At 37.2% G+C, this 113,613-nt stretch overlaps 3 protein-coding genes and 1 long non-coding RNA gene across 7 annotated transcripts; 2 read left to right on the top strand and 2 right to left on the bottom strand.

The window, feature by feature from the left end:
• Window positions 1–22,597: 22,597 nt before the first annotated feature.
• RBIS (ribosomal biogenesis factor) lies at window positions 22,598–28,844 on the top strand. Of its 3 annotated transcripts, none has more exons than XM_030839228.2 (5): window positions 22,598–22,746; window positions 23,351–23,426; window positions 24,915–25,031; window positions 27,193–27,309; window positions 27,575–28,844. In XM_030839228.2, the coding sequence occupies exons 3-5, from the start codon at window positions 24,918–24,920 to the stop codon at window positions 27,644–27,646; spliced, it is 303 nt and encodes a 100-aa protein (XP_030695088.1). In that variant the 5' UTR covers window positions 22,598–22,746; window positions 23,351–23,426; window positions 24,915–24,917; the 3' UTR covers window positions 27,647–28,844. The 3 variants fall into 3 exon arrangements, with proteins under 3 accessions (XP_030695088.1, XP_030695086.1, XP_060143674.1); XM_060287691.1 differs by lacking the exon at window positions 22,598–22,746 and adding an exon at window positions 22,755–22,948; XM_030839226.2 differs by lacking the exon at window positions 23,351–23,426 and having other exon boundaries at window positions 22,605–22,746.
• On the bottom strand, window positions 27,632–56,751 carry E2F5 (E2F transcription factor 5). Its single transcript, XM_030839225.3, has 8 exons — window positions 56,071–56,751; window positions 36,674–36,783; window positions 35,620–35,781; window positions 34,279–34,322; window positions 32,955–33,019; window positions 31,604–31,871; window positions 29,461–29,508; window positions 27,632–28,457 (listed from the first exon to the last, which is right to left on the bottom strand). Exons 1-8 carry the CDS (start codon window positions 56,299–56,301, stop codon window positions 28,348–28,350), a joined length of 1,038 nt encoding a protein of 345 aa, XP_030695085.1. The 5' UTR covers window positions 56,302–56,751; the 3' UTR covers window positions 27,632–28,347.
• LOC132593808 (uncharacterized) lies at window positions 56,334–78,740 on the top strand. Its single transcript, XR_009559687.1, has 3 exons — window positions 56,334–56,506; window positions 75,959–76,015; window positions 76,274–78,740. It is a non-coding gene; the product is annotated as an uncharacterized lncRNA (long non-coding RNA).
• LRRCC1 (leucine rich repeat and coiled-coil centrosomal protein 1) lies at window positions 77,288–112,010 on the bottom strand. 2 transcript variants are annotated; one of them, XM_030839223.3, is made up of 19 exons: window positions 111,814–112,010; window positions 109,302–109,507; window positions 108,924–108,989; window positions 104,430–104,597; window positions 102,269–102,444; window positions 102,106–102,168; window positions 97,524–97,720; window positions 97,101–97,248; window positions 96,000–96,148; window positions 90,191–90,395; window positions 89,537–89,676; window positions 87,912–88,113; window positions 87,186–87,371; window positions 86,260–86,434; window positions 85,310–85,473; window positions 82,472–82,680; window positions 82,242–82,379; window positions 79,601–79,736; window positions 77,288–77,781 (listed from the first exon to the last, which is right to left on the bottom strand). In XM_030839223.3, exons 1-19 carry the CDS (start codon window positions 111,900–111,902, stop codon window positions 77,659–77,661), a joined length of 2,940 nt encoding a protein of 979 aa, XP_030695083.1. In that variant the 5' UTR covers window positions 111,903–112,010; the 3' UTR covers window positions 77,288–77,658. The 2 variants fall into 2 exon arrangements, with proteins under 2 accessions (XP_030695083.1, XP_030695077.1); XM_030839217.3 differs by having other exon boundaries at window positions 90,191–90,332.
• Window positions 112,011–113,613: the final 1,603 nt, after the last annotated feature.

Here is a 113,613-nt window from a genome sequence, read left to right as displayed (position 1 = left end):
GCACCTAGGAGAAGGCCTAGGCTTCCACATTCCACATTCTGTGGCACAACTGGGTTCATTTATGCCAAGAATATAATAGGAACCAAACTTTTAAGAGTAATGTCTGATCTATATTCATTTTCACCACAGAAGACAATATGCATATATATTTATATACACACACATATATATGGGTGTATATAAACTATATAAATACATGTAAGATACATAAGACATATATAAGTATCTTAAATTTATTTAAGAATGTTATCTTGAAAAGTTAAGTCTGGGTTACTTAGCTAAGCACCCTTATTCTCCACTAAGTCTATAGATATAGTTGGGGATACATGTATGCACTGTATGAATGCAGTGAAAGAGATCGCGAAAGCTCAGAATTCCATGAGCCATTTTCCCATGGTGCCCTTGTCTCAGATTAAGTTTCATATTTTATAAACCCAAGGAACCTCTCTGTAAGGAGCTTAGTATACCCACTTTCAGTAACTCAGATGATTAGCACATCAGGGTGAATAATGCTCTAAGTAAATGTCAGTTCCTAATGCTCAAGAATAGTTCTTGAATGAATGAATACATGAATTAATGGACCAAAACTGTTAAAGAAGTTCCAATTAGTGGCTTCAAATCCTTCCCAAATTGTTACTTTTACTGCTTGGGTACACAATTTCCTCTGGTTTGAATGTATTGTGTAGTCTATCCAATTTTCCAAAAGAGCAACCTAACTATTAGAAACAATCAAATAACAATTTATAGAGACTGGTTAAATAATCTGTAGCGCATCCACACAATGGGCTGCTATCAAGATTTGAAAAGAATGAAGATCTCCATGAACAGAGATGGGATGAGTTCTGGGACAGATTTGGTGGGAAAAAATAGGAAAAAAAAAAGCAAAGGTGCAAAAGAGTGTATATAATGTGCTACATTTTTTATAATTTTAAAAAAGAGAAATAAGAATTTGTATACATATTTGCAGATTTTCTCCAAAAAAATTATGGAGTTTAAACCACAAGTTAACAAAAATGGATCCTTATAGAGGATGGTTGGGGATGGGGTCTATAGGGATGAAAGTGAGATTTCTCAGTTTATCTTTTTAATTTTCTAATCATAAATGTTTTATATTTTCAAAAAAATTAAAGAGGATTAAAAAACACTAAAATTTAATTTAGGCAGAAACAAATGAACTTAACTGTATATTAATGTGATAATATAACCACACAGAAAAAAAAATATGCTTTGAATAGAGTACTCTGGCTATATATATCCTTAATAAAGTATATTACATATTAAGAAGAACTGCAAAACAATCTTGAACTTTACTGCTAGATTTAATTTTGGTAGTAATATCAGTGTTGTTATTGTGAAACCATTTTTGTGTATACTTCTTGTATTAAGAAAGAACAATGAGTAAATATATTGATACCCGCTGGAACCAATGATTTTCACTCTGGTTTATACAAATATGAAAGGGCAAAAGCTACAATGAACATTGTCGTACTAGATTTGAATATTCTGTTCACTGAAAGATGCTAAAAGCAGTAACACCCCAATGCCAGTGAACCAAAAAAACAAACTTTATGGCTCCTCACTTATGGACTTCTTATAAGGCCCTATACCTAATTTTATATTTGTAATTTTGTATTCTTCTTTAAAAAAAAAAAGACAATTCCAAAATTATATTAGCTTCAGGCTCCACAAATCTGCATCTACCTCTTGCTATGGGACACCTGGCCCCCAGAATTTGATTTCTGAACTCCTTTACCCTTTACAAGGAATCGAGCCCCTTGGAGAAGTGGCTGGTTTCAGAAATGGAACAAGGAAAGATCAAGGTGAGAGCCTAGAACATATTTTTTATGCCAGAAAGCTAGAAAGTGATCAAAAACTAATGAGTCAAGAGAATGAGACACAAGCCACAGAATGGGAGAAAACGCTTTCAAAAGACACATATAATAAAGGGCTGTTATCCAAGATATACAAAATACTATTAAACCTTAACAATAAGAAAATAACCTGATTTTTTTAAATGTGCCAAAGAGCTTAACAGGCACCTCACCAAAGAAGATATACAGATATACAAATAAGCATACAAAAGATGTTCCACATCATATGTCATCAGGGAAATGAAGATTAAAATGAGATACCACCTATTCAGAATTGGTGAAAATCCAGAACACTGACACCGCCAAATGCTGGCAACAATCTAGAGCAATAAGAACTCTCATTTACTGTGGTGGGGATGCAAAATGGTAAGAAGACAGTTTGGCAATTTCTTACAAAACTAAGCATACTCTTACCGGACAATCCAGCTATCACACTATTTGGGATTTACCCAAATGAGTGGAAAACTTTGTCCACACAAAAACCTACACGTGGATTTTCTTTTCTTTTTCTTTTTTTTTTTTTTTTTTTTTTTTTTTGCGGTACACAAAAACACACCTCACCGTTGTGGCCTCTCACCATTTTGGCCTTTCCCGTTGCGGAGCACAGGCTCCGGACGCGCAGGCTCAGCGGCCACGGCTCACGGGCCCAGACGCTCCGCGGCATGTGGGATCTTCCCGGACAGGGCCACGAACCCGCGTCCCCTGCATCGGCAGGCAGACTCTCAACCACTGCACCACCAGGGAAGCTTCACATGGATGTTTATTGCATCTTGATTTATAATTGCCAAAACCTGGAAGCAACCAAGATGTCTCCTTCAGTAGGTGAATAGATAATTAAATTGTGGTACATCCAGACAACAGAATATTATTATTAAAAAGAAATGAGCTATCATCATGAAAAGACGTGGAGGTAACTTAACTGCATATTTCTAAGTGAAAGAAGCCGATCTGAAATGGCTACATACTGTATGATTCCAACTATATGACATTCTGAAAATGACAAAACTATGGAGACAGTAAAAAGATCAATGGTTGCTGAAGGGGTGCTGAGATGAACAGGCAGAGCACAGAGGATTTTTCAGGGCAGTGAAACTATTCTGTATGATACTATTATAATGAATACATGTTATTATAAATTTGTTCAAATCCATCGAATGTAAAACACCAAGAATGGACCCTAATGTAAACTGTGGACGTTGGGTGATTATGATGGGTCAATGTAGGTTCATCATTGGTAGCAAAGGTACCCTCTGGTGGGAGAATGTTGATAACGGTTGAGGCTATGCATGTGCGCTGGTAGGGGGTATTTGGAAACTCTCTGTACCTTCCTCTCAATTTTGCTGTGAACCTAAAACTGTCACCCAAAAATAAATTATAAAAAAAAACAGACCCATAAAAAAACTAATGGGGTCATGTAAAACACATACACATACACACCTCCCACAGGAGCTAGCTTACAGGAAGTTCCACTGCCAGATTTGGGACAATTTGGCCACCAGAAAGAATAACGATGATAATACATTAATCCTCTCCCTCAAATATCTATGAGTCCATAGTGGTACAGAATGAGAGAGAGAGTGAGAGAGAGTGAACTTCTTTATGAGAGAATACAGATGAAATGATAGAATTTTAAACAACCATCTTTGCAAGGCCAGTATTTCAGGCAAGAATCAGTAATGGGCGCTAAAACTTCTGGGTGAAAGGTTTGGTTATTGGTGAATAAAATATTCACACAGTCTAGGATTAAAAGACAAAAGATACATGACAACAAAACATAATGTGTGACCCTCAATTAGATTCTAGATTGGGGGAAAAGCTGTAATAGATGCTTTGGGGACAATTGGAGAAATATAAGCATGGACAGCATGTGGTATTATTGAAATGATGTTAATTTTCATAGGTGCGATGATGGTACTGAGAATACTTTAGGAGATGAATGTTAAAGCTATAAGGCCGAAGTACCTTGATGTCTGCAACTGATTCTCAAATGTCTCGGTCAATAACTGGTGACACTAGTTGAGGCATGTTTGGGCGCTCATGATGCCATTCTTAGAATTTTTCTGTGGGTTTTAGTTTTTTCAAAAGAATTTGGGGGGTCAAATCAATGAACCCTCAAATCAATGAACCTATTAACTTGCTAAGTAAACTTTTATAACTTTGTGTGGACTTTCTCCTTAACAAGGAGCCTCTGACTCTGGGATCACAGCCATCAACTGTAAACAAGTAAAGTGAGATTAACACTGGCCAGAGAACCCAGGATATGGTCATCAACTCCACTTTACTCTTGAACCAGTTAGATCCAGTACAAGCTTCCTTCGCAGAAAAACATGCTTAGGTCACCTCTCCTCAGTGAATCAGATACTGTATGTATGAGAGGCACTTGTAAATCACAACTCTAGCCACACAAATATTCAATTAAGTGTAGTAGCATATTAAAGAAATATCAAGGTATGAATTAAAATTCTTTTGTTAGGGGAGATACACAGATTCTTCCTCAGAAATACAAATTCCACCTCCCCACCCCCCCCACCCCGCCCAGGGATTCTTTATACAAATTCTACATGTGAACTGAAGTGGCTGTGTTCATCTGACTTTTACCCAGCAGGAAACTGACATGAGCAAGGTTCCTCATTCCTCAGTTACCTAGAGAGGCAAGCCTCACTGTCAGGAACATGGCCCCAGTCTGCAGAGTCCCAAGTCCGAGGTGCTCTCACTTTGTACCCATTTCCTTCATTCATCAAGTCCTGTGATTTGCACAGCTATGACTGATTAACCACAAGACTTGTCATTTGATTCATTTGATGTCTGGTGGAGAGTGTTAATTTTATGGAGCTGATACTATATGTGGTTTCAATTTCTTCAATTTCCCATTCCTAAGGTTATGCTGGGGTTAGAAATGCACAAGGCAAGCTCTCCAGATTACACTGAGGCCCAAAGGGGCTAAAGGTCTTGCTCAAGGGACAGAGATTTCACTCTAGGATGAGAATTCTTGTACCAGAATTGGAAAGGTGACTACAAGGAACCACCTCTTAAGTCACTTCTCAGATTATAACTTCCAGAAACTAGAGCAAAACATTTTGTCCCATATTGTCAGACAAGAGCACATTGCTAAAACCCTGCCTGCTATATTTTTGTTCTTTCGTTTAATCTCACACTGTTTTCTACAGTAACAGAAATGTATCCACACCCTATTTTATAGTACTTTGTGTCTTATTTGAACATATTATAAGAGCAGATAAAGTGTGAAAAAGGAGAGAGCTAAGATTACTTAAAAGAAAATGAAGGGCTTCCCTGCTGGCGCAGTGGTTGAGAGTCCGCCTGCCGATGCAGGGGACACGGGTTCGTGCCCCGGTCCGGGGGGGATCCCACATGCCGCGGAGCAGCTGGGCCCGTGAGCCATGGCCGCTGAGCCTGCGCGTCCGGAGCCTGTGCTCCGCAAGGGGAGAGGCCACAACAGTGAGAGGGCTGCGTACTGGGAAAAAAAAAAAAAAAAAGGAAAATGAAGCTGTATAAACATCAGAACAGTGTTGTGTTGAAAAGTCCAGATAATTCATGCCAAAATAATAATTCAAAATAATTAACTAAAAGAATTTAGTGCATTGTTCCTTGGTTTGGAATGAACAAGTCAATGTCACTCTATTCCTGCCAACTCTCTGAAATATAATGACAGAGAGAAATTAGGGTGCTGACAGACATTCTGTCATCAGCTTTTCTAAAGTTTATTTATCCTTTTCTGTCCTCTAGGAAAGGACAGTCTATTCTATCAAGAACGATTCCCATATCCCCATCTCAGCACCAAGGAAGGCTTGATACATCCTCACTCCAGTAAGTTCCCTACCTGGATCCCACCATTCTGCCACTGAAAACTTGATGCACTAGCCTTGGACACCTAGCACAACCTCCCACTCCCACCAAACACATACCATTATATCCTTTATTAACCTACGTTACCAACTCCACTCCTTCTTTGTCACTGCCATCAGCATACTAATGTGTTCTAGAATTTTCTCCCTTTAGGAAGAAAGTTTCTCGCAGAACATACATACAGCTCCCATTTGCTACCCACCTGTCCTCTCTGGTGTTCCTTGAGTTTTTCTCTCCTATACTCAACTATATTAGTAAGGTTTCTCCAGAGACACAGGACCACACACTGCGCACGCAATTGTGTGTGTGTGTGTGTGTGTGTGTGTGTGTGTGTTATAAAGATATTTATTATAAGGAACTGGCTCACACAATTATGGAAGCTGACAAGTCCCAAAATCTGCAGGATGAGCCAGCAAGCTGGGGACCCTGGAGTGTCAATGATGCAGATCCAGCCTGAAGGCCAACAGGCTTGAGACCCAGGAAGAGCCAGTGTTTCAGTTCCAGTCCGAGGGCCATAAAAAGCTAATGTCACAGTTCATAGGAAGTCAGGCAGGAGGAATTCTGTCTTACTTGGGAAAGCGTCAGGCTTTTTGTTTTATTCGGGTCTTCAGTTGAAAGATGAGACCCACACACATTAAGAAGGACAATCTGCTTCACTCAGTCTACTGATTTCAATGCCAATTTTATTCAAAAACACCCTTGCAGAAACACCCAGGATAATGTTTGACCAAATATCCTGGCACCCTGTGGCCCAGTCGAGTTGAGACATGAAATTAACCATCACACAAACCTTTAAATTTGGGGGGGTTGGGGCTTTCCACTAGGATCTCTCCTCTCTCTACACGCTCTTCCTAGGTACTTCTATCACTTTCTAGGATGTAATCTACATAGTTCAGCTATCTCTTCCAGCATTATCCAAGTTTTACATATTCAACTATTTACATTAAAAAAAACAAGTAGTGGGCTTCCCTGGTGGCGCAGTGGTTGAGAGTCCGCGCAGGGGACATGGGTTCGTGCCCCGGTCCAGGAAGATCCCATATGCCGCAGAGCGGCTGGGCCCATGAGCCATGGCCACTGAGCCTGCACGTCCGGAGCCTGTGCTCCGCAACGGGAGAGGCCACAACGGTGAGAGGCCTGCGTACCGCAAAAAAAAAAAAAAAAGTAGGAATTCCCTGGTGGCGCACTGGTTAAGAATCCGCCTGCCAATGCAGGGGACATGGGTTCGATCCCTGGTTCGGGAAGATCCCACATGCCGCAGAGCAACTAAGTCCATGTGCCACAACTACTGAGCCTGTGCTCTAGAGCCCCGGAGACACAACTACTTAAGCCCGCATGCCTAGAGCCCATGCTCCGCAAAGAAGAGAAGCCACCGCGATGAGAAGCCCACGCGCAGGAACGAAGACCCAATGCGGCCAAAATTTAATTAATTAATTTTTTTTAAGAAGTAAAAAGAAAAGTGAAATTTGTTTAAATGATGTCTCTTATTTAACCTGATACATCCAAAATATTGTTTCAACATGAATTAATAGAAAAAAATGAATGAGTGTGCCAATTATCAATTTATAATTAAATTAACATTGAATTAAATATCATTATGAAATTCAGCATTAATTACTGCTCTGTGATAAAGGAGCTTCAAGAATGTCTTTGCAGCAAGCACAATGTTAATTTTTTTTCAGTTGAGGGACATTGCAGGAGGGGAGACTGGTTTCCTGGTTCTGGCGTGCTACTTTTTTGTTTTTTTCTTGCTCCTCTTGGCTGCTGGCAGGAACACATGTGGGTGGACTTGCAGGGGCACCCTGGTCCAGTCTCACACCCAGAGGGTGCAGTCCCTTGCCAAGCTCACAGCCTCAGCCCCAGCCCAGTGACCGTCTCACTGCACTTCCTGAAGCAGGCACCACATACCCCAGCTCTCATGCCACCCTGCTGGCAAGCAGATGCCTCAGCTCCCTGTGCACACCAGCCCACCAGCCTCAGGCAGCCTGCACCGTGACAGTGTCTGCCATGGTGCTCTTGATCCAGACCTGTGCATTCTAGGCTGTGCATCACCCCGCCAGAGAGTTGGTGCCCCGTGCTCGGAGTCCCTTTGCAATCTGCATGCCAGACTTATCCCACTGTACCCTAGAGGGGCGTTTTCTGCTTGCCTGGCAACCCTGGACCAGCTCCTATCTGGGCCACCCTTTAAACTCCTCTGCCACCTTGTGGGCTGCAACCACACTTCTCCAGAGATATGAATCCTAACCTTGGAAAGGAGGCCAACTACCAAGTTTGTCCTTCCTTCAGAACTCGCCCTTAGCCTAAGGGTATTCCTTAGCATTCTCCTTTACATCTTATTCCCTGTTAGAGTTGATAATTCCTTACAGTAAACTTTTCTTGTACAAGTTATTGTGTGATTTCTGTCTCTTGGTTGGCCTTAACTGACACAATATATCTTTTACGTTCTTTTTTTCTTACTAAGTGTTCTAAATCTGGTTTGTATTTTACTGTTACAGAATATCTCAATTCTGGCCAGCCCCTTACAAGTGACTGATGGCCGTATGTGGTCAATGGCTACTACACTGGGCAGCACAGTTCTAGATCTCACGAACTGATTCAACTTCTGCAACTTCAGGTGTCCAGAATGGAATTATTTATTCCTCTCTCCATCCCAATCTCCTTCTCAAAAATTTTCCTATCTCATTAAATGGCACCACCACATACTTGGTTGCACAAGTCAGAAGCTTAATTCTCATACTTCCTGCTTGTCTCTTTCTCCCCTCACCTCCTAAACAATCAGTTAATATGACAAAACCAGAAAAGAAAGAAAACTATACTTTAAGCATTAAATCCAAATCCGAAAGATGTATAATTTTATAAAAGTTCTTATGCCATTCCTTCCTAATCAAAATTTCAGTTTCTTAAAAAGTATCAACATTCCATATTAATTAGGATGCAGTGAAATAGGCATGTTCATATTCTGTTGGTAGAAATGTAAAATATATGATATTTCTGGAAGCAAGTTGGTAACTTAAATCAAGTATTTTAAGTATTTGTAATCTTAGATCTTATTCCTAGTCATGCTTTCCAAGAAAATATTAGGAGATTGCTCAAAGGTTTATGTAGAGGGATGTTCATCACAGTGTATTTATAACAGAAGAAATCAAGAAACAACAGAAATGCTAATGATAAGAAGAGAGTTGAAATAACATCGAACATCAAAAAGATGTAACTTTAGGAAGATATTAAACATATTTTTAAATATACTTAGTATATATGTTTATATTTATAGATTATACACTTTTATCTAGAGAAAAATTCCAATATTTAATAAACAACAGAGTATATTTGCTTAGAAAAAAAGGTTGCCAAGAAATATATTTTAAAAAATCTAAGTGGCTGGAATTTATTCATTGTTCAAAAATATTTGTCAGGTTCCCTCTATGTGCCAGACACAATGAAGAGTAGCCCCTGCTCGCCACAACTAGAGAAAGCCTGTGCACAGCAACAAAGACCCAATGCAGCCAAAAATAAATAAATTTTTAGAAAAATAGATAAAAAAATAAAAATACAGTGGAGGCGATATTGTGTAACTTCTGAGTCTAGAGCATAAAAGACACTGCAGTTTCTCCCTTGATTTCTTGGATCATTCAGTCTAGGGGTAGCCAGCTTCCACAGCTGAGGATACTCAAATAGCCCTGTGAAGAGATTCTCCTGGAGAGGATTTGGGGTATCCTGACCATAGCCAGCACCAACCTGCAGCCACGTGAGTTGCTTTGCAAGAAAACGCTCCAGCCCCAGGCAAGTCTTCAGATGACTGCAGCCTCGGTCAACATTTAACTGAATCTCATGAAAGACCCTGAGCCAGAACCATCAAGCCAAGCCACTCACAAATTCCATACCCACTGAAATCATGAGAAAATAAATGATGAGTGTTATTTGGAACAAATAAATTTGGGGGTGATTTGTTATGCATTAGAGAACCAATATAGCAGCAAACAAAACCAGATAAAAATGCTCTGCTTTTATGGAGCCTACATTCTGGCAGGAGGAGACAGATAATAAGCAAAGTAAATACATATATGGGATGCTATATGGTGATAATGGGATAGCGGAGAAGGAGGGCAGGGATGTAGGAGGACTTGGAATTTTACAGAGGTAGTCGTGGAAGCCCCCCACTGGAAAAAAAAATGGCATTTCAGAGAAGACCTGAAAGAGGTAAGGGAGGAGCTTTGCAGCTATTTAGGGGGAGAGTGCTCCAGAAGAAGGGTCGAGAAGCAAGAGCATGCCTGGCATGATTACAGAAAAGTAAGAAAGCAGTGCAGGCGGTGGCAAGGGTTGTCAAATAGGGCTTTGCAGGCCGTTGTAAGTACTTTGGCTTTATTCTGAGTGATGTGGGAAACACTGGAGGTTTTGAGCTGAGGAATGACATGAGCTGATTAACATCTTAGCAGGATTCCTCCGGCTGCTGGGTTGAGTAGAGATTAAAGCAGGGGAACAAGTTAGGAAGCTATTACAGTAAATACAAATGAAAGAAAGATTGTGATGAGTTAAATCAAAATGCAGTAATTGCTGGTTGTTCACATCCTTCTTTATACTTTTCTGAATTTTTCAAATTTCTACAATGACTCTTCATGACTTTTCTAATCCAAAAGGAAAACAATGTTCATGAAATACCTTACAGTCCTCAGTATTTTCTGTTGCATTTATCATAATATAGATGCCCATGTAATTCTTAGTAGCATTTCAATACAACGGAGTTGCTGTAAAACATCACAAAAAAAGAGTCAAAAACTGTCTTTAGTCTGTATAGACTCTGAACATAGTATCAACTGAAAAACAACTCAAAATCATTTTTGAGCTTTAGACAACTTGAGTGTTTACATTCTCAGCTAAAATTGATAATTACAAAGCACAGCAGCCTTTCATTTTGCTTTAAACACTGCTGAAATTTGGAGTGTCAAATGGTAATTTAATAGCTCACTGCCTCCTTTGCAGTTACCAATTTTCTGAGTCTTAAACATGCACCTGCTAAATATTTCCCAATTCCTATAATTTTTAACCACTACTTGCATTTTAACCTAGCATCACAAAAAATGTGAAAGGACTTCATGTACTCTTTGAATATTTTTATTGCCGTTGTGATATGGATTTGACCTTTCTTCACCTTCAGATATTTCATGTGTAAGCTGTCCTTTATGACTGTAATTAGTTCAGGTTCAGGATTTCTAGGCATTTGGCCAGGAGATTACTCTGGATAAAATCTGCTTAATTAAATTAAAAACATATTTGCCAAGCATCTATCACTTCCAAGGAACAGTACTACAAGAAGATAAAAAGAAGTGTTCTTGTAGGTATTTTTTAGTCATGCTAAAGATGATAGAGCTTTAAAGTCATTTTTAGTGTATTGGCTACAACCTCTTCCTGCTTTTTATACTTCAAGGAATTTTATTTCATTCAGCAAATGTTTAATGCCACACCTTTCATGCACTGGAAATATGGAATCCTGGATGGAACTACAAAGGTAAGTAATGGACCTGGCCCCTGAAAAGTGCATGGACTAGTTGAGAGACTAGTAATATGATATTTGAATTTAAATTATAGAAAATAAATAATAAAAATATAAAGCCTGTGATCTACCTCCTACAGTTTTATAATAACCTGAGGAAGTGAGTCATTTTTCCTACACTGCAAAGAGTTAATCATCTCTTTTCATTTACTGGTTCTTATTTTCCAGATATTTCCAGGAATTTGACCTAGACAGAAAGGTTGAAGGTCCTGTCTGCTCTGCTCTTCTCTACTTTATTATATAGAATATGTTATAGATGTTTATTATGAGTCTGAAAATAAATGCTTCTGTCACTGAAGAGTTAAAGGAAGAAAAGAATCTCCATTTCTATAATCAATCATGAAAATTTTCATAATAATTGGCTCCTCACAAGAAATGCAGATTTCACTGAAGGGTAGCTTTACTATTTATTTGGCCCACAAAGAAACCATAACAGAAAGGCAGAATGTATATCATTTTTACTGACTGTTCTTCACGAACTGGATACTCAAAGGAGACACAGCAGGGACACGAACATCCCAGGTTCTCTATCTCTTCATTACCCCTCATCATCATTTATTTCCTGGACCATTGCCTCCCTGCCTAAAACCATCCTTTCTTCCAAACTATTTTTATGCTGCCAACTGAATTGGTTCCATACACAAAGCCATAAAACTCGTGTGTGTGTGTGTGTGTGTGTGTGTGTGTGTGTGTGTGTTGGGTGACACAGAGGGAAACGGACTCCTTCATTCCCCATAGAATAAAATCCCAAACTTTGTTATTTGCTTGTCTTCCTTTTTCTCTTCCTTCCTTCATAATTCAGTTTAAAAGACATTAGGTCTTAATAAAGGAGGGAAGGTGGCAGCAGGGTAGGGAAGGTCACAGCCTGAGCAGGGTGAGGAAGCCATATCTTCAGATGGCAGCAGCCAGAGCAAATTTTGCAATCCCATTAGGAGTTAGGAGGGAAACTGCATAGGGTGGAGTTGGGGGGATTGGCAACAGTGATGGAAGATTTGTTACAAGCAGGAAGATGAATCAAATGAGTATATATATTTATAATAACAGGAGTCAGGTTTCTCATTGATGGAGAAAGAAATTACAAATATGGAAAGGTAGAAAACTAAAATAAATCCTATGGTATTCAACTGGAACTGGAATAATTGGAATTGGAAATATTGGCATGAACTCATGGTTTGCACATACAGAAATACATACAGTTGGTGAGGTGTGTGAATGTATATAGGTAGGTAGCTAGACAGACAAATGGTATAAACATACATGCATATATTGCCTAGCTCTGCCCACTGAGAAGACGTGGAAGCATCAACATCCAAGATTTTGGTTTCCAAATATTAATCTCCTCTGAAAGGAACCAGGGCTCCATGGAGATTTGACTGATTCTAGGACTAGAAAAGTGTAGGTCCTAGATGAACCTAGAATGCTTTGTTGTGCAAGAAAGTATGGAGGTAGTCAAGGAATGGTGGGGAGAAGTAAAAAGGATATACATGAAGGAGCACTCACTGGTCAAATATGGGGCAATGTGAACATCAAAATAAACTATGAAAATAATATCCATTGAATAATATCCACTGAATAAAATAGCATCTCATGAGCCCATACTTAAATAAATAAAGGAGAAAGTTTTTACTTACAATGGAATGTCAACTGATGACTGTAGAAGGAATGATGGAAATAAAAAAATTATAATTTCACAGTCATCATAGTAATAATTAATTCATCCAAGAAACATCAATGTGTACCAAAACCAGCATATAAAATGTTGATTTTGGCTTCAAGGAAAGGGATACTTACATAATGGGAATGGGATACTTACATAATTCCAAATACCTCCTCACAAAATACTTATTGATTAAAATGAGGAAAAGAGTAACTTTATAGTGAAGAAAGCTGGTGGATATCATCTTAAGTGATCAGAAGTTACATCCTCTATAATGGGACAAGTCAAAATCATGTACCACCTTATAGGATGCAATGAGAAGATCACAGTATCACTTCTGTGCTATTTCTCCCCCACCAAAAAAAAAAGTATGCATTCTGAATTTTATGATAAAGAAACAACAACAAAAAAAACCGATTAAGAACATTCTACCTGGGGGAATTCTCTGGCAGTCCAGTGGTTAGGACTCCACACTCTCACTGCAGAGGGCCTGGCTTTGATCCCTGGTTGGGGAACTGGGATCCCATGAGCCACACAGTGCAGCGAAAATAAAAAAAATTCTGTCTAATAACTGGACTATTATTGTCAAAAGTGTCAAGCCAAGAGAACCAAGGCAAGATTGAGGTGCTGTTCCAGATAAGAGTTGACTAAAGAAACATGGTAACTACCTGGCAAGGCTATCATTCAGATTTGATGGGGAGAGAAAGAGTTTTACTCACAAGCAAAAGCTAAAAGAGTTCAGCACCACTGAAATAGCTTTACAAGAAAAGTTAAAGGGACTTCTCTGAGCAGAAAAGAAAAAGCCACAACTAGAAATATGAAAATTATGAGAGGAAAAATCTAATTGATAAAGGCAAATATACAGTAAAGGTAGTAGATCAACCACTTATAAAGATAGTAGTACTTAAGTACTTAAGGGATACACAATATCCCCAATAAGTACTTAAGGGATACACAAAACGAAAGATGTAAAATATTATATCAAAAATGTTAAATGTGGTGGTGGCGGGAATAAAAATGCAGGGTTGTTAAAATGAGTTGGAACTTAACAGATCATCAACTTAAAAATAATCATGTATATACATATGATGATACATATGTATAAATATGTTATATATATAGCCACATATAAACCTCATGATAACCAGAAACCAAAACTCTATGATAGATACACACACACACAAAAGAGAAAGGAACCCAAACAACACTAAAGACAGTCAACAAATCACAAGGAAAGAGAAAATAAAAGAAGGAACAAAAAAAAACTATAAAAACAACCAGTAAACAATTAACAAAATGGCAACAAGTACATGCCTAACAATAATTACTATAAATGGAAATGGACTAAATTCTCCAATCAAAGGACACAGAGTGGCTGAATGGATACAAAAGTAAGACCAATATATACGCTGTCTACAAGAGACTCACTTCAGATCTAAAGACACACACAGACTGGAAGTGAGGAGACAGAAAAAATATATTCCATGCAAATGGAAACAAAAAGAAAGCTGGGGTAGCAATACTTGTAACAGATAAAACAAACCTTAAAACAAAGACTGCAGCAAGAGACAAAGAAGGACATCATATAATGATAAAGGGATCAATCCCAACAAGAAGATTTAACAATTGTAAATACATAAGCACCCAACATAGGAGCACCTAAATACATAAAGCAAATATCAACAAAGATAAAGGGAAAAACTAACGATAGGAAAGAGAAATTAATAAAAAAATCCATGTACCATTGTATCAAAAAGAATTCCTATAGTTCATTGTTAGTGTATAGAAATGCAATAGATTTCTGCATATTAATTTTGAATCCTGCAACTTTACTGAATTCATTGATGAGTTCTAATAGTGCAGTGGCATTTTTAGGATTTTCTATATATAATATGTCATCTGAGAACAGTGACAGTTTTACTTCCTCTTTTTTCCAATCTGGATGCATTTTATTTCCTTTTCTTATCTGATTGTTGTGGCTAGGACTTCCAATATTATGTTGAATAAATGTGGAGAGAGTGGGCATCCTTGTCTTTCTCCTGATCTCAGAGGAAATGCTTTCAGCTTTTCACCATTGAGTATGATGTTAGCTTTAGGCTTGTCACATATGGCCTTTATTATGTTGAGGTAGGGTCTCTCTATACCCACTTTGTTGAGAGTTTTTATCATAAATGGATGTCGAATTTTGTCAAAAGCTTTTTCTTTATCTACTAAAATGATATCTCTATTTTTCAATTTGTTAATGTGGTGTATCACATTGATTTGTGAATATTGACCCATCCTGCATCTTTGGGATAAGTCTCACTTGATCATGGTATATGATCCTTTTATTATATTGTTGAATTCAGTTTGCTAATATTTTGTTGAGGACGTTTGCATCTTTGTTCATCAGTGATAGTGACCTATAATTTTTTTTGTAGTGTCTTTGTCTGGTTTTGGTATCAGGGTGATGCTGGCCTCATAGAATGAGTTCAGAAACACTCTTTCCTCTGCAATTTTTGGAAATAGTTTAAGGATAGGCATTAACTCTTGTTTAAATGTTTGGTAGTATTCACCTGTGAAGCCATCTGTTCCTGAACTTTTGTTTGTATGGGAGGTTTCTTTTTTTAAAATTACTGATTCAATTTCATTATTGGTAATTTATCTGTTAATAATTTCTATTTCTTCCTGATTCAGTCTTAGGATATTGTACTCTTCTAGGAATTTATTTCTTCTAGGTTGTTCATTTTATTGGCATTTAATCGTTCATAGTAATTCTTTATGATCCTTTTAATTTCTGTGGTGTTGATTGTAACTTCTCCTTTTTCATTTCTGATTTGATTTATTTGGGACCTCTCTTTTTTTCTTTATCAGGCTAGTTTATCAATTCTGATTACCTTTTTAAAGAACAAACTCTTAGTTTTATGGATTTTTATGTTGTTTTTTCAGTCTCTATTTCATTATTTTTACTCTTATTGTTTTCTTCTACTAACTTTGAGTTTTTTTGTTTGTTTGTTTCCTGAGGTAGGCTTGTTTTGCTATACACTTCCCTCTTAAAACTGCTTTTGCTGCATCCCATAGATATTGGATCATATGTGTTTTTGTTTTCATTTGTCTCCAGGTATTTTTTGATTTCCTCTTGATTGCTTCAGTGACCCACTGGTTGTTTAGTAGCATATTGTTTAGCCTCCATGTGTTTTTGGTTTTTGTATTTTTTTTCTTGTGGTTGATTTCTAGTCTCATAGTGTTGTAGCCAGAAAAGATGCTTGATATTCTTAAATTTATTTGTGGCCTAGCATGTGGTCTATCCTGGAGAATATTCCATGTGCACCTGAAAAAAAATGTGTATTCTGCTGCTTTGGGATGGAATATTCTATAGTCTATTAAGTCCATCTGGTCTAATGTATCATTTAGGGTCAGTGTTCCCTTATTGATTTTCTTATTGATATAAGTGGCGTGTTAAAATCCCCTACTGCTATTTTGTTACTGTTAGTTTCTTCCTTTTGGAGAGAATGTAGAGAAAGGGAAAACTTTTTGCATGGTTTCTGGGTATGTAAATTGGCACAGCTACAATAAAAAACAATACAGAGCTTCCTCAAAAAATTTAAAATAGAACTACCATATAACCCAGACATAGCAATTCTGGGTATTTTTCCAAAGAAAACAAAAACAGTAATTCAAAAAGATATATGTACCCCAATGTTCATAGCAGCACTATTTACAATAGCCAAGATATAGAAGTAACCTAAGTATCCATCAATAGATGAATGGATAAAGAAGATGTGGCGCATATTTTTTCATAAAAAAAGAATGAAATTTTGCCATTTGTGACAACATGGACAGATCTAGAGGGTATTATAGTACGTGTAATAAGTCAGACAGAGAAAGACAGACATCATATGATTTCACTTATTTGTAGAATGTAAAAAATAAAACAAATGAACAAACATAACAAAACAGAAACAGAGTTGTAGAGAAAAAACAAGTGGTTGCCAGAGGGGACTGGGAGGGGATGAGTAAAATAGGTGAGGGAGAATTAAGACATACAAATAAATGAGCCATGAGCATGATATGTACAGCATGAAGAATATAGTCAATAATAATGTAGTATATTTGTATGGTGACAGATGGTAATTAAGACTTATTGTGGTGATCGTTTCTGTAATGTATAGAAATATCAAATCACTAAGTTGTGCACCAAGGAATTAATAGTGTTGTAGGTCAACTATACTTCAGTAAACAAACTTATAGAAAAAGAGACCAGATGTGTGGTTACCAGAGGTAAGGTGGGGGAAGGGGGAATTGTATGAATGTGATGAAAAGGTACGCACTTCCAGTTATAAAATAAACAAGTACTAGGGATGTCATGTACAACTCGATTAATATAATTAACACTGCTGTACATTATATATGAGCATTGTTTTTTCGTTTTATGTTTTGTTTTGTTTTGTTTTTTTGCGGTACGCGTACCTCTCACTGTTGTGGCCTCTCCCGTTGCAGAGCACAGGCTCCGGACGCGCAGGCTCAGTGGCCATGGCTCACAGGCCCAGCCGCTCCGCGGCATGTGGGATCTTCCCGGACCGGGGCACGAACTCGTGTCCCCTGCATCGGCAGGTGGACTCTCAACCACTGCGCCACCAGGGAAGCCCCTATGAGCATTGTTAAGGGAGTAAACCTGAGTTCTCATCACGGAAAAAAACTTTCTTTTTCATTTTCTTTTATTTTGTATACATTGAATACATGAGATGATGGATGTTCATTAAACTTATTGTGGTATCATTTCATAATGTATGTAACATCACTTTGCTGTACCTCAAACTTATACAGCACTATAATGTCATATATCTGGATAAACTGGAAGACAAAAAGGTATGATAACTAAATGTAACACTTTATCCTGAATAGGATCCTTTTACTATAAAAGACATTACAGGGATAATTGACAGTTTGAATGGTGACTGTGAAGTAGAAGGAATCAGTGTTCATGTCCTGATTTTTGATGGCTGTATTGTTATGTGGGAGAATATCCTTATTTGTAGGAAATACACACTAACATATGTGGGGTAAAGGGACCTCTTGTCAGTAACTTACTCTCAAATGGTTCAGAAAAAAACAACTTGTATTATTTTTGTGATTTTTCTGTAAGTTTGAAACTCTTCTAAAGTAAAAAAAATAAACCTTTCCTGGTTGTCAAGGTCCTTCATTATCTCATCTTACCAGCCTCATCTTCAACAGCATCTCCACACCCCCACTCCTCCACCCACATTGGACCTCTCCCACTCCTACAAGCATAGCATGTCCATTTCTGGGTCTCTGGCTTGCTCGTGTCATGCTCTATTCCTATAAGGCTTTATAGCTCCACTTTTGCCTGTTAAAATTCTTGACTGTAAGAAATATCATAACACACATTCTTGAATGTATGCATAACAGAAATACCATAAAACTTAAAGTTTTAAATCAAATTAAATCTGGCTCCAAATTTTCACTCTTTAATTTGGCATAAAAATTTCATCTCAGTCTCAAGTATATGGGAAGCGGGTAGCTTACCCTGCACACAGAAAAGAAAACTTTCTCTAGTTTTCAGTTCATCACAATGGCTGCTGTAATGCTTAATATCAAAATCCACATTTCACTTGAAGGCGGAAAGCTCCATCCATTCTGTGACATTTGCTGGTGTAGGGATCTTATGCTACTACCCCCCAGGCCATGGTGGCATGTGCCACAGGGTCTTAAGTCTCAATCACTTGCAGAAAAACCCTCACCACCTTCTCCCCAACCATTTCCTCGGTCTCCAGAAGCTCATCTTTTCCCCAAGCATTAGGTTATTTCCTTTTTCCATTCCCTAAGGAAGACTCAAGTGGGAATGCCTTTATACGTGGAAACTTCCATTTTCAGCCTAGAAACATAAAACTCATCGATAACCATTAGAGGCAAGGAAACTCAAACTCATTTTGTAAAGGTTTAGCTACCTTAGAATACTGGGAGGAAAAGTGGTTTCATCCTTTTAAGCCTCCTATTGCTTTGAGTATAAAACACGAATACTTCGACCAATTATACCACCATGCTGCTCATCTGCTAAGATGAGCTGGTAAAGTTTTTTAAAGTATTAAGTTGGTAAAGGGCCAGGTAGTAAATATTTTAGGTTTTGTAGGTTATGTGGTCTCTGTCTCAACTACTCAACTCTGCTGTTGTAGCGTGAAAGCAGCCATAAATAGTATGTAAATGAGTGTGGCTGTGTTCCAATGAAACTGTGCTTACTGACACTGAAATGTGAATTTAATAAAATGTTCATGTGTTGTAACATATTGTCCCTATTTTGATGTTTTTCCTCCATTTTAAAATGTAAAACCATTCGTAGCTCACGGGCTGTACAAAAATAAGCAGCGGGCTGAATCTGGCCTGTAGGCTGTAGTTTGCCGATTTCTTCTCTAAGACAATCAGATGAGAACTTTTAACATGAATGTTTCCAGAATTCTGAATTATTTCCTTCCATAAATAGCTCATTTTTGTGCATTTATCATAGTCCTTACCACTTTCTGTCAAAAATGATCATTTCATATGCATACGTCTATCTCAAATGACTGTCCTCTTTACAAGAAAGTACTTCCTTTGAGGCCTCACAGAGCCTAGGTGTTCAAACTATTTCAGTTGAATGAAACTGAGTAGTGGGGCAAATAAGGTTGATGAATGAAACAAGTCTATCATGGAGCATCATCTACACAATGCTGGCTTTGTTCTGGGAGAGGGCTATGAGTTTTGTTGCAGATGATTTGTAATTATTTTTGTGGGCTCTCATTTTCTTCTCCCTAATTATATTTGTTAACTTGTTGAATTGCTTCCAAGACCGTTCTTTGAGGACTGAAGCTGTATAAAGGACTCCGCATTGCTGAGTCTCAACAGGAAAGCTAAGGGTTCCAAAAAAATGTTTCTTTATTTATGATTTTATTCATCTTTAAGGTTTTTAGAAAAACTGGAAGTATGAGATTGGGATGAATTTTTAAAGATTAGAAATCTTGAAGCTATTTGGTTCATAGAGAATTAGAAAAACGTCTTTTAGAAAATTACGTGCTTCTTTTGTCTTAGTAATACCTTATGCTTTCATGTTTTGTATTTCACTAACTCTGTACAAAATCCTGTGAAGTAGGCTGAACAGGAGTAGAGTTAAGACTCTTCAAGGTACAAGTGGTTAAAAAAAATAACCCAACAGGGGGCTTCCCTGGTGGCACAGTGGTTGAGAGTCCGCGTGCTGATGCAGGGGACGCGGGTTCGTGCCCCGGTCCGGGAAGATCCCACATGCCACAGAGTGGCTAGGCCCGTGAGCCGTGGCCGCTGAGCCTGTACGTCCGGAGCCTGTGCTCCGCAATGGGAGAGGCCACAACAGTGAGAGGCCCGTGTACCGCAAAATAAATAAATAACCCAACAGGGACTTCCCTGGCAGTCCAGTGGTTAGGACTTCGCCTTCCAATGCAGGGGGTGTAGGTTTGATCCCTGGTTGGGGAATTAAGATCCTACAGGCCTCGCAGCCAAAAAACCAAAACATAAAACAGAAGCAATATTGTAATAAATTCAATAAAGACTTTAAAAATGGTCCACACCAAAAAAAAAACAAAATACAAAAAAAGTAAATAACCCAATAAAAAAAAAAAAGCAATGTTTTCATTCAGATAACTGAGAAGACAGGGATGGATCTTTCTTCCATCTATAGCTGAATCCAAGGACTCCAATGATATCACCAAGGTCCTGTGTTCTGTTGTTCAGCTCTGTGTTCTTTTGCATTGCTCTTGTTCTCCCCCACTGCAGTCAGGCTTCCCTCAAGTTGCTGGAGGAGACGGCAACTAGCAGCCTCAATTTCACATCATCCCAGCACAAGGATACTAAAAGCAAGAAGTGTCTCCACTAGCTCTGGCTGGAAAATCTTTAGACGAGGACTGTAATTATTCATTCAACCAGGATCACTTAATGGGAGAAGAGCGGTTCCCCAGAGAGGAATGCTGAGCAGATAATGAATGTTCTCTGACGTGGGTATTTACTGAGCGGCCATCTACATATGGGAAAGGGAGGCACAGAGAAATGAAGTAACTTTTCCACAGTCACACTGTTGGTAGGTAACAGAAGTAAACAGAAATCATGCCTTCTCACTCCTACCTCATACAGTGACTCTGCCCTTGCCTGTATAACCATGTTATTTCCATGGTGTAAGTATCTCTCTCTCACCATTTCCAAATGAAAGCTAGGCCCGTAAGTTTTCATAAAGACTATAATGTCATTCCATTGCATCTATTTCTTTGTCTTCTGCATATACATCAATAACTTCACATTCAAGGAACCATAATTATATTCACCTTTTAGCTTCAGTATTCCTGGATAACTGGCCTTGTGAAAGAATCTAATGGTTTTCTGTCGCTTTGATGTTACTTTGGTCTTGCTGCCACACATTATGGGCATTTTATAATGCATTTTAAGGTGTTTTTGAAAGTCACTCTTTAGAAAAAATACAGAATTTTAATAAAATTACATTGACAAGTAATTATTCCTCATTCCTTAACGTATTCTCTAATTTTTTGTGATGGACATAAACAATAAAGTGATTTACTGTAAAAGTGGTTCATCTTTCTATAAGCAGGCAAGTGGCTGATTTGGCGGGAAGAGGACCTGACCGACGGCCAGCCCTCGTGGATTCTAGTTTGGCTGTGTCAATTACTAGTTGTGTGGATACCGAAAATGGCTTAGACTCTGAGCCTCAGCATTCTCACTTGCAAAAGGGGAATGGTACTTTGGCCTTATTTTGATACTTAGAGCAGAACTCATGTACCGTTACAAAAATGATACAAAAATGTCAGTACTTCTACATTTGTTTAAAAGCTGGCTTTCCCTAAGACTGTAACAAAATAAGGAGAGAACATGTGAAAACTGTTACCTCAGTGGAAAGATCGTCTTGGAAGAAGTGATTCGATTTTCTAGAAAACTCAACCCAGAACACCTTAACTGGGAAATATACACACACAGACATAAAACTGGAAGGCAAAAATGTTTCTTCTAAGATTTTCTAAAGTTCCCTGATTCTTGTTTTACAACTTATTGATATTTTCTTGTGCCTCTGCCGTGCTGTCAGAAATTCTCATTTTGAAGCAAGGAAACTTCAATGAGAAAAGCATTTCAACTTCTGGCTCACTACAAATTTTCCCTTGGGAGATTATAGTTCTAGATCTGTTCCAGACATTAGGTTCTTTGTTGCTCCAACCAAACCCGGGACACCACCCAGAAGTGCGCAGCGCCACCTCCTGGAAGCGCGGACAGAGCCAGCCAGCAGTAAGCGGCTGAGAGCCGACCACCTGTGTTACGGTCTGTGTGGCTCTGGTGACTCAGACACTTCGGGTGGTTTCTGTACACATACCCCTGCGAGGAACTCCAGACTTAGCCGCGTCTTCGACGCCTCAGCTGAGTAGAGGTTCTTAACCTAGCGAACGGCAAGGCATGTTAACAGTGAGGACCCTGTGTTTAAGGAAGGGTGCTCCACAGCTGAGACGGTTCTGTGGGCAGGGCTATGTTAGGTGGGTGGGAAATCAGCCCGTGAGCGGAACGACGCTCGGTGGGCGGAAGGACGCTCGCTGGGCGGAACGACGCTCGATGGGCGGGGCTTATCTCCGTCTGCAGACCAAGCTCACGGGGCAGGACTCCGCCCTGTGGGCGGAGCTTATCTCGGTGGGCGGAAACTACGACCTGAGAGAGGACCCTTGACTGGCTGCCTCATTCCGGAACTTCCTGGATCCTGCGGGTGCAGATGGCGTTACCTGGAGCTTAAACCCCTGCACGAGGGTATCGGAGGACTGGTGAGAGATTAATTAAAAAATTTTCCGGCGCGCTGGCGTGGAGTTTCCGAGCGTTGAGACAGGATTGGCCGTCCGCGGGCTGCTGCCGTCTGGAGGCTCCGTTCCGTCGTCGCTTGCTGCCTTAGGCAGCCCTACTCGGCCGCAGGCCTGCTGGCTCAGGCCTGAAACCCCCATGCCTGCTGGGCCTTCATCCCACGGCAGGGTACCAGCTTTGGGTTGTTCTGTTGTCACCAGTTTCCACGTGGTTGTTAGAGAAAATCCCTATCCCACTACCCCCCCAGCTAGGCTCTCACCTTCTCCACGAACCTTCCTCAAGTCCCCAACTCTATTGGATGTTTTCCTTTTGTGACTCCACTCGTATGCTGTCAGTTACAGCACCTATCTTTATGTTTCTTGTGTTTGTATATGTTTTATATGTATGTATATAGGTTCTGTACCACACTCGGTACATAGTAATTGATTAATGAATACTAGACGAATGGTTGGATTTTGGTTACTTATTGGAAGGATTTTAGATTATTTAATTTGGGGGTGGTTTATGTGTATTTTCTGCTTCTATAATAATCATGTATTTTCTACTGTGTTTATTTATTTATTTTTTTAGAAGGAGTTCTGTTGGGGTTCGGAAGCATTGCTGTCTCTGTTCCTGAGGCTAGACATTGAAGGAGGAGAGATACAATGTGAGCAAAGGGAAGAAGGGAAGAATGTGCAAGGTGTCTTCAGAGAGTAATTAGTAGACTAGAGTCGGTATAGAGAAATAGCAGGAGATACCTTTGACAGATTTATGCTAGAGTCAGGTTTCCAGCGATATGTCAGGACAAAGAATATTGCTCCTTGTGGGTTGGAGGAGCCACTGAAGGATTTTAACATTGGGACGGTTCATTTCGTACCACTACGCAGGATAGACTTGAATGCATGTGGCTTAAGCCAGGGGTTGACAGTCTTTCCGTAAAGGGCCAAATAGTAAATATTTTAGGCTTTGCGAGCCACAGTTGTCGCAGGAAAGCAGCCACAGACAAAACATACATAATCGAATGGACGTAGCTGCGTTCTAATAAAACGTCATTTACAAAGACAGGTGCCTGACCTGATTTGGTCCATGGGTATAGTTTGTCCCAACCCAGAGTCTAACCAAATAGTCCTAGGGACTAAAGCAGTAACCCAGTCCTGAACTAGGCAGTACTAAATCATGCTTTTGTACTGCATTTTTATTTATATTTGAGAGACCACATCACATAATGAGAGCTCAGGATCTAGTCTGCTTGGCTTTGAATCTTGGCATTCTCTGACTACTAATAGTGCAGCAATGGGCAGATTAGCTTCTCTTTGCATCAGATTTTTTTTTTTTAATCTGTAAAATGAGGATAAAATAGTACCTCCTACAAAGTGTTGTTGTAAGGAGTAAATTAGTTAAAATACATAAAATGTTAGCATAGTGCTGTACATGTAGTAAAAGCTTAATAAATCTTAACTATTAATATTTTTTAAATTGTTCCTCATGTGCATTGTTAAAGACAGGTTTGAGAGATGTTTCTCAAGTAGAATTTATAGGCTTAGTGTGTTTAGCTATAAAACAAAGATAATACCTACAGTTTTTAGGCAAGAGCCATTCACATAGAGGTGATGTGGAAGTCATGAAAGTAATTTAACGTGGGGGTTAGAAGGTGTAAGATTAAGTACTGGTTTTGTGGAGGTGCACACAGGAGTGAAAATGGGGCAAGTAAAAAGGAATGAAAGAAGGAGGGAGAAGGGAGTCAGTCCTAGAGTATGAAAGGAACTGGAATGGAATAGCAGTATGTAAACTAGCAGAAGGATGGATGGTGATGGTTAGAATTGTCAGATGCTGCAGAGAGCTGAAAAAAAAAAACAATTGTTGTGTTGAGAATATTAATTAATCTAACTGGCAGAAACTAATGTGGAGCCTCTTATGGGTCAGGTGCTGGAGATGCAGAAAAGAATTAGCTACACACTCTGCACTGAAACAGAAAAATCTAGTAGGACCAAAAGGACATGGAGATAATTTTTATACAAGCAGCAATTTTAAAAATAATCAGGAGGAAGGTGGAACTTCTTAGATTTAATTGGTACCTTTACTTCCAAAAACTGAAATTGATTTACAGTTCATGAACATGGGCAACTTAATTGAGCTCCTTTTCTTTCTTTCCTAGACAATGGCCAAGAACAAACTAAGAGGACAGAAGTCCAGGAATGTATTCCACATAGCCAGCCAAAAAGGCTTTAAGGTTAAAAATAAAGCAAAACCAGTTACCACTAATCTGAAGAAGGTTAGTATCACTTATGCACTCTGACTTTATTGTTTACAAGCAAAGCATAATTGTAAAGCTACTGAAAAACTGAATGCTAATATTTAAAATAGATTCTTAGCCTTTCCTACAAAAGCATGATGATTTTAAACATTTGTTTTAAAAAAGAAAAAAAGATGAAGAAAAATAACCTCCCTTTCTTGAATTCAAATGTGCAAAAAGAAGAAAGCATTTTAACTGCAAATGTATGAGTCTCCAAGTAACAGTTTTAATAGTTTTCTCAGAGCATAGAAATCATAAAAAAACATGGTATGGAAAAGTTATCTCTTCAAGAAGCTTTCAACAGAGTCAAGACATGGAATGTCAGTCAACACCCATTCTTTTTCTCCTCAGTAATTCTTATCTCTGAAGATATCTAGAACTCAGATAAAAACCTAAAAATAGAAGATAAAATATTTTGTTTCTTAAAATACAAAATTTGAAAAGAAAGGAGTTACTTTATCTTTATTTCAAAATATTTGGGGAATGGGAAATTTCTTCAAGATTAAGTAGACTCCTTAAGAAGATTATTCAAGAAAATGTTTTCAAGCTTAAGTAGTAGGTGGAGTCACCTCTAGAGGACTTAGTAATTATCATAATAGTCCATAGAAATGTAACATTTTATCTTTCAGTCTTCATGAACTAGCTGAGTTAAAATTTTTGGTGGAGCAATTTCATGACTTTGGAAATGCTAAAAAGGAAATAAAGCTGGGTGATAATGACTGGGGTTTGGGGGTGAGTTTTAGATAGAACTGTCTTCAGGGTTGACATTGAAGCCAAGACCTGCCTGATAGGAGCCAGTGATGCAAACTGCTGGGAAGTGTTGGAGCAGCATGTTCTAGGCAGAAAGAATAGTGAGTGCAAAGACCCCCAGCTGGGTGAAGGCTTGGTATATTTGAGGAAAATTATTTTGTTTGGATAGGAAGTCCTAGAAGCTTTATGGATGCTAATGGAAAAGATCTGTGGGTAGGCAGCCTGGTTGGAGAAAGTATCGAACACTTTTCTGAGAAAGCAGCCTTAGGGGGAGGTCGTACAATCACCAGGTACTATATAAGCGGTAAATTGAAGTTGGTGGCCATGAACTTAAAGTGAAGCCAGTCAGCCAGCTATGATTTTTTAGAGCTTCAGTTTTGGGCTCCAAAAGGCTGATACTTGAGTTTAACTAGGTTGCCAGGCAAGTCTGATTGAGGGAGAGAAGAGAAGTAGAGTTAGGGTGTGAAGGAGTGACTGATTAGTGGTCATGGAATCTGTGCAGGCTAAAGGAAAAAGTGGGGATATGAAAATGTGAACAATAGTGAACTTGGTGGGAAAAGATTTCAGTGAGATTTAAGAATTATTAATAAAATAAGTGAATAGAAGGATAGGAGGTGGTGCAGTAACAGGTAATGATGCAGCCTAAGGTAATGCATGGGAGTGATGGCAAGGTAGGTCGTGGAAAAGACCCCTGGAGATGAGGACCTGAAGAGATTAAGAAGCCATAGGATAGGTTTTTGTTGTAGCCACTAAAAAGCGACGCCAGGCGTGAGAGGGGTCAGTGAGCCATGGTTTGAGATCTTTCACGAAGGAGCAAGTAATCATGGTGTTGATAGGTGACAGTAATGAGGAGAGGGGTGTCAGAATGTCCTGATGCATAAGATGCAAAAAAGCCAAAAGTTTTGAAGGAGAAATGGTTGGGGAGCAGCTGTGAAGAACAAGAATACCACCCCCACCTTTCAGATTCAAGTGAGGACGGCTACAGGGGCCGCTGTCCTCAGGAGACTGCCAGGCACTTCTATCAAGGAAGGATTCAGAGACGTACTGTTAGAAGGACACTGGAAGCATGCTATCCAGGTTCCTCATTTTACAGATGAGAGACGATAGCACCGTAGCTTAGAAAGATAGTGGTCACATATTTTGGCCTGCTTATTCCAGGAAAGTCAACGTATGAGGTATATTCACATAATTCTTATTTTTTAAAAAACAGAACCTTTTGTCTAAAATGTCCCAATAAGACTAAGAATTTTAGTGTAAATTGTCTCCATAAATTGGTAGGATTGATAAGAGTTTATAGGTTTGGGGGGTAACAAGATTAAATTAAGGTTGCCTATATTATCCTTAATGGTTGTGAGATCATGGATTAATGCTCTTTTTCTTTTTTTAAAAGATAAACATCATGAATGATGAAAAAGTTAACAGCGTGAATAAAGCTTTTGTAGATATGCAAAAGGTACTTGTACAGTTCGTAAAAGGCCTTTCCCTTGAACCTCTGCAGAAACAGCTGGTGAGTGGAAATCACTTCCTTTTGTTCTGGCTAATAAACTACAAATTTTCAAAGCCTGTATTGATTGTAATTTTTAGTATTTGGCTCTGTAGTATGTATAGCTTATTCAGACTTTAAAACATTGAGTCTAAAATATGGGAATTTATTGTTCTATTTCCAAAAGTACAACTAGAAGAAATTATATTGAATAATAGATATGTCAGTAGATTATGTCATTTTTGTTTGCTATTGTTATCTAAATTTTTAAATGTAATTTTCTCTCCAGATTCCTCAGCAGTGTCATGAAAACGAACCAGTTAATGTTGATGAAGCTACAAGATTAATGGCTCAGTTGTAATACACTGGTGATGCATCAAATTCTCCAAAAAGACCAATAAATTAAATGTTTTATACAATTTTATTTTTAAAAATCTTGTTAATGTACAGGCATTGGCACATTTTAAAAACAAACTACATAAACAGATCTTTCCTATAACCTAGGAAAGTGGAATGTCAGAAGTCAACAAAATGTGATAAACTTAAAGTGCTAAAACAGAAGGCACTTCACAAAATCTGTTCACTGAAACAGTTAATATATCCTAGTTTACACCCTTCACTTTATAAGTGGCAGTGAATGTCTGGATCAGAGGATACACAGAAATACGGACAGTCTCGTGGCAGTAAAAATGTAAGACAAACAAATGATGAGCCCTTGGCCAACTTTTTTGTTTTTGATGACCTTAAGTCTACTTTAACTTTCCTCTCATATAAGGAAAAAAACAGAAGGTTCAGAATGGGAGGAAAAGTTGAAATTCCAGAATGTAATTACTTGAGGGTAGGGAGTTGGTAGATATGAAATCACTTTTTCCCCTGAAGCAATCAGAATCCTTTGTTCTTATGGTTGAAGTTTTGTGAAGTAAAAAAGAAAGTATTAGGGAAGAACATTTCAGAATCAGTGAACTAAAAAGATGTTACATTCATTATTTTAAATACTTAGGTTAAGACGTCTAAAATGTTACACAGTTAGAGGTAGATAACAGTCCCAGGTTTCCATGGAATCTAATAATTTAGTATCTGGACATCAAACAGATCACAAACTCCTTCATTATCATCTAAATTAAAGTTGTAGTCATCTGCCGGGGTCGGAGAAAGCCGTAAAAGCGGAAACACTGCAAGCAAAAAATAAATTCAGTGTTAAAGATGGTTTCTACATACAGGTAATGATGTCTAACATAAAATACTATCAAAAACATCAAGCCAAATTATGTTTCCCCTGTTATATAGCAATTTTTTAAAAATATGTAATAGGAAATGTAATGATCAAATTAATGACTTATATTTTGTGTATATTTTGAAAGATTCTTCTTTAAAGACATTTTATGCATTGATTATAGGTGTTAGCTTGAGAAACAAGTTAGTTTTTATTGGTTGAACTTGTCACTAAAATTTATGATTCAGAAACACTGCTCAAGTATTTTCTCTGATCTGCTAAATAAGCTACCACTTCGAAAACAGAGAAAGGAACTAGACATAAATTAATAAATATGCTGAAATTCTCTGCTTTTACAGAAGTGTTTGATAAATGTCTAAGTGGTTACTGTGCCATTGGCTAATTTAACAGCTGCTACTTCCTAGGTCTCGGCTATACATATTTGTTAGGAACCAGGACTCTGAATCCAAGAACTTTTAGAAAGGTGAGGCCCAGAGAGTAATTGTTAAAGTAACTACCATATTATAGCTAGTTGATTTTTAAGAATTACTTCAGATTAGACGATGATGTGGCTAATCTTAGTAATACTGACTTCACATTGGCAGCTTGAAGTTGGCCATGGTAGGAGTATTTACAAAACTGTTTTCAGATTTCCTGTTGACTCAGATACACTGTTTTACTCTTCTTGGCCAAATTCTTCAGGTGTAAAAAGGGCTAGTATGCCAACAATTTAGAACTTTATTCAGTAAAAGTGATGAGTATCCCCTTATGAATTCTTTTTCCTCAAAATGCAGGCAAAAAAATCTGAAGGATGCCTGTAACTTACTATGAATCATCATAGTACATTAAGCAGTTAAAAAATATAGGTTCTTCATTTCTTTTAAATCATGTGCCACTCATAAATTCTAGAAAAGCATTATTGATGTATAAGGTTATATTTATTAAAATTTTTAACTACTTACCATCAGAAGACATTAACTCATCAATGATATCTCCACTAATAGATCCCGCTGGAAAAAGAAATGTGATAAAGCTTTTTTTACACTTCTCTTTATATATTTTAACAGCAAAAAGGCAGTTACATTTAAACAGCATATATTTAAACACAGTATATATTAAGCACAGTTATATTTAACATCAGCATCTTGATTAAAAGTACGAAATTAGGGCTTCCCTGGTGGCGCAGTGGTTGAGAGTCCGCCTGCCGGTGCAGGAGACACGGGTTCGTGCCCCGGTCCGGGAAGATCCCACATGCCGTGGAGCGGCTGGGCCCGTGAGCCATGGCCGCTGAGCCTGCACGTCCGGAGCCTGTGCTCCGCAACGGGAGAGGCCACAACAGTGAGAGGCCCGTGTACCACACACACACAAAAAAGTACGAAATTAAAGTACTAGAACTTCATGGAAACAGAATTTTCATGACAACTAATCTGTACCTGGCATTACTTTTAAACTTCTGAACTCAAGATGTAGCCCCAAAAACTCATCATTGTTTTCCCAAAACTGACTCCTCAGTTTTTAAAGTCAGTGTTACCATAATTCTCCCTATGACTCAACCTTAAAAGTGCAACATCACTTTACAGTCCTCCTGTTAACTTTATCTTCAGATCTCACACATCAAAGGTTACTTATTTTGCCTAAAGAGTATTTCTCAAATCTTCCTTATTTCTCTTTCCAGTCCCATTGTCATCACCCCACTTTAGCCTCAATGTTCTCTCACAGTTGCATAACTGCAAACATCTTATCTTCTGTCTTCATTGCCTCTAATCTCTTCTTCCCAGGGCCAGAAGTCTCTTCTTTCCTAATGACGTTACTTCTGTGTTCACCAGTATACAGTTCTAAACGTGCCACTTCCCTGGTCACAAATCTTCATTGGTTTATAGGTCAAAGTCCTAACTCAGTCTGATATTCAAGGCCCTCTCTAATCTGGCCCCAAATTGTTTTCTTTACTATTTCCAAATACAAAATCATGTACGGAAATGAAATGCTCAAAAGTTTCTTTAATGCTTTGTGAAAGCCAATGTACTAATTGTGTCTGAGCTAAACCATAAACCTGCCTACTTTATTCTTCCCAATTAGATTATAAGCTTTTGAAAGATGACACTTTCTGTTGTGCATCCCTGTGGCCTATGGTGTGGAAATACTTATAGGGGAAGGACATGGGCAACAAGAAGCTGAAAAATATTCTGTGTCCAGTAAGATCTTTTTAGGCTCACTCTTACCTATTGTGAACTCAAAGAGTAGACCACATCCCAAAAGGATAAAGGTAAAAATAAACAAAGTGGAATATATACAATATAGTTATTTTAAATTATCTGCAATACTACGTCTAGATTGCATGGCAATCATTCATTCAGCAACCATGGGTCCTTTATTTGCAACCACTAAGGAGTTGGTAAATACCTAGCCATGTAATAACCAAGGGAAAGGACTGGATGCTGAGGAAATTTTATAAATTTAAGAAATGTGGCCCCTATTCCTGATGCCCAGTTTTTAGCTATTTATCATTTCACAGATCAAACAACTTAGGAAGGCAAGATTTCCTAAATAATTGGAGTTGAGACCACTTATCAACTCTATAAAACTAAGCTTTCCAAATAAAAAGTATAACAATAGAGAATACAGAGAAACAGGAGACATAAGTCACTATAGTTGTCCCTAGTATGATTTTTATTAAACATAGAACAAATTTCAATTATATATACTAGAGTTACTAAGTGATAAAAGAACCTTACAAAGTAAATCGCAGATAAAAAGCTGACATGTAAATAGTAAAAGGGGGGTGGGGGAACAAATCTGGTTTAATTCCAAAAATGGAATCCTAAGGAAAACTGCAAATATATATATTTACACAGTCTATGAAACAACTAGTAGTAGTATAATTAAAGATAGGATCTGTTTTTTAAATTTTCCTCATAATACATATTCCAGTGCTGGGCACACAGAAGACACAAAATTAATACTTGTTGATCAGGTTTACTATTTTGCCTCCTATACTAGATAATAAAATAACATCACAATTGAGAAATTCAGAAAAGCTCTCCAACTTGTTCAACACAGCATTCATATTTTCCCCTCTACTTTTTAAAACAAAGGCTCTGAACCCACCTGAAGATAAGTCTGTGGCTGGAGTCTGCTGAAGATTCTGGCTTCTTTCGGAGACATGTTGCTCAGGCAAGTTCTGAGTTGCCATGTTGGATTTCTGTGGAGGCACTGGAGTCGAGGGCTGAGAGGAAGGCTGTGTGAGGTCATCAGGTGGGGGAACAGGAAAAACCACGGGCTTAGAGGAGCTGGACTCTTTATTTATAAGCAGCACGTGGATAGGTCCGGAATGACTCTTTAGATTGATCTGGTATTTCTTTTGTCCATTCTGACCCTTTGAAGTTAGTGGGCACAAACAAATGAATAAAGGCCAACATTTCTAGGTAAGCTGAAACATTAAAAATAAGACAGGCAAAGCTATAGGGACTAACTACGAGAAAATTAAGCCGCTAAGTCAAAACATAGAGACCTAGAATGGGATATTGAGTGCTATAAACCACTTGCCCCTAAAAGTAAGCTTTTCTTAAATACTGGGCAACTCCCAGTTGTAGAATTCTGGAAACCATCTATTTGTGTGTAATTATACATGTCAGTGTGCAGCAGCACTCCAAGCATTCTCCACATATATGGAACCCCGTCCCCTGGCATCGGCCGCCATGGATGTGGTCATCTGAATGTGCGGTCTTAAATGGCAGCTATTTCACAGGTCGAAACTTTTTTTCATTCAGCAAAGCACAAAGACAACTGAGTTTTCCTACAGAGATATAAATGTAAAGTCCCTCCATTTCAAAAAGGTAATTTGTATCCCGAGGCTTCAGAAACCAGTAATGTAAATGCCTAAATACAAAGTTCTAGAATAGCTGGGAGAAGAGAGGGAGGTGATAACAGTAATTTTTTCTACCTCTTTTTTGATTGTTATAGTTTTCAAATCAGTTTGTTTCAGGAAATTTGAATCTGAAAACTAAAATCATGAAATTTATATTAGCATAGAGTCAATAAATATCTCTGACTCAATAAGCCAGAAAATGTTTTTTAAAAGACCTAATTTAAAGCAATATATTATTGTTGATATTTAAAGTGAACTTTTTCCTCAGGATTGTTATATTGGTTATAGATATAGTCAAACTGATCTTTTAAGATTATTGACTATATCATTACTCATTCCTTGATGTCTTCTAGCTCAAATAAAATCAAATTTTAAGAAAAGTTAAATGTTAAATGATTCATTCAGTCACTTCCATAATTTTACCAAAGTACTGAAGACATCTAAATTCAGATATCAGTACTTTCAAACAGACACCTTAAAAGCAGTAACTTGAAAGTGTTTGCAATTAGCTCATGTTCAGCTAAAGAAAATATTATTTGTCCCTCTTGGAACAGTAGATCCATTTTAACAAAAGTTATCCTACATACATACCATTTCTGGAATAGGTACCTCCAGCTGTGTACCAGAAGGTGCTTGAATGGCCAAAAGTGTATCACCTGGTCAAAAAAATTAAGAAATAAAGATTTTTACATTTTAGAAAATACTACTGATCCTGTAATACAGTGGCCAAGAGTGTGGGTTGGCCAAGAGTGTGGGCTGTGGAGTCAGAATGCTTGGATTTGAATCCCAAGCTAGGTAACCTTGGGCTTTGGTTCTTAATTCTGTAAAATGGAGGCAATATAACTTACTGCATAGGGTTTTTTTTGAGGATTAAATGAGGCAATATATGTGTTAGACCTTAGAACAGGTTAAATGTGTTAGCTCTATTCTCATAAACAAACTGCTTTCACCCAATCTCATGTCAAGTCTGAGATTCTTGAAACCTTTTAGCCTTAGTTAAATAACACTGTTTAGTTGAAGTATTTATACTACTTAAATGACTGGAGACACTAAAGATTAGGTATGATACAGTGAAATCTTAAGCTTAAGTGAACTTACTTTTGAAGCCAAATTCTACAGCAGTCTCTGCTGAGTTGAAGATTAAAAATACTTCCCCCTTTCTTTGAAAACTTGGGAAATATGATGGCAAAGTAGAGCAATAAGCCCACATATATTACCAACGTAATCTTAGATGAAAGTCAGATTCCACTTGGCAAGGTGTTCAGCAGATTATTTTTTTGTATGTGCATGATACAAGACTGTCCTCTTTTAATAGGTCATGCACAATTAAATATAAATCTGTATGCAAAATTTCATTTTACTTGTATTATATATATTATGGAAATACAGCCCCCACCGCCCATTTTAGTTACTAATATATTGTCATCTTAAGGGGAAAACGTGGAGGCTGGGGATGGAATAGGGTGAGGAATAATTTTCCTGATAATAAAATGGATAAACCTCACTCTGTCCTCATGCTTTCTTTGGGTTCCATTTGTGACCAGCACACTTGCTACATATATTTTCATAAACAGTGCCAATGAGAACCATGTTCTAGTTCAAGTTTAGTCATTGACTCTGTGATTCTGTGACTTTGAGGCTGTTGCTTAATCACTGACTTAGGTGCCTCTCCCACACATAGTTTATACCTACTGATGTGGGCAATGAAGTGAAAGCAGGGAAAAGCAGTTATTGTCATGGAAACAGAAATGAAAGCAGCCTATCAACACATGGCACTGTAGAGTGAAACCCAAAAATGTCCACAAGTCCTGAAAATAATGACTTAGGGTGAGTGCATGGAGAATTTTGAATCACGTTACACTAAATAGGTTGATTACAGGAAGAATGTAAGAAAAAATTTACTAACAGTACTTACCATTAAAGCAATTACAGATGTCTTCATGAGTTACATAGGAAAATGTACTGTCATAGAGTTAAGGAAACAACATTTATATCAAGGTCTAGACATTTAAATTAAGATAATAAATCTGAAGGCCAAAATAAAATGACCAAATGCATGAAGGGACTGTCACATATGGTCAGATGAAAAACAACACAAGTCTTCAGTCTGAAAAGGCAAAGACAATCACATAAAGGTCCATAAGAGAAGTGTCCATCCTTTGCTCTAAGAAGAAGCCACTTTTGATTTCTCTGTCATTGAGAACTCTTGGGAGAGAGATGGAAAACACATTCCTCATGGAGACAGGAGCTTCAGGGGGAAGGATATTGATGGGAAAAAGGATGCTCTCAGTGGGAGTGAAGAGCAACTATACAAGCCTCTGCATCGAGAATCTTCTTGGGTCATGGTTTGGGGAATTGGGAGTGGCCACAATCTTGGAAAGCAGTGCAGCAAAGTGCATGATCAACTAGTTCAATGCTTTTTGAATCTTGGGGTTCCACAAGGCACAGTTGAAGACCCCCATTATTATCAAACTGTTAAGGAGTTCTGATCATAGAAAGGAAATAACAAATGAGATCATGGACTTGTTCACCAAAGACAAGACAACACAAAAAATAAATTGTATACATTAGTCAAAAGTTCATAAGAGGTGGTACCAGATAAATGTAGTTAAAATGTTCCATATGACTACAGGTAAGTTCACAAATCAAGAGAGTCACAGATATCTAAGAGAACACAATGACTATAAGAAACACATGGAGTATATCACTAATGATGTTTCCTCCCAGTACAATAGATACTCCAGCCTTGGAACCCCACCCTCCAGTAAATACTGTCTTAGGGTTAATGTTAGGCGGAATGTATCCTGGACTGATTGCAGGCCTGTAATATTTCATTTTCAAACCAAAATTAATTTTTTAAAACTTTGAGAGCTGCTGAATTTTTACTACTTCAGAACACTGAATGATTTAAGTACAGAACAATGATTTAAGTATGTCTATGCACTTAACAATGACTTCCAAATTCATAGACCCCCTAAGCACACTTTAGCTAGCATGTTACGTCCTATCAATGGGTAGACTGAATGTAGGTGAATTTGTTTTTCTCAATGCAACACAGTAATGATGCTAACTGATGCACTGTATAACTTAAAAAGGTAAAAATTTTAAAATATTAGTATAAATCAGAATTATAAAATTAAAATGTTATATTCACTAGCAAAACTGAACTCTGAAAACACTAGAATAAAGTAACTGATCTTCAGACTGAAAGAATATGTAGATATTATGTATATGTATAGCGTATTTAAAAGGATATCTATTATTAATGGAGTCGTCCATCACATTTTTGATGCTTTGCTGTAGCCACAACTTCTGCTGATCAAGTTCTCTTTCCTTCAGTTCTAGATCTTCAATTTCGGCTTTAAGATATCTTAATCTATCTATGACTTCTTTAGTATTACAGCCAGCACCTACACCTCTTAAAAACATATGAGAATTAATATCCCCAGTATCAGACCCAGTTAAACATCACTTAATTTTTGTAGTAGTAAAACTCACTGAATATATTCAAGACAAAAATCTTTACACTCTTCTAAAAATCAAGCATTAAAATCCTTAGAAAATTTAAGCACGATATACCTCTGAATATGTTTGCTTAGACAATTTATTGCCAAGAACAACCAAAGTACACAAATTCTCAACATGTTCTAGTGTGCTTTTTGTCTTCTAGAAGGTCAGGCTGGTGACTGAGGCACCAGAGGATGTCAAAGTCAAATTGTCACACTGGAAGTCTCACTATATGGACTGAGATACTGGTAAAACACATTATAACCTTTTAATATATTTTGGTGGGATTTTTGGCTAAGATAAACCAAAAAATTAAGGCTAAAGGGGACAAATTTGTGGAACAGAAAGTGTTTATCACACTCAAACATACAACAGTTAACAAATGACAACATGCATTTCAACTAACCATTATTTACAAAGTACATAATCCTGTGTATAAGACACAGTTCCTGTTTTCAAGGAGTTTATATTAGGCGGGCAGATAAATACTTAAGCAGAGAGGAATTAATAATACAAAGCAGTATGCAGTGTGTACCAAATGAGTAGCTTGAGGGAGAAAGTAAGATCTGAATTTTAAGAGTGTAAATTAAACAGTGGAGTGAGCAAGGGGACATCCCAACATAGAAGTGACACATACAGAAGCCCAAAGAGGTGTGTCCAGGGACACAGGTGGGGCTGGTGTGACTAGAGTAGATGGCTGAAATAGAGGCCTTCGGAGAGGCAAATGGTAGAAAGGTCAGATCTTACAGAGCACTGAGAAGAAAAAGAAAGGTTTTAGAACAGAGTACTGGTTTGTAACTTACTTCCATTGTATACTATTTTTTGACTTTTTTTCAATTAGGTCAATTCCTTCCAAGACATTGGTGATATCATAAATTCTTCTCTTTTGCCTCACTGCCAAAGTATCTGCAGCCTGTTTAAAAAAAAAAAAAAGGAAAGAACAATGAAATAAATTACATTTCGTATTTTAAGGCCAAAAAGGCTTTGGTTATTAAGGTCACAGCATGAGAGCCCAATCCTAAATCTGACCCAGTCAGCTGCTTGGGTATGTGCAAATCAACCCTCAAACACTGAAAATACCAAAGAAATTATTCCATTTAAAAGCCAGCAGATGTTGGAATGGAAAAAAAAATGAAGAAGTCGTGACACAAAGCCCACAAAAATTAAAGAACACAATAAGAATACTTCATATCACCTTATGGGCTAATCCTGAAAAGGCACTGCTAATTGTCACTTCCTATCTTATTTCTCCGTTCATAAACAGTCTTGTCTAAAATCAGCCTTAATTACTTTTTAAAACTTTGAAAAATTATGTCAGCAGCTTTTAAATAATGAAGTCAAGATACTTGGGGGGAAATTCTGAATTATACACACACTGTAATACCTTGAAATACACAATCTGCATTTTTTAAACTCACAGTGAAAAGAGAGGAATGATCATGCCATCCCAACACAAAGCATAAAATCTACAAGAAATCAAAATCTATAGCACAAGGTTTTGGTACTAGCAAACACAAAAGCTTGGTAGTTTCACTCACATTAGGTAAGACCAATGAAAATAATTAACGCTATCATGTCATGAATGAATTGAGGAATGCTGGACAGTTCTTCTAACTAGTTCTCACTCACATGTCTGACATTTGTTCCCCAATAGTACAAACAGAACCTCTAAGACGAGGTTACCTTACAGCTCTTTTTTTCAGAGTGGATTAGACAACAGACTATCTTGAATGTGGAGTCACATTTTAAGATTCATGGTAGTAATGAAAAAACACATTTATGTCCTTACTGACAATATTCAGTACATATGTACAAGATTTCGTTTCATATAGTTAGTTACCAACTACCCCAGGGCTTGCTTCCTTCCACAGGGGGCATGTGCAACCAACAGCAACTGCTTGCTTCACAGGCATGTGGAATCTGTAAGTGAAATGTCGGTTCTATCAATCTAGTCGTTGTGTTACCAAAAATACCGGTTACTGTTGTCCAATCACACAGGTCTTCGGGAAGGGGATTCATGCCTCAAACAGTGGACTAGGAGGGTAAGTAGGAAGTGGCAGAGAGAAGGAAGAACCAGAGCGTGAGGCTGTTTGAACCCCCAACTCTGACTAGAGTTTGGCTCCATCTCTTCTAGAAAACGAGCAAATGAAAAAGAGGACTAGGCATTGTTTCATTGATATCCTCTTCCTTGTACTTAGCAATTTCTTCTCTGTCCTACCATCGTAGAGTTTCTGTCCTTGAGTGTGAGGCTGTCTTTCTGAAGAGCAATCATCTACCGCAAAGCTAACTGTAAAATCTTAACTTGTGAATTAATGTCTCACTTCCCTCTTGAGAAGTAGCCCACAGCACTCCAAGCCAGCTCTGTGTTATCCGTAGCTACAGACTCAACACACAAAAGCCGTCACAACCACAGCAACAGCTCACCAGGTAGGGTATTAAAATATGTTTGTATGAACCAGATCACATAGCTATTCTAGGTCACTGGGCAAAGAGCCATGAGATCTCACTTTTAGCTCAAAATTTGTAAAAAAGTATCTCATTTATAATTTATTACTGCTTAACAATTATAAAATTAAACACTTGATTTCCAAATCTAAGCATTATTTCTTAAATATCTTTCTATTTAAATATATATACATGATCAACATTAAAAAGGATCTCCAGGAAGCTTTTATTTTAGCAGCTGCATCATCCTTCTGAAGTCAGGTTCTGGAGCCAGGCACACCACGATCCAACCCCAGCCCTGCCACTTCCTGTCTTCAGTTGGCTTCAAACTCATTAAACCTCACTTCCTTTTTAGAAAATGGATAACAACACATGCTGAATTGTGGGGATTAAACTGGATAATCTTAGCACAGTGTCTGCTGCATAATTTAAATATTGGTAAGTAACTGCCTCATCATCAAATACAGGTTGAAACAAGAGATCATGGGTAAGTTAGAGTTTGCATGTATACGAACCTATCATATTTTATGTAGTGTTTTTAAAAGTTGCGTGTGAATTCTTAAAGTTTTATTAAGTAGTCCAAGACCTTTGTACTTAATAAAATCATACAAGGAATCACCACCACCTTCATTCATTCATTCAGCACCCACGGGGTGCCAGGCTCATCTGGGTCTTAAGGATACAGTGGTGACAGAATGAAGTAGCCCACGGCACTCCCTCTTTTGAGGTCAGGGAGTTAATAATGTACAAAGAATTATGTTAGAAGGAATGCATGTAGGAAGGTGCTATATTTAACAGGATTTTCAGAGAAGAGCTCCCTGATAAGGCGACATTTGAATGGAATGAAGTGACCCCTGGGAACACCTGGCAGTAAGTGCAAAGGCTCTGAAGTGGGAGATGCTTAGGTCCTTCAAGAAAAGGCGGGCAGGCCAGTGTGGCCAGAATAGTGATTGAGAGGGAGAATGGGAAGGGGGTGTGTAACAAGAGGAGGAAGAAAGGGGAAGGGGAAGAGAGACAGGGAGACAAAGATGATAACCTGGAAGAGGTAGCAAGGGGCCAGATCACTGGGGTCTTGCAGGCCACTGTAAAGACTTCAGCTTTTACCCCCAGTAAAACAGAAAGTCACTGGAAGGCTCTGGGAACATAATGATTTGGCTCCACATTTTCAAAGGTTCTCTCGGGCTGCTCTGGGTGAAAGAAAAGAAGCCAGTGAGAAAGCAATGGCAATAATCCATTCAAGAGATGGCCATGGCTTGGTGGAGGGGGAGATTGTGAGAAGTGGTGAGATTCAGGATCTGTATTTTTTAGAGCTTTTTAAAATTTTTTTACAGCTTTATTGGATTATAATTTATAATTGCTTTACAACATTGTGTTTGTTTCTGCTGTACAACAAAGTGAATCAGCTATATGTATACACATATCCCCCCACTCTTGAGCCTCTCTCCCACCCTCCCCATCCCACCCCTCTAGGTCGTCTCAAAGCACCGAACTAATCTCTCTGTGCTATACAGCAGCTTCCCACTAGCTATCTGTTTTACACATGATAGGGTACATATGTCAATGCTACTCTCTCAATTCGTCCCAGCCTCCCCTTCCCCCACTGCGTCCACAAGTCGGTTCTCTACGTCAGTGTCTCTATTCCTGCCCTGCCACTAGGTTCATCAGTACCATTTTTCTAGATTCCATATATATGCATTAATATATGGTATTTAGGATCTATTTTGAAGGTACAGCAAGCAGGCGATCCTGAGAAAGGAATCAAGAGTAACTCTTTGGTTTTTGACATGAGCAACTGGAGATGAGGAAGGTTGCAGGAGGAATAGGTTTGGGACACTGAAAATCAGAAACACGGCTTTGGACATGTTGACTTCCAGGGGGGAGAAATCAAGAAGGCCACTGGACATTGGGAGTGTGTGGGTTAGGGGAGAAGTCCAAGCTAGAGATACAAATTCAGAAGCCATCAGTAAAGAAGACATTTTAGGACACTGGATGGAACCTACTGGATTCACCTAGGAGGTGAGCATAGAAGGAGAAGATGTCTAAGGGCCAACCCTGGGGTTCGCCAGTATTTAAGATCCGAGAAATGAGGGGCAACCTGCCACTGAAGTAAGAGAAGTAGGAAGAGTGGGGTCTTGGAAGCCAAGGGAAGAGTGTAAGAAAGAGTGACCATATTAAGTATCGCTGGCAGGGAGACCTGATTCACTGAGACCTGATCCATGGATTAGACTTTGGAAAGATCCCGAGTGACCTTGGTCGGCGCCGTTTTGACAGAGTGGCGGAGTAGAAAGCCTTCATGGAGAGATTCCAGGACACAGTGGAAGGAAAGCTGGAGTGGACAGCTCTTCTGAAGATTTCTGCTGCAAAGAGGAACAGAAATGGGGCAGTAGATATAGGGAATTGTGAGGTTTCCCCAGGAAGTTTTTTTTTCCCCTTCATTTCTCTTTTCTTTTAAAGGTGGAGCAATTTCAACATGCGAGTATGCTGATAGGAATGAGCCAGTAAAGGGGGAAGAGGGATAATTCATGATGCAGGAGAGAGAAGGGGCAACCAATAAAGAAACAGCAGTAAGTAGGCAAGGGGGGATGTGAATCAGACTAGCTGAGGATCAGCCTTACATAATAAGAGGGCATATTAATAACTGAAGCTCATCAGAGTGCCCAAGTGCAGCTGTGGGTACGATAGTAGACAAGGTAAGGGGAGAGGTTAGACACTTCCTTCTGGTTGCTTTTTTTTTCTCATCAGTGGAGGTGGGAGTGGAGGAGTGAAGGGGGAGAGGGGTTTAGTGGTTGAGAGAGGAGAAGTGTGAAATCCTCATCTAGGAAAGCCAGAGAATAAGTCATGTAGAAGGAATGCTGGACCTCACTATGGTCCTGTTCAAGTTAGTGGTCCTGAATTTAAAGTGAGAGCCATCAGAATCACTGTGCATTTTCCTGCGGCCCTGCAGAAAGGCTGGGGTGTTGTCAAGGGACAGGCAGGGAAAAAAATGGGTGCATCCTCATCCCATGCTGGCACCGTGGCTGTTGAATGCACATGAGTATGCATCAAATTTACTTTAAAAGTTTACATTTATCATTCTAGGACCTGACCTATATAGCCATAGGGAAGCATCCGTTAGATGCTCACTTTTTCAGGAAAAACAAACATAACCCTCTGAAAGGCATAGATCTCCCCTCCAAATATTAAACTCTTTTCTAAAAATATGTCACCAATGGTGAACAAACTGATATCCACAGGTGGAACAAAATTAAAACTTGTGATGCTTTTAAGAGGTGGACAAGTCAAATAAAACCTAAGAGCTGAGAGCGATCACATATAAGTGCTAAAAAGGGCTTTAAGAATTTTCTGGCCCCACCCCTTCACTTGAACAAATGAGTCCACTAAGACCAGTGTTAATTCTGGGAGGGAGAGAGATTATGTGGTAGCTTTATTTGGATTAGGATTAGTTGCGGCTCATTTGCTCAAGGATGTTCTTCCGGTGCAGCCTGATGCTTCATTCAAAAGGGCTGATATAAACACAGTGACTCTGGAAACATCCTGTCTTTCAGGTTCTCCATCTGTAAAGCAGGTACTTTACTCTCTTCCAGGACAACAACTGTTGACACACGTGCACTCAATGTCTTAGCTACTGTGCTACAGAGACTAACGTTACAGTGAGGAGGGCCACATCCAAAAATCAAAACTGTGCAATACAAACACTACAAGGGACTTTCCTGGTGGCCCAGTGGTTAACACTCTGCGCTTCCACTGCAGGGGGCACAGGTTTGATCCCTGGTCGGGGAACTAAGATCCCGCATGCTGCACGGCACGGTAAAAAAAAAAAAAAAAAAAAAAACCACTACAAAACATCAGTTAGTTATATACACATGCATACAGACATGCCCAAGTGATGGGATCCTGGATATAAGGTGGAAGGACCCCAGGTAATACACCAAGATTGCCTATGAAATATTTTAATGAGAATTTAAAAAAAACTGTGCTCGATGGTATGTTGCTTTATCTCATGGTAAGATTACTAGCTAATTTCAAACACTGTTAAAGATAATTGAGATGTAGAATGTTTGATTTCAACCCACAGTTAAGAAGAACCATTTATAAGCCAGTAATTGGATAATTGTGTAATAGGATCTTTCACAGATGTTATCTAACTTAATGCTCACAACTGCTTTGTAAAGTAGGTATCATTCTCCCTGTTTTATAGGAAACAGACTCAGAAGGCTAATGAATAATCAGGTGGAATCTGGCATTAATTATATATTCATGAAATAAATTTGTGGCAAAACATTTTCAAATGGACTTCTATTATTTTTAAAGACTGGTGGACCGTCATAAGTTCCCAAGCTATACAAATGCACTGAGTAGCAATTCGAGTACCACTAGTCTGCAGGTGGTTCCATCTAGAGTGTATAAAATGGTCTGAAAAGGCAGAAAGATCTTCATTTCCACTTGTTATTCAAAAATAATAACCAGTAACAAAAAAACTGTAAGCATATCTAAGTCTTCGGGACATGGCTAACACCTGGCAGAATGAGGATGAAAAAATGAAACAGTCCTGTAAAGTAGAGACAAAGTGTTATAGGAGACTGAAAAAAGAGAGATTACTGGAGGTGGGGGCAAAACAGGAAAGAGTTCCTGGAGGAGGCTGCTGTGTGCTTTCAATGCATCTGTAGAGGATGTTACATCAGGAAGGAAATTAAATACCCCAAAAATAAATAACTTACTTTAAGGCTACAAAGGGCTTCCTCCAGAAGCAGCGCTAAGCACACAAGTGTTTTAATGAGTAAATCTCCCCCGAAGAAATCTCTCCTTAAAAAATCTGCAGTGCTTTCACTACCTCAAACTAACTACTACTCTATATGATATTTTTAAGTGCATAAGCTTTAAATTTGTTCTAATTCTTAAATTTTTTTAATAAACTCTGCATAAGCTTTTGAAAAGAAACTTCATTTGTACTGCCTTACTCAAGTCACCCAAGATTTCTCAAAAGAAAAAAGAAGACACTTGATAAAATATCTATTTAAGTAGGAAAAGCCTGCTGAAACTCAGCTCTAGAGATTGCTTGCCTAGGTCCCCAAATGCGTGCTTTGTAATTCTCATATGTGTTAAGTTTCTAAAACAGGAGCAAAATTAAGCATGCATCTGCTATTCTACCACTGGGATTTGTATCTGCACATTTTCTATCATCCTGATGGTTAGAAGTTAGGAACCAAAGAAGTGACACAGAAGTTAGGAACACGGGCTAGCCTGTAAGATAACAGTTAAGATACTGTTGTTGTGAAGATTAAATGAGTATATTTGATACACTTACGAGAGTGCCTTGTACATCACGAGTATTACATTCGTGTTAGCCATTATCACTATTATAGATCCAATTTCTCACCTATAGTAAGAAAACATTGTTCTTTGAAAAGTGTATCATGGAACGTAACAGACCACATTTACTTACTTATCTGGTGTAACTCACTAACTGTAACATTTCAGAACACAGTCAAGCACAATGAAGTAGGAAAAAGGGCTTCTGCAGAAGCAAAAATAGATATAAAAAGGTATGTTTTATTACTCAAATAGTTCACGCCATTTGGATCCTATTTACTCCTTCTCTTCTATGATTCCTAACAGTGGGGATATTTAATTTCAACGTCCACGAGAAAACTGGAAGTACCATCTGGGACACTGGCGAGGTACCTAGGCAGCAATCAAGGGATGTGGCAGAAATTATAGAAAGGATAAAAAACTCACTAAGCAGACAAAGCTGAGGGCACTGGACATGGCAGTAATCCAACACACTTAGAAAAGCTTTGAGGCTATCACCTCCAAAGGATACAAAAAATCATATTCATCATGACTACCCCAAGTTACCAAAAGAATAAAATCAAGCACAAAGACATGTGTAATGCATTTTGGAAAATTTTCAAACCAAAATGGTTAAATGTTCTTTTATAAGAAATAATGTTATTAATAGACATAAACCCTTAGGTAATCAGAAAACTCAGCTATGGACAAAATCTCATTATCTAAAGGATAAACAACGGTTTCAGAATACCTGGACTTGTCATTATCAAGAAGAATGTACTAGTCAGATGTGGATTTTAAAATAAATCCAAAAATCTCAAAGGGATTACAGTTGAATGTGACCAATGACTGAGTTAAACTCAATTTTCAGGTCAACTTCCTTCACAACTGTGACCAGCGGCCTATTCTGAAAACTGATTAAACCCCCCCAAATAACTGGGGCATCTCTGTCTCAAACACACATACACACACAGACACGCATATGTATATACATCAAAATGTCAAAAATTTCCTTCACCAAGAACTTCTAAATGTCAAATCTATGGAAGAAATAAAAATGAAAAGATAAAGATTTGACTATCTCAATAATTAAAACTCAGTAAAAGAAAGTATGAAGACCACGAATTAAAACATGGACAAAAGATAAATTTCACACCAAAAATTTGTTAACATTCTTGAAAAAGTTTTCAAACTTTTAATGAGTTAGCAAAAGAATAATAAAGAAATGCAAATTTAGGGCTTCCCTGGTGGCGCAGTGGTTGAGAGTCTGCCTGCCGATGCAGGGGACACGGGTTCGTGTCCCGGTCCGGGAAGATCCCACATGCCGCAGAGCGGCTGGGCCCGTGAGCCATGGCCGCTGAGCCTGCGAGTCTGGAGCCTGTGCTCTGCAACGGGTGAGGCCACAACAGTGAGAGGCCCGCATACCAAAAAAAAAAAAAAAGAAATGCAAATTGAAACAATGGAAATATACGTCTACACAGAGAATTGTACCTGAATATTCATAAAGGCCCAAAATTGGGAGCAGCAGGTGAATGGATAAGCAAAGTGTACTATATCCACAAAACGAAATACCAATCAGGGACAGAAAGGAATGAACTATTGGTACAGGTAACAATGGGCGTGAATCTCCAAAACATCATGCTGAGTGAAAGAAGCTAAACCCAGAGCACATACTGTATGAGTACATTACCATGAAACTTTAGCAAAGGTCGTTTTAATCCATGGAAAAGAAAACAGAGCAATGCTTGCTTGGCGGGGTGGGGAGGCTGGAGTTTGGCTGGGAGAAGGCAAAAGGGAGCTGTTTTGGGTGATGGAAATGTTACACATCTGGTTGTGGTGGTGGTTACAGGTACAAGCATTTGTCAAAACTCACCGAACTGTACAGTTAAAATGGGAGCACTTAATGGGTGGAAATTATACCTTTACAAAGTTGACTTAAAAAACAGAGATACTATTATTCATCATCTTTCAAATTTGTAGAATATGAAAACATCAGAATACCCAATATTGATTCATTCTATCTATCCATCACTTATCTAACAAACACCTGGAAACAGCACTTACTATGTGCCGGGTACTGTTTAAGTGTTTTAAAAGTAAAAACTCACTTTAGCCATTCCTATAATGATAATCACATGAGATAGATACTATTATTGTCACCATTTTTGCAAAAGAGGAAAGTGAAGCTCAGTAACTTGTCCAAGGCCACCGAAATGGTATGGTAAAATCAGGATGTGAACCCAGGGTGTATACTTTTAGCCGTTGCAAAATGCTATTTCTGATGTGGTGAGGTAGCTGGTCATGATTATATGCTGCTAGTGGAGTATAAGTACCATCTTTTTGTAAAGCAATTTGGCAACATTCATCAAAGGTTTTACATTTTTATGATTCTTTGATCTAGTAATTCTTTAGTATAGATTATCAGAAGCAGAAATAATTTTAAAATGTCTAAATGCCAAAAATGTTTCCTGGACCTCTGTTGCTAAATCCAGTGGCCACTACAAAGTCTTGTATCCTCTGCAGCACTTGACTCTGGTTCTCTCCTTCCTAAAGCACTGTTCCCTGACCTTGCTGTCACCACAACCCATAGGTTTTTCCTCCTCAGTCTCGGGCTGTTTCTTCTCAAGTCTCCTTTTTCTCTGCTGTTCCTGAACTGAGTGTTGGCCCAACTTCCATTCTTACTCCTCTTTCCACTCTAAACCTTCTCCCTTACATACCTCATAAACCAACCATTTCCAGATCAAACTGGTAGCCCTGGTCTTCTTCTTGGGCTCCAGATTCATAATTCCCACAGGCTGCCAAATATCTACTCAAGGATGGCCTATAGGCGTCTCATGCATGCCCAGAATTGAACTTCCCTTTCCTCCAAATTCCTTTCCTCTTTTCGTAATTTCTAAGTGAAAACCACCACCATCCACTCAGCTGACCACGCCATGACCTGGCAGTCATCCCTGATTCCTTTTCCTATAGACTCAGCAACCAAGTTCTGTCACTTCTACAACGAAACATCTTATCTCCCCACTTCTTTATATTTCCACTGCTCTACCTTAGTTCAAGCCTGTAATCTTGCCTAAATTACAACCTTGTTCTCTAAATTCAACAGTCATCTAATTTATAGCTTTGCAAATGTACCATTTCTTTCTCTGGCCTCATGGCTCTGGCACTTGCTGTCTTGCTGGGAATGCCTTTTCACCTAATGCAAATCTGATCACATCCATTCTATTTGTTGAAAGTTTACAACAGACTGGCTGGATCAGTACTGGTAACACACAAGACACAGTCCCTCGCCTCACAGAGCACTTGGTCTAGAAGGGAACACAGGCAAATAAATAAATGAAGAAACAATCCCATCTTGTGATAAGGGGTATTAAGGAAAAGAACAGGTAACGGAGAAACAGAATAAACGGGAATCAACTTCAGCCACTTTAGATTAAGAGGAAGAGTCAGGAGATGCATCTGCATCAGTTTCCTATGGCTGCTGTCAAAATTATCACAAATTTAGTGACTTAAAACAACACAAATTTATTATCTTATAGTTTGGTAAATCAGAAGTCCAAAACGAGTCTCACTGAGTTTGGATCAAGGTAAGGCTGTGTTCCTTCTGGATGCCCCAGCTTCTAGAGTCTGCAGCATTCCTTGGCTAGTGGTTCCTTTCCTCCAGCAATGGTCGGGCCAAGTCCTTCCATACTGCCATCTCTCTGGCCCTCTCTCTTCTGCTTCCCTCTTCCACTTTTAAAGACCCTTATAATTACCAATGGGCTCAGATTCATAATTCAGAAAAACCTCCCCATCTTAACGTCAGCTGATTAGCAACTTTAACCTTAATTCCCCTTAACTGAACAGATTCATAGGTCCCAGGAATTAGGCCATGGGTATCTTTCGGGAGTCATATTCTACCTACCAAGCTTCTAAGACAAGGAAACATTTAAACTGAGACCAGAGGGTTTAGAGAAATGGCCAGTCAAGTAAGGGAGAGAGTGTCTCTGTGTGTGTGTGTGTGTGTGTGTGTGTGTGTGGGTGTGTGTGGGTGTGTGTAAATGTGCTCCAGGCAGAAGGAAAGCCCTGTGCAGCAGCCATAAGGTGGAGAGCAGAGGGTGTGTGAAGCATTAGAAGAACTGGAGCCATGGAAGGGGCGAGTGTGCGAGAAGAAGGGAAGGACTCGCAGAAGAGACAGGGTCCTGTAGGCACTGGATGTTGTTCTAAGTAGAGGAGCAACACGACCTTAAATTCTTAATTTACATATATCAATGTCACCTGACTTTTTGAGTCCCTTAGTCCCAGCTCCACTCTCACTGCTCCCTGGAGCCGTCAATGGCTCCCACATCACCGGTCACCAGGGCTCAGCAGGTGCTTCCATACCCCCTTACAGTGTGAAAGTGTCCAACTCCCATTTCCCTCACTTTTCCCCACAACCATAAGCTGTAAGCTACTAAAGGAAGGGGCTAGGGCACACATTGGTTAAGTTATATTTATTGAATGAGATAGAACAAAACCTAGAAACAACTAATACATTACCAATCTAAAACAATGGTGAATTCTGGATAATATGATAGATCTAAGTTGAGGCCCTCACAATTTATGTTTATAATTTGGGAAAATAAAAGTTTGACCTCAGCTATGAAAAGGTGTAACAAATTGGGAAAATACTGAAAATTGAAAATAGTGGCTCTCTTGGGGTGGTGGCATACTGGGTAATTTTTATTCTGGACTATATTAATTTTTTCCAAGTTTTCTACTATTTGTATGCTATTTCAACAGATATATTTTAAGTTTAAAAAGGTAAATGAGAAAACCAAACCTTCCCTTGTACAAACATATTAAGTTTAAGACATAAAGGGAGACTCATGGACTAATAATTGGGGAAAGTTAGACTTAAATGGCAAAATCTAAAAGAAATGTATTTATAAGAAATATTTAGCATGTCAATACTTACCACACTCAAGAAATGGCATAACATAATACATACATCCAGACAAATGGACGTGTGATTCACACTGAGAGGCACTATTTAAACACTGACTTTTATGATTCATCCCTAGATTCTAATCTCATTCTTAAAAATATCAGTTTATACCATTAAGTGCACTTGATATTAAGGCAGACATTCTCTGGAAATTAGTACTTTCACTCCTGATTTCTTCCTCTTCCCCTTTGCCTGGTATACCTCAATTTAAAATTTTTGAGTCCTTTTCTTTCTTGGTGCTTTTCTTGTACACAATGGATGCCTGAATTTTTTCATCTAAACAACTTTCTTAAAAAGAAAAAGGAATCGGATACATTCACATACTGGAGAAACTAGCAGGTTTCAATTATCACTCATTTGATGTTTTCTGTATATTATGCTTTAATGCTTTTACCTTTTCATCTTTTACGGATTTGTTACGCTTTCTGTGTTATTTTTTCCCTTTGTAAGATAGCAATTCAAAGTGTATTTCTAGTCTATTAAGTTACTTTTAAAATTTTAATAACATATTTATAAAAAGAAAATGGTGCATAAAATCAGCAAAAGCTCAACTAAAATACTTGGGCACTCTGCTAATGAAATCTCTCAGTTACCTGAGGGTCTCAACTAGACACTCCTTACTCTTATCCTTGTGAGAATCTTCCTAAAATGTCTACAGTCCTGCCTACACATACTCTCCATTCAAGGAAAGAATCTTTCCCAGTGATGGAGGCCCTCGCATCATCTCATTCACTGCTCAGTCCCCTGGAACACAGATGATGAAGATGAGCTACAGCTGCACTGACCTTGCTCTTTTTTTTTTTTTTTTTTTTTTTGCGGTACGCGGGCCTCTCACTGTTGTTGCCTCTCCCGTTGCGGAGCACAGGCTCCGGACGCGCAGGCTCAGCGGCCATGGCTCACGGGCCCAGCCGCTCCGCGGCACGTGGGATCTTCCCGGACCGGGGCACGAACCCGTGTCCCCTGCATTGGCAGGAGGACTCTCAACCACTGCGCCACCAGGGAAGCCCTGACCTTGCTCTTTTTAAAAATTAAATCCAAAATTTAAAAACTTTATAACTTTCCTCTTCCCCTGTAAGTAAAACAGAATTTTACTGTAAAAGTGGATTTTACTTTATTCCATTATAGAAATGACTCTCAAAGCTTACTCATTTCCACTAGAAATTAGGTCCCTTAATTAGTAATGTAAGATTTGAATGCCGTAATATGCTGCCATTCAGACATGAGCAGAGACTATTCCAGAGCAATTAAATGGGGAATTTCTTCCATCCCTAGCCTCCAACATTTCCCCAAGAGTAGCTCTCATCAATCTTAGTGAACTCCTAAAGGGTCAACTCTGTTTGACATTAATTCCTTCTACTACCAGAACAGTTCTTTTTGATGCGTGAATAATATGATTGAAAAAGAAGAGGCAGTAGAGCTCATTCCATGATTCTCAGATGTCAGTAGGTATCAAAACTACCTGGGGTATGTATTTAAAATGCAGATTCCTAGGCTCATCCCCTGGCCCTACAGAACCTGATTTCCCAGGTCTGACATTAGAATCTTTTTTTTTTTTTTTTTAAAGATCCATAAGATGCTGACATATTTGACCACTGGTCTACACATTGAGAAAGCTGGTGGAATCCCTTTCTTGAAGTGTGAGGGTGGAGAGACTGTACAGCTTAGCACAAAAATAAAATCTGCCTGGGGCTTCTCGGTTCACAACTACTGCCACCACTTACAGTGGTTCATCCCTTCTTCCTTCCACTTTAAGGATAAGATATAAAGGATGTGGAACATGCCCAAGACACACTGCTGATAGGTGGCAGAATCAAGACCAAGAACTCACTAGTACTGTCTTAGCTATATGCCCATTTATCCTGTCCAGAACTGAAAAACGCGATGGCTGGCTTTTTTTTTTTTTTACTTTCTTGTTCTCTAGAAAAGCTATTCTTCACATTATACCAAAACTTCAGAGGTAGGTACACTTTGCATAGCATAGCATCAATTCTGACATCAGACTATCTGGGCTCTTATATCCTTTACTGTGGATATTGGCTGTAACCAGATAACGTCATTAAGCCTCAATTTCCTAATCAGCAAAATGGAGATGTAATATCTCCCTTAGAGTTTTGTTACAAGAATTAAATGCGCTAATACAAGTAAAGCATCTGGCATAGTGTCAGTCACTTAGTATTAGCTACTAGTAATCATTTTTATTAGTGTTGTAGAGCTTTAGTCTCCTAAGAATTTTCTTTTCCCATTTGGTCATGCATCTTGTATTTAACAGATGTTTAATAATTAGACCCTGGAATAGATGTATCCAGAGAAGCTTTATATATGCATCTTTAATATATTTTATTTTTTAGAGTAGCTTGAGGTTCACAGCAAAACTGAGTAAAAAATAGAGATTTTCCATAAATCTCCTGCCCCCACACATGCACAGCCTCCCCCACTATCAACATCCCTCATCAGAGTGATACATTCATTACAACTGATGAACCTACACTGACACATCATAACCACCCAAAGTCCATAGCTTACATTAGGGTTCACTGTCCGTGTTGTACATTCTGTGGGTTTTAATAAATGTATAGACATGTATCCACCATTATAGTATTGTACAGAGTAGTTTCACTGCCCTAAAAATCCTGTGTTCCACTTGTTCAACTTACTCCCCTAACCCCTGATCTTTTGCTGTCTCCATTGTTTTGTGTTTTCCAGAATGTTATATAGTAGGAGTTATATAGGATGTAGCCTTTTCAGACTGGCTTCTCTCACTTAGTAATATGCATCTAAGGTTCCTCCTTGTCTTTTCATGGTAATGACTCATATTTTTCAGCACTGAATACTATTCCATTGTCTGGATGTACCATAGTTTATTCATTCATTCACCTACGGAGGGACATCTTGGTTGCTTCCAAGTTTTGGCAATTATGAATCAAGCTGCTATAAATATCCATGTGCAGATTTTTGTCTGAACATAAGTTTTCAACTCCTTTGGGTAAATACCAAGTAGTGTGACAGCTGGATCATACAGTAAAAGTATGTTCAGTTTTTTAAGAAACTTCTGCAACATGTTGCATTCCCACCAATAGTGAACGACAGACAGTTCCTGTTGCTCCACATTCTTGCCAACATTTGGTGTTGTTAGTGTTTTGGAATTGTGCCATTCTATTAGGTATGTAGTGGTACTGCAGTATTGTTTTATCTATTTTTTTTTAATTGCAGTAAAATACACATAATATAAAATTGGCATCATAACCATTTTTTAAGTGTACAATTCAGTAGTTTTAAGTACCTTCACGTTGTTGTGCAACCAATCTCCAGAACTCTTCTAATCTTGCAAAACTGAAACTCTATACACACAGCATTAGTTTGCTAGGGCTGCATAATAAAAATACCACAGACTGGGTCGTTCAAACAACATAAATTTATTTTTCACAGTTTTGGAAGCCTGAAGTCTAAGATCAAGGTGTTGGCGAGTTTGATTTCTTCTGAAGCCTCTCTCCTTGGCTTGCAGATGGTCTCCCACATTGTGTCCTCACATGGGCTCCCCTCTGTGCACAGGCATCCCTAGTGTCTGTGGGTCCAAATTTCCTCTTCTTACAAGGACACCAGTCAGATTGGCTTAGTGCTTACCCTGGTGGCCTCATTTTAACTTAATCATCTCTTTGAAGGCTCTATCTCCAAATATAATCACACTCTGACTACTGGGGGTTAAGACTTCAACATATGGATTTTGAGGGAACACAATTCAGCCCCAAACGCCAAAGAAGCAACAACTTCCCATTCCCTCCTCCCCCAGCAACCACTCCTCTACCTTCTGTCTCTATGAACTTGACTGCTCCAGTTACTTCATAAAGTGGAATCATACAGCATTTGTCTTTTTGTGACTAGCTTAATGTATTCAAGGTTCATCTATGTATGTATCAGAAATTCCTTCCTTTTTAAGGCTGCATAATCTTCCATTATATGTATATACCACATTTTGCTTATCTACTCATTTGTTGATGGACCCTTGGGTTGTGTCCACATTTTAGCTATTGTGAATAATGCTGCTATGAACATAGGTATACAAATAACTGTTCAAGACCCTGTTTTCAATTCTTTGGAGTATATACTCAGAAGTGAAATTGTCCTGAGAATTTTTAAGCATGCACTGAAGTTCTGGCTCTCCTACTCATATCTCTCTCCGTAGGATAATCCTTGCTTTATTCTGTGACATCACAATCTAAGACCTTAGATTATTTATTTCTTCCACAGTGTGTATTAATCAGCAAATCATAAATGGGTATGAGTCAGGGACCTGTGAGATAAGAAACACCATAAATATTTTATCATATTAATCCAGGTATCGTTCAGGCAATTGGTAACTTGAACAATTATAATAAACAAGATAAGGAATCTTGAGCATACTTTAAAAACTTGAAGGTGGCATCAAAATGGCAAATCTAGAAACTCAGTTATAAATTAATAGGAATTTTCAAAACAACACATATAGTCATGACTATCCTAACTTACTTAAATTTTTAGTTCTATAAAAATAGAACCCTAGTTTAATTTGTGAAGTAATATGAATTTGTCATCAATATCCTCATTTTAATGCAGAAGCTCAATACCTTCTCTTCTATCATGAGTAGAGGTATAAAAATAATCATGCATTTTTCTTTACAAGAAAGATTCCATGCCCTACACAGATGAAAAATTTAAGAAATTATTTTTTTTTAGGAATACTGAGTCAGTATAGCACAGAGAATAAGAAAATATGGTCTAGTTTCAAGTCATAGCTGTGACTTTCTACTGTGTGACATTGGGCAAGTTACTTAACCTATCATTTTCTCATCTGTGAAATGGGGATGGTAAGTCCAAATTTCAACTGTTAGGATGATAAAATTAGTTAATATATGTTAAATGCCTGGCACATACTAAGCTCTCAATAAATGTCAGCTACTAACAGCATAAATTGGCAAACCACATAACTGGAAAGGACCATGACATAACTTGTCATCTCACTAGAATAAAGAGAGAGTAACTACCCCACTCCCACTATTGTAACAAATTATTAGAATTTGTTTTGTTAAGCTATGTCCTCAATTAGTTAAATTACTAAGAAATGTATCACTAAGATACAGCATTATGTTCTTATTCTTCAGTAGTATATGTCACAAGTTAGAAAAGAAATAGCATCTAAGTGGTTTGGATATATTATGGATATCTAAGATATTTGGATGTGATGGCTGATATTTTTTATATTCATGATATTCACAAAAATGATGTTTCATTAATTGCTTCTTAAAAAATATCAAGTGTATAATGCAAAAGTACCAATAACTTATGCTGAAATACACCACCCCCAAGTAAGAATATAAGGAAAAAATGTGATTTTATAATTTCAAATTAGAGAAACTTTATAATTGTCAGTGTTAATCCATCTTCAACATGTCAGAGAAAGTCTTTATGATCTTTTACTATGGTGTACAATAAGAAACATCATTGCAAAGATTTCAATATAAGATTTTTACAATATAAGATTTTACACATATATATAAGTAAACATATGTAAATAAATGATATCTATCCATATTTATGTGAAAAAGAATGATACTCAAACTGTTCTCTACAACTAAAATGTCATTAATATAATGAGACCTAATGTCACTGCAGAAACCTTTGAACTTTTAAGAAAGGATGGATGAAACAATGTTGTTATGATATATTAAACTCCATTTCCCACCCATTGCCTCTGTGACTTCTGGACAGCAAAATGTGGCCACAGATGAAGCAGGAAGAAGCCAAAGAACTTAGGGGAAAGCAAGGGCAAAGTTCCACCATTCCAAGGCAAGTTGCAGAAGCCTTCACAGTCAGCCCTCAGAGTTCAGTTTCATCTGGAAAATCCCAAACTTTCCTGATTCCTTACTGAAGTCACAGGCTACAACTGAACTTCTAGATTTTGAATAGTAGTTTGCAAGCTATGCTTTGTAATATCCCTGGCTTTCACTGATGACCTCATGACTTCCTGTGAAATTCTTTAAACAGAATCCAATTTAGTTCACAACAATTTAAATACTATATATGCCATAAAGCACTTTCAGGGAGGGAGGTATGGAGGAAAGGGTGGGTGGGGGAAAAAAAACGAGAACAAGAATTTCCAAGGGTGTGGGAAAATTCTAGGAGTAACACTTCAAAAAGAAGAGAGTAGAAACTACTTCCGGAAATGCAAAATATGTGCATCGTGCCTCATTTGTATAAACTAGAACAATTCAGATATTTCAACAATCACATACTGAACACCCAGGGAAAGGAGACGGCATTCAGTGACATACCTCACCTCCTGCACTACACTGAGAGGAGGGCCCCTAGCAGAGGCCATCAAGTTGGCCTTTGTGAGTTCAGGTCAGGGAGAACTAGAAGATGCTCTCCTGCTCAGATGCTGCTTCTGTTACTTTAGGCACAGCCTTGATGACTGCAGTCACACTCTCAAGCTAGGAAAGGTGGTCCTGACCCTCCCCTAGGCGCTGGGACCAATCCTCTGCAGTGATTACTGACTCGTTAGTAATTTTTGTTTTTATTGCTTTACTTCTTACTTAAACTGCGTGTGCTGGCTGAATTTTAATTCAAGTGTGATCACAGCGCTGTTCCTCAGCGCTGTGGAATCCTTCCAAGTCCTGCCTTGAACGGTTAAGTCATTTTGTTTAACGGAACAGCTTTTGATGCATGTTGCTGTTTGAAAATTCCAAACTGTAGTAAAAGACGAAGCACACGGTCTCGTGAAATAGGAGTTTACTGAGCGCTTCCATCTTTTGGGGTGAAAATTATAAAACACCCCCTTTTCGTGTGATGGCAAATCTCGCTTTTAGAAATTTATATCAGATACCAAATTAAGTCACAAGTCAAATATCCCTCTTAATCATCAGGATGATGAAAAGAAGTGCACAAGGAAGAGGTTTTTTAAATTACTATTATTGTTTTAACGGGGAGGGCTGAAGAGTTCACCTTTTTGTGTGTGTGTCATCCAGAAGAGGTGGCAAAATCGGATTTTGTTTGCTTGTTCGTTTTAAACAACCGAAACACGGTCTCAGCAAGAATCGCCTATTAAAACCATCAATTCCCAAGAGCAAAATCAATCCCAAGGGTGCCTCGGGGCAAAGCGCCCTGGTAACCCCTGAGGCTCTGCCACAGGTGGACGCGAAGCAACAAGGACACTCGGTCGCCCTCGGGTCCCTACGCCCAGAGCCTGAAGCCACGCGGGCGCGCCCGAGCTCCTGGGCTCTTTGTCGAGAGCCCGGCGCAGCGCCGGGCCCCATTGGTTAACGCGGTCGGTCCGGGCCATCCTGGTCCCGCGTCCCTCCCCCATCCCGGCGTCCAGGGCCTGGGCGCCGGCCACGTGGCCCCTGCTCGCGGGTTTCCCGGTCTCCGGGATGCGCGTCCACGCCGCGCCGCCCAACCCACGCGACAAGGGGGTGGTCTTCTCCCAGGACCGCGGGCTCGGAAGTCCGCCCCCTCCCCGCCTCCCGCACTCACCGCTTTGAGATCCAGGACGCCGTCCTTGGCCTCCTGAAGCAGCGACACGAACTTGGTGGTGAGCAGTCCCAGGCTCTTCTCGTGCCTGCTGCTGCCGCCCCCGCCGCCCCCGAGAGGCGGCGGCGGCGGCGGCGGGGGCTGCGCCTGGGACTGCTGCGGCTGCGGCCGCTGGCCCTGCCCCTGGCCCTGCGGCGCCGGCTGCCCGGAGCCCGCGGGCTCGGCCGCCGCCATCGCGTCCCCGCGCCGCGGTGGTGCGGCCCCCGCGCTCGGCCACCTGCCGGGTCGGCTCCGCGGCGGCCGCTGCCGTCGCCGCCCGCCGAGGGCGGGACGAAGGGTCGCGGGCTCCTGCAAACAACAGGTGCGCTGCGCCCACCCGCCCGGGGGCCGCTCGGCGCGCCGGGCCTCCGCCCCCTCCCCGAGCCTGGGGACGCGAGAAGTAAGCCCACGATCGAGGGGAGGGGGAGTGGAAGCGAGAAGAAGGGGCGGCTAGGGGTGGGTACCCGAGTTTAAATGGCAGGAAGTGACGCCGCGGCCCGCCGTTGCTTGGAAACGCATTTTTCTGTAGGAAGGAGGGGCGAGCGGAGAGGAGGGCAGCGTCGGTGACTGGGTTTCACACTTGCCTCCCTGCAGTTGGCGAGCCGACCCCGGGAGCGGCGACCTCCCGCAGCAACGCCGGGAGGAAACAAGGGCTTCAGGGCAGGAAAAAACCCTGCCGTGTGGCCATCAATTTCTGAGCCGCTGGGTCCGTGGAGCCACACGAGATTAGCCTTCGGTCACTTACCTTGATTGGGCGGTTTCTGCTGTCTGCTCTTTTCGAGCTTTAGGATCCTTTGCAAATATTTCAGTGACTCGGACCAAATGCAGGGTTATATTCCATAGATTATCTTTTTAGATTTGAAATACAGGAAAAACAGAATCATGGAATCATAGGTAGAGATACTGGGGTGTGGAGGGAGAGGTCCTGAATTGCTCAGACTCGCCGCTGGACTCCAGATCTCCTGCATTTAGAACAGTGTTCGTAATACCTTACTGAAACCAAATTATATTGTGTTATTTAGAATATTAGGCACCCGCAGGTTCTTGTGTTTCGTGATACCCCAAACTATTGATGGGAAATGGGATAACACACAGATCTGGGTAAAAGTTTTTTCTCATTTGATTACAAACTCTCGAGAGTCAGAACTAAATTTTAAATGAGTTGGTGTCACACACAACACTTTGGATATAGTAGATGCTCAATAAATATTAGGTGAATGAAAATTCCATATGATGGTAATTAATCAAGAAAGTTTCATGCAAGAAATATTTTAAATTTAAAATAACAATAAACTAGCAAAAAAGGGTCACTGGAATGAAGTGAAATAGCAGCATTAGCTAGTAAAACCGGACACACCATTTATAACAAAATATTTATGCTTCCAATTCATAGGTACAGAACTTCATTAATAACCAGACAACCTTTATTTAATCAAAGAACTCTATAAGCAAAACTTGAAATTAAAAACCTTTAGTAGGGCTTCCCTGGTGGCGCAGTGGTTGAGAGTCTGCCTGCCGATGCAGGGGACACGGGTTGGTGCCCCGGTCCGGGAAAATCCCTCATGCCGCGGGGCGGCTGGGCCCGTGAGCCATGGCCGCTGAGCCTGCGCGTCCGGAGCCTGTGCCCCGCAACGGGAGAGGCCACAACAGTGAGAGACCCGCGTACCGCAAACTAAAAAAAAAAAAAAATCTTTAGTAAAACATGAAAAATTCAATTAATAAAACCACTCAATTTAAGTTATCTCAAAATGGGTTCTGCTATGTGATTTGCCATTAGCAAAATTATTATTTTACAAATTAAATTAATTTGCAAATTAGTTTTAATTTATTATTAATAAATTAATAGAATTAATAAATACAATAGTGTTTCTTAAGGAGGTTTTAGTTTTAATTTGAAGTGGTAACATTGTGCTATAGATGCAGGGACAGGAATTGATAAAAATAAAGTTGTTATTTTAAAAAACTTTTTTATATGTGTCTTAGCTTGGTCTGCCATAACAAAAATACCATAGACAAGATGACTTAAACAACAGAAATTTATTTTCTCACAGTTCTGGAGTCTGGAAGTTCGGATGCCAGCATGGTCAGGTTCTGGTGAGGCCTCTCTTCCTGGCTTGTAGACAGCTACCTTCTCTCTGTGTCCTCACATAGCAGAGAGAGAGAGAGCAAACAAGTTCTCTGATGTCTTTTCTTATAAGGGTACTAATCCCATCATGAGGGCCCCACTCTGTGACCTCGTCTAAACCTATACCTCTTGAAGGCTCTCTCTCCAAATGTGGTTAAGGCTTTAACATATGAATTTGGGGGAGACACAATTTGTTCCATAGCATGTAGTATTAAATCATAATAACTATTTTGGTAATTTTTTAATTGTTCTTTTTAATTTCAGTTTTTAAAGTTTTTCTACAACGCAGTTATTATTAATGATGCTAATAGGTCATTTGAAATTTATTTTGCAATATTTTTGTGTTTTTCACAATGAATTTTTCATTTGTTTAAACTCAGTAGGATTCAACTAAAGCACATTCACAAGTTAGCAGCTATTTCAATTAGCCTTCAAAATCCTATGTCTGTCAGAGAAACTACAAATTACTTACACCAGTGGCTTCCGAACTTTAAGGAGAAAAATCATCTATGGTGTTTGTTAAAAATGTGATTCTTTTTTCCAAATTTCAGAGATTAAATCAGCATTTGATATGAGAATTTGACCTGGGAATCTGCATTTCTTCACAGATAGTTTCAGGTAATTCTCATGCACACAGTCACCCCTTTGAGAAACACTGAATAACACAATGAAAAATAATAAAATATATCATTTTTCCTAAAACTGCTAAAGATCAGAGCCTGATAATGCAAAAGTCTTTTTAATATTTTGAAACTTTTTGGAATTTCTGCTAATGAATTATTTTAAAATGTGATTTTTAAAAATCAGAATATAAATAATCTTTAAGAAACTGATATTGGTCACTGTTTGAAGTATATTACTCTGAATTTGATTTCTGTATCCTTTTGGCTATAAAGGAGACAACTCTAAATGGCTATCAATTGCTACACTAGTTCTTTGTACCAATTCTGACAAAAGCCTAATAATTCTTTCCATCAAAAGTTAGGACTCATAGCATATTCTCAAGAAGTAGGTAAGATTTTTGTGCACTAGAATAATCCAGTTAAACTAAACCGTATTGCATTGACCTATGTAGTACTAAATGCATGACAGTAATCCTTTGTTAAATTCAGACTAATTACACCGGATTAACTGGGCAAATATTATGATCTATTATAATATTGTTTATATGCTCCTGATTATATTTTCATTATTTTTATGCATTTTGGAAGTGCAGCTGCTTAGCCAATTCAGGAGTAGGAGGGAGAACTTCAGTGTTTTGAATTCGACGGAATGACTTATTAGCCCATAGTTCACTGGACTGAGTGTCACATTTGTGGAATTTCACATATGTTATTTTCATAGAAGTCCAGGATCAGTTTAATATATGTGCAGTTGTGTCATAATATAGTAGTTAACTATTCAAGAAAATTCAACCAAATTTTATTTTGTTCACTGATGGTGGCGTACTGATTTTCAAATGCATGAGCCTATCAGTTGGAAGTGATAGGTTGGAACTTCCAACTCTCAGGTCTCCTTTGAGCTAAGAAACTTCATCAAAAGGCTGCTTACATCAGCTTTATTACTCCCTTGTTTAATCTGTTCTAAGTTAATGAAGATAAAATTTGGCTTTCTGTTTTTCCTTCCAAATCTTACAATACACAAACATCTATCTTATGCATTTTCAAGATTAAAAAAATTAGGTAAACACATATGTTTCAAGGATTATTAATCGTCACATTATGACAAACAACATTATTTTTTACCTACCTATAACCTGCATGGTATAGTAATAATATGATAGATAACCCAAAGACCTTGACTTCAGAAGTGTGTACCCTGTAAGCAGAAACGGGAAATGAAGATTACATTCAAACACCTATAGAAATATAATTCACACACATTAAAGAGATTTTAAATTTTATTTAGTGACTTATACTCTACCTTATTGCCCTATCAAGGCAGCTTACCGAAAGAGGGAAGCTTACATTCAGAAGGCAGCTTACATTCAAAAATATGGCATGATATTAAAAGAAACAAATAGTTGCTTCTAAATCTTCTTGAAGAGTCAGACTGAAAATTCGAATTCTCATCTTCATTAAGTTAAAACTTACGATTTGATGTTGGGGTTTGAACTTCAACCACACATATTCAAATGTAAGAACAAGAGATCCAAGTTTGTTGTAACAAAAATAAACTCAACTAATATACACTAGAAGCTTCTATTTACTAACACCTGAACAGTCCTCTGACTGCTCTTGTGTATAAAAATAGAAGGTAAATATGGTCAAACATTTACAGAAACTGTATGTCACTTAGACCTTCCTGAAAAATCAAGTTGCTCAGCAACTCTCCCACTGGAAACACTGTTGATAACACTGTTTTTTTGAAATTTCAGTAAGGTAAAAGTGTTTATCACTAAACTACCAAAGCAAGATGACTGCCGTGCAAATAATAAGCCATAGCATAAAGACCTCCTATTCACAATACATTGCCCTAATTAAGACACAAACTTAAAAATCATACGCTCTGATACAAACCCTTTGGTAACTAATACCCTGTGTCAACCTAGAGTTGACAATTTTTGAATTTATCACCGAGAGAGTAATTCTAAGTCAAAAGTGGTTTTATCAAAAGAATTTCTCACCAGTGAATGGTCCCCACATCATTCAATTCCTTGTGTAGTGTCACATCTATTCCCTAGAATGAAAAAATAAAGCACTCTAAAATAAATCCCTCAAGATAATGATTATAGGTACCCTAGAATTATCTAATGTTAATAAATGTACCATCCTATCTTGCTCTACTGTAATTGACTATTTTATTTATAAAAATACCTATTTATTTAATTATATGTGTGCCATTTATAAAAATTAAGGAATTTATTCAGCAAAAATTAAATTCAGACTCTCAGTGGATATCTCCCAACTAAGTCATGTTAGCCATACACATTACAAAATGAAATAATACATGCTTTTAGAATCTCTGAAAAAAAAATGTTTTGTAAACTGGAAAAAAAAACTACCTTTGGTATCTTTCCTCAGTCAGTAGATCATCCAACAATCTATCTGTCTTTTGTAATTGTGTGATATGCATATTACTAGTGTTAACAGAATGACTGTAGCTGATACATGGTAAATCTTTTGTTATTTTAATACTTTCATGATTAATTTAATGTGGATTAGGCAAAAATTAAAAATAAACATGACCAAAACATTAAACTAGTGATTTCATTTATGTTATTTAAGTTGTGGCTAAAAGAGATATTTAATTTTTAAAAGTAAGTCCATTTTTGGAAAACTGATAAGAAACTAATAGTTTGGGTAGTGTGAAACCCCAAAATCATGAAGGTGAAATTAACGATGTTATGCCAATTTTTATATGGTCAGTTTATTCAATGATCATAATCAGTTGAACTTTGGTAAACACTTATCTTTTAACTGACAGGAAGAAAACAATTTAGAAAACTTAAATTACTCTTTTAGTTTTTAGCCAATTATGCATCGCAAAGAATTTCCTCTCCAAGTTCAGAATTGCTATGTGGGTTTTATCAGTAAAGAGAGCAACTAGACAGATTTCATAAGATCAGTAATGTTTACAAAATAGTAGGTGATACCTGCCAGCATTGTTAACACTGAGTAGGAGGGAGAGTCCAGGATTTGAAAGTATAAACTAGTGTTCTCTTCACCACTGTCCAGAAGAAAATATCTTTCAGTCAAGAAGCCCCTCCCCACAAAGGTTTAAGGATAATGGAAAGAAGTGGTATAGACCAATCTTCAAAGTCTCCCACTGTGCCCTTACTCTCAGGGGACCACATCCTAAGAAAACAGACTCTAAAATCAAGACAGGTACATTACCAACAAATACAGCAGTATGTATATGGAAGTGAAAAACTGGGGAACAAAAATAAGATAATCCATTGAAAGTTGCGGCAGCTATGAGAACAGCCTACTGCAAGGTGGGAGGTGGTTGGGAAGCATATAACCATCAAGTGAGTCAAGAGTAATTATCTACTGTGGGCAGTACTGCCAGACAGTAGTCAAAATCCTAGAAAGATATTGACAATTCTTATGATATTGAACTAGACTCCAAATTCTCAAGATTATAAGAACAACCATTTCCTTAGGTTTAAGTAAAAGGTATTCCAAGAATTTGATAAAATGGAAAATAAAAATCCAACCTCAATTATAAATCACATTCTTACTTAGATCCATGTGTATATAAGCAGACTACAGCTTATATACTTCTTGAAGGAAGTATAAGAAAAAATTCAGTTTACTTACAGATGTAACAACTATACTTCTAAATTCCTTTCCAAAACCTGGTAGGAGTCATGGTGGAAAACTGTACAGCAGCCCCTGGAAATGAGTGTTTTGATTTGGTGAGACTCAGGTTAAGACCCACAGACTGATCACCCTATATAATTTCCTCTAAGTATGTATATCAAACCAAAGAGAGTGGCCACGTGGGAAGGATGCTTACCCTTTCTTTAAAGCCTGAACATATCCTCAGCTAGATCCTGAGGTAAGGGTTGAGGGTGGGGATTGGTTCTAGCTTTTGTTTCATAAGTTCTAATAAATAGACGTTTGTTTCTTTTGCTTTGTAGGTGGCTGTATGCCTGATTCAATAGACCTCTCAAAGAGTGATAATGGGGTAAGAGATTTGGTAGGGAGCTCTAGAAAGGAAAAGGTTTGAGCTATCTGATGGGAAGCAGTTGGGTCAGACTGTTGACTTAGACCCAAGCTGTGCCACTGATGGTGGGAATAAGAGCATGACTGAGCTGTAATGAAAGAACTCAATCAGAATCTAGGCACCCTAAAACAGCTGTCTTAAATTTATGTACTCCCGAGGAGACACTTGGACAAAAGCAGTGGTTACATTTACTTAACATAATTGAGTCAATTATATTAATAAAATGTGTTTAGCTGGTCATATCTCCTTTGATCACTGTGATTCAAGCCATGTACATTAGGTGTAAGCAGCAATACCATCTCTCCAGAGGAAGTAAAAAATAGATAACTGAGGACCACCTTTGGTATTTCCACTCTATCTCCTTTCAATCCTCCAGTATGGCCAGCTGATAAATCATAAATCAGATGGAATATCAAGATTTCTTGATAAAAGTCTACCAATTGAATTAAGCAATCACAACTTTGGCAATGTTGCTCTCCCACCCCTATAAAATCTGGATTCACCTACTATTTGTCACAGATTTATTTACTGGGACTTTCAATGATGAGATCAACCTAAGGACATTACTATCATCAACTGCATTGATGATATTTAAATGTTAGTAGGATTTAATGAAGCAAGATATCAACTTCTTATTCACTAACATCTCAACAAAAAGGAGAAGGGATAAATTGTTATCCCTCCAAAAAACTTAGGGTCTTGCCATGTAAGTGAACATACTGGAATTCCAATGGATGAGAGAAGGTAGAATATCTTTCCTAATTATACTCCAGAATATTAAACTGAAACCTCTATCCTAACATCCCAACCTTGACGGAGCCAGCAGCCTTGAGACAGCATATCTTGGCCTTGGGAATTTGATGCGCTGTATGTACTAGTTAAGCTGGAAGTCTAGTAAATTTGAGTTGAGGTACTTTTTTTTTTTTTTTTTTTTTTTGCAGTACGTGGGCCTCTCACTGTTGTGGCCTCTCCCATTGTGGAGCGCAGGCTCCGGACGCGCAGGCTCAGCGGCTATAGCTCACGGGCCCAGCCGCTCCGCGGCATGTGGGATCTTCCCAGACCGGGGCACGAACCCATGTCCCCTGCATCGGCAGGCGGACTCTCAACCACTGCCCCACCAGGGAAGCCCAAGCTGAGGTACTTTTAAATCAAGATTTTGGATTCAGGAATAAGCTTCAGTTGTAATCAACCCTTCTTAGGTCAGGTCCCATGACCCAGAAAGTCAAATAATTTTTTAAACCTCTAACATCTTTTCAATCATCTTTAGACAAAAGGCACACACACACACACACACACACACACACACACACACACACACACACACACACACACACACACACACACACACACACAGCATGTGTCAATACAGAGCCCATTTCTGTATCACACAACGGCCTAAACTGCCTGTTATGAATTGAGGGCTCTTAGCTCTTCCTTCTCACAGATAAGTAAGCCTAGTACTCTAGCAGCTAGTAGAAATGGTATAATCAAGATTAGATAAATGGTAATAACTAGACAAGCTTGATGGAGCATGTGCTACCTTAGTGCACACTAAGGATTCCAAAATCTTCCTGAAGTGTCCCTTCATATTATATCATCTATTTTAACAAATTGGGATCAACCACATGCTGAGCTCATCATCAGGCAAAAAACTTGATGATTTATGAATGGGGCTGACTGATATTTGGCTGAACAATATCTATGGATCACAGTTGATTTGTATCCTCACTTTTACCTATCCACGCAATATTAAGGAACTACTCTTTCCTCCAGGAGGTTGAAGTAGACAAAAGTCTCCTTGATAATTAGCTTGACAGTGACTACTGTGGACAGGGGACTTTTAACAGGAAAGAAGTGCACATGGCCATCTACCACCAACAGTACGGTCAGAGGTGAAATATCAAGTATCTAATCGTTCAGAGAAGAAATCCAGGCTGGTGTGGCCATCAAAGCCATTCTTTAACATTGACATACACATCATAGGGGGTACATATTAGTAGAGACTTACTATAAGTGAGTTTATAAATATTATTTATAATTAATGGCCACCAGAAATTATCAACTTATTACTCGCCATATTGAATGAGTTGAGAACTATTCTTTCCTTCTCTCTTTTCTGAAAGAGTATGGCTATGGACTGATTTTATTTATTTTTAAAATATTTTACAGAATTCACTGGCAAAGTTGTCTGAACCTGAGCTTTTCTTTGTAGGAATTCAGTTTACTTATTATAGGTTTATTCAGATATTCTATTTTTTCTTGAGTCAGTTTTGGTAATTTGTATCTTTTCAAAAATTTGTTCAACTAAGTCATCTAATTTGTCAGCATAAAGTTGTTAATCATATTTCTTATAATCCTTTTTAGCATCTTTAGAGTCTGTAATGCTGACCCTTCTTCATTCTTGATTTTAGAAAATTTTATTCTCTCTTCTTTATTGCCCAGAGTTGTTAAAAGTGCATCATTTTTTGAAAATATTTTCAAAGAACCAACTTTTGGTTTGATTGCTAGTTTCTCTATTGCTTTTTTTTGTTTCTTTTCTATTTGATTGATTTCTGCTCTGAGATTTAATATTTTTATCCTTGGGGTTAAGTGGATCTTCTTTTTCTGGTTTCTTTTCTTTCTTTCTTTTTTTTTTTTGGCTGCATTGGGTCTTCGTTGCTGCATGCCGGCTTTCTCTAGCTGTGGCGAGCAGGGACTACTCTTCGTTGCAGTGTGTGGGCTACTCATTGTGACGGCTTGTTGCAGAGTACATGCTCTAGGCACAGGGGCTTCGGTAGTTGTGGTGTGCGGGCTCTAGGGCATGCAGGCTTCAGTAGCTGTGGCGCGCGGGCTCAGTACTCGTGGCACACGGGCTTAGTTGCTCCGCAGCATGTGGGAATCTTCCCGGACCAGGGATCAAACCCGTGTTCCCTGCATTGGCAGGTGGATTCTTAAACACTGTGCCACCAGGGAAGTCCCTTTCTGATTTCTTAAAAAGGAAACTTAAATTACTGATTTGAAACCTTTCCTTCTTTCTAACATAGGCATTTAAATCTATAAATTTCTCTCTAAACATTGTTTTGCTGCATCCCATAATGTTTTCCATGTTCTATTTTCATTTTCATCCAATTCAAAATATTTTCTACACTTTGTGATTTTTTTATTGAGATATATTTGATTTACAATATTATATGTTTCAGGTGTACAACATAGTAATTAATTTTTAAAAAGGTATTATATTCCATTTATAGTTATTATAAAATATTGGCTATATTCCCTATGTTGTATAATATATTCTTATAGTTTATTTTATATATAGTAGTTTGTATCTCTAATCATCTACTCTTATCTTATCTACCCCCCTTTCCTCTCCCCACTGGTTACCACTAGTTTGTTTCTATAACTGTGAGTCTGTTTCTATTATGTTATATTCCCTAAGTTTGTTTTATTTTTAGATTCCATATATGTGATACCATAGCAATATTTGACTTCCTCTGCCTAACATTTCACTAAGCCTAATACGCACCAGGTCCATTCATGTTATTAAAAATGTCAAAATTTCATTCTTTTTTATGGCTGAGTAGTATTCCATAGTAAATATATTCCATATTGTCTTTATCCATTCATCTAGTGATGGACACTTAAGTTGCTCCCCTATTTTGGCTATTGTAAATAATGCTGCTATCAACATTGGAGTGTATGTATCTTTTAAATTAGTGTTTTCATTTTCTTTGGATATATACCCAGGAGTGGAATTGCTGGATCATATGGTAGTTTTATTTTTAGTTTTTTTAAAGTATGTATTTATTTTTTATTTATTTATTTTGGCCATGCTAGGTCTTAGTTGTGGCATGTGAGCTCTTAGTTGTGGCATGTGGATTTCTTAGTTGCAGCATGTGGACTCTTAGTTGCAGGATGCATGTGGGATATGGTTCCCCAACCAGGGACCCCTGCATTGAGAGCGCAGAGTATTACCCACTGGCCCACCAGGGAAGTCCCTATTTTTAGTTTTTTGAGAAACCTCCAAACTGATTTCCACAGTGGCTACACCAATTTACAGTCCCATCAACAGTGTACATGGGTTCCCTTTTCTCTACATCCTTGCCAATATTTATTATTTGTGATCTTTTTGATGATAGTTTATTCTGGCAGGTGTGAGGTGATATCTCATTGTAGTTTTGATTTGCATTTCTCTGATGATTATTGATGTTGAACATCTTTTCATGTACCTGTTGGCCATCTGTATGTCTTCTTTGGAAAAATGTCTATTCAAATCCTCTGCCCATTTTCTAATCAATGGTTTGGCTGGTTGTTTGTTTGATATCAAGTTGTATGAGCTGTTTATATATTTTGGATATTAACCCCTTATTGGTCATATCACTTACAAATATTTTCTCCCATTCAGTAGGTTGTCTTTTCATTTTGTCGATGGTTTCCTTTGCTGTGCAAAACCATTTACATTTAGCTAGGTTCTATTCGCTAAATTTTGCTTTTGTTTACTTTACCTTAGGAAACAGATCAAAACAAAAATATTGCTATGATATATGTCAAAGAGTGTTCTGCCTATGTTTTCCTCTAGGAATTTTATGGTATCTGGTCTTACATTTTGGTCTTTAATCCATTTTGAGTTCAGTTTTGTATGAGAAAATATTCTAATTTCATTCTTTTACATGTAGCTATGATATATGTCAAAGAGTGTTCTGCCTATGTTTTCCTCTAGGAGTTTTATGGTATCTGGTCTGATATTTACGTCTTTAATCCATTTTGAGTTCATTTTTGTATGAGAAAATGTTCTAATTTCATTCTTTTACATGTAGCTGTCAAGTTTTCCCAGCACGACTGACTGAAGAGATTGTCTTTTCACCATTGTATGTTCTTGCCTCCTTTGTTGTAGATTAATTGACCATAAGTGTGAGAGTTTATTTCTGGGTTCTCTAATCTGTTCCATTGATCTATGTGTCTATTTTCTGGGCTAGTACCATACTGTTTTGATTATTGTAGCTTTGTAGTATAGTCTGAAGTCCGGGAGCATGATTCCTCCAGCTCTGTTCTTATTCCTTAAGATTGTTTTGCCTATTCAGGGGCTTTTGTGTTTTCATACAAAATTTTAGATTATTTGTTCTAGTTCTGTGAAAAATGCTGTTGGTATTTTGATAGGTGTTGCATTGAATCCGTAGATTGCCTTGGGCAGTATGGTCATTTTAACAATATTAATTCTTCCAATCCATGAACATGGTTTATCTTTCCATCTGTTTTTGTTGTTTTCAGTTTCCTTCATTAGTGTCTTATAATTTTCTGAGTACAGTTCTTTTTACCTTTTTAGGTAAGTTTATTTGTAGGTATTTTATTCTTTTTGAAGCAATGGTAAATATTGCTTCCTTAATTTCTCCTACTGATTGCTTGCTCTTAGTGTATAGAAATGGAACCAATTTCTGTATATTAATTTTGTGTCCTGCAACTTTAACAAATTCATTGTGGAGCTCTAGTAGTTTTCTGGAGGCATCTTAAGGAATTCTATAGCATAATGTCTGCACAAAGTGACAGTTTTATTTCTTCCTTTCCAATTTGGATTCCCTTTATTTCTTTTTCTTGTCTGACTTCCATGGCTAGGACTTCAATACTATGTTGAATAAAAGTGAAAGTGGTGAAAGTGGGCATCCTTGTCTTGTTCCTGACCTTAGAGGAAATGCTTTCAGTTTTTCACTGTTGAGTATGATGTTAGCTGTGAGCTTATCACATATAGCCTTTATTAATTATACTGAGGTATGTTCCTTCTATGCCTAATTTCTGGAGAGTTTTTGTTATAAAAAATGTTGAATTTTATCAAAAGCTTTTTCTACATCTTTTAAATCATCATATGGTTTTATCTTACAGTTTGTTATTGTGGTTTGTCCCATTGATTGATTTGTGGATATTGATAATCTTTGCATCCCTGGGAAAAATCCCACTTGATCATGGTGTATGATCCTTTCAAAATATTGTTGGATTTACTTTGCTAATATTTTCTTGAGTATTTTTGCATCTATGTTCATCAGGGATATTGGGCTGTAATTTTCTTTTTTGTGATATCTTTGTCTGGTTTTGGTATCAGTGTGACACTGGTCTCATAGAATGAGTTTGGAAGCATTTGTTTCTCTGTAATTTTTTTGAATAGTTTGAGAAGGATAGGTGTTAGCCCTTGTCTAAATGTTTGGTAGAAGTCACCTGTGAAGCCATCTGGTCTTGGACTTCTGTTTGTTGGGAGTTTTAAAATTCCTGATTCAATTTCATTACTGGTAATTGGTCTGTTCCTATTTTCTAATTCTTCTTGGTTCAGTCTTGGGAGATTGTACACTTCTAAGAATTTGTCCATTTCCTCTAGTTGTCCATTTTGTTGGCATATTGTTGTTAATAATAGTCTCTTATGATCCTTTGTATTTCTGTGGTGTTGGTTGTAACTTCTCCTTTTTCATTTCTGATTTTATTGATTTGGGCCCTCTCTCTTTTTTTCATGATGGCTAGAAGTTTATCAATTTTGTTTATCTTTTCAAAGAATCAGCTTTAAGTTTCATTGATCTTCTCTATTTTTTTAGTCTCTGTTTCATTTAGTTCTGTTCTAATCTTTATGCATTCTTTCCTTCTACTAACTTTGGATTTTGTTTGTTCTTCTATTTCTAGATCCTTTAAGTGTAAGGTTAGTTTGTTTATTTGAGATTTTTCTTGTTTCCTTGGGTAAGCTTTTATCACTATACACTTGTCTTTTAGATCTGCTCTTACTGCAACCCATAGCTTTTGGATCATTGTGTTTTCATTTTCATCTTTCAGACATTTTTTTGATTTCCTCTTTGATGCCTTCAGTGATCTATTGGTTGTTTGATAGCATATTATTTAGCCTCCACATGTTTGTGTTTTTTGCAGGTTTTTTTTTCTTGTAGTTAATTCCTAGTCTCATAGCATTTTGGTTGGAAAATGTGCTTGATATGGTTTCAGTTTTCTTAAATTTACCAAGGCTTGTTTTGTGGTCTAGCATGTGGTCCATCCTGGAGAATGTTCTATGTGCCTTTGAAAAGAATGTGTATTCTGCTGCTTTTAGGTGGAATGTTCCATGTATATCTATTAAGTTCTTCTGATCTAATGTGTCCTCTAAGGCCAGTATTTCCTTATTGATTTTCTATCTGGGTGATCTGTCCCTTGATGTAAGCAGAGTTTTAAGTCCCCTACTATTATTGTGTTACTGTCAATTTCTCCCTTTATGTTAGTTAATGTTTGCCTTATGTATTTAGGTTCTCCTGTGTTGGGTGCATATGTATTTACAGTTGTCATATCTTCTTGGATTGATCCCTTCATCATTAAGTAATGTTCTTCTTTGTTTCTTATAACAGTCTGTTTTAAAGTCCATTTTCTCTGATATTTGTATTGCTACTCCAGCTTTCTTTTGGTTCCCATTTGCATGGAATAATTTCTTCCATGCCCTCACTTTCAGTCTGTGTGTCTTTAGATCTGAAGTGAGTCTCTGGTAAGCAACATATATATGGGTCTCATTTTGTATTCATTCAACCACTCTATGTCTTTTGATTGGAGCATTTAGTCCATTTACTTTTAAAGTAATTATTGATATGTATGTTCTTATTGCCATTTTGTGAATTGTTGTGGGATTATTTTTGTGGGGTTTTTGTTGTTGTTCCTTTTGTCTTCTTTTGTTCTATTCTCTTGTGATTTGGTGTCTATCTTGAGTGTTATACCTGGATTTCTTTCCTTTTTGTGTGTGTGTTATCTATTATAGATTTTTTGTTTTCCTTGTTGCTTTTAATATTCTCTCTTTATCTTTAATTTTTCCATTTTAATTACAATGTGTCTTGGTGTTGTTCCTCTTTGGGTTAATATTGTTTGGGACTCTCCATGCTTCCTGGACTTTGATGTCTATTTCCTTTCCTAGGTTAGGACATTTTTTAGCTATTATGTCTTCAAATATGTTCTCAATCCCTTTCTCTCTCTCTTCTCCTTCTGGAACCCCAATAATGCAAATGTTAGTAGACTTGATGTTGTCCCAAAGGTCTCTTAAACTGTCTTCATTTCTTCTCATTCTTTTTTTTGTTTGGCGTCAGTGATTTCCATTACCTTGTCTTCCAGCTTGCTGATCCTTTCCTCTGTATAATTTAGTCTACTGTTGATTTCATCTAGTGTATTTTTTATTTCAGTTATTGTAGTCTTGGTCTTTGTTTGGTTGTTATTTGTATTTTCTAACACTTTGTTGTTAAATACTTCTAACTTCTCAATCTGTGCATCCACTCTTCTACTGAGTTCTTTGATCATCTTTACAATTGTTACCCTGAACTCTTTCCCAAGTAGATTGCCTATCTCTATTTCACTTCTTTTTCTGGGGTTTTATCTTGTTCCTTCTTTTGGAACATGTTCCTCTGTCACTTTATTTTGCCTAACTTGCTGTTTTTATTTCTTGTATTTGGTAGTTTGGTTACATTTTCCAGGCTTGCAGCAGTAGCCTTTTGTAGGAGATGTAGCTATGCATCCCAGCAGTGCACTCCACTCTTGTCACAAGAGCTATATGCTCTAGGGGTGCCCCCTATGTGGGCTGCTTGGGTCTTTCTGTGGTGGTGGGCTGACTACTGTGGGAAGTCTGGTAGGCCTGGCTGGTCCCTGGTCCAGTTGGTTGCCAGGCCCTCCTTGTTTGGAGGCTGCTGACCATTGGTTTTTGAGGCTGTGTCATGAGGTAGCTGGTGGTGGAACCCCAGACGGCTAGTACTCGCTCACTGATGGGCTGTCAGCTTCCAGGAGATCTCAGGGTTGGTTCCTGCCCAGTGGTGGGTGAAGCCATGTCCTGGAGCTAGTGATGACCTACCCATAGGCAGAGCGATGTCCTGAGTTCTGCCTGCAGGGCCCAGGGTGTCCCAGAGCTGTTATTGGATGGGAGTGGTTCCTGACACCCCTGGGTGTGGGGTCTGGGGTATTCTGAAGCTTGGGTTGGCCTGCTGGTGGGCAGGCCCAGGGCCCAGCCAGTCCCAGGGCTGGGGCTGGGCTGTTGGTGGGTGGGCTGGGTCCACAGGCTGTGGGGCTGCAGTTGTCCTGGGGCTGGTGTCTGCCCTCTGGTCTGTGAGACTGATCCCAAGGCTAGAGCAGGCTCATGGGTAAGTGAGGCCAGGGATTCTGGGGCTGGTGCCTGCCCACTGGTACGTGGATCTGGATACTAGTGTCTCTGGTTGCAGGGCCCTGGGGTCCCAGGTCTAGGCCTGCACACTGGTGTGTGGGGACAAATTCCTTGGCCCTCTGGTGGCAGGGTCATGTTCAGGGGAGGCTGTGGGCTCAGTGAGTCTTAAGGCAGCTTCTATGCTGGTGTGTGTGTGCAGGGGGCTTTGTCCCTGCTTACTGAGTTGTCCCAGTGTTGGTGACTATAGACTGGTGCATGGGGGCAGGGCTGGGTCCTGAGGCTTATGAGCTAGAGGGAAGATTCCAAGTTGGCGCTTGCCAGCACCAGTGTCCATGTGGTAGAATGAGCTCCCTCAAATGGCTGCCCCAGTGTCTATGTCTCTAGGGTGAGCTCAGTTGCCTTCTGCCTTTCTAGTAAACTCTCTAACATAAGTAGGTTAGGTCTCACCCAGGCTCCTTTCAAACCACGGCTTTTGCACTGGGTCCCAGAGTGTGTGAGATTTTGTGCATGCCCTTTAAGAGTGCAGTCCTTTTATGTTTCTCAACCTTGGAGAAGTGGCCCTCTGTAGGAGATGTCCTATGCATCCCAGCAGTGTACTCCCCTCTTGTCACCCAATGGCTAGGGACCAGCTGGTCCCAGGATAGTGTCTGGCCTGCATTTGTGGACTCTGTCTGCAGCCTGTAGGACTTTAGTTTTCTTGCTTCTGGTGTCTGCCCCCTGGTGGTTGAAGCTGGTCTGGTCTAGAGACTTGTGCAGGCTTCTAAGCAGGAGGGGCTGGTGCCTGCCCCCAAGGGGCTGGAGTTGGTCTTGGTCCTCTGGTGGGCAGGGCCATGTCTAGGGGCGTGTCTAGAGGTGTCTGTGGGCTCAGCAAGTCCTTAGGAGCCTGTCTGCTGATGGGTGGGGCTGTGTCCCCACTCAGTTTGTTTGGCCTGAGGCATTCCAGCACTAGAGCCTACAGGTTGTTGGGTGGGGCCAGGTCTTGGTGCTAATGACCCAAGCAAGATGTCTCCCTCCAGTGAGAGTTCATATAGAACTTGTTTTGTGGTCTTTTTGTGAACGCTCCCCCATATCTCTGCCATCAGTGCCTATGTCCCCATGGTGGGCAAGAGCTGCCCCCCACCTCTCCAGGAGATGCTTCAAGACCGGCAGGTAGGTCTGGCCCAGGCACCTATCAAATTACTGCTTTTGCCCTTGGTCCTGGTATGCATGAGATTTTGTGTGCCCTGTAGGAGTGAAGTCTCTATTTCCCCCAATCCTGTGGAGCTCCTGCAATTAAGCCCCGCTGGCCTTCAAAACTGAATGCTCTGGGAACTCCTCTTCACAGTGCTGGAACCCCAGGCTGGGGCTCAGAACTCTCATTCCTGTGGGAGAACCTCTGTAATATAATTATTCTCCAGTTTGTGGATCACCCACGCAGGGGGGATGAGATTTTATATTATGAGTCTGCCAGTCTCAGTGTGGTTCCTTCTTTATGTCTTTAGCTATAGAGGATATGTTCTGGTAGGTTTCAGTCTTTTTAAATGATATTTTCTGGTAGGTTTCAGTCTTTTTAAATGATGGTTGTTCTGCAGATTTTTGTTATTTTTGTGTGCTCCTGAGAGGAGGTGAGCTTAGGGTCCTTTTACTCTGCCATCTTGGCTGCTGTCCCTCTGTACCTTTCTAGTAAGATTTTAAATGAAGAAGTGTGAGTTTTCCAACTTTTTCAAGATTGATAGTCTAGGTCCCTTGAATTTCTGTATGAATTTTAGAGACCATGTTGTCAATTTACGCAAATAAGCTAGCCGAGATTTTGGTAGGGATTGCATTTAATCTGTAGATGAATTTGGGGAGAATTACCACCTTAAATCTTCCAATCCATGAATATTGTCTTCTTTGTTTCCTTTCAACCATGTTTTGTAGTTTTCAGAGTATGAGATTTGCACTTCTTTTGTTAAATTTATACCTAAGAATTTTATTCTTTTTGATTCTATTGCCTATGGAGTTCTTTCTTTTTATTTTAAACCACTGTATTAAGGTATGATTGACATTCAAAAGCTGTACATAGTCTGTACAATTTGATGAGTGGGAGTAAGTATAAACTCATGAAACTATCACCATCATTAAGGCCATAAACATATTCAACAACTTCCAGAGTTTCCTCCCACCCTTATTATTATTATCATTTTCTTGTGCTCATTCCTGAGTTTAGTAATTTGAGCCCTTTTATCCTGAATTAATTTAGCTCAAGGTTTATTTTGTAGATTTTTCAAAGTCAAAATTTTAGGTGCACTGATTGTGTTGCTTTTCTATTTTCATTAATTTCTGCTCTAATTTTTATTTCCTTCAGTCTGTCTGCTTTGGCTTTAGTTTGCTCCACTTTTCCCAGTATTTATAGGTGGAAGGTTAGGATATTAATTTCAGGTTTTTCTTCTTTTTTAATGGAGTTGCTTGCAGATAAAAATTTCCTTCTGACAACTACTTTAGTTACATTTCATAAATTTTGTTATTCTTTTCATTTCCATTCACCTCAAAGAATTTTTCTAATTTCCCTTGTGATTTCTTCTTTGATCCAGTACTTATTTAGGAGTGTGTTTAATTTCCACATAATTGTAAATTCCCCAAATTTGTTATTCCTTCCTAATTTCAGTTTGCTGTGGTCACAGAGCATACTTTGTGTGATTTCAATACTTCTAAATCCATTGAGGCTTGCTTTCTGACCTTCCATCTAATCTATACTGCAGAACGTTCCATGTGCACTTCAGAAGAATGTAAAGATTCTGCTGTTGTTGAAAGCATCCTGCAGATGTCTGTTAGGCCTAGTTGGTTTACCGTGTCGTTGAAGTCTTCTGTTCTCTTGTTGATCTCATGCCTCATTGTTCTATCCATTATTGAAAGTGAAGTATTGAATTTTCTGTTACTGTTGAATTACCTTTTTTTCCCTTCAAGCCTGTCAGTTTTGCTTCATGAATTTTGGGAATATGCCAGTAGGTACATCCATGTTAATAATTATTATACATTCCTGATAAATTGACATTTTATCATCTTTCCTACTAGTACATTTTTGTTTCAAAGTCTATTTTGTCTATTAGTATAGCCACTCCATCTTTCTTATGGTTGCTATTTACATATCTTTTTCTGTTCTTTTACTTTCAACCTATTTGCATATTTGAAAGTGTCTTGTAGGCAACACACAGCTGGATCTTGTTTTCTTGTCTATTTTTGTCTTTTGGATTATTTAATCCAGTCACACAACATAATTATTGATGTAGTTGAATTATACATGAGTTGAACTTATTTCTGCCATTTTTTGTTTTCTAAACATCTGGTCTTTTTTATTGCATTTAATAATTGCTTTATACTTTATTGCTCTACTTCTGCTTCTTTTGTATTACACAAATATTTTCTAGTATAACATTTTAATTCTATTTTTTAGTTATTTATTTTGAGTTACTTCCTTAATGGCTTCACAAGGGCTTATATCTACCTTATCAGAATATACAACAGATTTATACTAACCCAGTTTCAATGAAATATAGAATCTTCTATATAGCTCTATTCTCTTCCTCTTTTTGTGCTTTCTGTTATACATGTTACATCAATTTTATAATTGCAACTGTTTTTATAGTTGTTTTATATAACTTAAAGTCTAAGAAGAGCAAATATATATAGTTACATTTTCATATTTATTACTGGTGTCACTTGTTCCTGTGATTTCAAGTTACTGTCTCCTGTTACTTCCTTGCTTCCGTACAGCTTTGCTTTCACCCACCTTTGTGCTGATATTGAGAAATATTACATTTTGTTTTACTCCCAATAATACAATTATACATTGTTTTACATATTTGCTTTTTTAATCAGCTAAGGGATGAAAGGAAAAGAAATATGTATTTATATTCTTTTATAATTACCTTTACTGGTGTTTTTTTCTTCTCATGTGTATTCAAATTACTCTCTAGGGTCACCTTCTGAAAGGATCTGAAGCCTTAAGAACTTCCTTCAGCCTTTGTTGTAAGGTGGGTCTGGTAGGAACACATTTTCTGTTACCTGGGAATGACTTTATTTTGGTTTCATGTTTAAAAGATAGTTTTGTGGGATATAAGATTCTTAGCTAATTTTTTTTGAGTACTCTGTCAGCCCACTGCTTCTAGTCTCATTTGTTTTGCATTTATTCTGAGGGATAATATTGTTGGATGTAGAATTCTTTTTTTTTGTTTGTTTGTTTTTTTTTGCGGTACATGGGCCTCTCACTGTTGTGGCCTCTCCCATTGCAGAGCACAGGCTCCGGACGCGCAGGCTCAGCGGCCATGGCTCACGGGCCCAGCTGCTCCGTGGGGGATCTTCCCGGACCGGGGCACGAACCCGTGTCCCCTGCATCGGCAGGCGGACTCTCAACCACTGCGCCACCAGGGGAGCCCTGGATGTAGAATTCTTGATTTACTGTTCCTTTTCTTCCTGTACCTAAAATATGTCTTTCACTGACTTCTGGTCTCCATTATTTCTGATGAGAAGTCAACTGTTAGTTATATTGTTTCTTTATATGAAATAAATCATATTTTCTCACTGCTTTCAAGATTTTCCCAACAGTTTGACTCTTAAGTGTCTAGGTGTGGTTCTCTTTGTGCTTATCCTGGGTTTTACTGAAGTTCTTGAATCTGTAGGTTAATCTTTTTCATCAAATTTAGTAAGTTTTCAGCTATTATTTTCCCCAATATTTCTTATGTCCTCCCCTCCTCCACAGACTCCCATTACATATATTGACATGCTTGATGTCCCACGGATTTCAGTATAAATCTTGCCTATAACAAAATGGGGCCCTCTCTTTACATTTTTTCTGATTCCATTTAATTTTCAAAACTTAGTTCACTGGCTATTAGTTAAGAATTAGGTATTATATTCTTTCAGAAATAGTAAGGAGAATAGTATTTACATCTTTGTTCTGAATACAGAGGAACATAAGAGATGACAAAAGTGAAATAGTAATAAGTGAACTGATATGAAATGGAAGAAAACCGTTTCCAGTTACAAAATAAGAATTCTCTTCATAAATAGTAACTAAAAAGTAAAAATGAGAGAATGACAGTGGAAGTGTTCCTCTTGAGACAATGTTTATAAAACCTTAAATGTAATCTTTAATGAAAAAGTCATATGCATTATATAAAAAGGGGTCATTATGAGTGATGTGGAGATACTTACATATGCATTCTTAAAAATACCACATCCCTTATACAGATTTAAAATATTTTTTAGCTACATTTATGAGCCTTTCAAAAGAATGGCGCTATGTCAACTAAAGGACAACCAATAAATATAATTAGTTCTTCATCAACACAGTAAGGTTAACAACAATATTAAAATACTTTCCCTCATAGGCAAATGTGTAATTAGCAAACAATGTACAGCACAGAAACAAGAAAAAGTGTTTTAAGTTTAGTTATTTTGGTAGGTTTTTCTAATACACATAATTGTCAACAACTTATTATAAAAAACCCTACATATACAATTAATAAATACTTGATCAAGTCTTTTAAAATATAATCAGAATGAAATGTGTAGAAAAAGACATTTCAAAGTCATAGCAGTTACTACTATCACAATATTTAATCATTTTTACAATAGGTCTGCTGGTTCATTTCAATTCAATCCATTCTCAGAACCATCACATTTCTTGCTGAATTTGATTTAGAGCAAAAGCAAGTTGCTTAATTTTTATTTCCATTGCTTTTTTGTTCTTGCATGTTTCTTCCAGAAGTCCACGCATTTCTTCTTCAACTTGATGAACCTAAATCAACATATAAATTTTATAACATTTACATTTCTTAATGAAAATGTATTTTAAAAAATGCAAAAAAGTGAAAAATTTATTCTTATACATTTTGTATTTTGTGATGTCCATTTAAAGCAGAGGTTAATAAAATGTTAACTTGTTCAAATACTAATAGGGAAAATGTTATACTGTATACAAAGTACTTACATGTGTATTATCCATTTATTTCTTATAGGTTCTTGTGATTAACACATGGTAATTTATTTTAACTCTATTTTATAATTTAGAAAACTTGTTCAAGTTGTGTAGCTTCTCAGGAGCATATTTGGATGATACCCAGTCTTCTGACTTAATCTTTCCACTGTCCTGTGCTGATTATGAATGCTGAATCATGAATTTGACTTTAAAAACTGAAACAACCTCCGTTTCCATCTAAAATTGCTGTTGGTGGTTATAAATGACCATATTTTTGAGAGATCATCTTATGATTTTATTGTTAACCTACATTCTCCTAGGATTCAATGTATTTGATACTATTAATTTCTGCTTGAAACTCTCTCTCCTATCATACAACACTCCTGAGAGTATTACCAATATCATCATCCCTTTCTGTTTACTTCCCTCTTCCTAATCTCTAATACAGACTTCCTAATTTTTTTCCCTTTGAAAACATTTTTCCTAATTTAAATGATCACCTCTATGTGATGCCTTACAATTTTTTTTCATGATTACCGCATTTAAGCTTTGGTGAAATTTTTCTATTCTCTAACAAACACCTCCCTTTGATATTACATCATATTGGCAAGATGTCCATAATCAAACACAGTATTTTCCTTTTAGCTAAATGCCTAATTTTATACTTTATTTAGTAATACCTAATGTACTCTTGTTCAACGATCGGTAGATTTTAAATAAAATATCTGAAACATCTGTTAACTTGAAATGAAATAAAGAACTAAATTTTGAACAAGTTATATTTCCTTATTCATTGTGATTATTTCCAAAGACCTAAATCCCCCTTTCTGGTTACACAGACTCCTGATAGTAATGTCATTTAATTATACAACCTTGATTATAATATATGAAGTATCACTTTCCTTTTCTATTAACTCTTTTCCTTTTCCAGTTGCTGATTTATAAATCTCCAGTCTTAAAGACTTTTATCTGTTTCTTATTATTACTTCAAAATCAGGGAAAAATGGAAATTTGTAACTGTCTGCTCATCTAGTGGATCTTAACAGAGGGGTCATATCAGAAGCACCTGTTGAGAAAAATACCTGGGTCTGATCCCAGTCTTAGTGAATGAAAGTCTGAGGGGGAAGCACATGCATATGTATTATTAAAAAGCTCTGCAGGTAATTTTGATGTTTGCCTCTGATTTATTATCATCCTAACCCATTCCTTTGTCAATGATATTAAAATGAGAAATTTGATAGTTTTGAACCCTAACTGATAATAAAACACTCCTTGAGAACTTGTCCTAGGTAGTGATGGATTGTATTTAATACATTCACATTCTCATCTTGCCTATGTGTAACCAAAGGGGCTTCCAGCTGAAATTGGCTAGGGATACAGAAATTTTTATCCAGAGTTCATGGAGCAGGTGCACATCAGAATCAACTTATAATCTTGGTTTCATTAAAATTATATTCTACACCTAATCTAAGTATTACAGACATTTTGGTCTGGCTTCATGATTGTACTGGCAATTTTCTTCACATCTATTTGGTTATTAAATCATGCTTCCTTTTCTCTTTTATCATTGTCAAAGATCCTATTTACTTAGCTATAACAATTTAATACTGATTATCAAAGTGAATTTTACTTACAGTACCTTTAAATTTGCAGAATCGATACATTTCTGCTTTTCACTTGCCAGCTGTATTATTTCAGCTTGATGAGCTTCAACAATTGCATCAACTTGTTTTTTAAATGCATCATCCATACTATGAAGCATTTCTATTGCATCCCTTAAAAACAAAACAAACCCACATATCTACTGGTACATATAAAAATTAGGCTGTTTTTTGTCTTTTTAGATGGAAGCTCTTACATTCATATTTTAATGGAAGCATAACTCCATTAAATAGAAAAGGGCTATCTTGGGTAACTAAAGATATAAGTAGTTCACCATCCAACAGAATCTTAGTAACAGAATAGAGTAAGGTAACATCAATGGAAGTTTGTTACACTATTACCCTCTGAAAGTTAGAGTACATTGGTTCTCATTTATTTTGAGTCTAAGAATATGGTTTATAAGCACCTTCTTAGATGCTACTATCAATCTTTTTTTCCTCCATGTATTAGCAGTGTGATAATAATTTGAGGTATATATACTATAGGAAGGTTCAAGTTTGTAAGCATATATGTCTGACTTCCCTATGTTAATGCTTAATGGGTAAAACCCTATGTTAATAAATTATAAACAGTATTCACAAAATTTTAGTGCTAAAAGTTTCTTATAGGCCAAATACCCATTCCTTTATATTAAGTATGAATAATTTTATTAAAAACGTTAAGTCCATAATGAACAAACTTCCTGGTTTTGGCACAGCCCATTGTAATAGTGGATTGAACATTGGGACTGAAACCAAGCAAGACCCTGTGGGGCTCCTGGGCATGGAAGCCTTTCTGTGTCCCCATTTCTTGTTTGTAGGGAATAGACTCCAGCCTCCATGACCTTCCCTGAGTTCCAAAGGGCAGATTCAAACAGTTGCTAATGAGGGAAGGGAGGGGATGCAGAGACTAGGGAGAAGACCACCTGACACCAGATTAAAGGAACCAGAGAAGCTCATCAGGAGACCACCTGAGGCCAGATTAAAGGAGTGCAGGCACTGCACACACCCTGATCCTTATTAGCCGCTCCGCCCTTGAACCATTGCTATAAAACTCCTCACTTCTCAGGCTGGGACACAGTTTTTTGAGGCACAAGCCTGTTGTGTCCCCCTTTGCCCAGCAAAGCAATAAATCCCTTCTTCTCTATTTCACCCGAACTCTGTCTCTGAGACTTGATTCGGCACCAGTGTACAGAGGATGAGTTTTCAGCATCAGGACCATGAATCAAAAGTCTTTTTTTTTTAATTCCCAGTTGCAACAGTTGGTAGCTATGTGACTAAGGGCGAGTCACAAACTCTGTGTTTGAAGTTTGTCAACTATAAAACACAATAGTCCTGCCTGTTCAGCCAACCTCACAAAATTATTGCTGGGTTCAAAATAAGATATAAGAAAAAAATCAATTTATACATTATAAGAAACTATGCAAATAAAATCTATTCTTATGAACATTTACTTATTTTATTAAAATTCCATTAAATTAAAAATCATATTATCAATCTTAGTCATAAAAGCATTAATGTATAAAATCAGGTCTTTATTGTTTTGCTCTTAAAGACATGATAAACAATGCAATATAAGAGATTCTAAAAACTGTCAGGCTTTATGATTTTTATTAAGTTTAGGAACTGCTAGTTATATGAAATGATTGTTTCTTTTAGGATCAAAAGGACTCCAAACTGCAAAGCTGTGACCAGCAGGAAAGAAAACTGCAATAGGTTCCAAGTCAAGGTCTCTGTATTAGTGCTTGGTTGTAAAGCAAAGTGGAACAGGGTCCATTAGCAAATAAACAAATGACTGTATTATCAATCAAAACTTTCTGGGGAGTAAAATAACACCTTTTCAAAGAATTAAAATATGAGAAATCAAATTTCCAGGTTCTATTAGACTTGATATAATGGGAACCTATCTCTCTCTATATGAGATTTTCGGGCTACCTATATGCCATGTTATCTATGTCATTCTGTATCTTGACATGAGCACTGGTCACTAAACCATGCTACCTAATTTTTAAGGCAGTCAACTTTGTAAATTATTTTAACAAGTCTAGTTATACAGCTTACAAGGTAAAACCCTCATTTCCTCTAGAGTATTTTATAAAATCCATAAAACAATGGCATATATGTATACATTTCCTTCCCCTTCTTTAAAATCAACTCTTATCCTCAGCTGGTGCAGGCCAACTGCTACCTAAATCTGTTTTAGCTTCTTCAGGAGCTCACTGTCCCTGGTAGTCAGTGATTTCCTCCTCTAAACTCCACATACAACAGCCAAAAATATCACCTGCTGCTTTCATTCAAACAGAGTTTGAAAATAATAATTACAGTAATAAAAATGAAATATTTATACAGCAATTACTATGTGTCAGGCACTATTTAAATGCTAAATAACCCATACAAACCATATATATATATACATAAATACACATATATATAAAGTTTAAACCTCACATCAAACATTAAAGTAGGGACTATTATAATCATTTTATAGATGGAATGGAAATAAAGTACTTGGCAAATACCTATGTCCAGCATGTTTTTACCCTCCTCACCCCCATCCCCCCGCCGTCCTACACAACCCACCCATCCCAATTCAGTTTTATGTTTAAAGATATCCCACATACTTTAGGACTTAATCCTTACTTTTGCAGTTCAATACTTTTGTCTCTTTCTGCTTTAAGTTTCCTTTCTTTGTTTTCAAAGTTTTCTTTCACTTCTTTTACTTGCATTTCAAGATGACACAGAAGCTCTCCTTTATCATGCCACTTCTGATTAAGTGTACTAATATGAGAAGAAATAATTTAAAAAATAAAATTGGTTATATGAAATTATTAAGCCACATGTAATTTCTCAACAGGAAATTCGTAAAATACCTGTAAGCTTTTCTAATTTCTTCAAGTTCTAATTCCTTTACTTTCAACTGCTGTTTTAGTTTTTCTTTTCTTTCATTGTGTCTTTCTAGTTTCTCAATTATTTCATCCAGTTGTGAAGATTTTTCATCAAGCTGTTCTTGGGTACATTTTTGTATTTCAGTGATCTTTTCGTGTAATATTTTGATTTGTTCCTCTCTTTCCTGTAAACACTTCATTTTTACAGAAAAAAATCATTATTTAAAAAAATAATTATTTTTATTAATCTTGAATGTCTCATTTCCTAATTAATTCAATATGGTTTAAAGTTATAAAAACTATAGATTAAAAAATAAATTGAACAAAGAATGTTTTAGAAAAGATTTACAAAACATTTTAAAAATCACAATCAATAAGGAATAGCACTACTACTATGTTTTAACTGCCACTAAGAAAGATGCACTATTTACACTTTTTATTTCATTAAGTTAGTAACTACCAACCACACAGAGGGAGTAGAAGGAAAAGAAAACTGTGCAATGAAAATTTCAATTAACATGGAATACAGCAAAGACTTATGTTCACTGTTCATGTATGATACAAATTAAAATGCTATTTCTACTATGCTAACAAGCATCTTCTGCATTAGGATGAGCAAATACTTTAAAATAAAGTATGATTTCATCACTATTACAATGTCACATGAAAATAGGCTCTACATCCCCCCAAACTTCCTTTTATTATATCTTCTATACTGTGAGTCATACTTTATCCTCTATTTGCATATTACAAATCAGAGGATAATGAAAGCTCAAGACCGCCTTAGGCACTGTTAAGTGTTTGCAGGTATTAGGCCTTATATGGGTTATTTACTTCAATGAACATGTTTGCTTTAAGGGGGTATGCCTGGACGGCAGGAACAGCCCTGCTATAACACCAACTACTGATATCAGTCTCTGAAAGTGAGAAAAGATGAAATTGGCAGTTTTTGTTTTTACCCTGTTTCCCCTGCCCCACCTTGCCTTTTTTTTCCCTTTTGGGAAGAAGATGGAGGCAAACAAACAAATACTGAACAAGGCTAATTTAGGCATGAATTCATCACTATTTTAAAATATGTGGTTCAATTCCTCAGTGTGTTATATATCTAAAAATTCTAAGCAAAGATATCAGGTAGTCTTCTAGTCTTGACCAACATTTGCATAAAAGGCATGAATTGTTTATTTTCTCCTCACAACTCTCGTACTTAAGAGTAATACTTAAGTAAGTACTTAGAGGAGAGCAGTCTTGACACATTATATTAGGAATCCACAAAAGCTATAGAAGATTCTTATGAAAATCCCCATTAATAAAAAGAATAACATTGTAGCATCAGAGAATTTTGTGATCCATACTTAAAAGTACCAAAATAATACACAGGAGGAAACCAAACCTCAAAAGATTTGTTTCTAATTTCCATAGTCAGAAGCTAACTACAGGATCTACTTAATTGAAAACATTAAACTCCAAATTTTGCAGATTAGGTCATTATCCCTTCAAGTTATTAGCTATGATGAATTTACTGCTAAAAGAAATTATGCCTAGCTATCTCTGTATGTTCTGTGATTAGATGGAATGTACCATTAATGCTCATATCTTTGAGACTGATACAGTGTTCTTTAAAGTAAATGTACTAAGTTGTGAAAAGAAAAATGATGAGTTGAAAATCTGAAAACTTTTTTTTTAACCAAAAATCTAAGACTAAAAGTCATCTGTTTTTTGGCTCCACTATTTATTCATTTCTAGTCATTTCCTCCCAAAACTCTGCTCAGAGATTAATAAGCAGTAGTCTTACTGTGGAAGCAGTTATGTCAACCACAAGTATTATATACCAAGTAGGGATTTTTAAAACAAGAAAAAATGCTCACTGCTAAAAAATTTAAATAATTTTCAGTGTAGCTTGGCATGTATGACAGATATAATTGAAATTCTGGTTTCATGCAAAACCAGAAAACAAGTATAATTGTTTAGGGTTATACAGTTAAATCATTCACAGCCTAAATCTAGCTATGGATATAGCAACATGGTGATAAATATGTTTCTTTATTTTCTGTACTTGACGAAGTTAAGTTCTCAAGGAGTTTCTTAAAAATGACTAAGGGAAAAAAAAATCAAATCTTAGGTAGTTATAATTACTGTAAAGAATGAGTTCCTAACTTTATGGGTGATAATCTCACAAGTTTCTTAAAAACCCTTTCTCAGCTATTTTTATACCTTAAAGATAATCTCTAGAAGAAAATTTTGGAGTTCAAATTTGATTCACTGTTCAAGCTAACTTTCAGAATATTTCTCTGGAAATTTTCATGTAAGATACTTTGAAACAAGTGATCCTGTTAGTATTCTCTCTTAAGATAGGCCATATTGAAGAAAAGGGTAAAAACGGTTTCCCTTGGGAACAAGCAAGAATCTTTTACATTCTTTCTATTCAGATACTTTAAAATATAGGATAGCAGGTTCTGTCATAATTTCGAAATGTGAATTAGCAATATTAGAAGATACTAAACAATGAAAAGTTTAAATAAAATATTTGTTTTTGTGGTTCCTAACCCTTTATGGACACTACTTCCAATTATTTCAAAGGGCCATAATAACATTTTCCGTAAAATTTTGAGGTAAAAGTAATTTCAAGTTAATAAGTTAATAAATAAATGTCATATATAACTTTTAAAAGCAAAGAGGAAAACATAAAAGAAAAAACATGATAATATGTCTTAAATTCCATAACAGCTGGGATGCACTGAGACAAATATTTATTATTATACTATGATCCACAGATTTTTCAAACTTTCCACATGTTCTTTTCCTATAATAAAATGTCAAACTTACTTCTTTTAATTTTCCAATGGTTTCAGTTTGGTCTTCTACGATTTTGCACTTAATTCTTAATGTGTCATTATCACGTTCACTTGCCTTTCGCAGAGATTCATTCTCCTTACACAAACTTTCAATTTGAGCCTCTAGTCTCCCATGATTTTGGGCTAGAGAAGATTCTAAGAAACAAACATCATCAGTAAAAACTTAAAAAGACCTTGGAGAATTTATATTTTATGAACATCTAATTTTACAATGTATAATATAGTAAATAAAAAGAAAAGCTGAATAAAGAAACAAAATATATAATAGTACAATATGAACAAGTAACTCAGACATGAAATATTTAATGGGTCATGTTATGCTGTCCAAACAAAATCATATTATAGATTTCTATATGGAATGGACAAATGAACAATGTTCCATTTAGGCCAACACCTACTATTCATAATTTGTGAAGTCTCTAAGAATGCCTTAAAATGGTGTATATCTCTTGCCTTATGGTGACTGGAAAGGGAATGAGACTGAAGGTAAGTTTATCTGAACCTAAAGTGGTTTTCATTCATAAACGATTTCACATTTCTCCACATATAACAACATAAATGTTAGCAACATTTTTAGCTAAAAAAAAATGAATGCTGCATATGTACAAATAATTTAAAATCACTAGATAAGAAAGAAATGTATACCTGTTCAGAAACGTAATCAAATTATAGTGGGGAAGAAAACCAACAGCAAAAAAATCAGAGCTATAACTTCATAACAGGTGTAATAAACTACTTCCCAATTCCTAAGTATAATTTCATTCCTGTTTGACTGGCAAATGACTACTTCTCCTTTCATATACAGTGTCACCTTCTTTCTTGGTATGTCTAGGCAGAGTTAAGCCCTTCCTTTTCTAATACCCAGATTTGTTGGATTAGCAGAATGGGCTATTTTTTCCCTTTGAAAATTGAGAATTTTACCCTGTTGTGCCAACTCATGTCCCCATACTTTTCTTTCTGTCCTTAAACCATAAATTAGCGATTCCTTGGCTGCTAGTTCGGAAATAAGCTGCATTTTTTCATGCTTGAGAAGTTCTATTTGAATACTCTTCTGCTTGTCATCTTCACTTAAAATTTCAAGTGTGTTGATTTGATTCTGTATACCACCAAAACACATTGGAAAAAAATGCAAAGTAATTATTATATTTAAGTGTTTCTTTATTTTCTTTTTGCATTTTATAATGAGAAAAAATGCTATTTAAGCAAATACAAAGTAAATGTTCCTAAATTTTACATCAAAAAATGTTTAAATTTTATTAACTAAAGATAAATGTAGGTCATGAAATAAAAAGTCAAATTTTAAGAGCCTACTCCTTTAAATGCTCTGAATTTTATTTAATATCTTAAAAGAGCAACTACACATGTAATACTCAAAATTTCTCACCAAATATTCAATATTTATATCAATAGTCTAAAGGTTACTTATAGAAAGTGAGTCCTTTTGGGCAAAATACCACTAATATTTAAAATTGAGACTATAGAAATAAAGTAATTAAAAAATTATTATAGTTAGGTAATGTAAAAACAACCACTACCACAAAATTAATATATCAACAATTCATGTATTTCCCAAACTTCAACCACCTGTATCATGGTAAAACTGGTACATTTACTTAGTATGCTTCTTAAAATTAATTCACGTATTTTACTTAAATACTATTTTAGTGTAAGCAATACAATCTGTGCAATCATGGTTTATCTCCTAATTATATTACTTTTCACACACGTTAAGAATATATAAGTAGTGTTATCTAGTTCATAATTTTGTACTTCCTCAAATCATCACAATATTCTTGAGAAAATGACATAAAAAATTAAAAAGGAAATATAATGTTACAATGTCTTACCTGTAAATTTGTTGCTGTTTCCTGTTTCAATTTAGAAACTTCTGCCAGTTTTGTTTTTTGTTCCTTCACCATACTGGTTAGATCTTTAATTAAAGAGGAAGATTCGTTTTCTTTTCGTTGAGCCCAAACAAGAGCATTCTTGCTCTTTGCTAATTCAGTTGCAACATTTTCAAAACCATCTTTAACCTATATTTCAAAATTGCATTATAAATAGCAGTTCTGCAAATATTTGGAAAATACCTGTTTCTGGAAACAGCTTACTTCTTTCATTTTTAGAATCAGAATAAAACTGACAGATAACTGGCTTTGCAGGCTAGCCAGGCGATACGTGTTTGTGTTGTAAGTCCTCAACCCTGCTATTATAACATAAAAGCAGCCACAGATACTATGTAAACAAGTGGGCATGACTCTGTTCTAATAAAACTTTATTAATAGAGCCTGGAGACTTTAGTTTGCCAATCCCTGCTCTATAGTAATAGAGAATTCAGGTTTCATAATTCCTATTCGTGCTCTCTTTACTTGACCATTTATAACCTCACTTAGCTTTGGCAATAGCACTGAAGATTAGCTATTATTTATGTGAAAAAATAAGGCTCTAAGAATTTAAGTAATTTGGTTAAGATCATATAGCCAACATGCAAATAGAGCTAGAATTCTAAAACGTAGTCTTATCAAACCATATCTTGTTGATTCTGTTTTCAATAAAAAGCTAGACGCCATTCTTACATCTTTAAATCTTCTGGCTTCAACAGTTAAAGCAATACGGAATTCATTTTCTAAATCCATATACTGTTGGTTTAATGCATCAATTTTGTCTTGGTATTCTTTTATAACTTGTTCATGTTTTCTCTCTTCTTTAGCAACTTCTTTAGCTAAGGCTTCCTGGAACTCAGCTTCACTAAAAAACTCCCTTGTTTCAAGGTCTTTCCTGGGATGAAAAACAAATAAAAATCACAGGATGCTGTTTATCTAGAAAGAAAAACTTTAAAGGTCTTTTAAATAGTTATTAAATGTTCTATATTCCCTATTGTTAAAGATCAGCTCCTCACTTTCACACACAGAAAACTAGGGATAGGATGGTAGATACAGAAAGAATATGAGTTTTGATTGCGTATTCGGTGGTGACAGGGATAAGAGGAGTATGCCAAATCTTAACTTCACTGAGATAGTTCAGAATCATTTTATGGTTTCTAAAATTCTTTGGGTGCATTCACAGAAGTCAGGTTCTGTCTCACTGCATCTTCTACTTTGGTTGAGTCTTTGACATAAAATAAATACAGTCTGACTGGTCCTGGTGGCTGGTTAATTGAAAACAACAGTTATGTGTGAAATTTCACCAATCTTTTAATATAGGGCCAGTTTTTTAATTTCAATGTGAATTCATTCTTCAGAGTTCTCCATTATTTTTCTTGAATAAATCAAACTCATAAAACAAAACCCATTACTTCTGGTTTTGGTTTCTTTAAACTAGAACAAGTTAAAAGATATCTGAAAAGAAAATTAAGTGCCAATTTTTAGATTTTTGTGATTATTTGCCCCCCAATCTTTTATAGTTGTCTTGACCACATATATGATGACAATTTTCCCCAGAGCATCAAAATTTAATTTATATATTAAAATTTGATTTATACAAGGACAAAACCAAAACAGGCCTGAGAACAAACACAATTAACTCATGGCAATCATACAATTCAACTGGTAGTAAGCAGATAACTAGCTGAATGTGCTTAAATTACTGTGGACTTTAAAAAGCAGGTGTTGGCAAACTATAGCCCATAGACCAAATCTGGCCTGCTGTCCTTCTTGTGGGGAAGTAAACTTTTACTGAAACACAACCATGCCCATTCATTTATGTGCTGTGTATGGTTACTTTTGTGGTACAAAGAGATAGCTTTGTGGTATCTATTCAGAGATAGATACCTGAAAAGCCTAAAATATTGATATTTTCTATCTGGACCTTCACAGAGAAAGTTTGTTGAACCCTGCTTCAAAGGGATAAAGAATATTGATAATTTAACAAGTAGTTACTTGGAAGTCAATTAAAACAGCTTTCTCTATATTACAATGATCAATTTTTAGTTGGGCTTAGAGAAATGGAAAATGAGCTTCATTGCTATAAGCCCATACCTCAACCTCAATAAAGTTACTGATTTGTTTTTAAGCTACTAGTTCTAACTCTAAGATTGATTCTAAAGCATACATAAACATGTCATTCTCCATGAGCTAACTGTGCCAGACTTCACCACTGCTCAATCACTGTCTAGTCTTGGCAGGGGCAGGGGGTAAAACCAAATAACTTTTTCCTATTTTTAAATGTCCATATTTTCCTAAAATATACATATTTCATTTACCTGTGTTCTTGTTCTTTCAATGCAAGAAGTTCATGAAGTTGTTGCACGTGTTCCTTTTCTTGATGAAGAGAAGTTCTAAGTAAGTTTATTTCTCTATCAGCAGCTACGGCTTTGAGTTCCACCTCTTGGATAAGTCGCATCTGAGTAAAATACACACCGTTACAGTATTTACATAATAATCTCCTCTGCTTCTATTTTAATGTCAGTTGCCCAAAGACAAGTGCCTTCTAAATAATAGGACCTAGGGACTAAGTTGATTTTCAAAATTTATTAAATGCTATGGTTTCATAAAGTGTAGTCTTAGAAGCATCAAACACATTAGCATTAACTCTTATTTCACCACAGACTTTATTGAAAATTTCTATTCAGAAGGCATGAAAATTAAAAGTCTCCAAGTACCCCAAGGAGACATTTAAAAACTGGCTCTTAAACACAAGGCTAACAACCTGCAGCATTTCCACCAACTCTGCTTTGTGAATGTTGGCAGCCCTAATTGAAGAAATGATTCCATAGGTTAAATTACTGGCACATTTAAACTAATTTTTGCATTCAGCTTAACATCCTTTATGTTTACTATATAATGACATAATTTGTTTCAGGACAGAAGCTATGAATGTGTTAATTCATGGGACTGAGAGTAAAATAGAGAAATACCTGTGCTGCTTGCTGTTGCCTTTTTTGTCTCTCCTTTTTTTCTAATGCTTTTTCCAGGGTTCTTAAGTGTCTAACGTGATCCTCTTGTTGATCTCTTGCTTTAATTAATTCAACAGTTAGTTTTTTAATTTCATTTTGAAGCCTGTGAACCATAATTTCGAGTTGTAGTTTGGAATTTCTCTCTTTAAAAATAATTTCCTTTAGCCTAAAGCATAAATCAAACGTTGCTTTAAGTATATTACACATATAGAAAGATAAAAACTGTACTAAACATTAAAAGTTACAGTAGAGAGGAAGATTTGAAGTATGTTCCAAATTCTCCTTAGATAAAAAACGTTGAAAAACAGTACGCCTTTCGCCCATCCCTGAAACTAGCATTGGGCCAAGAGGGAAAACATTTTACATAAATCAATGAAACTTTATCTAAGAAGATGTAGTACATATATACAGTGGAATATTACTCAGCCATAAAAAGGAATGAAATAGTGCCATTTACAGAAACATGGACAGACCCAGAGATTGTCATACAGAGTGAACTTAAGCCAGAAAGAGAAAAACAAATATCGTATAATATTGCTTATATGTGGAATCTAGAAAAATGGTACAGATGAACTTATTGGCAAAGCAGAAATAGTCACAGATGTAGAGAACAAACTTATGGTTACCAAGGGGGGTGGGGTGAGACAAATTGGGAGACTGGGATTTACATATATATACTACTATGTATAAAATAGATAACTAATGAGAACCTACTGTTTAGCACAGGGAACTCTACTCGGTGCTCTGTGGTGACCTAAATGGGCAGGAAACCTAAAGAAGAGTGGATATATGCATATGTATAACTGATTCACTTTGCTGCACAGCAGAAACTAACACAACATTGTAAAGCAACTATACTCCAATAAAAATTAAAAAAAAAAAAAGCTGTAGTAACTAAAACAGTATGGCACTGGCACAAAACCAGACACATTGACCAATGGAACAGAATAGAAAACCTAGAAATAAACCCACACATATATGGTCAACTAATTTTCAACAAAGACCTTAAGAATATATAGTGGAGAAAGGACAGTCTCTTCAATAAATGGTATGGGGAAAACTGGATATCTACATGAAAAAAAATGAAATTGGGTCTTATCTTACACCATACACAAAAATCAACACGAACTGGGTTAAGAACATAGACATAAGACCTGAAACCATAAAACTCCTAGAAGAAAACATAGAAGGAAACTCCATGATATTGATCTCGGAAATGATTTTTCCATGGGGACACCAAAAGCATGAACAAGAAAAGCAAAAATAAACAAGTAGGACTACATCAAAATAAAAAGTTTCTGCACAGCAAAGGAAACAATCAAGAAACTAAAAAGGCAACATGACAAATGGGAAAAAATATTTGCAAACCATATATATGATAATGGGATAATATCCAAAATATGTAAAGAATTCATACAACTCAAAAGCAGAGAAACCACAAATAAACCAATTTTAAAATAGGCAAAACCCCTGAACAGACATTTGTCCAAAAATACGCAAATGGCCAAAAAGTATAAAAAACATGTTCAATGCCACTATTCATCAAGAAAATGCAAATCAAAACCACAGTGAGGTATTACCTCACACCTGTTAGGATGGCTATTATCCAAAAGTCAGAAGATAACAAGTCTTAGTGAGGATATGGAGAAAAGGGAGGCCTTATACACTGTTGGTGAGAATTTAAACTGGTGCAGCCATTATGGAAAATAGCATGGAGGTTCTTCAAAAAATTAAAAAACAGAACTACCATAAAAGTGGGATCCACCAATCCCAATTCTGGGTATATATCCAAAGGAAGTGAAACCAGTATCTCAAAGAGAAACCTGCATTCCCATCTACACTGCAGCATTATTTGCAGTATCGAGATATGGAATCAACCTAAATGTCTATTAATGGATGAATGGATGAAAAGGTTATAAATAAATAAATAAATGCCATATTAGTCAGCCTAATAAAGAATGAAATCTGGCCATTTGTGACAAAAACGGATGAACGTGGAGGAGATTATGCTAAGTGAAAAAACTGGTGATATCACTTATATGTGGGATCTAAAAAAAGTTGAACTCATGGGACTTCCCCGGTGGTCTAGTGGGTAAAACTCCACACTCCCAATGCAGAAGGCCCAGGTTCGATCCCTGGTTGGGGAACTAGATACTGCATGCATGCTGCAACTAAGAGTCCGCATGATGCAACTAAAGATCCCGCATGCCACAACTAAGACTTGGCACAGCCAAAATAAATAAATAAATATTAAAAAAAAAAGTTGAACTCATAGAAACAGAGAGTAGAATAGTGGCGACCAAGGGTCAGGAGTGGGGGGAATGTTGGCCACAGGGTACAAGCTTTCAGTTATGAGTAAGTTCCAGAGACCTAATGTACAACATGGTGACTAAAGTTAAAAGTAATGCATTATATACTTGAAATTTTCTAAGCAAGTAGATATTAAGTATTCTCAACACACAAAAAAACAACTATATGAGGTGAAGGATATATTAATTGGCTTGACTGTGGTAATGATTTCACAATGTATAACAAAACATCACATTGTACATCTTAAATATATACAATTTTTATTTGTCAGTTATACCTCAACAAAGCTGAAAAATAAAATATTGAGATTGAGAAAAAAAATAAATTAATGAAACTTTATCTTATGTGAACTTTACTATTCAACAGCAAAACTACAAAACACATTTTTTCAGGCATTGTGCTAGATATCAGCTTAAAAGCAAGCAAGATGAATAAGATACAGCCTGGTCTTCAAGGAGCTTAATATCTAGCAGAGGGGACACTGATGCATTTATAAAGAAAGCTACAGGAGAGAAACAATACCTGAACAGATACCTGAAGTCAACTCTGACTTCCCTGTATCTTCCCCAGACACTAAGTATTATATCCTAGTACTATACTACCTCTGTGTTACTTAGAGCCTTTTGACTAAAAACTCTTTAACTAGTTTCAGTAAGAAAGGAGAAGTTATTGACCCACATAACCAATTCAGGGGCTGGGGTGGCACTATTCCGAGGCACAGCTGAAACCAAGGATATGAATACCATCAGGTCCCTCTCTCTGATTCCCTACAGGCTGGTTTCAGTTTTTCCAATGGCAGGCTTCTTTGTAACATGCCAGGGAGATGGGGAAGGCTATAAACATCTCTGACAGCAGTGACAACCAAACAGAAAAGGTTACCTTTCTCTAGCTCAACTTAGAACTGAGCTCTGGGAAAGGCTTTGGTTAGTCCAATTTGGTTCATATGCCCACTCCATGCAGCGGTCACTGTGGCCATGTGGGCTAAGGCCAGGGGCTCACCTCTTAACCAATATTATAGGCAGAGAGGCAGTTCATGACAGAACAGAAGTCAAGTGTTTGAAAAGGGGACAACGAATAGCAAAGACATAGCCTCATAAAGGAATTTCTGAGCTAGGCAGCCACTCCAATGTGTACCTACTATAATTGCCAAGCCATAATTGAGAAAAATCCCTACACTCATCAGCTTCTATACTACAGTCATTTCTCCAATTCTTGTCCTCTTGCCTTTGAGAGTCGTCTCCAAACTGGTCTTCCTTTGTTCACTCTCTCAACTCTGGTTTGGTATGTTATATGAAAGAATATTGGACTTTATTCTGTGGACCATATGGTGGAAGGGGCAGAGAAGCTACCGATCAGTAAAATTAGAGAAATCCTCTAATCAAGAGATAAGGGCCTAAACTGATGCAACCGTCTGGGGACAGAGAGGAGATAGTTCAACACCGTTTAAGCAGAATGAAGACGGTATCAATACCAACTGGTTATGAAGTTTGAGAAAGAGAAAGGAAGCAAAAAAAATCATTCTGAAATTTCTAGCTTTGGTGGCTGACTGGAACACCATTTATTAGAACAAAGAATACAGAATAAGGGAGCAGGAAAAAGTCAACCTAAGGACAGGCTGATCTTAAGACACTTACAAGCAATGTAGACAAGAAATTTTTAGTAGATGATTAGATGAACAATTTGTTAATCAAGGAGGCCTATAAAACAGATAAAAGGTTTGGGAGCTTATTGGTTAGGTATTAAAAGCATAGTAAAGAAGATTCACTTTTTGAGATAATATATATTCACAGCATGGTACCTAGATGCTAGACCCTGCCTTAGGTATGAAGAAAACAGAGTCCCTACCAAGTCACATAAGGGAATATGAAGATTGGTGAGGATCTAATCCCCCAAAAACATTTGGGGTATAAATGAAAAAAGAATCAGAAAAGATTGAAGATGAATTTCCAAGAGAACAACAAATATGTAACACAGGGAACATGGCACAACAGCAAAGAGGTTAAAGAAGGATAAAGATGAGGTGTGTCCAAAGTTTTCCAATTAAAATAGAATTTGGCTAGCAACCCTAGATATAACTTCCTCTAATATTCCACTAGATAATACCTACAAAACAGAATAAAACAAAAATTCATATACATATGACTCTAAACAAGAGAAAACATAGTGCCAAAATCAGGGAGGAATTTCAACAATAAGGCAAATGGAACTAACTTAAAATAATAACAGCTCTTAGAACACTCAGGCTTTGCCTTGTATCTTTCTGGATTAAAAAAAAAAAGATATACCCTCTCTTTCATTCTATGACTGTGACTCATTGAGTCACACAGTCTCTATAAATCTATCATTAAACTATGTTGGCTACCTATGCACCTACTGCAAACAAAAGTGCTGTTTCTTCTGAGATGGTCAGAGGACAGTTATTTTATCCATTCTGTTCCTTTACCCCTGTCCAGCACTGTCTTGTATAAGGCAAGAAATTGGTGGGTAGTGGTGGTTTGGCTAGTAATAGCACAAAGCATCGTAGCTTGCGTAATTACAGAGGTTTTCATGGAACACGTTTGGTATTGTAATTTTCCTTATATTCCATAAGTACAAAGAATCAGAGAATCAGGTAGTGAGGGGTAGAAAATACCACATCAGTACCACACAGCTTTACTAGTTAAATGTTTAAAAGAACCTGGGAATTGGGCTGGGAGCCGTGTACATCAACTTACTAATGAATGAAGATTTTAGGAAGGGAATTATCTACTATATAAGCAGCTAAGAAATGAAACCAAGAGCAACTTCCTAAGCCCTATTTGTTGGCAAACACCAAGTCTAGAAACCCGGTGCTCATTCAAGGAGAAGAGATAAAAATTGAAAGGAATCCCATGGAAAAAATCTTATAACCTTTTAAGGAAAAGCGTAACTTTTGAAATAATTGCCTATAGGAAACAGAAGAAAAAAGTTATTGTTATTTCAGAAAACCGTTTGGTATTCGCACATCTTGGAATAAGACAATCCTGTATTACATAATTTACTACAGAAAAAAAAGATAAAACGGGAAATGGAATAAGATGGAATGAAAACATTAGAATTAAGAAACTTGGGTTATCTGGTACTGAAGCCCACTGTTGAGAAGAATATGCAACAGAGACTGATTATGACCCAGAATGCCTAAAGAAAAAATGTGCCAAGCCCCGTCCTTTACAGAAAAAGTCTGCCAATCCCAGCTCTACACTCTTCCTGTTTTTCACTTATAATACTTTTTTTTTATTGATCTGACATCTCCCAGCTTGAGGGCTCAAATTAATATCCTGAATCCTTTGTTAATGTAAAAAACTGACAAAGCCCTAAATCTTTAAATTAGTTCAAACTAAAACCATATGCATAGTTTTTTTTTATCATACTACAGCTAGTTTCCAAGTTCAGCATTCTTTGTGCTATGAGATAACTTAAGGTTTACAGACTTTCCCCTTACCTATCTGTAGTAAGAAGAGCCAGGCTATGAATATCTTTTTTTTCATTTGCATGTTTATGCAGTTCATCAATATAATCCATAAGTTTCTTTTCAGTTTGTTCAGCTTTCCATCTCTTCTCTCTCTCTTGATCTAGTTCCTCAACTAGTGCCTGAAAGAAAACAATATTGTTATGTGAAATTGGAAAAGTTACCTAACCTCTCACTGCCTCAATTTTCTCATTTATAATGTGGGAATAAGAGCATCTAATTCAAAGGGCTGTGGTGAGAATTAACCAAAAGAATGGAAGTAAAGCATGCAGAACAGTGTCTGGCACAAAATATCCACTCAATAGATGTTAGCTGCTATTATTATTGTCATAATGATTTTTATTATTTTCTAAATATTAAGGCCTTTATACCTAAGAATAAGGAGACAAAACCAATAGCATGAAAGGTGTGAACTGTTTCAAAAAGTAATCATACTGTTGGAAGAATAGTGCACATTACAATCCTAAGTATAACCAGTTGTTCACAGTAAAATAAGGGTAAGTTAATAAAAAATATAAAATAAATCAATGTATGCTAAAAATTCTTAACAACATGTGAATGATTAAGGAAAATATTGAAGAATTTTAAAATTCTTGAATGCCTCTTAATCTGGAATCCATGGGTCCAAAACTGGGTTTCAGGAGAGCCCATGAATACCCTGAAATTATATACAACATTTTATGAGTTTCTCTAAGGAAGTTTCTCTGCAAAAACCCATAGATTTCCTTAGATATTTAAAGGAGTCTGAGACTCATAAGTTAGGAACCACTGCTTTAGGAAGAATTCAAAAATTCAGGTATGTTTTCTCCTCCACAAGCATACAACAAAATGATTTCACTGAAATCTGATCTTAAATAAATGTGTAATTTCCATTCCTTTAAAAATTACAAAAATAGTAACATTACACAAAATCTGGAAATCAGGAAGGGGAAAATAACCCAACCGCAACCCCCAATAAAATTACACAAAATATTTTTTTGCTCATAAAAACATGCATAGTTTTTCTGGGACTAACTTCGAATTTAAAAATAAGATTATTCATATCCAATTTTTTCTTAATCTCTTAAATCATACCCGGTAAGTGGCATTTTCTGAGCTACCGTTGTTTACTTTAATTATTTCAGTCTTCTGCTTTTCTGATTCTTCTAATATATTATTGTTCACTAAAGATGATCTTATGTGTAATTCTTTAAAGAAAGGTGGTTTCATTTTACGATTACAACTGCAAAGAAAAAACCACAAAAAATAACTCAAAGAAATGTATAATACTTATAACTATTTTTCACAACTTAGGTAATGACAATCCAGCATAAAGAGAGCCTTTTCTATAAATTTATATGAAAGTACTGACTAAATTTGAGGCTGCAAGGCTGAAAAGTCAAATCTTTTGACATTAGAATAGTAAAAAAAATATTACCATGAGATACCTTTAAGAAAGAAGCCAGCAATAGTAACTTCTGTGTGCCTTATCTGAATTCCTAGAACTAAAAGAAGTACCTTATAAAAGCATTGTTGTTTTTACTGTGGCGCTTAACAGTTTGAATAGTTTTGGAATAATATGGGATTTTTGATCTTCGAGGAATTTTTCTATTGCATTCTTTTCTGTTTCCACAGTCACTTTCAGAAGTCACATCTGTGTCTCTTCTTGGTCTGAGATCTTTCTCAGGAACATTATCTATTAAAGAATTAGAAGTCTAGAATAAAAAAAAACAAAGTTTTTTAAAAGTTTAATTCGGTATAAAAGAACATAATTTGACATTTTCTAAAATGTTATAACTTTTTACAAGATTAAAGATTTATAAACTAGGTATGTTTGGAATTAAAGACAAAGGATTCAACTTCTGGTATGCACAAGTAAGCTCCTATGAGGTTGATGCTCTCAAGATAACAATTACAAACTGGGGAAAAATACAAACAAAACAACAACAACACTACTTGGAATCCTGGAAAGTGAACAAAAGTAGTCTTATTCTAGAGGAGAGTAGACACCTGGAAATATGACCAGAATGGATTGTTTCTGCTTTATGGCTTTTATCCTAAGAAAACAGCACAATTGGCACTACGTAGGGAGTCTTAAAACTCAAGTGGGAAACCCACAAACTTTTGGGTCTGAAGAATCTGAGGATAGTATGGAATAGACTGCAAGAAGCCCAGCAAAGGATAAAAAAAAGCAGCAGTTAGTCAAAGCAAGTTAAATGCTTGCTATAACAAAACTATTAACACTCTTTGGAGGCCTATAGCAGCATCTCGATTCTCCACAAAGTAACATTCACACTGTCCAGGACAAAATCCAAAATTACTCACAGTAGGAAGAACCAGGAATATATGACCTATTCTCAAGAGAAATGACAATCAGTGGAGACCTGAGAGGACCTAAATGCTCAAATAAGCACAGAAGAACTTTACAACAGTGATCATAAGTATGCTCAATGATATAAAAAATGCTTATCATGAATGAAAAGGAAATTCAGCAGACAAGTAAAAATTATTTTAAAAAATGGAAATTTTACAACTGAAAAATACAATGTCTAAAGTAAAAATTGACTGGCTGGACTAATACAGAATGAGGTGATAAAAGAAAGAATATGTAAACCTGAAAAGAGTTCAGTGGACTTATTCAATACGAAGAATACAGAGAAAAAAAGTTGATAAAACCGACAGAGCATCAGGGGATTGTGGGACACCTCAAAAGGTCTAAATGGAATTTGAAAAAAGAGGAAAGAGAATGGGACAGAGAAATATTTGAAGCAATGATGTCCAAAAATTCCGAAATTGAGTGAAAACATAAATTTACATTGCATAATGATAAAAGAATCAGTTAAATAGGAAGAAAAAGTAGTCATAAATGTGTATGTGCTTAGTAAGAGAGCTTTAAAATATGACAAGCAAATGTTGAGAGAATTAAAGGAAGAAATAGACAAATCCACAATCATAGTTGAAGAATCTAACATCTCACATGCAACTGATAGAACTAGACAATAAAAATCAGTAAAATTAAAACTGCTGCTTATTAAAAGACCCTTAAGGAAGTGAATAGCAACCCACAGATTGGGAGAAAATATATTTGACAAAACATTAGTATTCAAGATATAAAATGAATTCCTATAACTCAGTAATAGACTAATCACTCAATAAAAATGTGGGCAAAATTTCTGAACACTGCACAAAAGATTCAATAAGTACATGAAAAAGTGCTTAACATCACTGATCATTAGTGAAATGCAAATTAAAGTCACAATGAATATCAGTATACACCCACTAGAATGGCTAAAATAAAATCAGTGCTAACACCAAACATTGGTGAGGATATGGAACGACTGGAACAGTCAGTTTACATTGTTGGTGGGAATAAAATGGAACAATCACCTTGGGAAAGCTCTGGCAGTTTCTTATATAACTAAACAAACACCTACCCTATAATCTAGAAATTCTAGTTCTAGCTATTTACTGAAGAGAAATGAAGACCTAAGTTCACAAAAAGACTTGTACTGTAATTTCATAGCAGTTTTATCCACAAACCTGGAAAGAACCCAGTGGTATATCAATAGGGATAATGGAAAAATAAACTGTGGTATACCCATACAACGGAATACCACGCAGCGATAAAAACAAACTACTGATACACATAATAATGGACTGATTTCAAGGTTATTCTGAGTGAAAGAGGCCTTACACAAAAGAGTATATACACTGTATGATTCCCCTTATAGTAGGTTCTGGAAGGAGTATTAAATAGTCTATAGTCAAAAAAAATGAGAAAAGTGATGGCGAGGGTGGGGAGTGCAGTAGAGGAACCCCTGTGAGCAGCATCACAAGGGAACATTTTAGGACAGTGACGCTCACCTTCATAAACGTTTGGGTAACAGGCCTATGTACTGTCAATTCAGGGAATACATCTCTGTTTTACATCAAAAGTAAAAAAAAAAAAAAGTGAAAGTAAAAAAAACTAAAAAAATACTGAACTATAATGATATGATATGCAGGCTTAAGTATTTAGGGGGAAGTATACTGATACGTGTGATTCACTTTAAAATGTGTCATAAAATAAGATAGTTTGATAAATGAGTAGATGCATAGACATATGATGAAATAAGTAGAGTAAAATGTTGATGGTGGAATCTAGTTGGTGGGTATCCTGCTAATTCACTAAGAAATTCTCTTAAATTTGCTCTAAGTTTTAAAATGTTCATAATAAAATGGTGGGGATAAAATGAAAACTTAAAGACAAAACAGCCTTTCACGGACAGAATTCTCAAAATCAGTGTAACAATTATAAGTCCAGTAATTAAGAAGAATAACCATCATTATATTATAGCATATTTTCAGTAACTTTATGACTTCACTTATAATTTAAGTGTATATATCAACTGAAATTCAAATTGTATGTTTACCCTTTATACCAAGTAAGTTAACAAACAAGAAGTCCTTCTCCTAAACAATTTTATATGCATAGCAACAAATCATCCTTTTTCCTCCAGAGAGCTAGACTCCTATTCGTAGTTATAAAGTAGGAAGAATTATCACTAACTGAATAAGAAGCATGACAATGGAAAGAATACCAGATTGGATATCAGGACATTTGCGTTTGAAGTTCAACTCTGCCTCACTAAAATAAAGGACTCTTAAATAAACTGAGTTTCTTTTCTATATAACAAGAACAACGATATACTAATCTCTATCTACTTGATTGAGTTATTGTGAGAATGAAATGAGGATGGCATAAGAGAAGCTGAAAATTTCACTTCAAATTTAGGTTATTAAGCTTAAATCTAAGTTCTGACATTGAGAAAGAAGAGTCAGCCATTCTAAGATGGAAGATGAAACCTGAAGAGATGAAGAGCCTAGTACCTCAGTAATATGTTATCAATGATGTCAAAGAATGCATCTGCCAGCATTCTTGTCCCAGTTCTACTACAATCTACCTCTGTGGCCCAAATTGAAATCTCTAGGGATTTTTGGCACACAGAATCCTTATAGTCTTATTCACGCACCCACCTAAGGTAGACCTCATGTTTATCAAGCATTGCTAATGTTATAGCTAAGACAATAGTTCAGGATTATTAACAACCCATCGAACCATAATCATTCCATAAGCATTTTCCACTACCCACCCCCATTTTGAGAAAAAATTTAAATATTAAAATTCAACTACAAATTTCTAGGTCAAACTGACTTTTGACTAATAGCCTTTTGGGCCTATCCCACAGTCTTTCTCCTCCATGTCCAGGTAGGGGATAAAGGAAAAATCCGTTGCATTCTGGGAGTTGTAGTGTTCAAGGAAACAACTGTCAGTATAGGTCAGAGCAAGGATGCTAGAGAGAAGGTTGGAGACTCAAATAGTAGTAAATTCTAGGAATTACGGATCAACCACATAGTTCAAAATTTCTAAAAACCAGAGAACTAGTAGCAGGGGTAAAAAAGGATTAGTATTTCAAGAAAGCAGAGGTTATTTGGTAAGGGTCTGCTGTAAACAGGAATTGAAGCAGGAATTATATAAAATAACTTGCCATTTAGCTATAGGTTATAGAAGTGGCTTTGACCATGAAACAACTGAAGAGAAAGTAGAGGCCAAAAGTAGCTCACATATCCTCTATGTTAATAAGTACTGAATCCAAAGAGTTCTATTTACTTGAAATAAAAGGTGGGTGGGTGGAAATAATAACAAATAATTCCTTTGTTGCAGAACAACAAAAGAATTACATAATGAAGATTTGAAGGAGGACATTAAGGAAAATGAGTGAAAAAAGTATGTTTTTTCTACCACTACTACTACAATAGAATCCTATTTTAAAGAAAAAAAATAAACATACACACCAATGCAATAAATATAGACTGTTTCTGGTGGGTCAGCTTGTATGCAATTTTATTGCACATTTTTTTTACTATTTTTTTCTCCAACAAACACACTGCTTAGAAAAGTAGGAAAAATATTTACTTCACTGAGAAGCTGTAAAATTTGGTCATCTAATTTCTGAAGTTTCATCTCATTCTGAAAATCATTTTCATTATTAACTTTCTCTGGCTCAGGAGGACACACAGATATAAAGGATGTCAAACCAGTATCTGCTGGTGTACTTACAAAGTGATCCAAGGGAGCTACCTCATCGATAGGTGGTGTTACCACTGGCATACCATCAGAGATCTAGGACACAGAAACAAACCAAAATGCTTTAAATTTACATTTATTTATTAATTAAAATTTGAAGATATCTTTTATATTAGGGAAAAAAAACATACTATACCTCATTTTCACTTATATTTAGGGGAGAGTCAGAAGAAACTAAATTATCCGAAAGACCTTCAAAGCACTGTAGGTGTGATGAGTTTATTTCTGCCATATTTACTGGTTCACCAAATATGTTCTTACAATCTAGGATTCTAAGCTGTGGCAAAGTCTGGAGCATAACTGCTCTGTACCCTTGGAAACAAATCATTCAAAATGAAAACTCAAGCATAAAAAGAAAGGTTAATTATTTCTAGAATGAAGTAAATTTATCAGCTACCAGATATATCACCTGAATGATAAAATTAGTCCTGGAATGCAACTAATAAACGTGTAATAAAAAACTACTTAGTTCTTCTCCAGTACATAATCATTAAATACAAAACAAACAAAACACTACCCCCCAATCCCTCCCAAACAACCCTCCTGATGAAAGTCAGAAAGTTAAAAAATCATCATTTCTGGATCTATCTTTTATAAAATTGCTGTAAAGCTATAAATGCATGAAACCAGTAGCAATTTATTCCAGACAGAAAACCAAATATAGCTCTTGTTTATTTGTAATATGATTAGTACAGATGTAAATCAGGATGATGAGAATAACAATCAGAGAAGCAAGAATTTTGCTAGTGAGGCCATAAGCATTAACAAACTTAAACATTCCTACTTTCTCCTCTTAAATTCTATATAACTAGGATTAAAACAGACAATCTATCAAGTATTTAAGAATATGTTTATTTTCCCTAATTACATATGAGAAGTCTGGCAAATTAACATTAATTTGGTGTTTAGGCTAATAGAAACACTTCAATTCTGATAAATTTTAAAACCAAGTAAAATAAAGTGGTTGGAAGAACTACAAAAGAAAGAAGTCTGGAAAATTCATGTTAGAAATTTTGAGGAAAGAAAAGTAATTTCAGTAATAATTCTGGGGGGAGGGCAACTATGTTCAGAGAAATACCTCATCTAGGAAAGAAAGTGAAAAACAAAGGTTCAAACTACAGGAACTAGAGGTTCTTGAGACGAGATTATTAGGAAAAAAATCCAACTTGTGGGTCAGTAAATTAAAGTTGTCTTAGGAATAAGGTTTTTTTTTCCAAGAAAAGAGTTTCCCCCCAAAATGGAAATCTGCTCTGATTTTTAGGGAGACTCTATCATTATATGGGCTTAGGAAAATAGTTGATCTCAAATCTAATATATTCTTCTGCAAAGTAAAATTATCAAAATAGGTTTCCATTCTGGGAAAAGCCTTCTCATAGCTGCATATTAATGAGAACACAGCCTCTGCAGCCAACTTCTACCCAAACACATCTTTAGAATGTATATTCATATTCTACGTTTGTATCTTATTGTTGGGTTAAGCACTTTGAGATAAATAAGTTCTAGAAATGGCAGTCTGGTCTGCTTTATCTTTGCTAACCTCAATGATTTTGAATTAGATCAAATGGCATTTCAGCAGCATCTTCTATATATCTTGTATCTTAATAAGTCTAAGCTCATATTAAGTTTAAGATTTCTTCTTAAAAAAGTCATTTACTTGTTAATAATTTAACACATTCACATGGTGTAAAATTCAAAAGGTATTCAGTAAAAAGTTTTCCTAACATTTCCTGATTCCTAGATGCCCTTTTCTCATTTCCTGATCCCTACCTACCTAATACTGAAGTTAGCCACTATTATCAGATTTTTGTGTATCCTTCTAGGTATTTTATATATATATATACTCAGCAAACACACACACACACACGTTATCCTTTGCACACAGATGGGAGCGTATTATACACAATGTTTTGCAACTTGCTTTTCTTTCTCTTAACAGTAATATATCTTGGAGATAAGTGCTTATCAGTAGCTAAAGAGATTCTATATTCTTTTTTATGGCTGCTTAGTATTATACTATAAGAATATATCATAAGCACAATTTAATTTTGAGGCATTCACTTATCAAATATAAAACTGTCTAAAGAGAATTACTTATCTCTTCAGCTTGTGTTCCTCTTTTAACAGCAATTTAATTTGTCTTAATAAAATAATTTATTTGCAATTATACTTTTCCAAATACATAATAAAAAGTTGCAAAGCTTAAGACAAATTCAAGGAGGTCATAAATACAAGTTGCAGGAAATAAAGGAGCTCTGAAAATCAACTGTTACAAAAAGTATTAAATTAATTGATCATACCTGGCAAATGACAGACAGGATTATCTTCTCCATTTTTCTCCAAAATAAGATTAGTCAAGAAGCGCAATCCTACCGTACACTGAAGTAGGTGATGGATACTATCTATACAATTACTATGTAGGTCAATATATCTAAGTTTATGTTTAATTCCATGAAGGGGCATCAAACCTGCAACAGGAAAAAAAATGTTTTTGATGTCACAACAGTAATTTTTCTAACAGCTAACTAAAAATAATTTTTATATAGGTTGTATTTCAAGAGGCAAAGGAGTAGCATTAATAAGACCCTTCTGTAAACAGCTATATCTAATGAACAGGGTATCAGCAAAGTCAATTGTTGTTTTGAAGAAACAAAGGTTTGGCATCTCTTTGAGCCTTAGCCCAGGCGTACCTGGGCTGTTTAAACAAAACAAATGGGCCTCCCCAGGCCCATGTACTTTTATGAGAATAAGAATAAAGCGATGGCTTCAGGCTCTCAATCAACACATTATTTTTAATTAGGAGACATAAGCTAACACTCCAATTTCATTGGTTTGAGCATAAAATAAATATAAATAGCACCCATTTGATTTAGCTCCCTGGTAACATTTCTTGCATGAGATTATCTAGAGCATGGTAATGTTAGAAACTAGGTTTGTAGCAGAGGCTACTGGTTCCTGGCACATCTCCCTGGCCAGCCTGACTTCACTGCAGCTGTGGTGGACAGGGGCCATGCCTCAGAATTTTCTTTAAAATGGAGCTTGTTGAGCAAGAGTTTAGCTCAGAAATGTGAAGGAGTTAACACCTCCAGGAACCCCTCAACAAAAGGAGAATCATCCATGGCTGAATGCCCTAGCCTTCCTTCTTTTGGAAGGACCATTCTGAGATACACTCCACACTGTTCTGATGAAGGTCTTATTTTTCAATTTTGCCTAGTTTAGTACTCTCCATGTATAAATTCAACTTTACTCACCTTCCCCCCCCCTTCAATTTCTTCAACCTGACTGGAATACTCTTCTCTCCTCAATGATCTTTATCATATCTGGCTAACTTCTACTCATCTTTTTTACAGGGTTGCCTCTTATTTTCTTCATAGTCCTCATCACTAACTTTTGTTCATCTGTCACACCCTCAGAAAAGTCTTTGACCACTCACTACAGGATCAGATTTCCCGTCAAGCATTCTTATGAGTACTCAGCATTTCTTCTTAATTTACTACCACATTTCTAAGTTCCTGTTCCATGTTACTGGTTCTTTCTCTTATATTGCAACTTCATGTCCCTTTTACGTTTTGATTTTAAAGTGCCCCAGGGCGCATTCCTGGTCGCCCCCTCCTCTATTCATACACTCTTCAGAATCTCCTATAGTGTCACAGCAACAAACAGCACTGATGTGCCAAATCTACAACACCAACCCTGATGCCCTACCCCCAAATTGCAGGTCATACACATACACACACACATATCTAATAGGGCTCTCGAATTTAAGATAGGATCCTTCATTCTTACCCCTTCATCTCTAAACCTGTTCCTCCTCCAATCTTCCCCATATCAGGAAATAGTACCATCAACCACCTGTTACTACAAAGATAACTCTTAATTATCTTTGATTCCTTTTCCCTTCATCTCCTCATCTCAATCCATCAGCAAGTTCTATGAACTCCACATGCAAAACATAATGTATTTACTCCTCTACATTGTTTCCATCCTAGTCCAAGTCTCCATCATCTCTCATCCAGACCACGGGAAGAGCTTCTTGCCACCTGACTTTCACCGTCCTACTGAAGTCCATTCTTCACCCACTCAGCAGCCAAAGTGATCCTTTAAACAGATGTATTGAGTCACTTACTTGTTTAAAGCCTTCCAATGGTTTCCTATTGTACTTAGAATAATATACAAACTTTTTACCCTGCTTACGATGCTGTACGTGATCTGACTTTTGCCTGTTTTGTTATCTCTTTTCTTAGCACATTAATCCCTCATTTGCTATGCTCTAGCCACAGTAGCCTTCTTACTGCCTTTATCATGGCAAGCTTGATCATGCCTTAGTGTTTTTGCATGTTCTTAATCGTATGAACTGTCATTATTTACTTACTGAAGTGTTTCTGAACATATAAAATATTATCATTCTAAGAATTATCTATTAGAACTTATAGGTTTGCAGAAAATATATACAGTAGAGTTTGATGTGCTTTAACAAACATATACGGTTATGTAAACCCTACAATGGAGACACAGAACATTTTCATCACCCAAATCACTGTGTCCCTACGTAAATCAATCTTCTCTCCTCATCTTCAACCCCTGGTAACTAATGATCTCATTCTGCCCCTGTATCTTTGGTTTTGTCAGAATATCATATACATGGAATCATACAGCGTAATCTTTTGTGTCTGGCTCCTTTCACTTAGTATAATTATTTTTAGATTTATCTATGTTGCCGCATACATCAATAGTTCATTCCTTTTTATTGCCAAGTAGTGTTCTATCCTGTGGATGTATCACAATTTGTTTATCCATTTACCAGGTGATAGACAAATGGGTGGTTTCTAGTTTTTGGAGATTATGAATAATCATATAAACATGATTATATTAAAAAGTAATATAATCATATTAACATTCATGTACAGGTCTTTGATTAGACATGTTTTCATTTTTCTTAGGTAAACAACTAGAAGTAGAAATGCATGATTATACGCTAAGTATTTGTTTAACATTATAAGAAACCTTCAAACTGTTTTCCAAAGTAGTTTTACCATTTTGAATTCTACCAGTGATGTATGCAAGCTCTAGTTGCTCCACAATCTCACCAGTGTTTTGTATTTTAAGTTTTTAAAAGTATATCTACTCTAGTAGGTATGAAGTGGATCTCATTATGATTTTAATTTGCATTTCCTTAATTACTAAGGATGCTAAACATTTTTTTAAATCATGGGCTCGTTTGCAACTTGGATATCCTCTTGGGGAAGGGTCTGCTCAAATCTTTTGCTTATTTGTTGGGGTGGTTTCACATGACCTCATTTATTTGTTTTACTTCCCCACTACAATGTAAGCCCTGTGATAAGAACTTTATCTATTTGTTGTTGTTATTTTTTCATCACTATAGAAGTAAATGAATGCACTATATTATCCAAAATTAACATTTTTCAGTTAAGGAAATTGCATCCAAAGAACAATATACTTTGCTCAGCATCACACAGCAGAGACAGAGCTACAGTTAATACTCAATTCTAATACTTCCACATTTTGGGGGAAAAAGGTTTTTAAAAATTAAAATACTGTTGCTACTTTGGTTAAGGGTAGGGACTAGGTCATTGTATTTTATTCTTTTGTGTACTAAATACCTGGCATAGGGTCGTATTTTTCTAGCAGGGGAGAAGAACAAACAAATGAATAAGACTGTTTCAAATACTGATAAGGATTATGAAGATAATTAGAGAAATTCTGCTAGTTCTGACAGATAATTTTAAGAATTATCATAAAACTCCGTTCATTTTATCAGTGTATCACTTTAATCAATTAAAAGATTAACAAGTTTTAACCTTCTTATATATGGTAAAGTCAAAAAGAAAATTAAAAAAAAATCCTGGGACTTCCCTGGTGGTCCAGTGGTAAAGAGTCCACCTTCCAATGCAGGGGACACGGGTTTGATCCCTGGTCAGGGAACTAAGATCTCACATGCTGCAGGGCAACTAAGCCTGCGTGCCACAACTATTGAGCACCTCAACTAGAGAGCCTGCATGCCACAAACTGCAGAGCCCATGTGCTCTGGAACCCGCGTGCCACAACTATGGAGCCCATGTGCCACAACTATGGAGCCCACGTGCCACAGCTAGAGAAGAGAAACCTGCATGTCACAGGTAGAGAGAAGCCCACACACCACAATAAAAGATCCCGCATGCCTCAACTAAGACCTGACACAGCCAAAAAAATAAATTAAATAAATAATAATAAATCTTTGAAAGAAAAACCTTGATTGTTAATTTGCTATAGCCTTTGGAATGCTATATACCTACACTGTTCAATATGGTAGCACTAGCCACATGTGGCTTTTTACATTTAAATAAAAATTTAATTAAAATTAAATAAAATTACAAATTCAGTTCCTCAGTGTACTAGCCACATTTCAAGTGCTCAAAGGCCATATCTGTCTACTGATTGCCACACCAGATAGCACAGATACAGGATATTTTCATCATTGTAAAAAGTTCTGCTGGAACTATCTCTCTCTACATAATAGTATATTAATTATCTAAGATTAAAACATTATTCTCCCAAAGTAGGTTCTTTCTAACCAAGTTTTTTCTGTTACTGATTACTCTGGTTTTTATTCCTAGTTTTTTATTCAGCTGTAGCTTTAGCACCAACAAAAAACAAATATGACTGAGAAACACCCTCTAGATAAGATTTTTGGTCAAAAACTGGATTATTCAGTTCTTCAACATGCACAGCTCAGTCTAACTCATTATACATGGCAAATACTCAGCATTATAGAAAACATAAGCATATCAACTTACCACTAAGATCATTTATGTGGTTATAAGATAAATTCAGTCTAGTCAGATTAGTTAGTGCTTTAAGTCCTAAAACAAAATAAAGCCATTATAAGATTCAAATAATCAATTAATTAGTTATATAGTATTACAATACTATTTCAGACTGCTCTGAAGCAAATCTACAGTCTGATAACAGTGAAATCAATTCTGTTGGTATTTTACAAAATATATATTTTTTAAATTGATAACTTTTCTAGAAGAAAACTTTTTATGTAGAGTTTTAGGGTCAGTTTTGAAAAGTTTATGATAATACTTATCCCACTCTTTTGGGAAGAAGATGAAAAATGGACTTAAATCAACTCCCTTATGCAAAGTATTAGATGAAAATCACTTACAAACCTTCTATTCTTGTGATCAAATTGCAGGACAAGTTTAAAGTACGTAGTTTTGTCAGTGTGTTTAGCCCTTCAATTTGACTTATTTGATTAGATGACAGATCTAGATGTTGTAAATTCCAAATGTGATCAATGGCTTTGATCTTCGAGATGTTATTGCAATGAAGATTGATGGCACGAAGGGCTGAATCTAAAGATAACTCTGATATGCTACAAAGGAAAATATATATTTTCAAAAACAAGTAAAAAATGGATTTAAAAATCATGACCAAATAAATAAAATTAACCAAACAGCATGTAGATAGTAAGTATGTACTCTATTCATTCTATAATAAAATCCTTCCTACTTGTGGTAGCCTTGAAATGTCTCATAAGGTACACTGCTTCTTACAACTAACCAGTATTTTGGACCATTATCAAGAGAGGCAAGGGATACCGGGCATTTCTAGCTTTTATATGCAAACAAAGTCATCAGCACTGAGTGAAAGCAGTTATTTGTAAAGTCAGTTCCTGGAATCATAACACCCCAAGTTCAAATCTGCACTCTACCACTTTTGCTGTGTTACTTGAGTAAATGAATTAACCTCTCTAAACCTGTTTCCTCTGCCCATTTAATCCTCACAACAACTCCAAGCAGTAGGTATCTAAGGATGCCACGGTTTACAGAAATTAAATAACTTGTCCAAATTCTTGTACCTATTACCAAATTGAGCCAGTATAAATACAGATCTGGCACTGGAGTTTACAATCTTATTCTCTTCACTGTCTGCTATGTCTGTTTAACCCAGAATGTAGTTGATTTCAAAATAAACCATTAGTTATTGCTATTCATAGTGAAACAGTCCCTGTCCTCCCTTGCTGAAATTTGGAAAGCATCTCCTCTAAATGGAACTCATCTCTTCATTCTGTCAATTACTGCTATTTTTAACTGGAACCTCTTCTGAAGATAGGAGTTCCAGGAATATAAACTACAGTGCACATAATTCAGAGATGCTTGAACTGGGACACACAATGTCATTGGCATCTGTTCTATGTTCTATAGCAGCTATAGTAAAGCTGTAGGAAATCTAGTAGCAGGAAAATGAGAAGTTTACCAGTCAGGGAGTAAAGGGAAAACAAGGAATTCAAGTTTGCTTCCAAATTTGCATTAAGAATCTCAAATTTAAAATTAAAACATGAAAAGTATGAATAAGTCACAAGGTCATTCAACTTATCCTTTAGTCTTCAGTCTGAAGCACATAAGAACCCCTGGCAGAAAAGATAAAGCATTTCTAAATTTCAAACTGGCAATCTCTAAATGTGATTGTTTCAAATATTTTCCAATTATCTTGCTTCTGTCATTTACTGAGCTATTATTTAATACCAGACGTTATGCTATTAACACATGCTCTTAATGACAGCCATCTAGTTTCTGAAGCATTTCGGTTTCTGGAAATTAGTATTGTGCATATAATGTAGTATAGCCGAAAAAGCAGACAGTGAAATTAGATAGAAATGGTTTTGAATTCAAACTTAATCCACCAGCTGCACGATGTTGGGAAAGTTATAAAGATCCTCTGAATCTCAGATCTGTCCCTCGTAAAGTTACTACCTTGCAGAATTGTTGTGAGGATTTGTGATAATATATGTAACATGCACACATAAATGGCATTCAGTAAATGGCAGCTATTATTAAATATAAATATTCTTTTGAAAAACACCTTCCTGGGGCTTTCTGGCAAATTTTAGATCAGGATCCAGAACAAGTTGCTTTAAGTATCAGCAAGGTGCACAGAGAGGGCAGGCAACAAAGGAACAGTATGTGGAAAGGCACAGAGAAGCCTACTATGGAACTGCCCGCTTGTAGCTTAGTGTGGCTAATCACAGGGTGTAACCGGAGAAAGGGTAAGAGGTAAGACTGAAAAGGCAGCGAGGGACCAATCAGCAACGCAGAACCAAGACCCTAGTATCGTGAACAAATTTGGGCTGCATGAAAGAGGAAAGCAGTGAACTAAATATGTTATGTTTAGTATTTTCAAGAAGTATAACAGTATATGTATCACAGGGCTCTGCAAAGTAATTGGACCAGGAGCTAAGACAATCAAGGCAAAACCAATGAAGAGCAGCAAACTCTTGCTTTATGGCTGCCAGAGATACTACTTTGCCACTTTCTGTCACAGAGAAAGAGCAAAGGATAGGACAGAACCCGCGAAGACCAACAATTATAGGGCAAGCAAAGAAATAGTTGCCAGCAAAGAAAGGAGAACCAGCGAAGAAGGGAGGATGGTCAAACGCCGGCAGGGAACCAGGACGTGGGGCAGTTTCCAGGGTGCTCATTAGTCCCTGGAGGAAAGGAAAGGGGGCTCATTGGATTTGGATCTGGCACTTCAGCAGCGCAGTTGTGGCGGAGAACGGCGGGCGATAGCCAGACGCCTTCGTGTGCGGTCTCGGTAAAGCTGCCCCGCGCCTCCGCTCCACCGAGGCCGCCCGCCGCCCTCGGCCCCTGCCGTGCGGTCTCCGGTAAAGCTGCCCTTTACCTCCGCAGGCCTTTGTCCATGAAGCACAGATCCCCGCAGCGGCTCTCGCCGTCCTCATTCTCGACTTCCGGCTCCACCGGCGCCTCCATGGCACCGGCGACGGCGAGATGGGTCTTAACCGGCGCCCAGCGGCGGGTCTGAAAGGCCGGAACACGCCTCCGGGGTGCGCGGAAGTCCGGCCCTAGGGGGCGGGCCGACTTCCTCCAACCGACAGCCGGCACTTTCCCGCCCCGACGGTGTCGCAAAGCCAGAAGCCTGAGCTTCCCCAACGAGGCCTTCCCTCCCTTTTACGGTATCTACGGCGCGACTCCTGAGACTTGCCGTAAAGCGAAACATTTTGCCTGGCCTGTGGTGGTTGGGCAAGGAATGCGTCTTTCCTTTGTGGCTCTTCTGTATGATTTTTGCATTGTAGGCGACTGACTTCTGAAGGCGATTTCACAGCAGTTTCTTTTTACAGACCTGTAGTCTTACAGACCTATAAGTTGTTCCGCCAGGTTATTGCGTCTACTGGATGCCTTACTTGTGCCAGGCACCTCCCTATGCAGTGAGGAATAAGATGAAGGCCATTCTCGTTCCTGGAAGCATTCATAGTTCAGTGGAGGAAACAGAATTGCTGTGCATCAGGGCCAGTGCTAGGAATAGCACAGAAGCATTTAAGCCAACTGTATATTCCTGTGGGTAGTGGGAATGTTTTATAAAAGGAAGTCATCCATAGATGACTGAACAGAGTCTTGCTAGCTCACAGTGTGTTCTGGACAGAATGGCATTCCAGGTAGGAAAACAATACCCAAATAAGGTCCAAGAACCCTCCTGGTTACATTGCTTTCTGGGTCAAGGGAATATTTTTAAATGGAGACAAAATATTTATCTCAACCCTGGACCAGTCACTATCCTAAACTAAAATCTTCCGTGGTTCCTCACTAGTGACGGAAGAAATTTTCACATACTGAGGCATGGGGAAGTCATTCTGGCTTATAGATGATTTGGCTTTATGCTAACTGGAACAGCCTACCTTACGTCAAACATGCATTGTACATCTGCTTTAACCATTAAAGGAAAGAATGCATTTAAAAATCAAAATGGATTAACTGATTCAGATTCAAAATGGAGCTGAGCGGCCTTGTAGATGTGGTTTCAAACACATTCCTGCATCTTCCAGAACTTGAATTTTCTGAACTGTATCAAACTCAAGGACACCACCAGCTGTTTTCAAAACAATATCTGCTAGCAGCTGCCAGCTGCAACATTATGATCTCAAAGTCTCCCCTTGTAACTATGCAACCATTTCAGACCTCAACCTAACCTTGCTTAACAAACACCCTTACTTCTTACCAGCTCCAAGCCCAATTCTTGACAATTTATATAATTTTGCTGTTTTTTGCTTTCCCCATTTTGTTGCCCAGCAGAACATAATGCAAGTACTTATTGAATCTGGGTCCCCTGGGCTATAGTTCTTAGTTTGGCTGGAATAAAACTCTTTCCTATTTATATTATAGATCATTTATTGATTATTTGTGTCAACATTGGCCGTCAAATAAAGGCCTAACCTTCTAATGTTGAAGATATATCCAGACTTAACTGTCATTAGTCTCCTGTTGTTCAGCTGTACCTAATATATTCTAAAACTTGTAGCCACAATTCACTATTTCCTATAGCTACATGCTTTACCATGTGTCTGCAGCTCCTTTTTTTTTTTTTTTTTTTTTTTTTGCGGTATGAGGGCCTCTCACTGTTGTGGCCTCTCCCGTTGCAGAGCACAGGCTCCGGACGCGAAGGCTCAGCGGCCATGGCTCATGGGCC

This window comes from Globicephala melas, chromosome 17 (assembly GCF_963455315.2).
Source record: "Globicephala melas chromosome 17, mGloMel1.2, whole genome shotgun sequence".
NCBI lineage: Eukaryota > Metazoa > Chordata > Mammalia > Artiodactyla > Delphinidae > Globicephala > Globicephala melas.
The sequence above is the reverse complement of the archived record's forward strand: the minus strand, read 5'-3'. Positions and strand labels throughout refer to the sequence as shown.

Excerpts from the sequence above, each read along its gene's own strand:
- RBIS (XM_030839228.2), top strand. The coding sequence starts at position 24,918 with ATGGCCAAGAACAAACTAAGAGGACAGAAGTCCAGGAATGTATTCCAC. Across the intron at positions 25,032-27,192 it reads TTACCACTAATCTGAAGAAG|ATAAACATCATGAATGATGA; the intron begins GTTAGTATCACT and ends TTTTTTTAAAAG. Across the intron at positions 27,310-27,574 it reads AACCTCTGCAGAAACAGCTG|ATTCCTCAGCAGTGTCATGA; the intron begins GTGAGTGGAAAT and ends TTTTCTCTCCAG.
- E2F5 (XM_030839225.3), bottom strand. The coding sequence starts at position 56,301 with ATGGCGGCGGCCGAGCCCGCGGGCTCCGGGCAGCCGGCGCCGCAGGGC. Across the intron at positions 34,323-35,619 it reads GACGACTCCATTAATAATAG|ATTTTCCTATGTAACTCATG; the intron begins ATATCCTTTTAA and ends CTATGACAGTAC. Across the intron at positions 28,458-29,460 it reads TGAGTTAATGTCTTCTGATG|TGTTTCCGCTTTTACGGCTT; the intron begins GTAAGTAGTTAA and ends TTTTGCTTGCAG.
- LRRCC1 (XM_030839223.3), bottom strand. The coding sequence starts at position 111,902 with ATGGAGGCGCCGGTGGAGCCGGAAGTCGAGAATGAGGACGGCGAGAGC. Across the intron at positions 102,445-104,429 it reads TCCTGTCTGTCATTTGCCAG|GGTACAGAGCAGTTATGCTC; the intron begins GTATGATCAATT and ends TTTGTTTCCAAG. Across the intron at positions 82,380-82,471 it reads GAAATTAGAAAAGCTTACAG|TACACTTAATCAGAAGTGGC; the intron begins GTATTTTACGAA and ends TTCTCATATTAG.